The sequence below is a fragment of the Miniopterus natalensis genome, chromosome 2, assembly GCF_054644295.1.
Source record: "Miniopterus natalensis isolate mMinNat1 chromosome 2, mMinNat1.hap1, whole genome shotgun sequence".
Lineage (NCBI taxonomy): Eukaryota > Metazoa > Chordata > Mammalia > Chiroptera > Miniopteridae > Miniopterus > Miniopterus natalensis.
The window spans coordinates 141,291,389-141,435,567 of record NC_142082.1 but is presented as its reverse complement, the minus strand read 5'-3'; the positions used below and the strand labels follow the sequence as shown (position 1 = coordinate 141,435,567).

The window sequence follows — 144,179 nt, the reverse complement described above, 5'->3', positions numbered from 1 at the left end:
CAAGTTTTATCAGGGCCCACTGTAGAGAAAAGACAGTTTGGCTAACTTTGTGTCTGTATACTTTTGAGCTCTGGTCACTTGGCTTTTTGACCTGAAAATGTGATTTTATCAGCACACACAAGTGTTACTGGAAACTCAAGCTTCCTCAAATCAAGATAGACTTGTGACTAAATCAGAGCATAAGGATAGTCAACTACCAGGTGGCCGGTGGTAGTCACCTGGACCTTTAGCACACTAGTTTCCTAGGAGAGAAGTTGAGCAGAGGTCAGAGGCTCATGGATGAACCTAGAGTCAGAACCCTAGGAGTTATGGTGAATGAGCTAGTGACCCTTCTGTTTAAGGCCTCCCACCTGTGTCTTCTCTTTTTAGGTTTTAAATCAGGAGGTACATTGTTTATCTTAGTATAGCAGCAACAGAAATACATAATCATAGTAACAGCAGGTATTAAATATATGCTTAATATGTGCCAGGCACTGTGAGCGGTGACTTCACAAATGAGCTCATTTAATTATTAATTACCCTTCCACTGGCATGGGGATTTGTGTCGATTTCATGGAGAGGCAATCCTTTCTTCCTAACCTAATCCTGAGTTGCCTTATTCCTGGAACTCCTCAGAATTGTGGGGTCTACCAGAATTAGGGCACCATCTTCTCCTACAGTATGAAGAGATTTCTGAACATAGGGTAGAGAAACTCTAAAGAATACCAGGGCACCTGTCCTCTGACCTGGAAAGGGGAACCTGATATTTCTAGAAAAAAGATAGCAACTGCTTACTGACCTGTTCCAGGGTTCTTTACCATTAAGCCCTTGACTAGGGTCTAATCCTTTTCCACAGATACCACGAAAGATATCAGCAGTCCCCAGATGTCCAGTTCCTATTACCACTATTATCCCTTGTCTCTGAGGAGTTCTGCCCAGTAATTTGTTTCAAGTTGTCCAATCTGATTTCCAAAGTCCTACTGCCAGAGACAGGGAGGGGAGCAGAGGAAAAGCAGTCATGCCAGGAAACAGCCACCTTTTAAGTTCAGTTCCAGATGTGATATCTCTGCTGCCTAAGAGACAGGTTCTCAGGCTGTCCCCGGGATGTTGTGGTTCCCCCCTCAAAGCCCTCTTCACTCTCACCCGGAAGGACATTTCCACGTTCTCCCCTCCCCAGATCTCCATCTGATTATCATAGGTACCGATGTGCTCAAAGTAGGACTTGGAGATGGAGAAGAGGCCACCAGCAAACGTCGGGGATCTGGAGAGACAGAGGGAGAAGCATGTGCATCTTCTAGGGGAGGGGAGAGGAGTGGCAGCCTGGTGTGGAAAGCTGAGGACTCACTGTTAACACCTCCTACCCCATTCCCACCCCCTTTCCCGGGATTTGCTAACTTGTTCGGTTAGCAAATGTTTATTGAGCTTTTATTAAGTATTCTTTACCTTCTAGGAACCAGGTCAAGGAGATATGTAATTCTCATTACTCTCTTCTAGAAGGCACCCATTCATTCATTCAACGAAGGATGTATTAAATACTAGCCGCCAGGGCCTGTGCTACACGTTAGGCATATAGAGCTACGAAAGACATCACATTCTACGAGAGCTCAGTCTAGTAGCAAAGGGTAAAGCTACTATCATTTGTTTGCTTTTTGGCAGCAAAGATCCTGGAGCATAGTAGGTACTTGGTTATCAGAAGCTATGTGAAATTTGTTTTTTGGAAACAGGATTCAAACCATGAATGGATGAATATTATGAACTGAACTGACCCCATTCTCTTTGTCCCTGGCCCTTGAGGGACTAGAAAGCCAGTGTTAGTAGGAGCCCAGCCCTAGTGCTTAATACTGCATGGGCAACTAGCTTTGGGGAAAATCTGCCAGCTGCTTTGAACAGAGGAAACTCCTGGAAACAGAATAGGAAATGAGACAACATCAAGCTCAATTTACACAAAAGGGAGCATTTGGAGGTTACAAAAATATTCTGGCTTTCAGACAAAAGCAGGGAGGCACAGACTCATATGAAGATAAATTAACAAAAACATCTCATTCCTAGAATTTAGATACCAGGTTGCTCAGAAGGGGAGGTGCAATAAGGGTTGAAGGAGGGGGTAGGGGCTAAGGGAGACTGGGGTCAACTACAGATATTTAATTGGTAGGTGTTGGCAGCTGTCTGGCCAGGCTATCTTGGACAGCGCTTTGCTGCCCCCTTCTGTTACTTCTTGTAGCCCAGAACCGATCAAGGTGCTTTATACACAGCAGGGGCTCAATCTGTGTTCATTGGACTGACTACACAGGACCCTGACCTTGGAGTTAATCTTGTGGCTGCTCTTGTTGCCCTGAAGTTGACTCCTGCAGCTGCTTTCTGGAAGAAATTTTAATTGGGAAATCCTCATGCGCACGCAGGCTTTCTGTTACCAGTTCTGACCCCGGAGTTCTAAGCCAGCCCAAGTAAGGCCCACAGAGTCCTGAAACTCCAGATTAGCCCTTTGGACCTCACCTACTTCTTCCTCTTCTTCTTTTTAATTTTTTATTTATTGATTTGAGACAGAGAGAGGGAGAGACAGACATACATCAATTTGTTGTTCCACTTATTTATGCGTTCATTGGTTGCTTCTTGTATGTGCCCTGACCCGGGATCAAACCCAAAACCTTGGTATACTGGGACAGTGCTCTAACCAACTGAGCTACCCAGCCAGGTCCTAACCTATTTCTTCTTGAGGGTCTCCCTGACTTGGGCCTGTCACTTGGCTTTGAGAGGTCTCTCTGATCCAGAAGCCACTAACAAATTACCTCTGAGGATAAACCCTATTCTGGGAAACTCACAGCAGACTCACAACCAACAGGCAACATCTTGTATTTCCTGGCCTACTTCTTAGGATCCTCTGGGTCTTTTACCTCTCCTCTCAGCCTCCTCCTGTTAGCTTTCAGAGTAGAGGACAAAAGGGTATGGCCTGCAGGCCTCCTGGTGGGGTACTATGCATAGTTCTGAGGGCAATCCATGCATGCCACCAGGGAGCAATTTCATTCCTCAAACACTGGAGCTTTATCTTCCAGCTGGACATTGGAGCCAGAGATGTCAGTGATGGGCGGTGGCTAGGTGCCCTGTCCCTGACTGTGCCACTGTGTGCACTGCCCCCAGCTTCGGGGAGGGGGGCTTTATTGCTGTCTACACCAAACAAAAGAAAGCTATGAAACAGGCAGCCGGTCAATAGGGAGTTTTAATTTCTTTTCTCTCTCCTGCCTTCTCTTTTACCTCTTCCCTTTCTGTTGCTGTTCCTCTTCCTTCTAATGGAGACAGAGTGGCTGGCTGTTCAGCATCCATGGGATTACTTCCTGTGGCACCCACCTGAGCCCTCTCCACTGAGGCAGCATTTCTTAGGATTTGGGCATGTAGAGGGGGAAGAACTCCAGCACTCTCTTCCTTTCAAGCTTTCCCTCTTATCTCTGCTCACTGTATCCTGTACCTCTGCTTCCCTCCATCCCAGGTATATATTCAGTTGACCCTGGAGTTTCCTGGCCAGTATGGGAAAACAATGGCAGATAATCACAGTATACTCTAAAAGTCACTCCCCAACTCAGTTTGGCTGAGACATCTGTTAAAATAAACTTGTGGTTGTCCTGGCTAGGTAGGCTCAGATGGTTGGAGTATCTTCCCCTACACCAAAAGCTTGTGGGTTCGATTCCCAATCAGGGCATATAACTAGGTTTCGGGTTTCATCCCTGGTCAGGTGTGTACAGGAGGCAACCAATCGATGTTTCTCTCTCTCCCTTCCTCTCTCTCTAAAAATCAATAAAAACATATCCTCGGGTGAGGATTAAAATAAACTTGTGGTCTCTAACAACACCACAGACAATCAGAGGGGAAGGACAGGGTAGGTATATGAGGAGAAGATTAGCTCAGGTGGGCATTAAACAATGGGTAAACTTTGAGGCATTCACAGGGTTGGCAAATCATGGCCCAGGGGCCAAATGTGGCCTGGCTTTATATAAGGCTCTGGGGCAAAGAATGGTTTTTACATTTTTAAAGGATTGCTTAAAAGAAACACAAACAAGGAGTATTATGCAACAGACTGTATGTAGCTGGCAAACCTGAAATATTTACTATTTGGCCCTTTACCGAAAAAGTTCAGGACAACTGCAACAAACTGCAAACTGCAGAACACTTGTCTATATTCTTTTAATATGTTTTCAGTCTTTTCAAAGAGAATGACCTGGGAGCACATGCCACCCCCTCTTGTTACAACGGCTATTCAATGATGGCCACTACCCACTATCTCTCAGCACCTCTGCAAGCACCAGTCATGGCCTTCTACAAGCAGGGAGGAATAGATGACACAAAGTGTGTAAAGCCCTTAGTCCAGTGCCTGGCACACAGTAAGTGGCAGATAAGAGCAGTCTAGTACCATGGTTGGCAACATAGGTGTTGGGTCAGCCAGGCCAGGATGGGTATCCCTGTTCCACCTTTGTTAGCTGCATAATCTGAGGCTAATTGTTTATAACTAGGAACCTCAGTGTTCTCACCTATAAAACAGGCTAATCATAGGGTATGAGAATTAAATAAAATATGTCAGGTGCTTGTGTTGACCTGAGATGGCATAGGTCCCTAGGACTGGGTGAGTCTGGGACCATATAGGCCAGGTTGGGGGCTCACCAGGCTATGGTCCTTACTTGATTGGGTAGGTCTCATCCTTGCGCCTCTGCCTTTCATGTGGAGGTAGAGTCTCCCAGCCGAAGGTCAAGCTCCAGTCAAAGTTGCCACGGCTGTGGACTCTGCCCTTCTGGACGGGCTTGGAGAACTCAAAAGTGTTAAGGTCAATGGTGACGATGTCTGGGCTCACCACTGCTGTCTCATCCTCAGTGATGCGTGCTAGGAGGGGCTCCAGCCAGCCATGGAAGCACTCACCTGCAGGCCCAGACCAGGAGACAGCTGTCAGGGTCCTGACCACAGCTGAGCCCATGCCCCAGGCCAGTGGGGAGATGCAGGAGGACAAGAGAACTCTCCGCCTACTTCCTAGCTATAGGCTGAGAAACAAAGGTAGGCTCCACAGCTGTACAGAGCACAGAGAGATCTCCTGAGAACCTCCTCCCCACCCCTCCCCCACCCAAAGATGCAGGTAGCTCTGGAGGGGAGAATGGAGGTCTCAGGGGAGTAACATGGTCAATTCAAATGATCCAAAAGCACAGGGAAGGCCCTGGAAGGGTGTCTTTGGATTCCAAGCCTATCCACTGAATCAGCCCTCCCTGCCCAAGGGTCCTCTCTCCCAGGAATATCTGCATCTCAAGCTTCAGCTCCAGTTGTAGAATAATCCCTTTCATTTGTCTAGCCCTTTGAGGTTTTCAATGAACCATATATATTACTTTATTTGGCCCTCAGAGTAATAATTCTGTGGGTGAGTAAGGTTGGTATCCTCTTCCCATCTTACAAATGAGGAAACTGAGGCTTTGCTAGTGGCAGAGTCAGAATATAAACCCAGGTCTTCTGACTTCCAGGTCTAGGCTTTCCCCAGTATATATCACTGCTTTTAGGGAAGTTATTTTTTTCCTGACAATGGTGGGAGGTGTTTTGGTTTGGAGCAAGGGGAAGGCTTTCCTGGCTCAGGTGACCCTACAGGAAAGCTCCACAGAGATCATTTCCCAGTGGTAATGGGAGGCCTCTCTGAGGGGCTGAGTTCAGAACAAGGTACAGATCAGGGGAGAGAGAAATGTCTGGGGCCCCAGAGCACACTCCCAGCAATTGTGGGGTGACCAACTGTTTTAGGGTTGTGTGTGCCTCTTGATAAAACATCCTTGGGATTGGGGTAAGAGAGGGCTAGAAGAAGCTGGAGAAGCTAGAAGAAGCCTCCTTCACTCCTGAAACAGAGCAGGAAGGGGCCTGTTGATGCTGTGGTCACAGCTCTTCATCCTGCCAGGAACGGGGGTGGGCCAGACTACACCCAAGCCTCCTGGGTGCCAGGCCAGCACTCTTACTCACAGTGGGCATCCAGGAAGGTAAGCACCTCTGCCTGTGCCACGCTGGCTCCCAGCAGCCGGGCAGTGATCAACCCCTTCCGCTTCTCCTGCCGCACCACCCTCACGATCTGCAGTTGCTTCACGTACTGTTCCAGTTGTTCCTTTAGATACTCTGGAAGGGACAGTGTCATTGTAGTCAGCTCACCACTTTGTTGCAAGCCAAATCCCCTATGGGCACCAAGCCCTGGCGCTCTCAGGCTTCCAGCAGGCCTGAATTTTTAACCCTCCCACACCAACCACACTAAGCAATTCCATGGAAGCAGATGGTGAGGAAGAAGATAGGAGGAAGTCCTGCAAGTGGCCAAGCACACCCTGCCACCCCACGCCCACTTTGCCAGGACACTGGCTCTGCAGGGTGAATCCTGTGCCTGTTTACCTAGGCACCTTCTCTAATGTCTGAGACAGGACCTCAGGGCTGTGTTTCTTTGGCCTAAATCAAGTAAAACTTCCAACAAAGGCTCTCAGTCGTCCCTCTGGGTCTCTGCACCCTTTCAGCCACCATCTTTCAGAGCCGTGATTCCAGCCTCCTCTCCTTTCCACACCTAGTAGTTGTGACAGTCATTTCTCGGTGTCTGATGCCCTGTCTCCCAGGCTCCTCAGAATAAGTTTGCCAGGTAGAACACACAAATGTTGATTGCTTACTTGCTGGACCAGCAGCGAGAAGTCTTACTCTAATCTCCTTTATTATGTCTTCTGCATGTGGAATTTTTAAGAAATGAAAAGATGCTGAGCTGCTTTTTAATTAAATTAAAGACATGTACCGAGTGCCTACCATTGGCCAAGCATAGTGGTAACCCCAGCCACCTAGGATGATCAGTGACCTGCCAGAGGAAGTGAAGGGCTGAGAGCCTGCAGGGGTGGGGGTTGGGCAACCATCCTGAATTTGGGGATGGAGAAAGCTTTCTGAAGCCAGGGATATCTCTGCTGAGATTTTTCATTCCTTCTGAGTTGAGGCTTACTTCATAATCTTGTTATTCAGTCTGAAATCCTCAGAGCATTAAAGGTAGCTCTATTCTGAGGCAATCCATCTGGAAACATATTCCAAATTTTGCTTATGTTTTATTAGCTGTGGTGCTGGTTTACCCATGCCCCTGTTCTGTTCCTGACTGTGCAGGATGGAGTTGCCTGTAGTTTTAGAAGTGGAAGTGGAGGGCAGGTATGACAGATGATTGTGTCCTTTCTCTTTTGAGCTGTGGGATCAGCCCAGTGCTCAGACCTTGCTTCGAGCACAGTGCTATACAGACTGTGGGGCCTGAAATCAATTTGGGGTGGGGATGTTCTCTCTCTCTATCCCCCCCGCCCCTCACTCACACACACACACACTATGCCCAAATACTTGAGTACCTACTATGTGCTAGTCATTGAACTACGTGCTTTCATGTTGACTTTCTTATTTAACATTCTCTATGAGATTAAAACGCTATGAAATAGGGAGTATTGTCCCTAATGTTTATCAGTCAAAATTGGCCTCATTTGGCAGCTTAGGCACAGTACTCACTTAGCAAACACCTGCTAACTCACTGCCCAGGTGCTAGACACTACCCTGGGCAGGGAGGGACCAGATCTGGGTCCTGCCTTCAAGGAGCTTCCAGACTCATAATCCAACTATAGCCCTAAGTGCTGGGTCTAACAGGAAGGAGGGAGGAACTCCAACTGAGAGCCTCACCTTCTCAGTGTGACTGATGTCTGCGGGGGGGGGGGGGGCGAGAACTCACTTAACTGTGCTCACAGGAAGTTCATGGTGATGGAGATAAACTCAGGGACAAAACATCACAGGAAGTGGGTTTTGTGGTAAGAGACAGAAGCACTGAGCTGTGAACCTCAGGAGGGTCTGAGCTCTATAAGGCCCTACTCCCATACCTTCCTTCTAGGCTCAGGTGGCTGGGCTGGACCTGGGGATTCTAAGTATGAGTGCAGGTCCTTCTGAGGGAGTGAGACAACTCCTGATAGTCTTCCTGTAACACCTCTGGACCCACTGGACATATGCTCCAGAGCTATGCATAGCAGAGCTGAGCATGGAGAAACAGACAAGCCCATCCATACTATCTATGTCCCCCAGACAACAGCTTCCTAATTTAAGTTTAATGCTCCACTATCCGAACCCAGCTTCATTCCTCATGACAGAGTTTGTAGAACTCCCATGACCTCCAACACACATTCCTTACTCAGTCTCATCAATATGCAGATGCTCCTAGGTCTTCTTTCCTGGCCTTGCCATCTTCACTTAAATGTCTAACAGAACCACAAACCAAACATTCCCTAAAGAGAACTCCAGATTTCCTCCCAAGCTGTACCCCACCCCCATGATCCCCATGTCAGTATGCGGTACTTGCATCCCTCCAGCTGCTCTAACCTAGGAATCATGCTGGCTTCTCCCCTTTCCTCATCCTTTACAGATAGTCCATCAGCAAGTACTACCAGTTCTCTCTCTTGGTCCCCACTGTCACCCCAGCAGTCATGTATTAACTGGTCTCCTGGCCTCTACTCGACATCATTCTTCCCAATCTACTCTTTTTTTTTCTTTTTCTTTTCTTTTTTTAAAATATATCTTTATTGATTTCAGAGAGAGGAAAGGAGAGGGAGAGAGAGATAGAAACATCAATGATGAGAGAGTCATTGATCGAGCCCGCAACCCAGGCATGTGCCCTGACCAGGAATTAAACCCCGATCGCCTGGATCCCAGGTCGATGCTCAACCGCTGAGCCACACCTGGCCGGGCCCAATCTACTCTTGAAATAGCGGCCACAGTGGGCAGCTGAGTTATTGTATAAAACTAAATCAGACCATGTGAGTATAGTGGTTTAAAATTGCACTTAAAAACAAATCCAGCCCTGGCTGGGTGAATCAGTTGGTTGGAGTGTTGTCCATACACCAAAAGGTTGCCGGTTCCATTCCCAGTTGGGGTATGTACAGGAGGCAATGGGTTGATGTTTCTCTTTCACATTGATGTTCCTCTCTCTCTCTCCTTTCCTCTCTCTATAAAAATCAATAAAAACATATCCTCAGGTGAGGATTCAAAATAAAACAAAACAACAACAACAAAACAAATCCAAACAGTATGGTGGTTCCTCAAAAAATTAAACATAGAATTACCACATGGTCCAGCAATTCCACTTTTGGGTATATACCCAAAAGAAGTGAAAGCAGAGACTCAGATATTTGTGTGCTGATGTTGATGGCATCATTATTCACAGTAGCCAAAATGTGGAAACAACCCAATGTCCATGGACGGATGACTGGATAAACAAATCTAAACTAACCCAAAGCACTCCCCAAAAGTCTCTCCCCTGGGTTGCATACAGTGCATTTCCTGACTTCAGGGTAGCCCCTTCTCCTACAGATCCCTCTACCTTCCCTTCCACAGCGCCACTTCCTGGCCAACCCCACCTCCTTCCTCTTCTCTCCATAAGGAACTTACTCACTGAGGATCCCGTTCACTTCTCAGCAATACCAGGTCCTGGGAATGTGTCTGATGTCCTCCCATCCACCTAGCAAAGTCCCACAGGAGGGAGGACTAGGCTGTCTCTCCCCCCCCCCCCCCCCCGGCAGGGCAGGGCTTTTGACATGGAGCCGACCTGTGTGGGGCACAACAGACCGATGGGCCTGGGGGCCAGTTTTCATAAGCTTGTGGAGTGTGCCAGACCAGGAGTATACCTGGCATCTGACCTGGCCACACAGGAATAAAATCTGTGCCCAGGGTTTAGACTCTGAGGTAGGTAAGAAAAAGTTCCCCAGCCTGCCACTGGGCATCCTTCCCCCAACCCAAGCACCCAAAGTCTGTTGTGTACTTGCAGTCACAGAGGACTGCCAAGTACCTGGATAGGATGACAGAGAGCATGGACATTGTATTTCAGCAGAGACACAGCTCTGCTCTGTGTGTGTGCAATGAGAGCCAGCTAATCTGATAAGACTGTCAAATGTGTGGAAAATTTTATATGGCTGTGGACTGCAGAGACGTCTGACCATGGCTATGAGTTCTGTTCTTTTCCCCGCTGAACTGAACACTGCTGAGAGAATCTCCCAAGTCTGAAAGCCTGCATAGTGCGGTTGTCTGTCCTAGGGTCCACAAACTCCCTGGCATTAGATGCAGAAATGTGGGTGTGTGCACAGTGTTGCAGCAATTCTGCTCTATTTTAGGGAGTGGAGTAAAGCTTTGAACAGATTCTCAAAGGAGGCCAGGACCCAGAAAACTAAGAAGGATGGATTTAGGGTTTTCAGGCAGGTGATTCCGAGATGCTGGAATTGGCCCTAAGAGAGAGTCTAGGAGACAACCAGAGAGAAAGCCTGCTAGGGCCAGGCACTTTGGAGGGGCTGTTGTGGCCACTGCAAATTCCACCCTACTAGGCAAAGGCTGCTGTGCCCTTTAGATGCTGCCCGTGCCAGCCTGGCATTATGTCACTTTTCTAGCCTGGTCAGAGGAGTTGCCCAACTGGGCACTTGTACCTTATGGACTCAAAAACTTCCGGGTGAGGAGTAGAAATAGTTTAGAACTCCCACCCTATGTGATTCCAGGGAAGAAACATCTGAAGAATGGGTAGCATAGGTTTGGGGGAGAAGGGTTACCAGAGAGCCCAGTTTGAGAGGAAGGGCAACTGATACACCTGCTCCCCATTGCATACAACCATTCTATTGCTACTAAGGGGCACTCCCAAGCCCCTCCCATCTTTGCCAAACTTTGCCTCTCCCTTTCCAGAAGCCTAATATTATGCTTCTTGCCCACCACACTCTCTCACTACATCCTTGATACCTGTTTACCTTTGCTTTCTAAGTGCTGCTAGGTGTCTGTCCTATGTGGGGAAATGTGAACTCCCCAAAGAAAGAGACCCACCAGTACTCACACTCAGCTCCTCTTTCCACTGTCTTCCCCAGCCTTATTCCTCCTTTTAGCATCAACTCTAATCTACAAGGCAGGAGGAAGGCTGGGGGAAGGTCAGGAGAAGCAGCAGCTCTATTGGAGTGGCCCCAAGGAATACTCTGGGAAGTGTGGTGTCAGTTTGTGTGCTGGATATAGGAACATGGGCACAGGAAGCCAACCTGGGAGAGTCCTAGATACCATGTGCCACCTAGGAGGAGGGTTCAGCTTCTGGAAACTCCCAGCCTAATGATGATGCATCAGTCTCTCAGCTTCCTTCCTAGTTCTGGCCCTGTCATCAACTCTCAGGTGGTCTTAAGAACTTCCTTTCCGGACTCCGGATCCTCTGCCTCTCTTCCTGACAATTACCCTCCTACCACTTGCCATCCTTCTGAGACAAGGTCACTTTCCACCTTAAACATCTTCAATGACTCCTAATTTCCCCCCCAAATACTCTTTAGCATGGCATGAATTTCAATTCAACATCTTTTTAGTGTCATTTCCTAAAACAAACCTAAGCTTCAGCCATATGAAACCTCTCAATTTTTCACAAATATACCTATGCCTCTAGGACTATGTCTATGCCATTTTCTCTTCTGGGAATGCCCTTCAAGGCCTATTCTTTCCCTAGACACTCATGCTTTAAGGCCCAGCTCCAATCTGGCCTCCACTGTGGACTGCCCCAGCCACGCTACACAGAAATAACATCTCCTGGCTACGTGCTCCCAGAGTGCATTGTGCCCATACAAAGACTAAACTGGAGCCAATGCTTATAGTGCTCTTACTCCATCTAAGTACTATGTCACATGAATTATCTCATTTATCATCTGTCTCTGATCCCTCCTTGTGAGGGAGTCAACTGTCTTCATTTTTAAAAGGAAATTGAGGTTCAGGGATGCTAAGTATCTTGCCCAAGGTCCAACAGGAAGAGGCAGATTGGGATTTGAATTCCTGGGTGTTGGCCTCTCAAGTCCATGCCCTTTCACATCTATTAGGGGTGTATTATGGGCCACACTGCTGTGATTGGTGTTGTAAGGGGCCATCTGACCCATGAGGGTCGTTAGCTTTTTTAGGGCAAGATCCATCTCATTTGTTATTTGTCATGGTATCCCCTATGCCTAAGTCAGTGTCAGGCACAGAATACTCTGTAGATGTTTGTGGAATTACTTTAAAAGGTGTGGGTGGAAGTTTGATGAGCAACTCACTTGCCTATTATGAACTACAGCAAAGAGGGCTTTTGAGGTGGAAACTTTCAGGAGCAAAAGAGTGGTCTAGCAGGTAGAAAACAGAGGGAAGGCCCATCCCCACCCTCTGCCTTGATCTCTCCCAGCATTTCTGATTTGGGGTTGGGCTTCAGAGCTCTAAGGGAGTCTTAAAAGCAACAACTCCTAAGCTTTTGGAGCCCTTTGGGTGAAGTGGGGATGAAGTCCATGCTCTAGGAATGTGGTCTTCTTGCCTGCTCTCCCCTACCTTCCTGTTCCTCACCTGCCTTCTCCCTGCTCCTGGCCTTTATGATGAGCTGTGATGCTAGGGAGCAGGCAGTGAGGGTGCCTGCTCCCTCAAGAGAACCTGCCCTCCTTCCCAGAATACCCTCTCCTCAGGGCCATCTCTAACCTTACCCTCAGTGCTGGCATCATCCACCAGTATGATCTCCTTCAGCAGGATGGCAGGGGTGGTGTGTAGGACACTGTACACTGTTCTCAGCAGCGTGGACCAGGCCTCATTGTGAAATACAATGATGATGCTGGTGGTGGGCAGTGGCGGGCAGCGCCGAAACTTCTGGTCAACACATCTGGAAGAATGAAAGTGTAGATTCAGCTCTCCAGGTCCCTCAGAGTTCCAGGGGTAAGGAGGGCTCTGTGCACAGATTACCATAACCACCTACTGCTCCTGGGAACCACTAGCCTACATTCCCTGTTGCAGTTGGGAATAGCTGCTCCCTGTTCCCAGCTTACGCTGTATTTTCCACCTACTCTGAACCTCTGCACAGGTCCTAACCAACCTACTCCAAAATCCGTTTGCCCCAGAGCTGGCTCAGTGTCCCTGCTGTGATGCTGAGGGCTCCTCCCTGCTCCCCTTCTCACTTCTTTCATATGCTCTAGGAGTTCCCAGGGCTGACTCTCTTCCTCAGTAATATGTGTGCTGCATAAAAGTGTAATCCAATCCAGAGGTCCCAGAGGGGAAGTAATAAAGGGCAAATCTGACATCTGAGAAAAGTGACTACAATTTTCATACTCTTCGTGTTATACTTTACAGTTCTTCTCTAATCCATTTCCTCATTAATTCCTTGTAATTGGACACTACTATCACAATCAATTTCCTGTGACCTTTTCTCTACCCTCATCTACTCCAACCACTCTGTGGCATTGATCATGCTGCTACCCTCTTGACACTCCATCTTGGGTGGCGGTGGGAATGTGTGAATCCTGGATCTCAAGGAATCATGTGGCCTAACACCCTTTCTTATCCCCTCTGCTGGCCACGAAGATTTCTCATGGAGCCTCCAGGAGAGACACCCAAACTTCCTTCTCTGGCTGCCCTTATGGCCCAATACCCTTCCCTGCAGAGAAGTTCATGACAATTCCGAGTAGCTCCAACTTCTAGGACTATAATACTTGGTCAATTTTGAGGAACTTAGGTTCACAACCCTAAAGAATCATGAATTTGGGGACAGGGGCTGCCACGTGACAAAAGGCCAGAAAGGGTATAACTTTGATTTGGGAAAGACAAGTCTAAATGAGAAAGACACAAAATCTTTGACTTGAGGACAGTGTGAACACAGCCATGACCACATTAGGGTGAGGTGGCTTACGGCTCAAAGATCTAAGTGCTGGTTCACTGCCCAGGATTGAAAGTATAAACAGCTTCAAATAAAGGGTGGAATGAATTCATGGGCCTATGCATCTTCATTGGAGGAAGGAAATCAGAAGGTGTGGGGATAGTCCTGATCACCAGGGCCGCTGTCAGGAAACGTCCCTTTCCCAGCAGCTCAGCAGCAGCGTTCCATAGTCTCTGGGGCAAGCTTCAGCACAGGGCAAGGCCACTGAATCAGTGGCCTGGCATCAGTCCCTCTCAGTCACTCCTATGCCAGGCCCTGGTCCCAGGCCCTGAGTTCTTTTTTCTGTATCCTGTCACCTTCATAATTGTGTTTTTACTCTCACAGGCCTCCCTAGGCCTCTGGCCTGACCAGAATTCTCTTGAATCCCCACTCCTGGGATAAGGGCAGTTGGTCAAGAAAAGGAGTGAGGGTATAGAGGAAATCCTTGTCCATATGCTAAAATCCCCATCAGCTCTTTACCTGGCACTTGGCCCAAGGCCATGGCCATACCAACCATACCTTTGGCAGAGCCCAGGCCTCACCCCATGACTCTGGGTGCTACTTACTCAGGGGGTCGAGTGTCTGGCCCCAGGGCCCTCTGTAGGGAGATCCGGTCACTGGCAAAGGCATTGAAGCAGTGCTTCTTATAGCCCTCTTCCTTTTCCTGGGTCTCCAGGGGAGTCCAATTATTCTTCTGAAATGCTTTCCCATCTGCCCCAGGGCTGCTGGGATCCTGTGGTGGCCGTTCCCAGAAGGGCTTCAGCTCAGCTGGGGTATAGAACCCAGGGAGGCAGGACTTGTTTGTGGAGACCAGTGTCTCCTGGGGCTCTGGAGCCCTGATCTGGAGCTTGGGCATCGAATCCTTAAGGTTGTTCATGGCCCCCATCATGAGGTCCAGGACGTGATCCTTCTGGCTCACCAAGGATTTCAGCCACGGTTTCTCTGTGGCCTGTTCTCTGCTGCTTACATCCCTCTGCAGGATGAAGAGAAAGAGTACAAAAGCACTGCCCACCATGGCCAGGCGCAGGGGCATGTGGCGTCTGCGGAGAAGTCTCATCCTCTGGAACTAATGGGGACCCTGGCTGAGTTACTCGAGTTCTGGGCCTGAGCCTGGAAATAGCTTGATATGTCGTGGTGGCCACACCTCGGGGCCTCAGCCTGAGAAGGGAGGGAATGAGGGAGAGAAATAAGCCAAGGCAGGGATGGAGAGGGAGTCAGGGGTTTGGGGTTCAAGACTAGGCTCTGTTGCTGAATAGTGACGTCACCTTATCCAATCACTTAGCTTTCCTCCTAAATTTCCACCATCCATAAAATGAGGAGACTGGAATCAAGTGTTTCTTTCCTGCCCTAAGATTCTGACATTGGTGGATCTAGAATAAATAGAACACTAAAACTCTAAATGCAGAGATTTAACAGAAATAACCACTTTGGGAGACACTTTGGCATTATCAAGTAAAATCTAAAACGTATACATCCTATGATGCCGCAATTCCACTCCTAGTTTTATATTCCAGACAAACTCCAGTGCACATGAGCCAGGAGGCATGTATCAGAATGTTTCTAGTAGCACTAACTAAAATGGCAAAAATAGGAACCATTCAAATGCCCATTAGCAGTAGAATGAATAGAGTGTGAAATATATCCTTATTATGAAGTACTCTACGGCAGTGACCAAGAATGAACCATGTCTACATGCAACAGCGGGAATGTGATGCTGAGTGAGAACAAGTTGCAGAAGGATACATACAGTGTGATTCCATTTACAGAAAATTGTAAAGCATGTAAAACTAAACAATGCATTGTTTATGAAAACAAAAGTGAATACAAAATATTGTTTGTGAATACAAAAATGAATATGTGGTAAAGCTATAAAGAAAACTAAAGGTATAATGAAACCAAAATTTCTGAAGAAGGAGGAAAGATATAGGAATAGCCCTGGCCAGTGTGGCTCTGGTCAGAGCATCAGCGTCCACACCACAGGGCTGCAGGTTCGATTTCCTGTCAAGAGCACATACTTGGGTTGCAGGTTCGATCCCCAACCCTGGTTGAGCCGCATGTGGGAGGCAACCAATCCATGTGTCTCTCTCACATTGCTGTTCCTCTCTTTCTCTCTCTGTCTCTCCCTCTTCCTCCTTCCCTTCCATTATCTCTGAAAAGCAATGGGAAAAATATCCTCAGGTGAGGATTAACAACAACAACAAAAAGATATGGGGATAGAGGCACACGGGGATTCAAAGTAAAGTGGGTTTTCTTGAAGTGGATGGTGGCTGCTACTAGTACTATTATTCCTTATACCCTAGACATATTTTATAAATATTCTTCTGTATCTACACATGTTTAATAAAAAATACTAAGATTCTATGACAACACCTTCCAGGCAGGGCTGAGCTTTGGTGTTCCTCAGCTTACACCCCTGGGCACATACATGGTCCTACAGCTCAGAGGATGAATGTCTGCAAAACTTTCTGTGGAGAGCTCTGGAAACACAAGGCTCCCTTGTTAAGTACCAGATGTTCACAGCAACAGGCCTGGGCACAAATCCTAGTTCAGCCTCTTCTAGTAAGAATGGCACCTACCTCCTAGGGTTGTTAGAAGGATTAATAGGTCAATAAATAATCATGGAAAAAGCTTAGCAGTCTCTGCACACAGTAATTTCTGGAAAAGTAATAGTTTTTATCAATAGTGGCTGTGTGACCCTTGGACAAATTACTTAATCTCTCTAAGCCTCAATTTCCTCATCTATAAAGTGGGGGTAAACTAATACCTAACTCACAGGGTTGTGGTAAGGATTAAGTCAGAGATAATGTATGTAAACTCAGGAGAGTGCCTGGCAAATACTAAGCCCTCAATAAATGGTATCAATTATTTCTACTATTATAATTAATAAATCCCTGCTCAGCTTTCCAGCAATTTTCCTCAAGCACCTGGTCCTTGGCCAAAGCCACACTCATTACCCTGTGGCGTGCCTTTCTATTTAGTGCTGTTACTTAAACTAGCCAAGTTCCTGCCTGTGGAGAAGCCTGGTATCTGGAGTCACTTGGATCTGGGGATATGATCTCAAGGGGGAACATGGGTCACTCTGGGCTGGGGAGACAGGTGGTTTTCTTTTAAATATCAGGCTCAGCAGCAGCATCAAAAATAAAATAAAATGAAGTCTATTTGAGTGTCTACTTTGTGTTAGATGTTGTCTAGGAGATGGGAGAGGAGATATGTTAATTCTTCCAGTATTGATGGAGTATCTGCTGTATGCCAGGTACTCTGCCAGATGGGGGAGATACAGAGATGAGCAAGCACAACCTTCAAGGAGTGTACAGCCAACTGGGGGAGTCAGATTTTAAACAGAGATCATCCAGTGAGAAGATGGCATAAGAGAGGCACCCATGTGTGCTGAGGGGGAGAGTATACAGGAAACTCAGCAAGTGGGGCAGGGTGACATTTGTGAAGAGGTCCCAAGGGGGAGGAGCTGGGGCTGAGCACTAACCCACAAGTAGGAGCTGGCCACGTGAGGTGAGCACACACAGAGGCCCAGAGGCAGGAGACAGCATAGCCAATCAAACAACAGCAAGTAGATGGGGATAGTGGGAGTATTAAGTCCGATGATAGTAGAGGATGAGCCTGGAGAGGCAGATGCCACCAAGTCATCATGCCAAGAAGTCTGCTGTTGACCTGAGCAATACAGGATTAGTGTGGAGCCCAGCATTACAGGAAGAATGATATGATAGCTGGCTGAGGGCACCTAGGAGGTGGACCTGATCGGCAGCTTGGTGGCCAGTTAAGAGGGAGTTGGGAGTCTGACCCAAGATGGCAGTGGTGCTGATGGAGGAGGGAGAATGTGGTGCTAGAAAACCTCCCTTGGGTGCCAGAGGGGCCAGCTCACTGCAGCTGGGGCACAGAGGTATGAGACAACTGCTTTCCCCATGAGATTTTAGAATCTAGCTGGAGAATAAGAACTGGTACCACTGGGTTCAGGCAGCGCCTGTCTGGGGAGGGGACAGGAGCAGAAAAAAAATCTTTCACTGAATACCCTTTTGTACTTTGAACCTGACTATATTACCTATTCAAAAATTAATAAAATTAAAACAATAGCACAGACAGTAAGTGCCAAGTTGAAGAGCTGGAGTTCCCTGTGGGCTCGAAGAAGGCTTCTAGGAGGGAATGGGGATTCAGTATAGAGGCAGTTTCCTGTGCCGGAGGTTGAGCAATGTACTCTCGGCCAGCAGAAGAGTTCTACTTGAGCTAGACACCTCATAAATCCTGGAACTGCCCCAGTTAAGCACAAACAGCCCCACAGAATGGGGAAGTGTTTGCAATGACAGTGTCGAACTGTCCTGCAGGCTGCACTTCCCTGGTATTTTCTGTCTACCTTCCCATTCCAGCAAGAAAAGAGGGAGCACAGCTAGAAACAAAAGCATGGGAATAGGTTAGTTACCAGCTGCTGCCAAGTGCTCAAGACTTACCTCCTCCAGGAAGGCCTCCCTGACCGACTCACTCAGAATCACCCAGGTCACTTCAACTCCCTTTCCCTAGCACTGCGTTGTGGTCCCTCGAAGTGGGGTTGGCCTTTATTCCTTTTATTTCCCCTGGAGAAAGAGACCTAGGGTTAAACTGAGCCCTGCCCAGGCATCTGTTCTTTCAATCCAACCTGGCAGTCGAAGGTTTTCTCTCTGGAGCCTGTAATTCCTCAAGGTACTAACCACATCCTGAAGTGAAAGGAGACACCTGTGATTAGCCTTGGCAGTAAAGGACTCGGTCTCTAGTCTGTTTGCTCAGCATGCGGGCAATAGGAAAAGAGTCACTAGGAAGAGACACATAATCCAATGGAAGGCAGAAGACTAGGATTAAGGATTCCGACTCTCTGCACAGATGATGCCTAGAAGTGTGGTTAGCAAGGTCGCGGAGGTCACCGCTCCATCAGCCTTGGTGAAGGAACAGCCCCTCTTGTATGCAGTGCTGTACTTTGTCAAGTACAGGGCTTCATAGGACCCTCCCCCCAGTGTCTTGTGTAGCTCCCTCACCTTTGGGTTCCCACAGTATGGCCACCAGACCAGGTGCACCGGCAAGTGTGCCCACAGCCCTCATCCACTCATTCCCCTCCTGTGGCTGCGGAGCGTTCATTCTCAGCCCTTTTTCCTCCAGCTACTCTTGGGGTTTCAACACATCAGACCATCTTGGCTTCAGTACTGAGGTGATGCCAGAACACAAATTCGCCTTCACTCACTAGCCTAAGGGAACTGGGCCTTCACCCAGCTCAGTGTCTATCACACCACTGACTGCAACCCACTATAGGACTGTGAAATAAATTTAAACTGTTGCAAGTTAGCATGTAAAAATTCTTTAGAAAAGATCAGGATGGAACAGAACAAAAAAGAAAATATCAAAGTATGTCATATGTAATACAGGCATTGTTTTGTTAAAATTTCACTTCAGTTATTATACATACATAGTGTTTCAAAAGTCTTAGTGCAGTTTTAAGCTTTAATAACTTCAGAAGCAGAAATGCTACAGACTTTCAAAGAACATCATTTGAAAATTTTATTTAAATTTCATTTACCTTTTTGAGTTTTATGAATTTTGAATAAAATTTTATTTTAATGTTTGTTTCAATCCATTGATGATAAACACTTCCTGATACAAACTTAAACTGAAAAGTTGTTATTCAAAATTCATAAAGGTAAAAAATTGAAATTATTACATTTTCAAATTGTGGGTTTTTTTGTTAGTTTGTAGAATTCATACCTCTGACGTGATTTAAGTGTAAAACAGCCTGAAGACTTTTAAGATACCCCGTCACACATTAAGTGGGTATGAAGTTTTGTTGTAAAACGTCTTTCTTACTGTGGTCCAGTCATAGACATCTGAAAGCCAATGACACTGTTCGATCCCTCCATTTTACATTCTAGCCTCTCCCAAGAAGCCTTCTTTGATCTCTCCCATCTTGCCGCTTAGCAGAGTGTTTATACTTCTACCCTGGCCCCATCACAGCCTTTCCTGTGTGGGAGGAGTCTGTTCTCTTACACCTCTGTGAACTCCTGGACCAGGGATGCCAGGTTGTTTTCACCTCTTTATCACTTGCAAAGTCTAGCACAAGTTTACTATGTCGGAAGTACTCCATAAATTCTTGTTAAATGAGCATAGGACAGAGGAGTTAAAGTCACAAGGGTAGGTACTGGCTTCACCAAGTGTTTTGAATGTACTCATTCCAACGAGCATTGAGTTACATGATATTCTGCTGTTAAGCATCAGCGTGCCACTTTGACTAGGTCTGTCTGTGAGTCCAGCACCCTCATTTTACACGTGAGGCCAGAGTGGTTAGGTGACTTCTCTATAGTCACACAGCTTGCAGCTCCCAGGAGCAGATGGTAGTCTCCTAACTCCCAAGCCACTACTCTGTTCCCACATCTTACCTACCCCTTGGAGGACCCTTGGGGAGTTTGGGGACTGGGTTTGGCTCTCCTGAGCCTGGGGTGGGGCTACAAATGCTTTAAAGATGCCACAACTGTAAGTCCTAAGCAAACTTTCAGCTTTTATGAAAGCCAGAGTAAACCATGCAGAACACACCCTTGCTGGCTGGTAGCCTCTTTGTAACAAAGTTTCTTTCTGTTTATCAGCTGAGCTCCTCACCTCCGGGAGACGTGGCAGCCAGGAAGTAAGACAGCACCACAGGGATGTTTGTTCAAGTTAGTCAGACTAAGGCTCAATTACAGGTTTCTTCGGAAAAGAGATGGCTGTGGCCACTCTCACCCAGGGCCCAGGTGTGTGGAGCTGGACATCATGTTGGGGCGGGGGACAGGTCAATTTCAGGCTGCTGGTGGGGGGAGGGGGCCAAGAGGCTGCTTTGGCCAAATGATCATCCCTTTGTTCCTTGCCATCAAACACAGCAGCACTCATTTCACTTCCTCTGTTCTCGTGCTGTGAACGAAGTAGCAAATGATTCCCCCCCCAACCCCTCCTCCCAACTCTGACTCTTCTGATTACAGAATGCTGGGAGGTTTTCACTTTTTCTCCATAATTACACTTTCAAGACACTTGAGCTACTGTGGCTTATTTTCCCAGAAAGATACACTGAAAGCTATTTCTGTAGCTAGTCTATCAAATTCTTCCCCTAGCATATCTAGGTTCACTTTATGTTAGTATAACATTTTATGCTTAAATTACCCAAACACAGATTTTCAATTGAAATAACCTACCCAACTCTGCTCAGATTATATACCTAGAATAGTGCTTGGCATATATATAGTAGGCACTCAGTAAATATTTGTTGATTTTATTACAAATTTGTAAAAGTCCCTAAAAATAAAAAGAATATGTAACCAAAAAGGAAGTTCAACAGTTAGCTCACAGGTTTTACTTCCAGGCCCTGAAAGGTGGGACAGGGATGTCCAACTCTCAAATTGGGCATTGAGACTGCTGGCTCCTAGGAATCCAGGGATGAAAGAGGAACCTTCAGGTGGGCATGAGGTGGGATTTCCTAAACCCTGGTGACAGTCAGGCTGGGTTTGAGAGAAGGCAGAAAAAAGGAACTTGAATTGAGTCTTCTCTGTCATTTGGGGATTGGGGTGGAGAGGGTGGGGGGCCGGGGTTAAGAGGAGAGGTATTCCTGAAGGCTTCGACTGGTCTCCAGATTGGGGTGGGGGTGATAGGATAGAACTGAAGGTTTTCCTTCTCTCCTCGCCCCACAGTGTGCTCCTGGCTGTAGGCCTTCTACTCACTCAGGGTGCCCAGATACTCAACATGTCACACCCTGAACTCAGGGTCTGTGCCCTACCCCCTCACCTGTGAGCTAACTGTTGAACTTCATTTTTGTTTATTCTTTTTATTTTCAGGGACTTTTACAAATTTGTAATAAAATCAACAAATATTTACTGAGTGCCTACTATATATATGCCAATCTCCCCACAGCAGCCAGTAGCATCGAAATCCTAGAAACAAACTCTGCCACTGCCCCACTTCCAGGTGTGTAGTTTTGAATCCCTTCTCAATTTCAGTTCACCCCACACCCACTGCCAAATTCTGCTGATTCATTCCCTGCCTCCTGGATCCTCCTCTTCCTTCCTACTCAAAACCCTCATCTGAGAATGTGCCCTTATCACCCAACATCTGGAAGATAAGCAGAAGCTGCCTGCCCACCTCCTCCGCCTCAGGCCTCCCTCTCCCTTTCACAATCAGAACAGCCATGTTCATATTTCTTTAGCGCCATTTGACTGCACGTTTCTACATGGCCTGGACAATCTGGTTCCTGTTTGCTGCTCACCCTCACTGGCTATCTTTTCCTCCTCAAAGACTTTTCCTTACATTCTTGCTGAGCAAGCCATGTTTCTTTTCTCTTTCAAATTCTTACTTGAAACTCCCCTCCTCCGAGAAGCCTTCTTAAGACTAAGGTGCATCTTACTGCCCTCAGCATGAAGGTGTATTTGTTTCCAAGTTTCACCACCCATGTTTCCCCATGTGGGACTTCCCCACTAGATTTTATGGGGAGAACCAACAGGCCTAGACGCTAGGCCACTTAGATCCTGTTTTTTTTTCTCCTTCCCAATCCTTAAATCCTGGTCCCAATCTTCTGCTTCTGGAATGCAATCCACCTAGCCTTCCAAACCTGTAGTATCCCTCTGCCCCGTCTGCTGTCATCTGTCTGTCCTTTGTTCTCTGTTATATGTCAGATGTAGAGCTGAGAGTGAGGATTGGGTTTCTTCCATTCTTCAGATCTCTATGTAGGGCTTAGGACCAGGTTGCACAGGGTACAGGAGAATAACCTGACCCCACAGGGCTCTTGGGTGCCACAAAAGAGTCTTCTAACAGTCCTTTTTCTCCCCAGACTGAACCCATCCTTGTTCACTGTGCAAGCCTTTTACATAGCACAATTACCGCATTGAGCTCGACCAGAGACAGTCACTGCCCTGCACTTGACCTCTCCTTTATTCAAACCCTCACTCTCATTCCCATCAAATGAGAACGGACATTTTGGGCTTTCCAAGAGAAGAGCAGAGGGCTGTATGAAGAGCTGAGTTTACCCAAGTCTTCGGCACAGCCATTCACTGGGTCCCTCCAGTGCGCAGATACCTGCTCTGGTCCTCAGCTTCACTTCCAGGGCTGGAGATGTCAGAATGTGCCTGTGAGAGCCAGAGGAGGGTTAGGACAATACCAACACTTTTTAAATTACTACTTACTATCAAGTCAAGTAACAGTTATCTTCTCCATTTTACACAGAAGGAAACAAGCACAGGGAGGTGAAGTAACTTGACCAACGTCACATAACTAGGAAGTAGCGGAGGCAAGATTTGCACTCAGGCCCACATCTCTCCAAAGCCCACTCACTGCCTTAACCATGACATCACACTGCCTTGCATTTGGCTGGTGCTTGGAGCCTTGCCAAAGCACTTCTATATACACCTTCTCATTTGCTCCCCACCCAGGGAGTGTTTATGTGATTTGGCCAAGGTTAGACAACTAAATTATCGAAAGGGCTGAGTCAGATGCCTGCCTCCACTATACCCACTGCCTTCCCTAACTGAGAGGCCCTCGGTGCCAGGGTTAGCTGCCCCTCCTATTCCTAACTTCTATTCTAGGCAGTGGCTACATGGACTAAGCCCATGGTCATACTTCCTGTCCAGGTTTCTCCCACTTGAACTTGGAATAAGATGTTTTTTATCTCAGAGGGCATCTGACATGAGTCAGGGCCTCCCCTTTCATGCTGAGTTCTTCTATGCTGCTGTGGGTGGGAGTCAGCTGTCCTACCAATTGTGGGCAGTGATTACCAAGGATGAGGACACCTTGGGCAGTCCAGTATCCTTCGTGGTCCCACCAGCTCCAGACTACCTCTTCCATTTCACAGTCCTGCCCTGTTTTCTGCCACGGTGCCCCTGAAAGTGTTACCTCTTGGAACCTAAAGTGAACAGCATTCTTGAGTAACAGGAGCTAGGGAAGTACCTGCAGTGATACTGACTTCTGCTGGATAATGTGAAGCAAAGTATATTTCAAACCTCGCACCTTAGAGTGTACTATTCATCACATAAATTTGCCCATCTCATTCTTTTTTTTACCCTTCCTGTGATGGGCAGGGAGGGACACAGCTGACCTGTCCACAAGGGGAATAGGGCCTGGGCAGTGTACACATATCTCTGGTAAAAAGAACACAAGCCCCAGGTTCTTTGGTGTATCCAGGGTTTTAACCAACCTCAGTGGGTCTGGGGATGTGCTGAGAGCACAGCATCAAAACCCTCCCTGGGACTGTTGCAGTGGGTTGTTGGCCCATAGAGGGGGTCTGTTCTATGCTTTGGTGGCAAACTGACCACCCTCTCCCCCCCAACACACACATACACAGGAGGGCTCTGTCCTACCCTCTGCCAAGGTCAGGGTCTGGGACGACTGGCTCTGGGGCAAGTAACAAACTGTTTCTCCTTTTGGTTAGCCTGGGGCTCGGAACAAATGACGGGGAAATCAGGAAGTTGGTGACAGTCACTGTCATGAATGAGCATCAGACTCCCTCCCTGCAATACCACACAGCTCCCGTCTGCAGAAGGCCCAGGCCTCCAGAGGGAGGGCCTCCCAGACGGACCCCCACCAGGAGGCTTCTCTTGCCTCCCCCCTCAGCTCGGCAGCAACATGGCACTGGCGGAAGGGAACCTCTCTGAAAGATTTTCTGTAGCCGGGCACAGAGGGTGGCCCAACCTGAGACTAGGCCCACAGGGAATTGGGTGGCAGCATGGGTGGGTGAAGGGAAGAGGGGCAGAGCCCTGGAGGGAGTGCTATGGCTTGTCCCTCCCCCATCCCACCCCAACAAGCCACAGAGGTCTGAGCTTTTCTTTCCTCCATCCTTTAAGGAAGGCGCGAAGGTGGAGGGGATCCTACCGAGGGAGGAGCTAAAGGCCACCACGACCCGTCAGTGCCAGTCTGGCCCACCCTCTTCATTTTATTGTGGGGGATGGTGGCGAGGAAGAGGGCGCCGAGAAGGCTGCAGAAAGCAAGGACTTGGCAGAAGCGTGAGGCCAGAGGGCAGTCCCGGGAAGGCGGAGAGCTCTGGGCTCCAAGTCAGGGGGAGGGTCGCAGAGGCCAGTGAGGGTCGCGGGCTGCTTCTGCCGCTTACCTGCCGCGCGAAGGCAGAGCTGCAGCCGCGCCGCCGAGCAGTTCACGGGTTTTCCGACGGGACGTCCTGGAGGGCGGGGCCGGGGCCGGGCCCGCGAGGCCGCTGGGGCGCGTTCTGCAAGCCCCTCCCAGGCCAGGTGGCGGGTGCCGGGTGGCGGGTGCCGGAGCCGCCCGCGTGCCCCGCAGCGCCGCCGCTGGCCGCGCCCCTGGGGCTGCTCCGGCCCGCCCGAGGCTGGGGCCCGGGCCCCACGCGTTCTGCACTCCTCTTGCTGGCCGCTGCTAGGAGCCCAGCTTCTCCAGATACCAGCCCACCCCCGGGTGCAGTCTCCAGACTACCTCTTGCGTTTGACAGCCCTGGCTCAGCGCCGAAAAAGGTTGGAGGGTCTTAGCCACCCTAAGGACGACGGGCGTTAGCGGTGCCGCGGGTGGCGCGGACCAGCGTGTGCAGGGACCGCACGCTTGCGGGCGCGCGGCTGGAGCGGTCAGAGCCCGAGGCAGCGGCGCCGCAGAGTTAAAACGCCGCCAGGCAGTGAGGAGCCCGGGGCTCCGTCCCAGGTTTGCTTCTCCTTGTCGGGGTGGTCTTGGGCAAATGACCTCTCCCTCCAGTTAACAGCAAGAGCTGCTTTTACCCGCGTGCCAAGAACAATGCTAAGGGCTCCATAGGCCAGATCTGAGGCAAACCCCAGCCCTGACAAATACCTACAATTACTGTCCAGAATATTCTCCGGAGGCGGCTGATCACACAGCTACAGTGATGCTCAAAGTGTGGTTTCCGGACCACCAGCAGCAGTAGCACCTGATAATTTGTTAGAAATGTAGATTCTTGGGTCCCACCCTAGACCTAAATAATCCGACTCTAGAGATGGGGCCCAGAGATTTGTGTTTTTAAAAGCCCTCCAGGTGATTCTGGTGCACACTCAACACTCAGTTTTGAGAACCATTGAACGTGTACTGGCAGGGCTGGTTTTAGAATCCAGGTCAGTTCAATTCCTAAACTCATGCTCTGAATCATCCATCCCTCCAGGGCTGCTCACTGGTCCAGTCCAGCTCTAAGGTTCTGTGATGTCATCTTTGGGTCCTTATCTCAGTAACACAGAAGCAGCATGGTCGACTCCAAACAGCTGATAATTTGGATATTTTCTGTGGTAGAATTTTGGGCTACTAATTTTGTTTTTCTTTCGTTTTGATATTTAAATGGTTTGTATGTCTAAGTCTATAAGACCTGGGAGCAGGGATGTGGGTTAGTAGATCTGAGCAAGAAGACAGTTCTGACACGAACTGGGACAGGCAGGGGAAGCCACTTGGCGATTAACAGTTGGATGAAGAAGTTATCTTGTTTTCTAATCTAAGACCCCATGGTAGGATTGAGCGATTCAGCAGGGGACCAGAGGTTTCCAGTGATGGAGTCTGGAGAGACAAGGCCAGTGGAGCATGGAAAAGATCTTGCCCAGCTACACTAGATCAGGGGAATGGTGAAAGATGGACACATTCCCAAAGGAGTAGAAAAGGTGTCCCCCCTCTCTTGGCATGGTCACCTATCTCCCCTTACTCCAAGTAGCTCAGTAATCCCCCACCCCCCAATTCCCTTTCTTTCACACTAGAGATTTTCTGGAGTTTAAATTTCTAAAGAAGGACTTTATGGTGTCCTTGATCATCCATTTTAGCCCTTTTAGAAACACTAAGAGCTCATTTTAATTCCCATTGCTCCAGTTGCTACCACTCTTGTCACTTGTCTTATTTGACAGCTATCTTTCTCAGAATAAGGGCACTCTCTGATGAAGATTGTGGGATGCTACCCCCTCATTTCTCTCTTTTTGGGGGCTGGACACTTCTGTATGGGTCTGGCTCTATGATCTTCACTCTACCTGACCCTCACGGATCATGTGGTTCTGACCTGGCCCTGGATCCTTAGTCAGGACCCAACCTGACTGAGGGTGATCGGCTAGGCTGGATTCACAGCATCTGTTCTCCCCAGGACAGAGTCATGACCACTAACCTCATCTTGGAGTTCCTGAGAGGCAGTGCCCAGACTCCCAAAGAAGCAGCATCAGTCTGTGTTGTGTGCTCCACTTTCCAGAAGCAAATTACTCATCTAATTTTACTTCAGCTGACTCTGATTTTAAACGTGATTTTGAGTCCTCAGAATCATTAGCTGCCTAATTTGGAGGCACATGTAGTTTACAGGATGGGGGACCCACCCCTAATGTGTCATGCACTGAGCTGTTCTCTCCTAACAGGAAAGACTGTTTGGGCTTCCTGCCCTCTGCTCCAGGAAGGTCTGGAGATGAGCCACGTCAGAAAAGTGACATGATCTCAGCCTGCCACTGGTGGCAGGCCACTTTTTAAAAGTTTTTTTTTTAATTGAAAAAGTTATATAGGCACATGGTTTAAAAAATCAAGCACTATAAAACGGTATACGATGAAAGATACATTTCTTTCCTCCCTAGATCTTCGATTCTTCTCTCCAGAAATCATCTATGCATGTTTATAACCTTAACTCTTCCCATCATTAAGCATTTCTGCAGGAAATGCCTGAATTCCCTGCTTTTCAGGAGATTCTGTGAATTTCATTTTTTTCTCACAGTCTGACTTTTATTTCTGGCCATTTTAGATTTTGGTTTTGGGTGTTCCGAGTTGCACTTTTCACATCACTGTGCTTCAGGGAGTTCCCCCCACCAAAGAGCAGGAAATGCAGTAGGGAGCAGATCAGTGGAAACAAGTGAGACAAGAGCAGCTGTATGCGGCTACTGACATCAGCTTTGGCCCTTATCAAGTCCCTTCCTTCCATATGCAGACCCTGGTAAGGGAACAGCCACCTCTGGGTGGGGCAGAATGAGGGAGCTTTGCCCATCAGGCTTCACTTAGCAGGGAAAGTTTGCAGAGGAAGCCGCCCTAAGCTTGCCTGGGAGGTTAGGAGGAAGGGCAGCTGGCCTGCTGACAACCTGCCTACCCTGCTCATGACTTTACTCCCCCACTTTGGAGGATGGCTAACCACAGAAAGAACCAAACAAGTCCCTTTAACTTTCTTACATCTCAGTTTGTTATTTGTAAAGTGGGGTTAATGATGCCCAGGGTTGTTGTGAAGCTCAAGCAGGTAACTGAGGGGAAAGTGTGACAGTTTAGTTCATCTATTACACCTGTTTCTTCATTTCTTTTCTCCCTGCGTTCCCCCTTCCTTCTCTTCTCTTCTCATTTCTATACCCAGAAGAGAAATAGACAAAGCAAGAAACCTAAGCAGAACCATTCCAAGTACTGCCATAATCACTTCTGCATTACAATTCACTCACCTCTGTGTGCCTCTATTTCCTCATCTGTAAAATGGGTATAATATTATTTTTATTATTGATGTTAGATTAAAATAAGTTAAATGTTTAACCCACTGCCTGGTACATAATAAGCTCTTAGTAGACATTAGAATGTTAGTCATTATCTTAATTAGCTGTTTTCCTTCTTCTTTTCCTACCTTCAGCAAAACGATGTTGAAGCCCAAAGCCCATGGTGGGTAGCTTCTGTGCTAGGTGTTGGATAGGACTCAGAGATATAAAGGTAAATAAACCACATCCTTCTCCTCAGGCCACCTATAGTCTAGGAAAGGAAGTTAGTAATGTACAAAGGAGTATGACTGGGACAGAGCCAGGACTAGGCTAAGGTGAGTGAGGCACTTGCTTTGGATGCAAGATTGAAGGGGGCACCAAAAACTCCATAGTCAAGTAATATTTAATGTCATATTTAAAAAAATAAAAATTAATGCAAAAAAATCTGTGACAAAGAAAATACCAACAATTTAAAATAAAGACTAGTGCTCTGCTGGGCCATATTGGAGTCTGAGGCAAAAGAGAAAACGTGTACCCCATATTCATGTTTTTCTGTATTTTTTAGATGGTTATTTTTCTAGCACATCAAAGTAGTTGAAGAAATATTGAAAAATTTAAAAGTAGGTGTATTAAAACTCACAACATTAATCTAAGTTTAAATATTTTATTTGTACCCAAACAGAATTTACTATGATTTTACTTCAGCTTAAGTTAATTAAAATTTATTTAAGATCATCTCTTGGTCAAGAGAAAATTGCAAACATGGCAGTTTCTTAACTGAAAATGAAATAAGCAAAGAATTAGATTTTGAAAGTATCGTGGGTGAGTTTGCTTGCATTAAAGCCAATTTTCTTTTTCCTCAGGCTCCAATATAGCTCAGCATGGCACTGGATGGGGGTCTGGACAAAGAACCTGAAGAAAATAGAGGGGGAAATAAGAGAAAGGAAGAAGGGTTAGAAGAATTGGAGGGGTGGGTAATGTAGTATTTATTGTTTTTATTAATTACCCAAATATCATGTTTAGGAAGCACACAAAAAATCACAAAGAAGAAAATAAACTACCCGTAATTATGGTACCTAGAAATAATTGCTGTTACTATTATGGTATAGTATGTTCTATTTTTCTAATCATATATAATTCATATACACATGTATTTCATCGATTCTAAGACGCATATTTTTTCTACTTTTTAACATTGCTGAAATTGGGATATATCTTAAATTGTTGGTATCATAATTTAATTAGCAGTGTTTTTCCTTTACTGGTATATAAAATAATGATTTGTTTTATAATCTATGTTAGGTGACTATATATATAGTCATGAAATTATATGTGTACATATATATGAAATTACATAGGTATGTAGTTACTGTGTATATTATAAAACTGGAATCATATTGAATATACTGTTTTATGACCTGATTTCTTACTTACTATATTATATATTTTTCAAGGTGATGAAATAATCTCACATAAGATTATGAATCACTTTTTATAGATGAATCTTTTTAAATTTCCACCAGCCATTCATTATAGGACATTTAGATTGTTTGCCTTTTTGTGTTTCTATTAAATGTAGCTGGCTGTCCCATTAGAGGTTAAGTCCATGTACATGCTTTTCTTTCCCTCTCTGTCCCACCTCAAATGAGAGAGGAGTCAGAAAGTCACTTACATTGGCATTTATAAGATAAAGTCACCTTGAGTCCTTGAAGTAGCTCCCTCCTCCCCGCAAGAAGTAGGGGATTGTGTGTGTGTGTGTGTGTGTGTGTTTGTGTGTGTGTGTGTGTGTGTGTGTGAGAGAGAGAGAGAGAGAGAGAGAGAGAGAGAGAGAGAGAGAGAGAGAGAGAGAACTACCCTGGGAAGCACTGAGGGGACCATGAAAGGTAGTCACATAGCCTGCAGGAAAGAGATTTTTATCAGACTCTCTGGGTTAGGAGGACCTAAAGGGAGAAATGCTAGCTAACCCCTTGCAGGGGAAGAAGGAAGGGAAATACAGTTTGAGTGAGTGGTGGATCAAGGAGACCCCTTATAGCTGGGAGGTGGCTGCGTTGGTTAATTTTATGTGTCAATTTAACTAGGGCTATGGTGCCCAGTTGTTTGGTCAAACACTAGTCTAGAAGTTGCTGCAAAGGTATTTGTGAATGTCATTAACATATACGGTCAGTTGACTTAATAAAGCTGACTTCATCCAATCAGTTGCAGGCCTTCAGGGCAAAGACAGGTTTGGGGGGCAGGATGAGGGGAGGGAGAGAATCAAGACTGCAACATAGAGACCCTGCCTGAGTTCTCAGCCTGTTGGCCTGCCATACAAATTTAAGAGTTTCCGTGCCCATGGCCATGTGAGTCAATTCTTTAAAATAAATCTATCTACATGTATTGTGTTCTGTTTCTTTAGAGAACCATGACTAATACAGTGACCATGCATGAGATAAGACTGTGGACACTGAACAGAAACTCAAAGCAGAGATTCCACTTGAAAATACAGCTTTTCACAAGTTTAGGCCCAGCTTGCCTTGGCCTCTACCCCTTTTATTGCAGAAAATGCTGCATCTTTATCCTTTATGAAACCTGGTATAATATAGACAGCATTACAGGAAATAACACCCTTTCTCTGAAAGGACTAGAAAATGGGTACTATGAGTATCCCTATTTTTTTTTTTTACACGCGAGCAGCATATAAGCACAGCAGGTCCCTGTGACTCCAGGGTCTGAACTCTTTGCCACTACTTTCTACAAGACCCTTTATTTACTCAAATCCTTATTTTATGATCTTCAGAAAAGTTTTCTGGTGCGCTCCCTCCCCAATCTGCACAGTTCTTATTGAAGTTACTCCTCAGCATTTTATATTTTATATTTTGATTGCTATTGTAAACATTATCTTTTCCAGGAGACTCTTGGCCCATTTTTTTAAAATATAACTGAAGTCTCCTTATATCATACAATGAATTATTTTTCCTCTCTTGGGAAAAACGTGGGATTGGCAAATTGTGACTATGGACTCTTCTACTTAAATAACACAAGATTTTCTCCTTAAAAGCACTCACGATGTCCAGGATCTGTGTGTACCTTTTGCAAAGAGACATTTAATAATTATGAAGAATAAAACACATAAATGTTGCAAGGTTTTGTTACAAGAACTCCTTCTGCTCAAAATTATTATGTGTTATTGCTTAATAGCTCTCTTAAAAAAAAAGAGGTATGCACATTGAACCTTCTGAAACAGAGGTAATTGGATCTCAACCTAACAATTATTTTGCTCAAAGGGAAGTAATAAAAGGAGTAATAAACTATCCCCCAGAACAAACCACTACCCAGCTAACAGCAAAACCTCTCTTATCTATTCCTAAAAAATGAAATTCCTATCTTCTTAGACTTTTGAAAAAACAATGAATTTAATTAGAAACGGTTGAAATCTATTTGATAGTATCTGAGTGTTGTTTAATATTGTTTGGATTAAAAGTAAAGGAGAGGCCTGAACCTATATAGTCAATATTTGACAAAGGAGGCAAGAACATACAATGTGGTAAACACAGTCTATTCAATAAATGGTGTTGGGAAAATCAGACAGATACATGCAAAAAAATGAAACAAGACTACCTTCTTACACCATATACAAGGATAAACTCAAAATGGATTAAAGACTTAAAATGTAAGACTCAAAACAATAAAACTCCTAGCAGAAAACATAGGCAGTAAAATCTCAGACATTTCTCTTAGCAACATTTTTTTCTCCTTGGGCAAGGGAAACAAAAGAAAAAAATAAACAACTAGGACTACATCAAACTAAGAAGTTTTTGCACAACAAAGGAAACCATCAACAAAATGAAAAGACAACCTACTGAATAGAAGAATATATCGCCAATGATACATCCCATAAGGGATTAATATCCAAAATTTATAAGGAACTCATACAACTCAACGCCAAAAAAACAATCAACCAGTTAAAAAATGGGCAAAGGACTCAAATACATGCTTCTCCAAAGAGGTCATACAGAAGGCCCACAGACAGATGAAAAGAAGCTCAAAGTCACTGATCAGAAAGATGCAAAGGCTGGGTAGCTCAGTTGGTTAGAGTGTCATCCCGATATGCCAAGGTTGTGGGTTTGATCTCCAGTGAGGACACATACAAGAAGCAACCAATGAATGCATAAATAAGTGGAACAGCAAATCAATGTTTCTCTCTCTAATCAAGAAACATATCCTCAGGCGAGGATAAAATAAATAAATAAATAAATAAAATAAAAGTGATAATATGTGTGTGTGTGTGTGTGTGTATGTTCAAAGGAATATTAATTGGCCATAAAAGAATGAAATCTTAACATTTGCAATTGCATGGATGAACCTAGAGGGTGCTATGCTAAGTGAAATAAGTCAGTCAGAGAAAGACAGATATCATCGATTTCACTTATATGTGGAATTTAACAAACAATATAAACAAACAAACAAAACAGAAACAGACTCATAGATACAGAGAACAAACTGATGGTTGCCAGAGGGGAGGGGGTTTGGGGACTGGGTGAAAAATGTGAAGGGATTGAGAAGTACAGATTGGTAGTTACAAAATAGTCATGGGGAAGTAAAGGACAGCATAGGATATATAGTCAATAATATTATAATAACTATGCATGGTGCCAGGTGGGTACTGGAAATATCAGGGAAACACTTTGTAAAGTATATAAGTGTCTAACCACTATGCTGTACACCTGAAACTAATGCAAAATAATAGTGAATGTAAACTGTAATTGAAAAAAATAAAAAAATAAAATAAAGGAGAGGTAATAGAACTCAACAGCTGTTCTAATGTCCTGGTGTCCTCTTTTTTTTTTTTTTTAATGTTTTTATTGATTTCAGAGAGAGAAAGGGAGAGGGAGAGAGAGACAGAAACATCGATGAGAGAGAATCATCCATCGGCTGCCTCCTGCAAGCTGATCCCCTGCTGGGGTTCGAGCCCGCAACCCGGGCATGTGCTCTGACTGGGAATCAGACGGTGACCTCCTGGTGCATGGGGCGATGCTGAACCAACTGAGCCACACCAGCCGGGCTCTAATGCCCTCTAATGCCCTGAAATTTTTGCCTTACTACTTATTCATTCCCATGGAATCTTACTTATTTTCAATAGATAATGTGCATATGGAACAAGAATTAAAAGTTCAAAAGTCCAGTGAAGTGTAAGTCTCCTCTCTACTCCTATCCCTGGTGATCTAGTTTTTCTCCCCAGAGGCAGCCATTGTTACTGCCCAGAGAATGAGCCATGCTGATTTTAGTAAGTGCCTTAAATAGTAACTTTTTTCATCAGATTGTCTGAAACTGTTAAAGTTATTTAAAAAGCAGTCAACTTACTGAGCTCTCTCTGTGGCTCTGATAGATTTCCAGTTGATTCTCTTGGGTTGTCTAGGTAGAAACATAGACCAACAGCACATGGTTTTGGCAAAGTGAAAACAGTTTTGGAGTGAGAGCTGAATCAAATCCTGGCTCTTCCAGTTCCCTGCTGTTTAATTTTAAATCCGACCTTTATAAAATGTTGGCACTCTCCAAAGGCAGCATGTAGGTATAAAGTGGTCCTTCCCCCAAGTGTGGTGGGTGGAGTGGGCAGTGGCTACGCAGAGCCAAGTGCTGTCCCTCTGTACTCCTGGATTTATTCCACCTGCATCTGTGGGTAAATCCAGAGGGCTTTGATCTCAGGGATTTCTAAGCACCCAGAGATCAGTAGGAGAGACTAAAAAGGAAGCCCTAAACTAAAATAATTATTTCTTTCTTAATGAATGGAATGTGGGTTATGTTTGCCGAGAGCAGATTAAAATAGATTTTATTGTTTGAAATCAAGAATTTACAGAAACTTTGAAGAGCTACTGATTATCAGTGAGGTCCTGTAACCCCCAGCCCCACAACTATGGTAGTGGCTAAATAGCCAGACACAATGGAGATGTATGTAGGTTTTCTCAGAGTTGGGACCCACTGCCAGAGAGCGAGTTGGTGGTATTTGGTGAGGAGAGGCACTAGGAAAAACCTTTGGTTAGTGAGGGGGAAAAATCAAATTCTTAATTGTCTGTGGAGTTTTATCAATTTGAAGGGATGGCCCAGAACATTTGATCCCATGAAAAATGTGATTGAGGATGTGGATTATCTAGTTTGTTTACATGACATAATTTTTTTCAGCAGGATGTTTAAGGAGCCTGAATGTACTCTTCATATCTCATTCTACCAGGAGAAGACAGACCAAGTGGTACTTTAATATATGCCCATTCTGCCAGACCACAGTAAGACGCGACAGGCATATGTTGTCACAACAAGGGGTGAGCTCAAGCTTTAAAAAAACATTGGCTGTGCTTATTAATTATCAAGACAAAATATTGAGGGTTCAATGGGCAAAGCAGGGCATCTGTGGGGGCCGCTGGGAAAACTTTCATTCATGAAAAAACAAAAAACAGACAATAATAAGACAGTTCCTCGGAAGCCTACCTGAGAACAAAGCCCACACAGTGGCAGGGTGAAGCAGAGGGATAATAGAACTGGGACTCCTGTTGACACTATTGAGCTAGAGCCTAGACTGCTCTTGGGGCCCACCCCACCCTGATGTCTATTATGTGAAATAACTCAGTGGACTGTTTTTGAACCAAAAGGAGGGACCAAAGGGAAAATACGGGGTACTAGTCCAAAGGGACCCAGACTTCCTCCAAGGGCATTAAGATTTTGCTTTGAGTCAACCAAACCTAGAATCTTTTGCAGAATGTGACAGTGGAAACAATCCTACTTAGGGAGCCCGAGAACCTTACTGCCAATATGAATCTAATCTTTTAACTCAGAAAGCTGAGAAAGCCATGTCTGAATGGGAACCTAGTCTACTGCATATGTGAGCAGCTTCTCTGAGACCTCGTAGAGGAGTGAAGTCCTGGTGTTGGGACTCATGCACTTCTTGCCTTTGGAACCAGAGAGTTGGAGCCCAGGGAACGTTCTGGAGGTGCCAGGTCACTTCACCCATTCTTCACAGGGTTATCCCATGGCCAGATGCTATGGGGGAGGCACATCTCAGTGTATGGGGCTGGGAGGCTCTGATAGAACTCCTCCTAATCAAAGGAGAGACTCGAAGAGTGAAGGCATGAAGCCTCTTAGCTGGCAGTAATTGTTGGCAAGTTGTTTAACTTCAGTTTTCTCTTTTTAAAAAGAGGCTATTGAGCCCAGACTGTGTGGCTCAGTGGTTGAGCATCGATCCATGAACCAGGAGGTCATGGTTCTGTCCCTGCTTAGGGCACATGCCTGGGTTGTAGGCTTGATCCCCAGCAGGGGGCATGCAGGAGGCAGCTGACTGATGATTCTCATCATTGATGTTTCTATTTCTCTCTTCCCCTTCCTCTCTCTGAAATCAATAAAAACACATTTTTTTAAAAAGAGGATATTGATATGAGTCTATTAAGACATTTAGATGAGATAATGTATGTAAATCACTCAGAGCATAATGTTCTGAGTTCAGCAACAACAATAGCAACACAGGCACCCAGGGCCACTCCTCTCTACTGACAAGGAGAGCCATTGAACTCTACTAAATGTGCTGGGGACACTCAAACCTGAAGAACAAGGGTCAGTGGAGCCAACAAGTGGCTTTTTCTTAGTACGTGCCTGTAACTCCATCTGACAGCTTTACTTACTTGTTTTCAGAGCTGGGGCAGGAGCCTCACAGCTCATTGGTAAGCTTGGCTGATCCGTAAAGTTTGGTCTGGGTTTGAAGTTAGGCAAGAATGACCACTTGGATCCTGCTCAAAGTCCTTTCATTTTGGTTTACTCCCAAAGCAACTGAAAGCAGTGCAAAGAGTGGAAATGAGACAAGGGCATACCCAGTGGTGGCTGCTGCTCCCCATGGCTTCTTGTGTCAATTCACAGAGAGGGACATCCTCCAGAGTGTGGCGGTGTTGGCAGCCAGGGGGAGGAATGCAGGCCTGGTAGGAAGGAAGCAGAGAGAAACTCCAAGAAACACTTAGGAAATGATGCTTCTGACTCTCCAAAGAGAGCAGAGAAAGAAGAGTTGAGTGGTGACTCACAGTGAGGAAGTAGGGACATATCACAGCAGGGATTGGGAAGGACGGGCCTCCCATTCTTCTAGGCTTTATCCCATAAGATGCTCTTGAACCAGGGAATTTCCCAGGCAGGACTGGGAGATACATGAGAAACCAGGGGAACTGAGGACTTCCCCGTGGGAGAGGAAGTGACCCCAAGACCAGAGAGGCAAGAGGTTGGTCCAGTGTATGGTCTATCTCCAAGCCTCTCAGGGCATGCTGCACCTCAACCCCTGGTAGTGCTGGGTGAGCCTGGAAGATCACCATTTCTTCATTTCATTACAACCTTAGACTCAGGCCTGTTGATGTTCTGTGGCCGACAACGTCCCTTGTGTTTGCTTTGGAGAGATTGCACCAAATTCCCCAGTGAAGTCTCCTCTGTTACATATAAAGAGTGCTGCTGTAAAGCTCCATTTTCCTAGGGTAAACTACTAGAAGTGGAACGTGTTGGATCAAGGGGTACGAACATTATTAAGCTTTTCGATTCTTATTCCAGGAGGAAATATTATCCACTACTAGAAAAAGAGATGTAAAAAAAGTTCCTGCCCTTGTCAACTCGGAGAGGGCTTGTGGCCAAATAACTAATGTAAGAGGTGGCCTGTTTTTCTGAAAAATAGGCATGTCACAATGTCTATGACAAATGAAATTAAGACCATAAAATGTGGTCTGTGTGCAGCAGATCACATGGCATTAAACAAATTGAATTGCCTGGAGATTCATGGGACAGAAAGCACCAGGGAGACATAATGGGCTTATCAGATGCCTCCTTAAAAGTAGGAAGTGTGGCGGTGGCAGCAGCTGAAGTTGTATTTATTGAGGGCAACTTCTGTGAAAATAGGGTTAGGATCAAAGGAGTGCAAAGAACTAGCATTTCTCTCTCAGGGAACTCTGTATAATGAGGGAGATCACCAGCTATAAATAAAGTTATCCCAGGAGAGAGATTTTGTCCTGGTATAAGCAAGAACATTCTAACATCCTATCCTCAGTTGAAAGGTTACTGTATATGAACGCACTGTGAAAGCCATAAAGCATTATTAGCGTGGGCTACAGTGCCAGGTATTAGGTAGTCAGAGATGAAAGACTAGTCTTTATCTGTAAGGAGTTCCCAGTCTACTGAACCGTTCCTCTAGAATGTGATATGAGCTGTAACAGAGAAATATGTGTAGGAGGCCCAGAGATGACACAAAGGACGAAGTGATTAACTTACCTGCTGGAGGAAGAGGTGACATGACCTAGTTGTGAAGAATGAATAAAAGTTTGCCTGGTGGGTAAGTGGGAGAAACGCAGGTATAAACGAGGGGCACATGTGTGACCTGGGTGGCCCCTACAATTTGGACTACACAAGTAACATTCCTCAGCTGTCCCCAGAATTTAGTGTTCCAGGCCGTACATGCAGTGATATCAGATCCAGAAGTCCAGTCTGGGGCCCTCTGAGGCTCTACTCTCTCCCCAGGACCCCAAAGTTACTAGTGTTATGTAAAAACAGAGCCAGCTGGGTCCTGGCTAGGTGGGCTCGTTGCAGCAGGAGACCGCAGTTAATGATCCAACCCAAGCCAGTAAGTTCTCAGGGTGGGCAAGGTTATGAGGCATGTGAAAGTGATGTCTTGCCTCCAAGGTGTGTCTCTCACACATGGGATCCTTGCACTCCTAGCTGGACTGGTCAGGGTTTCCTGTTTAAAACTCTTGGCAGCTTCCATCAAGTGTGCTCAGCTGCCGGCCCTAATGCTGTGGAATGCACAGATTCTGACTGTAGACATCTGTATTCGTTTCCTAGGGCTGCTGTGACCAAGTACCACTAATTGGATGGTTTAAAAAGGAACTTTATTGTCTCATGGTTCTGGTGAAATTTACAGGGCCATGCTCCATCTAAAACCTATAGAGGAGCTCTTCCTTGCCTCTTCATGGCAATCTTTGTCATTCTTTGAACTGTAGATCATCACTCCAACCCTCCATCTTTACATGGCTATCTCTTTATAAGGACACCAGTCATATTGGATTGAAGGCCTACTCTACTTCAGTATGGCCTCATTTTAATTAATTACACCCGCAATGACCATATTTCCAAATAAAGTCACATGGCAGAGCTTTCAGATGGCAAGGACTAGAGATCCCGGTGTTCTAAGTGATGCTCAGGGGTGACAGCTTAGGAGCATAGTGTTTTGTGTTTTTTAAAAAATTTTAATTATACTTTATTTTGTAGAGCAGTTTTAGTTTTACAGCAAAATTGACTGGAATGTACAGAGATTTCCCATATGCTCCCTACCCCCCACATATGTATAGCTTCCCTGTTATCAACAACCCCCATCAAAGTGATATATTGTTAAAACTGATTATCCTAAACTGACACATCATTATCACCCAAAGTCCATAGCTTATATTAGTTCAATATTTTTAATTTTATTTATTTATTTATTTATTTATTTATTTATTTATTTATTTATCTTTTAATTTTTAAAATTTTATTTTTATTTAAAATATTACAGATGTCCCTTTTTCTCCCCAATGACCCGTTCCACCCCATCCCATCCCCCTCCCCAGTCCCTCTCCCCACCATTGTCCATGTCCTTGGGTTGTGCATATATGCATATAAATTCTTTGGTTAATCTCTCCCCTTCCACCCACCTGCCCTCCTCCATCCCTCTGACATTCGTCAGTCTCATCTACCCTTCCATGTCATTGAATCTATTCTGTTCATCAGTTTATTAAGTTCTTTAGAGTCCACATACAAGCAAGATCATGTGATCTTTCGATGCCTGGATTATTTCACTTACCATAATTTTTTCCAGGTCCATCCATACTGTCCCAAAGGGTAAGAGATTCTTCTTCTTTACAGCTGCGTAGTATTCCATGGTGTAAATGTCCCACAGCTTTTTTTTTTAATATATCTTTATTGATTTCAGAGAGAGGAAAGGAGAGGGAGAGAGAGAGAGAGAAACATCAATGATGAGAGAGTCATTGATCGAGCCCGCAACCCGGGCATGTGCCCTGACCGGGAATCGAACCCTGATCGCCTGGATCCTAGGTCGACGCTCAACCGCTGAGCCATGCCCGGCCGGGCGCCCCACAGCTTTTTTATCCTCTCATCTACTGATGGGCACTTGGGCTGTTTCCAGATCTTAGCTATTGTAAACTGTGCTGCTATGAACATCAGGGTACATATGTTCTTTCTGATTAATGTTTCAGGAGTCTTAGGATACATTCCTAGGAGTGGGATCACTGGGTCAAAAGGCAGCTCCATTTTTAATTTTTTGAGGAACCTCCATACTGTTTTCCATAGTAGGAGCATAGTGTTTTTAGTTTTCTGCCTGAGCACCCATGGCTGCCCAGGATTGAGGCTGCAGGAAGGCTGGGCTACAGGGACCTGGCACTCTGCCATATGGTATGTTGGGTGGGGAGGAGGGGGGTGGGGTTGAGTTCCTGTCAGGGGAGCCATTTGGGGGGCCCTTTTACAGTCATTCTTCAAGGAAAGAGGCTCTCAGTGTAATGTTCACTCAGGGTATTTTTTTTCCAGAGCAGGTGAGAAGTGAGGAAGGGGTCTAACTACCCAGGTTTTTACCCCCCCGAGTTTTCCTGGATAGTTTTGCTTGTCCATGATAAAAATAAACCCTCTTGGTGATTTTATTGTGATGTCCTGAAATTTATGGAAGAGTAAAAGGAGAATGAACAGCTTTAATAAAATTAAGTTTTTGCTACCAGACACAGGGTGTGCCATTCAATTTGCTCAAGATTTCTTTTGTGCCACTGAGCAGAAGTTGATTTTTTCTCTCCCTCTCTCCCTCTCTTTCTCTCTCTTCTTTCTCTTCTTCTGTTAATCATTGATTTTTAGAGAGAATGGAAAGGAGAGAGAGAGAGAGACACTGATATGAAAGAGACACATCGATTGGTTGCCTCCCATATGTGCCCTGACTGGGGCCGGGGATCAAACCTGCAACCCAGGTATATGCCCTTGGCCGGGAATCAAACCCATGACCCTTCAGTAAATGGGCTGACGCTCTAACCACTGAGCACAGCGGGCAAGGCTGATCTTTCATTTCTTTGCTTATTACTGTAGCAGGAATATTTTCTCTCATTCTATTATCTAATCAGTCGTGCTTTGTGTTTTAGGAAAGCTGTTAAATTTGCATAATAATCTGTGTCCAGCCACTTTTCTGAATTGTCTTATTGTGTACAATAGTTTTCAGTTGATTCTTTGAGGTTTCCCAGGTTTGCAGTGTTATAATTTAGTCTTTTCTTTTCCGATTTTTCATATATTTTATTTTTTTATGTTGTCATGTTCCACTGGCTAATCCCCTCCCTACACATTAAGTAACAGTGGTGATTGTGATAATTCCTTGTTTAAAAATGTTTATTTTTTTATTATATGCTTTACATTGAGTGCTTCAGAAAAGAAAATAATTACAATGATTTCAAAATGCAATCCCTGGATTAAATAAATATCCTTTATAACTACACTCAATCAATATCTAGAAATGTATGTAGACACTAAGTCAGCTAACACATAATAAAATAACTATATAAACTAGAAATCTCAGGAATGAGGAACATGCATGATCAATAGTCACTTCGCCACCATGTTTTTTAAAAAACATGATTCACATTTGTTTCAATCACCTATACATCCACTCCAAGAGTTAAATTAGACTCCTGATGCTAACAACTTAACACTATGATCTTTGTTACCTTAAAAGATAATTTAGTTTAATATGGAGAGAATCGGGAAGAAAATTTCAGGACCCTTGATCAGAAGCTTTTGATACTTGTGGTACTACTGTGGTGTACATGAAGGCTCAAATACGGCTAAGAACAGTGTTTCCCACTGAGAACATGATCAAAGAAATAGATGTACTAAGCATTCTAAAAGCTACCTAGTCATCAAGAAGTTACTATAAAGGACTCATGTTAGTAACTAACCATGCTTAAAAAGTCTTAGTCAACGTTACAAAACCAAAACTTTTAGAGTAATATTTACAAATGCAAGTGTAACTGTTTTTTTGCTTTCTATAATAATCCTCTTTGAAATGTTAAAACTGAGGGCCCACTGTGGTTCTTTTGAAAAGCTGTTGGTGTACATGGGATGATCTACTGATTTACCTTCTCAAAGTATTCTTTGGAAGCAGTCAGATATGGCTTGATCGTAGGGGAATCTGGTGTCCAGTTTGCTGAGCAGACTTCTCCGTGGATTTCCACAACTGGAATGTCTTCGCCAGCCAGAGGGACTCTTCCACATTTCGGCCCCCAGGTAGATCATTGACACTCAAATGCTTCATGACTGCATTAGGGTGAATTATGAAGAGACCTCTTAGTGTGAGACCAGAACCTTCTAACAGCACACGGTAGTCTCAAAAAATGTTTAGTGAAAACTGACAAGAGTGTGATGTTCATGGGGCCCAAACCATCAGTTTTCCTCCATGTGTTTATCCAAGCAAGATGGCCCACATCACGACATTCATTGGCTTTGTCACTAAAAGTAATTTCTGCAGGACACACAAAGGTGAAATTCAAAAGATAGGCGAAAAGCATCAAATATTTCCTCTTAAAATCATTAAAGCTTAGTTCTTTGAAATCGCTATTGACAATGGCTTTACTCTTAAAATAGGGCTCATGCTGGGTGGTGGCAGGAGCATGGTTATGAGGAATTTTGCTAAGGGCAAATTTTTTGCTTAGCTGGAAGCAAACCACAATACATTTGTCAAGTGTGGTCTTGGAGAAGCAGCAGGCCTTAGGGCTGCAGAGGCAGAGGTGCCTCAAGGAGTGTCGCTCACATGTTGAGCAACCTCTGTGGTTGCGATCTTCAGGGCCTATGCTTTTACCCTGAAATCAGTTTCACCAGAAGGACAGATCATGACTCACTTTAGGTCATGACTTCCCTTCGCCCTCCTTCCCTTTCCCCCTCTCCCTGTCTCTCTCTCTCTCTGTCTCTCTGTCTATCTTTCAAACTGTCTGAGTCATCTTGCTTTAGGCCTCACTCTTATAGTTTGGGGACAATCTGTACTTTTGGCATTTGGCCAGCTTATTTGGGCAGGAGATGTTCTGAAGTAGTGCTCACTGGCCTGAGAATTTGTCTGTTTGATGGAGGTCTTTTTTTGTTCAATGATTTGTGTTTTTGAAAATGTCTTTATTTCACTTTAATCCCCCACTCCATTTCTAAACTCTTAATTATGAAAAGTTTCAAACATAGATGTATAACAAGCACAACAAACATCTGTAAAGCCTCCATTAGATTCCACAATTGTTAACATCTTTCCAAATTTGCTTTCTTTTTCTCTGTGTCTATCTAGGCATATATCTATGTCTATATCTATATTGTTATATTATTTGAAACGAATTGTAGACATCATGATACTCTACTCCTAAATACTGCAGCATACATCTCCTTGGACTAACCTCAAACCATGATCACATATGAAAATAACCATGGTGGAGTCCTTTTAAATTCTGTATTTCATTGCTGGAAGTTCTCATGGTAGTTTAGAGTCATAGGGATGCAGGGGGCTTGCTGAAGACAGTAATCCCATCCTGATCATGCCCTGTCAGGAAGACAAGAACAAGAGAGGATATCATAACTGGCTATAGTATTTGAAGGGCAGTCATGTGGAAAAGAGAGCAGATCTTCCCTTAGGATCTATAGAGGGGAGCATTTGGGATATAAAGAGTGGAAGTTTCAAGGAGACAAAGTGAACCAGGGATGGGACTAGTGGCCTATACTCAACAGGGAGTTCCCAATGACTGGAAATATCCAGGGAAATTTGGATGGCCCCTTCTTGGGGATGCTGTGGAGGGGAATTGTGTTGAATAGAAAACTGGTCTATAGGACTTTTAAGTCCTTTCTAATAATTTTTAGGGGACAGGGATAAGAAATTCTGGAGAGATCCAAACTGATCTGTAATTATAATCAAATTGTAATGGCACTTTAATGACAAACTGATAGTGTCTGTTTCTGTCTTAAGGCTGGATTTTTTTCCCTCTGGTGTTTACTGGCTGACTGCCTCATGCTCCTGGCTATTCTTGGTAAATCTAGCAGATATGCTTTTTTTTATTTTATAAGAAAGGACCAGAGAAATGTTGTCTTCTTTAAAGAGGAGGCTGGCCTTTTCAATTTGACAGTAGAGGTAAAAAAAGATAAATCAGTGAAATACCTTCAAATTCTATGTCTATTCTTTTTTGCCCCAGCTTGAATGTCTGAATTGATTCTTCTTAACTGCAAAATGAAAGACCTCAAGGGATGTTTCATGGGGAATAAGAGTAGGTTGGGCTGAATTTATGTCTGTGTCAGATAATGTGCTTACAGAGACAAAGAGCAGTAATAATTATTTTCAGAACTTCATGAGAGTTTGTTAAGTTAACTAATGACTGGGTATTACTGACAAGCTTTCCAAAGTGGGAATTATATGAAACTGTCATCTGATAGGAAAGGGTAACAGAGGAGAAGCCCTAGGTTTTTGCTATGAGGAGTTCATGTGAATTGTAAAAGAAATTCATATCTTCACTGTCCCATTGAAACCAATTCAATTTTATGCAAGAAGTGGCTGAATGGAATATATTTCTAGGAAGCTACTCAATGAAATGGAAATCATCCGTAGTTCTTGACCCAGCTCTGCTATTACTTGGCCTGGGCAAGTCCCTATTCTAGCCACAGTTCAGCTTCCTAGTCCATGAAATGTTCTGTGTATATTTACAGACGCTTTGAAGGGAAATGAGATAAGGTGATAAAGTAGTTATAAGTATATAGTATTATATAAATATGAGTACTGAATTTGCTGCTGCCTTAAGGATATCCCAGGCCTATTGGCTAAAAGTAGGAACTTGCCTACTGAGTATAACAAGCTCAAGAGGTCTTATCTGCAAGGAGATAAAATGTAGAGTGAAACTACTGTACACAGACCTGATTTCTAAGCAGGGCTAGGTTGGGTTAGAAACGGATAAGATAAGTGTATTTAATTAATAGAAATGTGTTCAGATCTGACATCAAGGACTTGGCAAGCCATTCCTGGTTAACACCTATTTCTCCCAAGTTCCAGAACGGCTTCCCACCTGGATCAGGAAGTCCCATGGCATCTTACATCCAAGGCCTACTTTTCTGATTTGTTCTATTCCTTCTATGGGTCCTTCCCACCACCTCTGCCTCTGTCCAAAGATCTCAATCTTGACTCCAGAGAAGACAGAAAGTAGGTTTTTGCTATTTTACTTGTGTTCAGCCTTACTTAGTTTGGAACAAGATGTGAGTGAGTCCAGCATAAGGAATTTCTATGGATAATGTTGATGATGACAAGTGGAGGGGGACTGGTTTTCCCAGTCAAGAGTCAGCTTTTGTGGTGCTTCATTGTTCTTCCCTGTGATGTGCAGTGTTCCAGGCTGGCGGCATGCTGCGCACAAAGAAAATTGTATTCTGTAGCCTCTTTAGATGTGCTGTGACTTGGCAAGGGCTGAAGGCAAATCATGCACCTGCGTCACATTTTTAGCTTGATGAAGAATGGTGTCTCCTTCCCACTGCCCTCCCTTCGCAGGAAATTCTCCCAGACGACTGCACAAACAAGCCCTAATTAAGTCTTTCCTTGAATCTCGACATTTTTTTCTACCAACCTTTTCTTGGGTTTAGAGGTGTAATTAAGAGGAAGTGGGAGAAAGTAAATCAGGTATGAGATGCAGCTGGGAATTGGCAAGAACCTTTGCCCTGGTGGCCCTTTGGACAGTTTAAACAGGGGAAGGGACATGGTAAATTGATGGAGGAATTAAGACGCTTTTGAAGGAAAAGTTGGTTGCTACTATATGAGAACATTTTTCTCAGACGTTTTGAGTTTCTTGTGTTTTTGCCTTTTTGTCTCTTACTAAGAGAATTTCAATGTTTCTCAGCCAACATTTAAAGATAATGCATGTAGGGTGCCTGATGCCTCCCTGGGAAGGCTATGAACACAGCCTTATAACTATATGCAAAATTTGGGGCTTTTGTGTACTTATCTGAAAGGAGAGTCCATATATTTTACAGGGGATTCAAGGCCTGCTTCTCCCCCCCTCCCCACTGGTATTAGAGAAGAGAAGGATCTAGAGACAGAAGTCTGGAAGGACAGCCACATTGGGAAGCCCTGAAGTGAGGGTGGAGCCTGTAAAAGTTAGAGAAGGGTGGAGGCCCCAGGCAGCCCCGTGAGAGACAGCAGGTGGTGAACTGCGTGCGCCCTGGAGTCAGATAGGTTTGGTCTCAGAGCCCAGTGCCTCCACTTATTAACTGTGCTGGCTGTGTGATCTGGGCAATTTATATCTCTAAGCCTCAGTCTTCAATTTTCTCATCTATAACATGGGATGACAGAACATACATACCTCATAGAATTGTTGCAAGGATTAATTAAAGTTATCCATGTAGCATGCCTCATTCCTCCCTGTTGATGTGGTGTGTGTGTGTGTGTGTGTGTGTGTGTAGTTTCTGGCTCTATGTGTATTTTTAATTTTATGCCTCATTCTAGGCCAAGCATCCTGTGCAGGCCTCAGAAGGCCCAGAGTTCTGTTCTGCTATTTGTTTTTTTCTGCTTTCTTTAGAAAATTAAGAGTGTGAGGTGGTGTCCTTGACTGAATATCTGACTTCCAGCTCCCCCAACACCAGCTTGCTGGGCAGGCTGAGAGCAGCATATTCACACTTTTCCAAGCAGTGTCGGGAGCAATAGAAGCTATGAACCTGGAGCCTGGAGCCAAGGGAGCCCGGCGACTTTGGGAAGGAGAGACCAAATCAGCCCTGGGAGGGGAGAGCCTATAAGCTGCAGCGCCCCAGATGGCAGCCTCCTCAGGCCACCTCAGAAGCCGCCTCTGTGGCCTAGCTCCTCTTGTAATTTGCACAATAGACCAGAAGATGGGGATCTTGACTCTGGAGTCAAGGGCCAGAGGCTCTGACTTGTTTCTTATTTGAACTGGAGGGAAATCAGACGCATCACAGCTTCCAGGAATCCTCTACCTCCTCAATCCTCTCCCTACGCTGCCCACTCAAGCCCACTCCCATGGCTGAGAGGTGTCTTTCTGGGGAGAGGGGAATGTAGGCCCACTCCCATGGCTGAGAGGTGTCTTTCTGGAGAGAGGGAATGTATCTTGTTCCTTTGGTCACCATCCTTGGCCCCTCCTGAATTACATTGCCAGAGCTAGTCTAACTGACCCCTTGCCTCAGGTTTCTTCCTCTAAACGGCTTGCCCCTAATGGCAGATTTGGGCAATGGTACCACTTACATGGGACATGTTGCGTAAAGACAAACAGCTAGTAGAATCAGACAGACCTGTCCTTGGCTCATCTCATCAGGTGAAGCTCTCCTCACCTCCTCAGAGAAGTCCTCCCTGATCACCCCATTTAAAGTAGCTCTCCCCAACCCCCATGTCAATTACTCTCTATCATATAACCCTGTTATTTACTTCATAGAAGTGATCATGACCTGTAATTATCTTGTTTACTTGTTTACTCTCCCCCCACTAGATCGTAAGGCTCAAGAGGGCAAGACCCTGTTTATCTTATTGCTGTTTCCCCAACACCCAACACAGGGCTGAATACATAGATTCTTAGTAAATATGTTTGGAATTAATAAATGACTGAATCCCAGCTTAATGACTGCTTAACCTTGAGAAAGCTGCTAAACTTCTCTGAGTCTCAGTTTTCTTACCAGTGAAATGGAGAGATAATGGCTATGTAATGAATATTAAATGACATAATGTATTTACAACATTAAACCTGGGTCCTGATGCATGGAAGTGTTCTCTAAAACTGCAGTGTTCTACTTTCTATCATGTGAGAAAAATAAAGTCTGAACTAATTAACCAGCTCTCAATAATTTGGCCATAGCTTTTCTTTAGCATAGTTTTTACTCCCTACAGCTCTTCTCTGTAACTTTCCACTTTGGCCCAAATCATTGTTACCCTGAATGGGCCATATGCATTCTTCCATGAATGCCCATGTCTTTGCCCAAGAGTTAAGATGCTATGCTCACTCCCCTTACTTGGCTCAACTATTTTCAGATTTAGCTCAAATCCATGTCCTCTGTGTTATGTTTCTAAAGTGCTCCAAGTCATAAAGATCATTTTCTCTTTTGAATTTTTACAATCTTCGTTGTTTATATTACTCATAGGGTTCTTATTCTATGTTCTATTATCTTGTCATTATATAAACATACAGTATATCCTGTTTCTGATTAAATTGTTACCCCCTTGGAGATATGTATTATATTTTAGATTTCTCCGCATCTTCTGTGCCATTTGGGCCTGTCAATAGTAGGTGTTCAAACATATATTTGCTAACTACTTTCTATGTGCCCAGCATTCTTTGAAGCTCTGTGGAGTATATAGAAGGGCGTAAGAAAAAGCCATTGCCTTCAAACATTTACAATATTAGAGCAAGTTAAAATCAACATATAATTAAAGTAATTAAATAACCACAGCATGGTAACTGCTATGAGAAAGGCTTCTTGGAAGTGGTGGCCTTTGGGGTTGACTTTGAGACATATAGATTGATGGAAGAGAACAGAGAGCCTAGAAATAAGCCCACACCTTTATGGTCAATTAATCTTTGACAAAGGAGGCAAGAACATTAATGGGGTGAAGACAGTCTATTCAAAAATGGTGATGGGAAAATTGGACAGATACATGCAAAAAAATGAAACTAGGCCACCTTCTTACACCATACACAAGAATAAACTCAAAATGGATTAAAGGCTTAAATGTTAGACTTGAAACCATAAAAATCCTAGAAGAAAACATAGGCAGTAAAATCTTGGACATTTCTTATAGCAATAATTTTTCAGATATATTGCCTTGGGCAAGGGAAACAAAAAAACCCAAAAAATCCAAATGGGACTACATCAAACCAAAAAGTTTTTGCACGGCAAAGGAAACCATCAATAAAATGAAAAGACAACCCAATGAATGGGAGAACATATTTGCCAATGATATATCTGATAAGGGATTTCCAAAATTTATAAAGAACTTATAAAACTCAATACCAAAGCAACAAACAATCCAATTAAAAGATGGGCAAAGGACCTGAATAAACACTTTTCCAAAGAGGACATACAGATGGCCAATAGAAAGATGAAAAGATGCTTATCATCAGAGAAATGGAAATTAAAACCACAGTGAGTTATCACCTCACACCTGTCAGAACTGCTATCATCAATAAATCAACAAACAAGTGTTGTCGAGGATGTGGAGAAAGGGGAACCGTTGTGCACTGTTGGTGCAGCCACTGTGGAAAACAGTGTGGAGATTCCTCAAAAAAATTAAGAATGGAACTACCTTATGATCCAGCAATTCCACTTCTGGGAATATATCCAAAGAAACCTAAAACACTAATTCAAAAGAGTGTACGCACCCCTATGCTCATTGCAGCATTATTTACAATAGCTGAGATTTGGAAGTAGCCCAAGTGTCCATCAGTAGATGAGTGGATAAAAAAGCTGGTACATTACACAATGGAATACTGCTCTGTTATAAAAAGGAATGATATCTTACTCTTTGTAACAGCATAAATGGAGAGCATTATGCTATGTGAAATAAGCCAGTCAGAGGAAGACAAGTACCATGTTATTTCACTCATATGTGGAATCTAATGAACAAAATAAACTAACAAACAAAATAGAAACAGACTCATAGATAGAGGATAGACTCTCAGCAGTCAGAGGAGAGGGGTTTGTGGGGCTGGGTAAAAAAGGTGAAGGGATTAAGCAAAAAACAAACATGGACGTAGACAACAACTTGGTGATTGCCAGATGGAAGCAGGGAGAAGTAAAGAAGGGTATTGGGGGGGGAGTAAATGGTGATGAAGAAATGGTAATATACACACAATATAATATACAGATGATGTGTTATAGAATTGTGCACCTGACATCTATATAATTTTATAATTTTATTAAGCAATGTTGCCCCAATAAATTCAATTAAAAAAAAGAGACTGACTTTGAGGAAAGGTTAAGATTTTGATGGGAAAAGATGGGGTGAATGTCAGAGTCAAAGGACAGGGTTAGTGAAGAAAATGAAAGAGACTGTGGCAATGAATGGTAAGACTCAGAAACAGGACCAATACGGTTCTGCCTCAGTTACACTGAAGCACAACCTCGTTTCACATTTCAGGGACAATGCAAGGGGTGGTACGCAGGGGTTGAAACTTTAACATGTTCCTGACTATGGTCCTCAAGTGTAGCTTCTTTGGAGAATGAGAATGATTTGCAACAGGTCTTTTTGTTCTAATGTGACTTATCTACAGTCTGATGTGATAGTACATACAAAGAAAAAGGCTCATTCCCTCTTCTTGGGAACAGAGGATTGGTCGGATTATGGCCAGCTTCCCTTTCCTTTAAAACCCAAATCAAATTGAATGTATTACTCATGATTTTCTAAACGTGTCTTAGATCAGTAGCTCTTGTTATTAAGAAATAATTTGCCTTAGATTATTTCTCGGAAAAGTTGGAAGCATTTTTGTGGAATTACTTCAACAATCATCTTCAGCTCAACTCTGTGTTTTTTGCTACCACCCTGAGACCCAGGGAGGAGACCTAAATCATAGTGAGTCTGTGGAGGGGATAGGATCACTGCCAGTCTGCTTATCTTTAATGCTCTTTAATGTGGCCACTAGCTCAGAGATTGACAAGTAATTTTAGAAGGTCCTCATCCTCAATTACTTCCTTCTGCAATCCCCAAGTGACGTTTCCCCAGAACTTAAAAAGCATGCAAGGAATAAAATCAGAAGAGACAAAACCTACACTTTCCCACTTCCCAAGGGTCAGGGGCAGCTGCAAATAGAAGCACGAGATTTTCATTTTCTAACAAGCAGTGGGAAGGACCTTCAAGCTCAGGGGCCTCTGAAGGGAGGGAGGCGGTTTCCACGGCAACCTGGGCTCCGCGGGCTGCTCCCCCCCCCCTCCCGGTAGCCCAGGGTACCGCCGGACGGCGTCCTCCCGTGCTCCGCGCCCTGATTGGCTGCACAGGCCGCTTGCTGATTGGCGGCGGCGATGCCTCGCGGGCCGGTGGCGGTGGAGGCGGCGGAGGTAGATGGTTGACCGTTGGCTGTAGGGTAGGGGTCGCCGTTGGGGCGAGCGGCTCAGATCCGACCCGAGGGCACGGGCTGCCGGCGCTCGGCCTGGAACCCGCGGGCGAGACCTTGCTCGGCGCCGCCATGCCCGTCGGGAGTAGCGAGCCGGACGGCGTCCTCCGCTATCAGGTAGGGCCCGCCTCCCGCCCCTCCCCGGGCTCAGCCTCCTCATCCTCTGCCCACCTTCCTGCCCCTGCCCCCAAGCTGGGCTCCTCTGGCCACTCCCTGAGGGCGAGGGCCGGCCATCCCGGGACACCAGGGGGCGCTCCCGGAGGCTGGGCGTCGGGCCGGGGCTGCGGGAGGGTGACCTTGGGCCGACCCCGAGCGGGCGGAGGGTGGCCGCGTCCCGCGCGCGGCGGCGACCGCGGTTCTCCCGGGTCCGCCCTGTGGGGGGAGAGGCCGGCTTCGGGCCTCGCCGCGTGGAGCTGGAACGTGGGAGAAAGGGTAGCGAGGGGCCGTCCTGTGGTGGAGCAGGTCTCCTCTTTGTGTTGTTTCTGGGGGTTTCAGGAAAAGCTGGAAAGACTGGAGGTTGCGACCAGACCCTTGTAGTGCGTCCAGCTTTCTGACTCCAACCACCCCGCTGCGCAGACACCCGACTAGCTGTGGGTGGGGAAGCAGGAGTGGGCTGGGGAAGTGCTGAGGAGTCAGGAGCAGTGTTTATTTAAGGGAGTGAGGAAACCGGGTTGAAGTGACTGGTAACCCAAATGCTGGGGTGGCGAGTGCAAGGAAAAGCATTGGACTCGGTGTCAGAGTCCGTAGGTTCACGTCTACATCTACCTCACACAGACTTGGCGACCTTGAGTAAGTCACTTGCCTCTTTTAACCTCAGTTCCCCCCATCTAGGAAAACGGGGATGGTAACAGCTGCTCCCCTTACCTGGTAGGGTTGGTTTGAGGACAAAACAAGGTGCTATTTGGGGAAGGGCTTTGTGAAATGATGTTTACTGTGTAACAACCAGTATGTGAGTGGCACCTCGCTGAATTCTCTAAGCCCCCCTCCCCCCTCCTGTGCAATCAGGTGGTATAGTTACTGCTCTTGGAAAAGGGACTGATTGAAGGAGGGTCAAGTCTGAAGTGGGCTGCAGTGAAGAAAATGATGGACCTTCTTGGGAAGGATGATGGGTCTTGGAAACAAGTGCCACATTGACACCAGGGATGGTTGCTGTAAGGAGGCAGGGAAATTACTCCAAGTTTGTGGAAAAAAAATTTCTTATCTAATCCTGTTAAGGCCTACTAAGTGAATATTCACTCTATATTTGGAATACAGTGATGAACAGAAATAGGCAATGTCCTTGCCCTCTGGTGCTTCCTATCGTGTGTGTGTGTGTGTGTGTGTGTGTGTGTGTTGGGGAGGGGGGATTACCACACAAGTAAACGTATTATAAACTGTGATAAGTACTTTGAAAGACAGACAAAATATGGACAAAAATCTAAAGAATGTGTCACTTGAGGGAAGAGGGAGCTCAAAGGGCCTTGGAGACAAAGAGAACACCATATGCAAAGGTTCTGTGGCAGAAGGAGGCACATCTGGCTACAAGACCCGAAAGAGGGCCAGTGTGGCTAGAGCCACAGAGAGCAAATGAGGGGAATGGTGTGACCCATGCTGAGGAAGTTGGTATTTCTCTGAGGAACAAGGGGAAGCCACTAAAAGGATTTAAGTGGGAAGCAAAAGGAGAGAGAGAGAGAGAGAGAGAGAGAATGAGCTAGAGAAAGAAAGGGAGCCAATGAGATCATGACCAGATTTTCCTATTAAAAAGATTTCTCTGGCTGCAGTGGGGAGAACAGGCTGGAACGAATGTGAGGAGACAGTGTCCTTAATTGCAGAATGTGTACAGGTTATATTGTCAAGGTCATAATAACCCTTAGGCTTCTATTAGTATTCTGTGAAATTGATAATTCCAGAGTGCTTCTGGGATAGGATAGAAAATAATTGTCTCCTTTACATCTAGTTCATGAAACTTCCATGGGTGGTGGGATGAGAAGAAAAGGAATGGAGTGGGAACAGTAGGATCTTGTGAAGGCTGAGTCAGGTATTGGACATAAGGGAACGTGTATATAGGCAGGAGAAGAAATGAGGGTGGAAGGAGGAAAGTAAATGGGGCTGATTTGTGGGAGACGCAGTCAGCCAACTGAAAATTACCAGTTAAGCCTCCTATGTGCCAAGTAGGCTGTGTGGAAGGGAGACAGACCTTACAAAATGAGATTGTATAACTTATGTAAACAGAGAGATTCCAGACCTCACATCTAAATATCATAAGTCTGTGTTGTTTTCTCTGCTTTGGACTATTGCACTAGCCTTCTAATGATTCCCTCTGCCTTTTCTCTTGCCATTCTACTTTAAACATGGCAGCCAGAGGGAGCTTTTAAAAACACAAATCAGATTATGTCATATCCTATCTTGAAACCTTTTAATGGCTTCCCAGTGCATTTTAGAATAAAATCCAAACTCCTTATCGTGGCCTACCAAGCTTTAAAGTGATCAAGGCCTTGACCACCCTCCCTGACTGCCTCTCTTCCACCTTCTCACCATGCACCCCTAACACTGGCTTTCTGTTTCTTCAGTATGGCAAGCACCTTTATGCTTCAGGACCTTTGTTCGTGTTGTTACCTCTGCCTAGGACATTTTTCTACCTAGTCTTCTTATTACTCAAGTGTCATCTCCTAAGAGTGCCTTTCCTTGACCTTTAACTGAAGTCACCCCCTTCATATGATCCTGTTTTGTTTTCTTAATAGCACATATAATTTATCTGAAGTGTTCTTGTTTTGCCTTTATGTTTATTTTCAAATAGAAGCCTCATGAGGGCAGGGACCAGGCACAAAGTATTTTCATCTACCACAGTGCTAGGTATAATATAGGTGCTTAGTTACATGAGTAAATGAATGATTCTTCCATAGCCAACGCCAGTGTGCCTCTCCTTAAGGAGCTCACGGCCTTGTCAGAATCAGCACAGGGCAACAGATGCCATTGCTCAATTACACAAAAGCACTCCCTTCTGTGCTGTCCTGTCTTTGCCCAGGTGTTCCCAGCTGGAAAATCTTTCCTCCCCTCTCCAAAATATCCCATTTTAACCTTCAAGCTTCATATCACCATCAGAATTCATCACTCGTCTTCTCTGCTCATGACACCCACCAAGTTCTGTTAGTTCTCCCACCCCTTACTTATGGAATATACCTGTTCATCTCTATTGCTAATCTGACATCTCCCTTTGATATTGTTGTTTATGTATGCTTTTATTGGTGCTTGCCGTGTGCCGGACACTGTAAGTGCTTTCCATGCATTATTTCATTTAAGTCTCTCAATAGCCCTGAGAGTTACATGCTTTTATTTATTATTCCCATTTTTCAAACGAGGAAACCAAGATGCAGAAAGGTTAAGTAACTTTTTCTAGTAAGTGGCTGCCCCTCTTCAAAGGATGTGCCCTTAACTAACACTATTAATGTAGCGTTTGGTTTTTGACCGGTGCCTCGCTCAGAGTTAGCATTTAATAAGTGTTTAGGAAGATATGTGTGGCAAGGTGTGCAAAGGAAATTATTAGAGTAGGAAGAGACTAGAATGAGGGGGCCAGCTAGGAGGGTGTAATTTAGAATGAGTCAACAAAAGTCTGCATTATTGAATTTTGATGAGATCTCCAGAGGTGATTATTGAAATTTTAGGAGTCTGGGAGCTCTTAAAGGGAGTAGTAATGAAAGAAGATAAGAAAGCTTTAGGGAAAGCCCCTAGTTTGTACTGGAACTGGGGACATCTTCAAAATTCTTCAAAGTTCTCCTAATCAGCACTTTAAGAACTGAGCAGAAAGAAGTGCTGGGGGAGGAGGAGGCTGGAGTGGTCAGAACCATTAGCACTTGAGTCAAGTGATGCTGGGACTTGCAGGGAGGTTCAGAGAGGGTGGAAGTGGGGAGCAAGTGAATTTGGGAAATTACTAAGGCTTTTCTGTGAATCAGGCCTGCTCAGAATGGAAAATTTTGCAGAAATCTTTAGAATAACAAACCCTGGTAAGTGGGTGATAATTGAGAAGCATGGCCACATGGGAAGAGAGTCACACTATATGTTTTATGATAGTCCTGAGAAAGCTCTAAGACAAGAGTTCCTGAAGGGGCCTGACTGCCCGTGCCCAGTGACTCTGGCACATGTCGAAGCTCAGTAAATATTTCCTGAGTGAATGAATGGCTCTGTAGAGAGCAGGTCAACTTTTCTGAGTTCAGTTTATGATAAGCAGTCAGTAAATATTTGCTGAATGTTATTGAACAAAAGTATCAACCATAGCAGTTCTCCTCTCACTGCATTGCAGTGTATAGTCCGTACTCCTCCACCCTCTCCCAACACACGCTGGGTGTTCTTTCCCTAAGTGGGAATTGGCGAAGCTGTGAGCATTCTCTTTACCTGGCTTTACCAGGGAAACTTCAGTAGAAGTGTGGGCTATCATGCTAAGCAGAGAATTGAGGTCGTCTGGGGGACAATTCAGGCTGCAAATTTACTTCCTGAAATATTTGTAGATAATTGTCTTAGCTCATGGTTTGCCTTGGCAGAGTAGACAGAGCTCTCAGTCAAGCCGGCACGGTAGTAACCAGGACACAGCAAAGCAACTGTGTTTATTCTAAATCTGCTGCTAGGAAACAGCAAATCTTAGATAATGGAGAGGTTTGTTTCTTATAAGGTAGTAACACATTTACTCTCGTCTTGGTAGTTAGAAAGCCATAATGTATGTATTAGTTTCTATTGCTTCCATAACAAATTACCACAAATTTAGTGGCTTAAACAACTCTAACTGGTACTCTTACCATCCTGTAGTTCAGAAGTTCAACAAGATCACAATGGGCTAAAATCAAAGTGTTGGTGGGGCAGTGTTTCTTTCTGGAGGCTCTAGGAGAGAATCTCTTTGCTTGACTTTTTCAGCTTCTAGAGGCTACCTGCCTTCCTTGGTTTATATAGCTCCTTACTCCATCTTCAAGGCCAGCAACACAGTGTCTCAGATCCTGCCTTTGGCATCATATCTCTTTCTCTGACTCGATTCTTCTGCATCCCTCTTGCACTTTTAAGGGACCCTTGTGATTATGTGGAGCCCATCAGAGAATCCAGGATAATCTCTTTATTTTAAATTCAGCTGTTTAACAATCTTACTTCCATCTGCAACCTTAATTCGGGGGTCATTATTCTGCCTACCATAGTGTATTAACCAGTAATCTGTACTGAACAGGAGTGACTCCAAGTGGGGTTCAATAAAAGCATCACTGAGAAACCAGAACCACTTTGAAATTTTAGTCCTCTAGAAGGCTGCTGAAGAGTCAGAACAGGGAGTTCGTGGGTATTCAGGAGCTCATGGCCACGGAGAAGAGGTCTGGAATCCTTGTCTCTTGTTAGGGTGACTGCATTCGGTGAGGAAGTGAAATTGAGGTCATTAAAGAGTTGAGGATCTATGGGTCAGATTCAGTGACAGAGTCTTTAAGGGACCAGAATTCATGCTGGGTGAAGAGGAAGATGGAAGTGAATAAAGAGACAGAGAGAACTGTTGCAAGTCTGGGGCAGTGTGAGGGACAGGCTTCTGGAGCAGTAAGAACTTAGGAAGGTAATAATGTGGAACTCGAGCTGTTCTCACTGTGGACATGAGCTCTCAAAACAACCGGGTTCTTTGCTTTTAGCAATATTAGAGTATAATGTTAATATAAGGAACACAGGAACCTGAGTGCTTCCTATCCCACTTAGCTCTTGCGAGATCTTATTTAGCCTTGACTTAGGTCTGTAGAGAGGATTGAGTGAGGTAATATATGTATAAAGCACAATGCTAGGCATATAGTAAGTGATCATAAATATTTGTTTCTAATACTAATTGCATTAACTCAGTTTGCTATTAGAAACCCTTGAAGCCACTTATATATTTATTGATTTTTAAAACTTGGTTCAATATATTAGAACTTAATAAATGCCTGAATCTTTTTATTGTCCTGGGTGGGGGAGGGGGAGGGGTAGAAGAGTGTTACTTACAATCCCTGAAAACATTGGATCCTTAGGAAAAAAAGATGAAAGAGGTCTTTAGAGGTAAAAAATCTGAGACTGACTGCTGAAAAGGAGGTGGGGTTGAATTTGGCAGGTCTACAACTTCACAGGTGGAGTGGAACAGCAGGGGAGGGGTGTCAGGGAGAGGGCTTAAGGTAGGCTCCACTGCCTGCCTCTTCTCCCTCCCCTGCAGCCTCTGTGGCTGATTCTAGGAGCAGGAGCCATTATGTAAGACTCATCCCTGCCCCTGCCTTTTAATTTGTTCATTAACTGTAAGTGAGAATCTGGTTTGCTACTCAGCTATAATTCATTCATTTTTCAAAGCTCATAATAATGCTTTCTCACTATGTGCCTTGCAATTTCAGTGTTTTAATGTTTATTTAACTCCCTTAGTTCTTTTTATTTTTTCGTGTCCATGTGATAGGCACCCAAATCAATTCACAGTTACATAGTGGATCCTTATCAGTGAGTTAGGAGGAAGTACAGAAAAGAGACTTAGAAACAGGGCCTTTTTTCTAGTTCATTCCTCTTTCCCTCCTTCCTTTTTTCTCCTAAACTTATATAATGTGGCTAACATGATTCTAATTTTTTTCTGAGTCATAAGCTCCCCTGAGAATCCGATGAAAGTTATGAACCTTTACCAAGAAAAATGTACACTCACACAATCCTCTGAAGCCGATTCCGAGGAGCCCTAGAAATCCATGGTTAAGAAACCTCTGCCATAAATAATGATGGTGTCAGAGGAAATAATAGTCAACTGGTGGGGAATCTGCAACATGAACAGACCAGTGAGACTAAATGTACTTTTCATTTTTATGATTTTAAACAAACTTTATATATACTTGAAATCTATGGAACATTTCAAGCATGTACCAAAGTAAGAAAGACATAAAAATGAATTGGTTAGACATAGAAATGAATTGGTTCAGTGGTTAGAGCGTCAGTCCATGGCCTGAAGGGTCCTGGGTTCAGTTCTGGCCAAGCCGTACCTTGGTTGCAGGCTTGATCCCGGCCCTATTCACGTACGTGCTGGAGGCAATCAATTGATGTGCCTCTCTCACATCGATGTTTCTCTCTCTCTCTCTCTCTCACCCCCTCTCCCTCTCCCCCCCCCCCCCGCTCTCTCCCTCCCACTCTCTGAAAAGCAATGGAAAAAATATCTTCTGGTGAGGATTAAAAAATAATAATAATAAAAAAATAAAAATGGATCGTCATGTACCCAATGACTTGGGTTTGACAGTGAACACACCTGTATTGATTCATCTATGTCTCCACTCATTCTCCAAATTCCAGACATCATATTATTTTATCAGCAAAAACTTCAGTATGTATCACTATTAAGGACCATTTTTAAAAATGACAAAACCACCATATTATAATATTATTGTTACACTTAAAAATTAACATATTCTTTCTATAATCAAATATCCTTTCAGTTGTTTAAAATTCTGTGAGTGCCTTATAAGTTTTTAAGTAGTTGACTTATTTGAATCAGGATCCAAACAAGGTCCACACATTCACATTCAAGCCTGACCTTTCAAATGCTCTGGCTAATGGTGTTTGACAGTGGCTCTGTTTTCTTTGGGAAGACAAAGAAAGTAGATGAACATTTTATTCAGTGAATTTAGGCTGTGGGTAACCAATCTAAATTAAGGAAACAAACAACAAGTTGACTTTCAACCTGAATTTTTCAGACAGTTGACCTTGCTCTTTATATTTTGCTTTCATAGTCTTTGAGTCAAAAATCAATCATCCCTCCCTTCTCCTCTTCATCCAGATTCCTGCTGTGTTCTATGCTGTGTGAGGTGTCTGTAGACAGTTTAAGCATCCAAATTAACTGGTCCTTGCCCTCTGGATATTACAAACCTGTGGGGAAGCCAATGTGAAAAATTATTATGAGAAAATATGTTATATGACTTAAAGAGTTCAGAAAACTAATAAATATTTATTCATCAAAATTTACTGGATACTTACTACATAATGTGACATTTTACTGGGTGCTAGGTACATAGTGGTGAATATAAGTACCTACCCTCCTGGGACTTAGAGAGAGCAAGCTGCTTAAAATGGTAAGCTACTGTATTAGACTCTGGGAGGACATAAAGGTGAAAGAATGTGGCGCCTGCTGTCAGGAAACTCATGATCTTAATCATAAGCTAGGTGAACAAATAAGTCTAAAACAAAGGCAAGTTTTTTCTACCTAGAAGTTATTCCTCAGGCAGGACTTTATACAAGAGTCTTTACAACCTGGATGGAAGTGAAACTGACATGCTTGGAAAATTGACTCAAAGCACCTATGGTGATGAGGACATTGATGTTAAAGGTGTATTTGAAGATTTTGAGGAACATTTATAAAATGTGACAATAAGTAATATTTCTAAGTTAATTTATTATTTTACATATCAGTAATCTTTCAGCTTTATCCATAAATATTTCAGTATGTATCACTAAAAGATAAGCATTCTTTAAAAAATAAACACAGTACCACCTAGAGAAACACTAAGAGTTTCTTTTTTTATTTTTATTTTTATTTAGCTTTTATTGCTGCTGGGCAGTTCTTTTTTTTTTAAAACATATCTTTATTGATTTCAGAGATAGGAAAGGAGAGGGAGAGAGAGAGATAGAAACATCAATGATGAGAGAGTCGTTGATCAAGCCCGCAACTGGGCATGTGCCCTGACTGGGAATCTAACCCCGATTGCCTGGATCCTAGGTCAACACTCAACTGCTAAGCCACGCCCGGCCGGGCCTAACAATTTCTTTAATATCATAAAAGGTCTAGTCAATATTCAAATTTCCAATCGTCTCAAGTGTCATAACTTTAAAAAGGTATTTAAAAAATAACTAAAAAATGTATTTCAGTTAGTTTGTTTGAATCAAGATTCAAGTAACATCCACATTTTGGTTGGCTCGTTGTCTCTTAACCTGTTGGTTTCACCTTCCTCTTCCTCTGTCTGTCTGTCTGTCTCTCTTTCTTCTTTCAGTTATTTATTTTTAAAAAGGGGGTCGGGGGGGATTTGTTCTATATAGTTTCCCACAGTCTGGATTTTGCTGATCGTATTCCCGTGGTGATGTTTTTCCGTGGAGCTCTGATTCATTGTATTTTCAGTAAATTGGTATTTGGATTTAGAGGTTTGATCAGATTCAGAGACAATTTATTTGGTAAGATTGCCTTATGGGTGGTGATAAGGTCTCCCTTTAGGAGGCATGTAATGTCTGGTTGTCTCCCTCTGTGTGATGTTGGTGGCTGTTGAAGATCAGTGCAGTCCATTTGGACTGCAAAATGGCAGTGTTCTAATTCTAACACTCCTTTCCATTTATTCTTTTTTGTAATGAGAAACTTGTCTCATCTACTCTGTGGTACATTTTATATAGGTAAACTGGGATTAATTTTTAACAGTTTTCAAAGCAATCAGTTTATTAGCATGAACTTTATGTTGACCAACTAGTTCATTTTCAACGTGGCATTTTGAACTCGTGGATTTTAATGTATGTATTTGATATATCCAGTCTGGTGCAGTTATTACCCTTACTGGTGCTTACATTGTCCTGTTTTTGGCAAGGGACCTTATCTTTAAGTTGGCTGTCGAGTCCTTTGGACAGGACCCTAGCTGTCTTTGAGTGCCTTTTAGTGGAAAATAGCACTTTAAGAGACCATAGTCTAGGTGCTAATGATACTCATTGCTATTGGTTGGCCATTTTTTCTAGGGCTTTTGAATGGACAGAGCTAGAAAATATAAATTTATAGATTTAAAAATACTTACAGATAAAAATATGTCATATATTCTTATTGATACTTCAATTCACATTCAGAACTGCACTGCTCTTTACTTACCTTCTATCTTACAACTGTTTCTCCTTTTACCCCTGCTGAGAATCCCAGTTCACAGTCACATTGAGAGTAACAGAAAAAGTTCACATAATTATTTGATTCATCCCACAATACGCAACAGTCTCAGAACAATAACATCACTACAACCAACAATATAGTAACCAAAAAGCAATTTAGGATCTTTTTCAGTTCTTTTTGTCCTTAGGATATATCCCAGGAAGGATACTCAATTTATTATGTTTTAAAGTTACTTGGAATAATTTCTCTTGGAATAGTTATGCCATCAATTTGGCATTTGTTTTTATTTTGTTTTTGATTTCTGGGAATTGCTTTTTAAATTTTTAATTTTGTTTTGAAGTTGTGTAAAATATATATAAAATAAAAGTATGTTCACAGAATTTTAGTTTCTATCCTTGTCTCCTTTCCTAGATGCCCTCCCTCCCTCAGTAGGTAACTATATAATGGGTTGGTTTTTCTCTCTGAACCAATAGACAACTCCAGATGAACTAAGAAAATTAAAAAATAAAAACATGTTTTATTGCTTATTCTTCCTTTATGTATTTTTAATTATAAGCAGATGCTTATAGTCCAAAACCCTTTCTTAGACAAAAATTATACAGTTTTTTCCACCTTACTTTTTAAACTTAATATTATATCTTGTAGCTTATTACCTAGTGGTAGTAATATATACTTTTAAACATGTGTATAAAACTAAGTAAATAAAGTACTATAAGTAGACATTTGAGTGTTTCATCTACTTCCCTAAAAGTTTATTCAAGTTGACTACAAAACCTTTTTTTTTTTTAATCTTCTTTTTAGAAAAATGAATTGTCTTATAGTCAGGGTTGCCTTATTGGAGGATATAGATGATAACTACAAAATAGTAAAGTTAGAACAGTAAAATGGAAATTTGTGCAGGATCGGGAAGGATGGTTAGGATTTGCTGTGCTGGAGAGTTGGGGAAAAGGAATGTTAAGTGAAGGGATAGTGAGAGCAAAGGCATGAAGGTGGGAATGTGCACAGTGCCTGTGGGATCAGTAAGCCTGACTGGAGCTGCAGGCTTGGTAAAGGAAATAGACTAGCAGGGAGATCAGTTAAGATATTTTTTGAAGTAATTCAGGGTATGGTGATGGTCTTGATAAAGTAGGTGCCATTATATTCATTCTTTTTTTTTTTAATCCTCACCCAAGGGTATTTTTTCCACTGCTTTTCAAAGAGAGTGGAAGGGGGCGGGGGAGAGAGAGAGAGAGAGAGATATGGATGTGGGAGAGACACATCGATTGGTTGCCTCCCGCACATGCCCCAACAGGGGTCAGGGATGGAATCTGCAACCAAGGTACATGCCCTTGACGGGAATCAAACCTGGGACCCTTCAGTCCGTGGGTCAACACTTTCACCACTGAGCCAGACCAGCTAGGGCTATATTCATTCTTTTAACAAAGATTTATTGATCACCCACTATGTGAAGTCTGTGCAGAGTGCTGGGGAAACAGCGGTGAGGAAGACAGATGTGGTCCCTTCCTTCAGAAGCAGAGACATTTCTTTACTAAGAAGAAGTACAGTGTGATATGAAGGCATAAAAATGGGGGGGCCTAGCTTAGTTTAGAAGAGTGGTAGTCAGGGAAGTCTTCCAAGGAAGTGCATTTAGACTGAGATATATGGGATGATGAATAAGTATTAGTTGCTGGTGGCGGGGTGAGAGTAGTAGGCCGTAGTAGGGAAGAAAGTGAGTATGGTTCTAGAACAGAAAAAAAAATGTCCAGTGTGACTAAAAGTATTGGAGAATATGGGATAGAGTGGATGTGAGATGAGAGTAAATTCGAGGGAAATTGCAAAAGAGATCTTGATAAGAAAAGAGAACTGTTTTCCTGAAGGCATATAATTGGCATTCAATATATATGGAACGGATGACTAAATACATTTGAAATTTCAAATGTGGACTAAGAAATGATGGTGCCATAGGAAGGAGTAAGGAAATGAGCACAGGCTGCTAGTTTTGGAAGGAAGATTAATTCGGTTTTAGACACATGAGTCTTGAGGTGTGGCCTTCCAGGGGTTTGTCAAATACTGAGCCACACACTGTTTATGGTGCTGTTGAAATTGTAATACTCAAGTGAGGGAAACAAAAGGTAGACAGCTCTTTCTTGGGAGTTATATTCAGAGGAAGAAGATGAGCCTTAGGATGAGGCAAAGAAGATTTGGTCAGGGAGCAGGATGGAGAATTTCAAGGATATAGTGTTAAACAGGTTTAAATGCTGCAGAGGTCAAGGAGACCAATTTACACCAAATGAGACAATGTGGTTGACACCACTTACAAAATGCCAACCTGGCCCTGGCCGGTGTTGCCCAGTGGTTAGAGTGTCAGCCAGGCAACCAATTGATGTGTCTCTCTCTCATCGATGTTTCTCTCTCTCTCTCCTCTCTCCTCCCTCCCTCCTACCCTCTCTAAAAAATCAATGGAAAAAATATCCTCCACTGAAGATTAACAACAGCAACAAAAATGCCAACCTGTTATACGGTTGTATAGATGGAGTGCAGAGGTGAAAAGGCATGGGATTCGGCTGTCATAAGACTTGGATTCAGTCCTAGCTCTGCTTTTACCCCATTTGTGACCTTGGGCAATAATTATTTAATGTTCTCTGAGTCCCAGGCTGCTCATTTATAAAATAAGAAAGAGAATGGCTGCCATATTTGCATCTCAAAGTTATTGTGAGGTTCAAATTTTAAAAATATATAAACCATTGTGTTTTTCTTCCAAGTGTTGCATAGAGAGTCTGACACAGGGTACTGTGCTGAATGTTTGGATGAATGAATGAATGAATGAATGAGTATTACTATGACTACTTATTTATGTTTTAACAGAGACCAGATGAAGAAGCTGTGGTGGATCAGGGTGGGACCAGCACAATTCTCAATATTCACTATGAGAAAGAAGAGTTGGAAGGTAAGAACTGCTCTTCTGTGTAATGGGAGAAATTAGTGTGAGGCAACCTGGTGTGGGAGGAACAGCTTTGTCATCAGGAGACCTGGGTTTGAGTCCTAATGCTCACTAGCTGTAAGACCCTGGGGGAAAAATCACTTAATAGCTCAATTTCCTTGTTTGTTAAATAAAAGTAGGGATAATAATACCTGTCTTACTATTAGGATCTAATAGACATCATCTGAGACAGTGCTTTGAGCACTGTAAAGTCCAATATAAACATTAATAAATGATCTATTCCATGAGAATGCGAAGCACTCAGATCAGTTTATTGATTCTTGACAACAGCTTAGAAATATAAGCATGTGCAAAAATTTAAAAGAAAAAAATACAAATAAAATTTAAAACTCAGTTTGGCTATATAACCCTGTTTTTACCCCATTTACAATGTTTACTCTTTCCTTCTAACTAAACACATTTCTGCCTGGTGTTTTCATCTAAACAAGAAAAGGGAAAACACGTACATACCTGTAACATATTCTTTAAGGTTCACAGCACAGTGTTATATAAAAAGCCAACGGAAGTGGACAGGAAGGAACATTTTTATCGATCTGCTGTTTCTGGTTTACCTTATTAAGGCTATTCTTCCTCACCTGCCCCACCCCTAGCTCCCCACAGGACCATGTGTGAGGTCCTTCTGCTTTCCTTTTTCCCATGGGGCATAGTTTCCTGATAATTGGTGATGCTCCGTTTTATTAGAGAAAGGCTCCTGTCTAGTATAGCTTTAGTGAGAACCCACATTTGGCTCAAAAGCCTTTGTGAACTCTCTGCAACATCCCCTGCAATGTTGAAGTCTATGATGCAGCAACTTTCTAATGAGGGGCAGCATGTGAAAAATTCTCTCTGTACTGCTTGTTCCCGTGACTTTTTTTCCATCAAAGTCTTACAGTCCCCCGAGAAAACTTGTCCTTTGGATGGGGAGAGTGAAAGCTCTAGAGGCTGACTCAGCCTTCGGATCTGTTACCATGAGAACTTATGTAGGTGGCTCTGTGTAGGTCAGTGGAGTTTGGATGTATCAAGGTCAAGTTTTCCAAGTTATTTTAACCAGATGGAAGAGCCACTGTGGGTTTCAGCAATTGGGAGAAAGTGGGAGAAGGAAAGGGGGTAGGGGATGGAAGGCTAACATATGTTGAATGACCCTGTGTGTTAGGCATTTGACTGGGGCCTTTGAACAAGTTGTCTTTTTTATCTTCTCAACAACAAAGGCAGGTAAGTTTTATCCTATTTTAAGGAAAACTGTTCACAGTCATCTAGCCCCATGATTTTCAACCTTTTTCATCCCATGGCACACATAAGCTAATTCTAAAATTCTGCTGCACACCAAAAAAATATTTTTTGTTGACCTGACAAAAAAAAGTGGTATCATTTTGATTCATTCACATCAGATGGCTGTTTTCGTGTTGGCTGTAGTCATTTTTTTATTTGACAATCTAAGGGAAAAGAGGTCAGTGCCCCTGACTAAATGGTCAGGTATTGCATGTTTTAAAAATTCTTGGTGTACACTGGTGTGACGCCGGTTGAAAATTGCTGGTCTAGCCTGATGGCAGGTGAGATGGGACGAAAGTCTGCTTTTTCTTCATTATATAAATATTTTTATGTATTATCCACTTCCTGCCCTGAATCCTGTTGCCTCTCTACCCTCTCATTGCTCTGTGGGGGCAGTGTTGCTCTCAGTTTAGTTGTTTGGGCCTACTAGACCTCCATCCTTAGCACAGAGGTAACCATTTATAAACACTTGCAAGTAGAATAATAAACTTGAGCAAACTCTCTTGAATCCTGAGGACTGTGTTCCATCCACAGAGGTCAGCTGAATAATAGGCAGTAGGAGCAACTTCTCATGGTGACATCTATTCTTTATGCATTCTCCATTTTGCCATAAAAGATAGTCATCTATGATGTCATTACTAGGGGGTAGTGTGTTGGGAAATGGTCCTTTATACATAGATCGTTTTGAAAACTAGAATCTTATTTATGTTAGCACTATTTTAAAAAAGCACTCCAGGCAAATGGAGGACAAATGTAGTTCTAGAGCAGCTCTGATGAGAAGAGGGATTTGCTGTGGATCTGGCCATGCTGTGAGCTCTACTTTGACTCACTCTGAGGGCAGCTCTGGGACTCAGTGAGGCTGTACTCAGGGTGTCATTGTCTCTTGATGGTGTGGGATAAAATCAGCCTCACTTTGATGGGAGACAAGTAAATTATATTCTGATTCAATATGTATGCCCTGATATAAGATTTTGTGGCTACAGATAAATTCCTGGTCTTTCTCCCCCTTTATTCCATACTGTCTACCCCACGTGACATAAACCATTTCCTCACTCATTTTCAGAACTAGTCTGAGATTTAGTCTCTGGACATTGTGAGAGACTTTTTAAAATATGGGTCTTTTGTGTAAGTTAATTCCATCAGTAGGAGATGCCGCATTAAACCATGACATTGCTTTTTAAAAACTATGTATGGGAGGAGTCAAAAGCAAACATTAAAGCAGATTTCCAAAGATAAACTCACAAAGAGCAATAGTCCATGGTGTGCTTCAGTGGACTCTCCCAGTCCTAGAGGAACACGGAGCAGTTGCTTTAGTTAGAAGAATGGATTTTTCCATTTTTTCTGACAGATCATTATTCCTGATTAACTACTAGATTTATGAATCCTAGAGTAAGTTTAGCGCCGTCTAGTAAGTTTTTAACAAATGTGTAAGAGCCATTTGCTCATATTTATAAGTTTAAAAGAAAAAAAGAAAAAGGCTTGCATCTGCTCCACATGTTAGATTCCTCCTCTGTGGTTATTGACTTTGTATCAAACTGTAGCCCAGGGGAGTGGAACACCTTTTGTATGTGCTAATGAGTTCTGTCTGCACTCTCGGTAAACAGCCTGTATGGAATGGTAAATCCAGCCTCCAGCTGCAGGATGGGTCTCACCTGTGATTTCTGTCCTGCTCTACAAGATTCAGTCCCAGTTCACTAATGATTGTTGTCTGCATTTGTATACATACTTATTTAAAAAATATATACACTGTTATATCTTTTCCATAATTTTTACTAAATGAATACTTGTATTTGCATACAGATAGCTTCCAAAGAGTAGATTTGGCAGTGACTGGAGAAAAGAATGGAGAATTAGATGGAGGTAGAATTTGAGTGAGTTTATAGGTAGATGGGGGGGGGGGATGAAGGTTGTGAGGGTAGGAGAGCAGTTGAATGGCCAGCAAAGTGACCACGGAATTAGTTTAGTGAAGTCACCACACTGCCAGAATCCAGTTAGGACTGAATTTTATTGGTGCTATATTAATTTCCTAGTGTCCATTTTTTTGTCATCTTTTCTGCTGATTTCACTCAGAAAATCCAAGTTTCTGCTTCAGAGTTCCCAGCCTAGAAACAGATGGGTAATTTTCTGATAGCTACTTGGTCTTGCTTAGCTCTGACCTCTGCTGGGGCTTGTTTTCATTAATGCTTGTCTCGCTGGTGTTTTCAAAAGGCAGGCACGTGGTTGGCTAAAGTTTGTGAGAACTGATTAGACTAAAAAAACTACTTAGAGAAGGAGGAGCCTTCTTTCTTTAAGATTTAAGCTTTACCTTACTTCCTACAGAGCCATCAAAGGCATCTGTAGGATTCTTCCCTGTTATGCTACAGACCTGCCTAATGGGAATTTAAATATCAAGCAAAACCGAACATTATTTACTCAACAAACTGAGTAAATACTGAGGCCCTTTTATAATTTCTTTTTGCAGCAGTAAATAAGGATAGTGAGAACAATTGAACCACTGTGACTTCTTCAAAGAAAGCCTTAGCCTGGGACTTTCCTAGGTCTTGAACATTACAACCTGGACTAACCATCATTTGGACAAGACCTGAGAAGTCATTTGGTCCAACCTCTTGTTTCAATTTGATAGTGTTAGTGAGTAAATTAACCAAAAAAATGAGGTCTGATAAGATGGGTCCTAATACCTAATCACAATCTCCTCAATTTCTCTTTAGAATGTAGTTAAAATTAAACAATACTAACAACATACAAGCACGAGCCCAGTGGAAGCATTTGGAGTGTGCGTAAGGAGAAGTGGAGGGCCTACCCTGACCAGTAACCTTTGGGGGATTTGCTAGGATGGTTAGATTGGCTCTATTGAAGGACTGAAAGTTACTCCTCAGACTGTTCTTCACCTAAGTCCAGCTCTACTAGGACACACCTGATTTTACACTTAGGTCACTATTTTAGGGGGTGGTTGAAGTGATTCTCTAGGATCTAATCATGCTTTTCGTGGCCTACAGGTTCTTCATGTCGGTCTTTCTAACCTTTCCTCCTCCTCTCCTTTCCTCTTTCACCTTGCTCTGGCCCTTCTGGCTGTCCTTTTCTTTTGGAACCAGCCCCACACGTTGCCATTGTAGGGCCTATGCACTTGATCTTCCCTCTTCTTGGAATGCTCTTCTCCCAGGTCTTCTCATGACCTTTCCTTCTCATCATTGGGATGTCTCTTCTAATCATCTTAGCTAAAGTCTCCCTTCTCCATCCTACCCCCACCACAGACACTCTAGTACTTTATTGTATTTTATTCATAATAATTATCAATATTTGAAATAATATGTTTTTGTTTTTATGATGTCTGTCCTCCCCAACTAGAATATGTGTCTTGAAGACAGGGATTTTGTGCTGTTCACTGCTGTATCCCCAGCCCTTGGAACAAGACCTGGCACAACCCAGCCTGGGTTGACCTCAGTGGTATACTGCAGAGACCTAATTAAATATTATAGTCGAACATTATTAGTTAACATCGTATTTTATTAAAATGGTACTTAATTTAGTAATTTTCACACTTTATAGTTTTCACTGATAATGACAGAGGTCTGAAATCCCTCATCTTAGCAAATGACCTCTTCTGGCTCTATATTTCTGTTTCAGTAAAGTTTCAAGATAACTACATTATGTGTAGAAATCTGTCTCTCCAATGTCTGAGGTGTGCCCAAGTCAACAGGACTGTCCTGAGACAGTAGGTGTGTAAGAGGTGCGATTCTACCAGATCCAAATATTTTATTATCCTGTCTGCCTCTCAACACTCTAACTAATCTCTGATTATCTTCCCATCCTCACTGTTTCTTTTTTATTTTGTTTTTTCACTTTGGAAATTGAGAGACAGGGGAGGACAGAGAAAAGGAGGGAGAAATAAAGAAACAAAGAAAAGGAGGGAGAAATAAAGAAACAAAGAAAAGGAAGGAGAAATAAAGGGGTGTTGGAGCAGCACCCCAAGGCACTTTAACCCCACTTGGAAGTAGAGAGCACTGTGAAGGAACCCCCAAAGAAGAAGATGAACACAATCTTAGGAAACTCCATTGCTGGGGAAGAAGTAACTCTTTCCATGAAGCCTACTTATCTAGGAGGTCTTCCTAAATTAAGCTTTCAGTTACCAGGTTGGCTAGGATTTTCTCATTCCTCACATGCCCTGGTAAGTATTTCATCCTAGGTTATCTTATGTTCTCCTGAGGAGGTTCTAAGGGTTTATGTTCCTAGTGGAGGCACTTAGGAAGTATTCCATTTTCTGGATCTGTGGAAGGATGAGCATGTATAAGACATTGGGCTTTGTTATGTGAGGGATTCCAAGAGGAAGAAGGTCTGACGTGGGACCTTGAGGAGCTTGCAAATAAATAGTGGGAGATGATATTGATAGAGGCTTAACTGTAATGCAAGGCATAAGATGAGTGCACAAGAGAATGCTAGGCAAGGATTCTGGGGATTTAGAGAAAGGAGGTGGCCCATCTGATCAGGGAGATCAGGAATAATACCAAGAAGGAAGGTGCATTGCATTGAATCTTGAAGGAGGGAGCCACATCAGTGTCCAAAAGGCATTGGCAGATTTGAAGAATAGTGGTTTGGTTTAGGTAGAAGAAAGAGTGTGAGATGATGATGGGTTCAGCAGCCAAGGCAATGAGGAGGAGGCAGTCAAAACCAAGCCATTCTGTTACTATCTCCTCACCCCAGAACATTTATTCAATGTGTAAGATTTTCACGTTTGTCACTCAGTTCTTTTAGGGGCCTTTCCCTTTATTTTCCTATTGAATGTATTATTTGTCCTAGAGGAAGAAAAAACTAGAAAGGAGGTTGGGACCCCGAGCATGCCGGAGAATAAAGGATGCTGTGACCATGTGGGAGTGAGCAGTGATCAGAGAAGTGCTGCAGGAGGATTGGTTGTAGGATTGAATTGGTGCTGGGGGAAAGGAGGGAGGCCCCTGCTGTTGTCCAAGTGGGAGGAGAGACAGACTTGACAGCCCTAACCTATAGGATGTAGCCCTGAGGGGGAAGGGGTAGTGGTGGAAATCTAAGGTAATTCTGAGGTTTCAAGCCTGGAAAATTGAGAGAATGGTGATGCCATGGACAGAAACATGAGGAAATGAATAGATGAGCCTAATTTGAGATGGAGGATGGTGCTTTGCTTTGGGACATAATTGAATCATTTAGATAAAGATTTGGGGGTCATTTGTAGAAGTGAACTTTGAAATCAGGGGAGTAAATATCACTGAAAGAAGAGAAGAAAGGGTCAAGGAGGGAAATCCAGGGAGCCTTCCTTTGGTGGATGGTGGGATTGTGGAAGGGATGAAGAAACAGTCAGGGACGTGCAGGCGAGCTGGGGAGGGCAGTGGGACACGCACTAAGGGAGCCCAGACCACCAAGGGGAGGCAGTGGTCAAGGGATTTGGATACTGCGTGGAACCTGGTGGGCTCTCAAGAAGTCTTCTTATTGAGAGACGTAAGATAGAGATTTGGTGTTAGAGATTAGGTGGTCTTTGGTGTCCCTAAGGAGGGCAGTTTCAGTGGAGAGTGGTTACAAGCATTGACTATCAAACAAGGAGATGGTGAGGAAAGGGAGCTAAGTTGATAGACTGTTCTTGAAAGTGTTTTGATGGAGAAGCAAAGAAGACAAGGCAGGAACTTGGGAGAGTTGCATTGCATTGGGAAAGTTTCTTTTAAGATAAGAATGTGTGTACTCAGGAGAAACTTGTGGAGGGGCTGGATGGAAAGGAGAGACAGAGGACAACTGATGGAGCAGAACTCCAGGGCTGAGAGGTAAAGCTCATTAGCCTGGCAAAGAGGAGAAACTGGAGGAGGAAAGTGAGCCAGGCTGAGGTGGAGGAGCTTACATGAGGGGGCCTGAGTCTTCCCATTAAAACATGAAGCAAGGTCACCTGCTCAGAGAGAGGCAATGTGGAGAGGCAATGTGGATTGAAGACAGTGACTAAAGACTGGAACAGCTTTTGTGATGGAAGATGTTGGGAGTCAGCCTGAGATCTAGAGTGATGATCAGCAGTAACAGCAGAAATGGGGAAGACCGAGGCTGTGTGTGTGGAGGGGTGGGAGCATCCTGGAAGCTTCTGATTCTGGGCTCCAGGCCAGACAGGAAGGCTAATGAAGCCAGGTAGAGGTGAGAGATGCCTGGAAGTCATGAAGAGAACAAAATAAGGTTTATAGAGGGAATGAGCGAGTAAGGAAAGGAGGAACTAGAGAGGAATGCTATTGGGTCATTTTTTCATGTTCCCCTCTTTTTGTACAATTATTTCATATCTCCCCCTATAAACCCAGCCTTATGCTCCCTGATTTGTAACTAGTCTCTCAAGCTATTCTACATTGTATATTCTACAGTGCAGGAGGAAGAAAAAAAAAAAAGAAACTGATCCTAGAATATATTGGCTGCTAAAATTTATTCCAGGCATTGTGTTAAGCATTTTACTTACATTATCTTATTTACTGCTCACAAAACCCTTCTGAGTTTAAATGATAAACTGTCAGTACTCCTTTTTAAAGACAGTCACAGAGAGATTAGATAACTTGTTCAAGGTCACAAGGCTAGTAAATGATGAGGTTGAGTTTTGGACCCAGACCAGTTGACCTGAGTACTTAACCACTTTTCTGAGCTGCCTCCCTGCCAAGACTTGTTGCAGTTGTCATAAAGTGACTATATTGCTGTTTTACAATTGATCAGATTGTTGTTGTAATAACAACTAGCATTTGTATTGGCCTTTAATGTTCATGTAATTGTTTCCTTTGATCTTAACAACATTCCTGTGAGGTTTGCAGCTGTATGCAAGCAAAGGAGAACTTCCAAGATCTCTATATTCTTAGTTCTGGAAGTCTTTGAAGTTTTATCATTACAGTGTTGTGACCAGGCCAAAGAACTGTAATCTCTGTGCATCCCTCCCTGCCCCCCCTTAAAGATGCTAGACTCCTTTTACTAAAGGGGTTTTCTCTACAGACCTTTCTGCTTCTTTTCAGGTCATAGAACTCTGTACGTGGGCGTTCGGATGCCACTGGGCCGGCAGAGCCATCGGCATCACCGAACCCATGGCCAGAAGCACCGGAGAAGAGGCCGGGGCAAAGGAGCCAGCCAAGGGGAGGAAGGCCAGGAGGCCCTGGCCCATGGTATCACCCTTGGGAGAGAGGGTGAGTGTCCATGGCTGGGAGGATTGGTAAGGCTGAAGGAAATGTGTGATGGACATTAAGCAGGTGGTCTTGATTCTCTAGCCCTTCTGTTGAGTTTTCAGAGCTTGCTTCCAAGAAATGCTTCTAAGAATCAAAATTGTCTTCATGAAAACTATACAGTTCAGGCCCCCAAATCAATACCATACTAGGTGAAATCATCTGCCAGAGAACGAGCCATTCCTTTTGATCAGGTTCATCAGATTTCCAATTTTTTGCAGGTTTTCTTCAAGTGGTCTTAGTTAATAATTTTTCCTCCCATGAAACTGCTTTCACAGAAGAGATTTTTAAAAATTTTCTGGGAATAAAGAAAAAATTTTCAGATCTGTGTTCAGAATTATCTAATATTACTGAAGTTTTAAGGCCCCCAGATGCGCTAAGTATGGCAGAATTCTATCTCTAAGTTGAGGCTGGGAGCAGACCTTTCTCTGTGGTTGATTTTCTAGACACACCATCTCAGCGTGTTCAGTTCATTCTTGGCACTGAGGAAGATGAAGAGCATGTTCCTCACGAGCTGTTCACAGAGCTGGATGAGATCTGTGTGAAAGAGGGAGAAGATGCTGAGTGGAAAGAGACAGCCAGGTAAGGCCCTAAAATAAACTGGGTCAGGATTTGCTTGGGTAGGCAGTGTTACCTTTCAGCAAGTGACAGGCCTGCCTTGTCTTTTATTTCTTCATGGGAGAAGTGATGACTGACTTAGGGACTGATGTTCGAGAGTATTCTGTGGAGAGTCTTGATATTGGCCTCTTCGTGGTGTCTCTGGTCACACCTATACCAGTTCACCTTGAGCCTAGGATTGAAGTCCTCTCTCATTTATTTGGGGCTCAGAGTACTTCATGGGCTATCTTGATATTATAGGTCTGGTTTAGAAGACGCCTGACAGGGCCACCTTGGTTTGGACTAGCCCAGAAGACAGAGCACAGGTCCAGACTTTTCCTGCAGGTGAACCATAGAGTCATTTGGGTTTGAATTCACTGGAATTCCCAGAATTTTTGAGACTTTAACTTCCTATGGGACAATCCAACCTCATGGAGACCCTTGAGATTATAGCCTGTCTGATAGTAAGCTTCCTGGGGTAGTTGTAGAGTGGCTGTGCTTGTCTGAGGATCAGACCCAAAAAGAGCACCTAGATTAACCAGGGCCATGTCTAGGCTCCTCTAGTAACTGACCAGTGAGCCTTATGTATCACACAAAGCTAGCATGCCTGAGCGTTGGGGTAAGAGGCAATGTGGGTAACCAGCAAAGCATGGCTCCAGCTCCTATTGGAACAGCTATTCCTGGATGCCTGCTGATGTGGATGTTTTCTACAGGTAGAGAGGATTAAACAAGCCAAGCGACCTGATACTAAGTGAAAAAACAATTAGTCTTGTCATTCTGTCTTTGCAAACTGCTAAAGGTCACATGGATAGGCTCTTTAAGAAAGAAAATATTTTATTAATGTGATTTGTCAATGTATCCAAATGATAGAGATTAGATCTATTTTTAATTGCATAAGTAATACATGCTCATCATAAAAAATTAGAAAATAAAGATAAGCAATTAGAAAATGAAAATTATGTGCAGAATCCCAGGGAGAATGAGGAATATAATATTTGGTGTCATATATATGTATGCATTTTTGTTTTTTTAAATTTCTTTAAATGAAAATGGAATTAAACTATACTCAATCTTGCACTGGTTTTTGTTATTTTCATCCTCATCCGAGGATATTTTTTCATTGCTTTTCAGAGAGAGTGGAAGGGAGAGAGAAACATTGATGTGAGAGAGACACATTGATTGGTTGCCTCCTGCACGCACGCTGACCAGGCCCGGCAGGCTGACGCTCTAACCACTGAGCCAAACCGGCTAGGGCTTGCACTGTTTTATAGCCTGCTGTTTTCACTTTGCAGTGTACCCTGAACATAGAGATTAGGTTACAGTGTTCAGTGTGATTATTCACATATCTTTCTTTGTGACTTACATTAAAGATTCTCTCTTGAAAAGTCCTCACTTTCTGTCTTTGGCATTTAGTTCTTTGTAATGCTTTCAGGTGGTTGAAGTTTGAAGAAGATGTTGAGGATGGGGGAGAACGCTGGAGCAAGCCCTATGTGGCAACCCTTTCATTGCACAGTCTCTTTGAGCTAAGGAGCTGCCTTATTAATGGAACGGTCCTTCTGGATATGCGTGCAAATAGCATAGAAGAAATTGCAGGTAAGGTTAGGTGAAGGAAAACAGAGGAATGTTTGTGCAAATTAAGAAGTGTGGTATAGAGGAAAGAATCAAGTGGCTGTGTGTCCGTAGGCGAGTCACTTAACGTTCCTGACCTCAACATTCTCAGCAGTGGGATGGGTTTCAAACTAAGAAATCAGCTATTTCACAGACTTATGGGATTCAAATGACATGGTGTTTAGTCTTCCATTTGTTTGTTCATTCAGCAAAAATTTATTTTGTATTCATTTATGCCTGATTATATTGTAGGCACTGGGGAATAAAGATAAAATGCAGCTCCTACCTTCAAGAAGCTCATCTTTTAGTGGGAAAAATAGCTATGGAACAATATAAGTGCAACAGTGGGAGATATGTTTTGATAATTAGAGAAAGAGGCAACTAGGAGCTGTGCAGAGAAAAGGGAGTTAAAGATTTTAAAAATATGGCAGTTGGGGAAGACATGTAAGAAACTGAGCCAAAGTACCCCCACTTCTTCAGCAAGATACGAAGGGGATATGTCTAATGGAGTTTCATGGAGTGGTTGAGTGTTATGATACTATGTTTTGGTAATGGAGTTTGGGAAACATCTGGGTGCATGTGAGGATTTTTCCTTCAGCTTAGCTTGGTTTGGCTGGACAGGTTAAATAAGGATTTCTCCAAACTTTTCTCCATTTAAAGTATCCAAGTAATGCCTCTCTGGGATCACATGGGGACCCAAGGGAGGGGTCAGCATTGATGGGATCCTGTGTCCCCTCCCAAGACTCTAGGGGAAAGTTATTCCTTGATGCTTCTAGCTTTAGCTTCTAGTGTCTGTCTTACAAGGATCTGTGTCTCTCTCATAAGGATATTTGTCAATATCATCCAGGATGATCTCATCTGGAGATCCTTAAGTACATCTGCAAAGACCCCCCCCTTTTTTTTTTTTACAAATAAATCACATTCACAGGTCTGGGGGTTGTATATAGACATATATTTTAGGGGGCCACCATTCAACACACTACAAAAAGCAAAAGGGAAGAGAGTTTTAATTCATCAGTTTCAAATGCTGCAGAGATGTCAGGTTAGGGAAGGACTAGAAACATCTATCAGATTTAGCAAGTGGAAAGTTATTGATGATTTTATCAAAAGCAGTTTCTTTGAAGAAGCCAAATTGTAGTGCGCTGAAGAATTTTTGTTTTGAGAACTTTAAGTGATAGCAGAGAGGGAAGGAGGGAGGGAGGGAGAGAGGGGGAGAAATCGATGAAATAGATAAAGGAGGACTTGGGGAAGATATTCTTTTTTTTTTTTTTTCCCCCCAAGATGAAGGATCCTGAAGTATGTTTATAAAATGGGGGCAAAGAACCAATCAAACAAAGGTTAAAGATAGAGGAACATGGATCTTTGGATTGAATATTTGAAATAGATTTTCTTTATTTATTGCTACTAGCATTGGGATAGTTATGGGTGAAGTTGGAGTTGAGAACAGGTTGAAGTTTGGGGGAGGCTTGGGAGTAGGTAGGTAGGATTGAAATAAAACTGCTATTGTTTTCCACATTAGGTACCTGATGTATTCAGGCCAGTGATGAATCACAGCAATGGATTCTTGGAGGAAGGGAATATAGAGAACCTTTGTAGATGACAGAACAAAATGGGTAATACTGTGGCCTTTGAAGTCAGACAGTCTTGTGTTTGAATCCCAGCTCTGCAACTTACTAGATGTGAGACCTTGAGGAATTTCTGTAATGTTTGGACCTCAGTTTCCTAATCTGTAGACATCATTATACCAGCCAATTTTCAGAGTTTTTATAAGGATCAGATTAGAAAATCTAGCATAGTTCCTGGCACATACAAAGTGCTCAGTAGTTTCTATTTCTAATAATAATGATTTGCTATATGAATGAAGTATAACTTGCCACAGCTGCTGTCATCAGATAACTATTTCAGGCACTGAAGAGGAAATTGTATCTCACTGACAATGGTTGAACTGCCTCTCCCTACTCCTTGACCCTCACCTCTTACTCCACGTGACTTTGGTCTCTTTGGGTCCACTGGCCATCAGAGTGTTCATGTTAGCGTCTGTTTTCCAGACCTGGTCCTGGACCAGCAAGAACTGTTCAGTGACCTGAGTGACAGCATGAGGGTTAAAGTACGGGAAGCTCTTCTCAAAAAGCATCATCATCAGAATGAAAAGAAGAGAAATAACCTCATTCCCATTGTTCGCTCCTTTGCTGAGGTTGGCAAGAAGCAGTCTGATCCACATTCAATGGACAAAAATGGTAAGATTATTAGGAGTGACTGTTTTCTCTTTTTTTTAATCAGACACTTAGGAACTAGCTGGAGATACTAAGTTACTAGAGGGTAGGAGCTATATTTATCTAATATGCTTCCATGCTCACTTAGACACTACTTTTTGTGATTGGCTGGGACTGATGACTATCTATCGCTTGTGGCACTAGGGATGCCTGCCTCAGATAGAGCTCAGTGGACCCAGGGTGAGAGGTTTGTAGCCCAGAGTTGCCTCAGAACTGATGTGGTTTTTGGGAGATATCCACTTTGGGGATAATTTGGGGCCAGAAAAGGTCAACTGGAGATTTTTGTTGTTGTTGTTGTTAATCCTCACCCAAGGATATTTTTCCCATTGATTTAGAGAGAGTAGAAGGGAGGGATGGGGGGAGAGAGAGAAACATCAATTTGAGAGAGACACATCAATTGGTTGCCTCCCGCACTCACCCCGACTGGGGCTGGAGACTGAACCTGCAACCCAGGTACATGCCCTTGACTGGGAATCGAACTCACGACCCTTTGGTGTGTGGGCTGATGCTCTAACCACTGAGAAACACAAGCCAGGGCTCCGTTGGAGATTTTAAAAGAGTAAACAAATGTCTTAGTTTAGGGAGTCAAAATACAGTTGTGTAGACTCTTGATTTAGACTTCTAGGTTTGAGATTCCGGCTTCACCACTTGCAAAGTGTGTGACCTTGGGAAACCTCCTAAACCTCTTTAAGTCTCATGTTCTTCTCTGTAAAATGAGGATAATAATAGGTTCAACTCCATAAGTTTATTGTGAGGTTTCAATAACTTAATTCACGTAAGGCCCTTAGCCAGGTGCACTCAATGAATTTCAGCTGCTGATTGGGTTCATTTTCTGTGGCCAGGCAGGGCCTAACCTGGATTGGTGTCCTTGTCTCCACATGTACTGAATTACAGTGTACAGAGGATATGCTTGGGAATCTATATATTTGAAAAGTTCTCCATAGGAGTCTCTGATATGCATTCCTGGTGAAAGATTGCTACCTTAATAGAGGAAGAAAAGAGGATAACAAAGGTGTTCAAGAAGAGGGTGCAGGAATGGTAATACCTCTGTTCTCCTTAAAGCACTAATTAGTAGATAAGGAGATAGGTATGTGTGGTCCTAGCTTCTTAATCATCTTAACCTCTTTGTGTGGGCTTTGCGGGAGATAGTCATAGCCAAACGATAATGAATGAGGTGTGTCAGAGGTGGAAAGGGCAGGGACTCAGAGAATTCTCTTTGATTTTCTCCAAATAGGTCAAACTGTGTCTCCTCAGTCTGTTCCAACTACAAACCTTGAAGTAAAAAATGGAGTGAATTGTGAACACAGTCCTGTGGATTTAAGCAAGGTGAGCGGAGACATGGGAAGTTGGCTTATAGGCCTAAGAGTACCTCTAGAGAGCTTTGGTATTGCAACACCCTTTTTCCAAGACCAGAGCCCCTTCTGTAGAAAAAGAGGCCCGTCTGCTTGTGTCTTTTTCCTTCTACTCCAGCCTGGATGGGGCTGACTCATCAGTTTGTTTCACCAGGCTCGACATGCTGAAACTGGGACTTGCCACAGATAATCCTCCCTCACACAGACCTCCTGATTTTTCAGATATATTTTTTGGTACCTGCTCTCCAGCAGCTCCTCCTTACCTCCAGGGGTTTTGTCAAAACAATACATTTGCTACTGTCTCCTAAAACTGCTTTGTGGTTGGGACTGTGACTTTGGTATCCGAGGCCTCACTGCAGTTTCTGGTTTAAGCCATGATCTCCTGCCTCGAGCCTTTTCTTGATCTGGCCTGTCCTTGACACTATCTTTCTAAAACATGCATAGTGTCAGGTCACATCTCTGCTCATAAGGCAAGGAGCCTTATAAAAACCTGAAACCTCTGACAAAGCATTCAAGTATGTTAAAATGGAAAAAATTTGACCTAGAGCTTCAAAAACATTTTTCTTTGAGGAAGCATGGTGTGCTGGAATTCAAATCAGAACACCTGGATTTAAATTCTCTCTCTTAAAAGCTCTGTTGTCCTGAGCTAGTCAACCTCACCTCTCTGGGTCTCATTTCCTTCATTTTTTAAATTAAAAAATGCTGCTAATAAGACATGTCTTATCCACAGAGTTCTTGTAAGTATCAAATGAAATAGAATGAGAAAACATTTGTTAAATCATGAAATGACATATGAATGTAAGGCATGAGGATGGTGATTGACATTTGAGGTGATGGGTTGGCTCTCAGGTTCAGAGGCTCTTTTGAACTTTCAGGTAGACCTTCATTTCATGAAAAAAATTCCCACTGGGGCAGAGGCCTCAAACGTCCTGGTTGGCGAGGTAGATACTCTGGATCGCCCCATCGTTGCCTTTGTGAGGCTGTCTCCAGCTGTTCTTCTCTCAGGCTTGACAGAAGTGCCCATCCCAACAAGGTAGAGAGAAAGACTGTGTGACTCAGTGCATTCTATCCAAAGTACAGATTTGTGTGAGCGCTAGGGGAAGAAATCAGCTAATGGCAAAACTTAGGATAATTAATTATTTTGGGAATGCTGCTTAAAATTCAGCAGTGATTTCACTGGGGTATATTTGGTTAACCTCCATGCAGAATTTTAAGACTTTTAAGGCTATGACTGTACAATATCTGAGGCCTTGGAAATGGAAAACTGAAGAACATTCAAAGGACATAGCAGGGACTGTGTTACCCTCCTAGTTCTACAGAGCTGTATCCCAGGGAAATGTCTCTGAGCAAAGGCATTGATGTCTCTTTCCACTGTCTGGCAGGATTTGTTTGGCTTGCAGATATGTCCACATTTGTTCAAAAGGCTATTCATGCACTCTGAAGGTGGTGATTCAGGTGACTCAGCCCTATTAATTACACAGTATTCACATGTCCAGAATACAATTTAGACTCTTCTTCAGGGCTTGATAATTTCAACTTCCTTATTCCTATCCTCTCCCCATCATTTTCTTATTAGAGCAATCAGTAAGATTCAGATAACCTTGAATTTGCATTACAATGCCATGTTTTAAAAAAGTGTCTTTTCTATAGCAAGGAATAGTGTCTATGAAAATCCTAAGATTTATAACCACATTATTAATGGAGTCATACAAATAGCTTCCAGTGCCCATAGTGGAGCTTTTAGGTCAAAGCAGCTCATATTGCTCCATCATTAGTCTGCCTCTTTTTATTGAAGGTACCGTGATGATTTCTGTTTGATAGGAGAGATAAATGTTCTGCTGTTTAGAGAGGAGGAATATGCCACTTCTTTATGTTTTCTTACATACTTTTGTCCTTTGTATGTGTTGCCAGATTTTTGTTTATCCTATTGGGTCCAGTAGGGAAGGGTCAGCAGTACCATGAGATTGGCAGATCCATGGCCACCATCATGACAGATGAGGTATGTGCCACTTCATTCATCTCATAAATATGTATTGAGTATTTACTCTGTGCCAGGCACTGTGCCAGTTGTTGGGGATAAAATAATTACAATTGCAATCTCGATTGGGAAACAGTTCAGGTCACTTCTCTGAATTCTTATTGTGGGAGGACTGAGCCCTTTGGGGGGATATTTCTTCCTGTGTCATCTCTCCCTTTTTGAAGAATCAAGGGTGCAGAAGAAATCTTTTTCTTGGAAAATTATTATTGCCAAGTAGACTACTTAAGAGAGAAAGATATTAAGGTTGACTTAACTTTCTGAAGAGGATTGTTAATTAAATGCATCCAACCTATTTACATGAAGGAACCTCAGTCCCGTTCCACATAAATGAGACCATTTTGTATAAGTCAGGGGTTTATGCTTGGCATGGTAATGCAAATGTACCGAGGCAGCCAGACATTTTGACTGCCATGGGGCTGAACCCCCCCTGAATACCCCATAAGGACTTTGCTGCTCATGTAAGTTGCAAAGCAGGGATTTCAAGGCATATGTCTTAGCAGGCAGAGGAAATGGGGCTGTATTTAATCAGCTCTCTGATTGGGAGGCTTGTTTCACAGAGGACCTTAGTAATTCCATCCAGTTTTCCCAACCATTATGATCAGGAAAATTTTCCCATGCACTTTGCTTTTTATTCCATTCTTTGAGGAGATAACAGAATTATACAGCTGTAGAATTATAGAATGTCTTATACAAATGTAAGAATGATGCAGATGTCTTATCTCTTCTTATATAGATATATATTCAGTTCTTTTTGACTTATCTCATCTTTAGGTTCATTTTTAAAAATCCTTTTATATTTATACTTTTCTAAGTGCTAAAGTTTCTACATTTCAGATCCCTATGACAGAAGTAAAATCAAGAGAAGGTATTCATTCTTCACCATGTCCATTGGTGATTGCTTTAAGTAAAGTCATTTTCAACTTTCCTGAGGGTTTTTTCTTCTTTGTAGATTTTTCATGATGTGGCATATAAGGCAAAAGAGAGAGATGATCTCCTGGCGGGGATTGATGAGTTCCTAGACCAGGTGACGGTGCTCCCTCCAGGGGAGTGGGACCCCTCCATTAGAATTGAGCCACCCAAAAACGTCCCTTCCCAGGTAATGTATGCACATTAGCCAATGGTGGCTTAGTGTCACTGAGTGCCCAACCATGGACAAAAGCAAAGGCCATGTTGGGTATATGCTAAATAAGTTGACCCATGACCCTGTTTGGGGCACCTAGAATGTCAGTACAGTAATAAAGATGAATATGCAATAATACAGATTGGCTCAGGTGTGATAGGGTCTGTCAGGATTACACAGGATGAATTTTAGGCCAACTTTTGAAGAATTGATGTGGAATGGCAGAGAGGAGAGGGAAGGACATATTTTGTGAGTATATCATGAATGAAGCCATTTTAAATGCAAAGAGCAAGTTGTATATAGAGAGCAAATAGAGTTCCCCATACTTTTTTTTTTTTTTTTAAATATATCTTTATTGATTTCAGAGAGAGGAAAGGAGAGGGAGAGAGACAGAAACAACAATGATGAGAGTCATTGATTGGCTGCCTCCTGCACGCCCCCGACTAGGGATCGAGCCCGCAACCCGGGCATGTGCCCTGACTGGGAATTGAACCCCGATCGCCTGGATCCTAGGTCGACACTCAATTGCTGAGCCACACCCGGCTGGGCGCCCCATACTTTTTTGACAGGTTAAAAATGGGCATAGTACTCCTACCATGCAATGGACAGTAAGCCAGATGCCTTACATATGCTAATTCAATCTTCTCAGCAACATCCCCAAATAGGTATTGTTATCCTTAGTTTTACAAATAAGGAATAAAACCATCTTCAAGGTTTTAAGGTAAAGTAAGATTATACAGAGGCAGATTTGAAACTGGACCTTAGGTTATATCTGATGCCAAAGCCTCCATTTTCCTGTTTCTGGGCAAGGCAGAGTTAGAAGTCAGGTACTTGTGGAGAGGAGGAGAAATTATGTGTTTGTTTGTTTTTCAGAAAGTCAGTAAACTGCCCCAAATCAATGAATGCATTTGAAAGCTACAAACACTTGGGTATTTTTTAGCTGCTTTTGGATTATTTTACCACTCCCCGCTGTTAGTAGAAAGAACAGAATAGATGGCTGACTTAGCTAATTTTGTGGTCATCTGTTAAAAGGAGAAAAGGAAAATGCCTGGAGTTCCAAATGGAAACGTTTGCCACATAGAACCAGAACCACATGGGGGCCACAGCGGGCCAGAACTTCAGCGCACCGGGCGGTAAGTTCTGGGGTGTTTCACAGCTGATACTGCTTGCTGGGCAGCATTGTGTAAAGGAGTGAGTCATCCTCTGCTTTCAGCCTTCTTCTCTGTGGGATTTTAATTGTCTGGGAATGACTTTTCAAATGGCACCATTGACTGTAAGTATTATGAATATATCAATATTGTATTCATTCATTCAGGTTTCTCAGACTACCTACCATGTTCTGTCTTACCTCCAGTTCTTCCCACACACTGTTCCCTCTGATTTGAATACCGTCCTCTTCCTCATCTCCTGACTAACTGCTACCTATCCTTTGTCTCAGCTTAGGTGTCACTTCTTTTGGAAAACCTTCCAGGACTCTCTATAGATGAGTTTAGGTATTCCTGCTATGTGGTGTCACAGCTTTGAGCTCTGTCTCCTGCCTGCCTGCCACCCTACCTTCAACCCCGTGTCACAGCTCTTATTATACTTTATTATTATTGTTTGATTCATTGTCTTTCCTGCTAGAATGTTTGCTCCATAAGGGCAGGGACCCCATTATTTTGCTAGCACCCGGCACAATGCTCTGCACAGAGCAGGCACTCAACATCAAATGAATGAATGTATGAATGAATGAATACTTTTAGAATGATGCCTGTTTAGAAACATGAATGGACTAACTAGGTATAGATAAGTATTGAGTGATTATGTTAAGAAATTCCCTTGGAGTAGAAAAATAGGTACTCTTTTAGGTGTGTGTCTCAGAATAGGCAACATACTCTTCTAGGCCAAGATTATTTATTTATTTATTTATTTATTTATTTATTTATTTATTTATTTATTTACATTCTTACTCGAGGATATTTTTTTATTGCTTTTCAGAGAAAGTGGAAGGGAGGGAGGGAGGCAGAGAGAGAGAGAAAACATTGATGTGAGAGAAACATCGATTGGTTTTCTTCTGCACACACCCAACAGGGGCTGGGGATGGAGCCTGCAACTGAGGTACGTGCCCTTGGCCAGAATCAAACCCAGGACCCTTCAGTCCATGGGCTGACACTCAAACTACTGAGCAAAACTGGCTAGGGCTAGGCCAAGATTTTAAGGAGTGATGTCTAAGAAGGAGATTCTCTATGATAGGTGAGGGAAGCAGGTCCCCAGACCTAGGAGGTTTTGTTTGCCAGGTAGGAAGGTGGTAAAAGAGGATGATATTTTGGGTTGGAGTGATATCCGGTGGTGTCCCCTAGATTGTGGGAGAAGGTTGAGACTATGGTCCTGACTGTGTAAGTCATGCTTGTCTAAGAAATCACCTGCTGGGTGGAGATTCTCAGGACAAGACTCAGATCATAGAAAGCAGCTTTTAACATTTTGTACTCCCCTGCTTTCACTTTATTTTTTTTCCTCAAAATTGCTTTCCTTACTTTTCCATCTTCAGTACCCTACACAATGGCAACTCAAGGGTGCATTTTTTTTTTAATTGTGGAGAGTGATTTATTTTTCCATTCTTGGAAATTTAGGGAGAGGAAATGAAATGAGATTGAGGAGCAGGAGAGAGTGACACTTAACTGGTAACATCCTGTTAGGGGGAATATATTTCTTGGTTGGAGGAATGTATTGAGGGTGGGGAAAGACAAATAGGTCCTAGAGAGGGATCACTGGATGAAAGGAGGAGCCCTTTGTTGGAAGGAGTCACTGAAAAGAAGGAGCAACCTCTAAGAGTAAGTTTAACATTTTCTTTTAGGTGGGGAGCGTTCTGAATTGGGTGGAGAGGCCTGGTATTGAGAGGCAGTTCAAGGGTAGCATCTGTCCTTAGAGTAGGTTCCAGGATTGAGACTGTCTTAGAGAAGGTGCTGGTTTTTAAGGGGAAGGGTCTTGGGGTATGGATTTGATACTATTTCAGAGTTATGATTTATCTTTGAAATATAAAGGGTATCTACACCCCTAGGATTTAGAGTTTGAAAGCAGAAGAAATGAGGGCAGCAGGGTTTCCTCCAAACAGATAATTCATGTAGAGGTAAGACTTTAGGTTTCTTTTGGTGTCAGAGGAGAAGAAACTAGGGTCCCAGGCCTTTTGAGTGGGGTCATTTATAATCAATTTCATAGGGGGTTTAGGAGACCATTAGATTGGATTTCAATAGTTATAGAATCTCAGAAATGGTGCCTGACTTACTCCCCCAAAATTCCATATAGCTAGGACCATCACAGGCTTAATCATCAACCCCAAATGACTTTACTCACAAATTCAATTGGAGTTTGAGGACGTTCTCTCATAATGTCACATCAGGAACTTTGGGAATTGACAAAGCTGAAATTAGAAGGGTTGTCTGAGCTCAAAGCCTAGTTTTGTCCAGTGTCTGCCCTTATTTTACCTAGCCAGATGAGAGAGACCTTTTCAATGGAAGGAAGGGAGGGAGGACAGTGTCTTCCCTGTGTCCGTGCTTGGTGTGAGAGATGCTTTCTCTTCCTAAACTCTTCAGAGCCCTTCATAAAAGACCTCAAGACACTTTGCCTTGCTCCCGTTTGTAGCCTTTTAGGCCAGGGTGCCCTAATGCCTTTATCAGGGACCATACTTCCATGCCAACTCTGGCCCCTTTCCCAATCTCAATTTATATAGGGGGTGAACCTGAACCTGCCCCTGCAGATGGATATCATAGAACTTTCTGGATCTACCTGGACTGCACAGACTAAAAATATGAGCCTGGGATTTATAATTCTTCTCACCATTAGTTATATTTCTTTGTGCACAGCCTGGGGCAGAACTTGGAGACTTTGAGGATATTATCCTCGTTGGGTGGAGAGGTGTTTGAAGACTCTTTAAGTGTAGTGTAGACTCCTAAGACTAGAGAAAGGAGACAAAGTTGAAAACAGTACTCTGAGGTTTGTGTCGCCTGATCACCAAACCAGGGCTCAGGCAGTATCTTAGACCTCGCTGATGCTGGCGTAGGGACGAGGCCAGTGCATTCCTGTACATAACGAAAGGAGAGTCTGACTAGAGCATTCCTAGGCCAGACACTTCACAGCAGAGAAGATACTCTGGAATGGGGGTTTCCAAGGTAGATTTATGTACTTAATTGTGGATGCCACTTTTGGGAAGGGTTAATGAAAAAAAGAATCAGGAACTGCTATCTCCGTGATCCCCTACACACTTCAAACAGGTTTCTTCCAAAGCACACCAGACAAAAGAATGGCTGGCCTGTCCCTAAAGCCCTCCAGAGAAGGGCTCCCTAAGTCAGTTCTCCAGAGCCTAGTAACCCTCTACACAGGTAAGTCCTTCCTTGCATCAAACTTAAGTTCATATTCCTGTGTGGCTCCTGCCTCCCACCCCAAATTTGAACATTAAGGGGTAGTGTTGAAAGGGAAAGGAAGTCCAAAATGTGGAAAAAAGCACCCATATCTGATTAATATCTGTGGTAGATGTGCAGTTATGGTCTGATTTTATGCATGAGTGAGGTATGCAGCTGACTCCATAAACAGGGTTCAGAAATTATTTTATTAATTTATAGTATACCATCAATAAAAGCTTCAGCTCTTTCTCTCCCCTTTTAATTACTGCTAGGCAGACAGATGTCCTCCCTCTCTATGGCTTCTCATAAATCCATTTCACATAAATCTTTTGTCTGTAACTCACAGACACTCCTTTCTGAAGGTGCCTCCTGTGTCCAGGGGACTGACCAATCATGGCAGCATTTCTGGTTGCCTAAGTGGGGTGAGACTCATTATTGCAGAAGGAAATTCTTCCCTCAGAATAATACTCTTCAGAGGAAGGGCATTGGTGATTGAGAGGTGATATTCATGTTGTGCTAAGATGCTATGTTGGCCAAGAACCCAGAAACACTAGAATCTTGCCCCAGACTAATTGCAGCTGCCTATAAGTTCCTTAAAGGGCGAATTACCCAGAGAAGAAAGCAAGAAAAAACACTTTATTACAAACGGGAGCCTTGGTCTCAAACCCTGAGTCAGATCTCTTGTGCTCTAGGTTGGACCCTGTAGATAGTTCCTTCCTAAGTTAGGTTTGCCAGGCAGGCTAAAACCAAAGCAGGTCACAAGACTGGCTCTGCTTTTCTCCCTAAGCCCAGATCCACATTGGGATGTTACTGCTATAGATTGAGAAAGGGTGAATCCCAACTGTATCCACCCAAACCAGAGGAAAAGAGCAAGTGGGTATGATAGAACACCATCTTCCCTGTGTCTACCAGCACACACATTGTACCTAGCCAGACGAGACAGAGAGCTTTTGAATGGAGAAAGAGAGCTTGTTGTGCCTTCTCCCCTGGCATACAGGTCCCAGACCTTGTGGTACACCTCTGGGCCCCTAAAAAAAAGAGAGGGAAGGAGGGAGGGAGGGAGGGAGGGAAGGAAGGAAGGAAGGAAGGAAGGAAGGAAGGAAGGAAGGAAGGAAGGAAGGAAGGAAGGAAGGAAAGGAGAAGGAAGGAAAGGGAAGGACTGGCCAAACTTCCTTTTATGAGAGAGTAGATTGCTTTTTAAAGCTTTTTATTATAGAAAATTTCAAACATATAAAAAGGAAGAGAGGATAGTAGAATGAACCTCCCCATGTGCCCATCAACAGTTATCAACATTTTGCCAGTCTTCTTTCACCTATTTCTTCACAACTTGATTGTTTTATTTTTATATTTTCTAGATTATTTTAAACCAAATCACTGGTAGTGTGTCATTTTACTTGTAACTACTTCAGTATGTATCTTCGTTTGATAAGGACACTTTTTAAAAAAATTATTTTTATTGTTGATAGTATTACAGATGTCCCCCCTTTTTTTCCTTCTTCTTGTCCCCAACCATCCGGTTCCTACCCCCGCCCCAGGCCTTCACCACTCTATTGTCTGTGTTCATGGGCAGTGTATATATGCATGTAACTTCTTTGGTTAATCTTTTCCCGCTTTCCCTCCCCCTTTCCCTCTGAGATTAGTCATTCTGTTATGTGCTTCCATGCCACTGGTTCGATTTTATTCATCAGTTTATTGTGTTCATTAGATTACAAAGATAAGTGAGATGATGTGATACCTGTCTTTCTCTGACTGGCTTATTTCGCTTAGCATAATACTCTCCAGGTCCTTCCATGCTCAAAGGGCCTCAAAGGATAAGAGATCCTTCTTTTTTACAGCTGGGTAGTATTCCATGATATAAATGTCCCCAGCTTTTTTATCCACTCATCTACTGATGGGCACTTGGGCTGTTTCCTGATCTTAGCTATTGTGAATAATGCTGCTATGAACATAGAGGTGCATATATTCTTTCTGATTGGTGTTTTGGGATTCTTAGGATATATTCCTAGAAGTGGGATCGCTGGGTCAAATGACAGTTCCATTTCTAATTTTTTGAGGAAACTCCGTACTGTTTGCCACAGTGGCTGCACCAGTCTGCATTCCCACCAGCAGTAGTATACTAGGGTTCCCTTTTCTCCACATCCGCACCAGCACTTGTTGTTTGTTGATTTGTTGATAGCAGCCATTCTGGCAGGTGTGAGGTGTACCTCATTGTTGTTTTAATTTGCATCTCCCTGATGATTAGTGACTTTGAACATTTTTTCATATGTCTCTTGGCCATTTGTATGTCCTCTTTTGGAGAAGTGTCTATTCAGGTCCTCTGCCCATTTTAAAATTGGATTGTCTGTCTTCCTTTTGTTGAGTTGTATGAATACTTTGATAAGAACATTTTAAAAACAACTATCGTGCCATTATTAAATCTAACACAATTAACAATAATTCTTTAAATTTGCGTATTGCTCAGTCCATATGCAACTTTTTGTGATTGTCTTAGCAACATCTTTTTAGAGTTAATTTGTTTGACATAGGATCCAATCAAAGTTTGCATTTGGTTATTATGTTTCCATTCTATCACGGCCCGCCCTCCTTTTTTTCTATGCCACTGATTTGCAGAAGAAAACAGGCAAATTGCTCTGTTGAAAGCTCAGTGGCTCTTTCTGTTATTCACCGAACAACTTTCACCATGGTACAGTTACTGCACTCTTAGAAGTGACTCAGAGTGGGAATGCTACTCATCCTTGGTGTGGGCTATCTTGCACTTGATCTGTCTCATCCTTGGGAAGTGGGGAGGGGTTTTGAAGTCCTGCCACCAAGTCCTGTTGATTCTAACTCCTGATTAGCCTCTGAATCAATCCGCTTCTCTTCATCCCTATCCACTACCTCTAGTCTTTCCCCATGTTCCATTAGTTACACCTCTACCAGAGTGATCTTTCCAGAATACAGGTTTAATTATTTGCTCCCCTGTTTACAATCCTTTAGCTACTTGACATGCCATTAGGATAAAGTTTAAATTCCTTAAGACAGTTTCCAAGGCTTTTTGTGGTTCTACTTTTCTAGCTTCTCCAGCCTCAGCTATTGGTATTTGCCCCTCACACTGTCTTATCCTGCCATATCTCTTTCAGCACCTCGAACCTGCCATGTGCTCTCACTTCTAGGTTTCATCCATGCTGGCCCCTCTGCCTCATCAGGCTAACTCCTGGTCCATTCTCTGAGCCCTTGCTGAAATGCTGCTCCCTGTCACATGCTGCCATGACACCCTCACAGCACAGCCTGTCTCCTGAACTAGACCTTTGTCCTGGAGAGAAGGGCTGTGTTTGTCTTGCTCACTGCTGCATCTTCAATACCTGGCTCAGTGCCTGGCTTGGAAGTATCTGCTACTACTTGTCAACTGCATGAATGAATTATTATGCTAATTTCTCAAGCATAAGGTGGATAGTTTGTTTAGAATAGGAAAGTGCATGTGAAAGAGGCTTTATATCTAGGAAAGATGTAATAAAACTAATGATTTTAATTCCTTGATTTGGTTTTGCACATTTCCTCCTGACAACTCAGATTTGAAGTTTGAAGCTAATACTTCATGTTAATTTTTTGGCACTTTCTATTGAGTGGGTAATATGCACACCTAAATTAATTCTTTTTATGCTTGGAATCATCATTTAAATTCATGCCCTTGGTTGCAAATAGAATCTGTTCTGACCCAGACAGATCTCTTGTACTTGGGGTCAAATTAAAACCAAAGTATTACCTCAGTACAGAGGACATTTGAAGTGCCTTTAAATGATGGTTCTGTAGAAGAGGGACTGTGCTAGAGGCCTGTCTTCTGTGTTTCCACAGGCTCTTTGGGGGCTTGGTGCTGGACATTAAGCGGAAGACCCCCTGGTACTGGAGTGACTACCGGGATGCGCTCAGCTTACAGTGTTTGGCCTCCTTTCTGTTCCTGTACTGTGCCTGCATGTCACCTGTCATCACCTTTGGGGGTTTACTTGGAGAAGCCACTGAGGGACGCATAGTAAGAACTTTTAACCACTCTTAATGGTCCCAAAGAAAACTTAAAATATTGTGGTGGCTGCCAAGTCCACTGAGGGAGAAATTGCCTGGGCTAGGACTAAGGAGACTGGAGTCTTTCTATTGAATTACTATGTATTCTGACTTCATACTACACAGCAACACAGTTTTTCCTTTAGAACAGACTCACTTCTGCTTGAATATCAATTTCAGTAGCTGATTGCCCAGTTGAATTGCCTGTTGCTCCAGGGATAGAAAATGATATATTAATGTCATTTGAAAACAAGGTTTAGGTGACTTTGTATGACAGCTTGTAGTGTGAATGGTATCAATGTGCTTTCTATATCTATTAAATACTGAAGTGAGTCACTGCAGAACAGGACTTAGTTAAGGAATCATATGTGGATGGATTTGAGCTTCTGAATTATCAAAGTGATACCATTTACAGGAGTATTAGACAGTGTGTACATATCACTCTTGCTAAGATGAAATACAAGCAAATGATTCGTCAGGGCACACATGAGAGCTAAGTCAGAGACGTACATAAGCCCACATCACTCATTGCAGATGGGCTGTGGACTCAATAATGATCTTTTTTTTCCTCTCAGAGTGCAATTGAATCTTTGTTTGGAGCCTCCATGACTGGGATTGCCTATTCCTTATTTGCGGGACAGGCTCTCACCATCCTGGGAAGCACTGGGCCCGTGCTTGTGTTTGAAAAGATTTTGTTCAAATTCTGCAAGTAAGACACTTGGTTTTTGAAAACTCGAACTGGATGTGTTATTGTGCTGTTAGGGTTTAATGTCAGGGTCCCAGATGAGTATAAGTAGGTAAATATCATTCTGGATGGTAAAAACCTGAAGAAAGAACATCATTTGGTCTGTTGTCCTGCCTCCAGGTGGTACCATACCTGAAACAGCAGATCTAATTTTTTTTTTCCTTCAATCCTCATTGGAGGATATGTATTTACTGATTTTAGAGAGAGGGGAAGGGAAAGGGAGAAAGAAACATCGATTGGTGCTTCTCATACGCCCCTCCCACTGGCTACCTAGGTATGTGCCCTGACCAGGAATACATATGGCAACCTTTGGCGTATGGGACGATGCTCCAACCAACTGAGCCACACTGGCCAGGGCACAGATCTCCAAGTCTTAAAGAGCTTTATTACTGTCCCTCAGCCATTATTGAAATCTTTATCTTTAAAAAAACTTTCCCTCGCTAATTTAAACTCCCCTGTTTCCACTTCAAGTCTGTTTTAAACTTGTTTTCTGGTTGCCAGTGGTGGGTGCTCAGCAGTGCCCTCATTTCCCTACTTTTCCTAGAACTGATTTTTTAATAGACTATTTTTTAAAAAAATTTTGTAGTAGAAATAGGAGCACATGGAACAAGGGCTAGCCAGCTCTTTTTTTTCTTAACTGCAAGAATAAGATCTTATTACGTTGGACATTAACAGCAGAAATGGGGGGTGCAATTCTCCACTTTTCATGTCCTTGCTATAGCAGGTACCATCCATGAAGCAGATCTTTGTCACAACTGTTCCAGGGCAGCATTTAAAAATGCAGTGCAGTCAGAATAAGGGGAAATTGGGCTGCAATACTGGTATAGATAATATGAGATGAATTAACAATGTTTCTGACCCTTTGTCTTTTAATGCCATTCAGCCATGCTTTTTGATGAATGTTGGTCTTGTTTCAGAGACTACGCTCTTTCATACCTTTCCTTGCGTGCTTGTATTGGACTGTGGACCGCCTTCCTATGTATTGTCCTTGTGGCAACCGATGCCAGTTCCCTTGTCTGCTACATTACTCGCTTCACTGAAGAAGCATTTGCCTCCCTGATTTGCATTATTTTCATCTATGAAGCAATCGAAAAGCTGATTCACCTGGCAGAGACCTACCCCATCCACATGCATAGCCAACTGGACCATCTTAGCTTGTATTAGTAAGTATGCTTTCTGCTGGTCTTTTTTTAAAAAAATTGAGCAAAGGATCTGAGTTTAATGACTAATGTAATATGTCAGGCAGTGCTTACAGCTTCTGTTATGGAACTGTCTTGGCCCTTTGTGAAACAGAGCTCAGGTATGGATGTGGAGACTTTGGGGGCTGCCAGAGGAGAACAGTCAAAATTGATGATGGAGAGGACAGACTAAGAGTGAAACTCAGATGGGACTTGAGAAATGCTCCCAAGCATGTCTTTTGGTTCCAGGCATTGAGATAAAAATAGGCTGCAAATGTAGTGGGAGAATTCAGATTAGTTCTTGGGAAGAACTTTTGTAAGGACTGTGAGACCCTGGGACCGTGTTATCAAGATATCTAGAAATCTATTTACTTATCTAGATTTCAACTAAGGACACTATGTTGCTTCCAAGTTTGAAATTGATTTTTTTATACCTAAATGTAGGACTTTATAGCTTTCCCTATTACTTTTCATCTTGTTGATTTCCTCTTATTTTATAAACTGTTGAGATCTTTTTGAATTTTAATCTGTTCATGCTATTAGAAGGCATGCTCATTAAATTCTCAGGTGAAATTAAGTTGGTGGGAATGGCTATATCATTTGAATCTACATGGGGCCATTTCAGGCATGAAGCATGCTGGGACTGGGAGGCAGCATGGTAGCCAGTGGGACAAATCTGGTCTGGTCCGATTTAGATAGAAGCAGCCTGGGAAGCCAGGGAATGGCTAAGGTAGTGGCTTACCAGGGATGACTCAGTGTCAGGAAGAACTTACATCACAATTCCAGGAGACTCTGAATTTTAGAGCAAGAATGTGATAGGGGTATAGGGAGCAAGACATCCAGGTTTAGAGGAAGCTGTTGAGAGCTGAGTGGGTTATCATGTCCTCCTTGCTATGCAGACGGAATTCCACAGGAAGAGCCCAAGAGATAGAAACTAAGTAAGAAACCACCAGGGCTCATTTTGGGTGCATCAGATGCTAAACTTGGTTGTCAGTACAGTCGAATCCAAGACCCACACACTGATTTGAGTCCATCTTTATTAGTGATTGACTGAAAAATTGGGATGTGGTTGGGCCTACAGATGGGCCTCAACCAATAGGACCAACCTCAGGGATCTGAAGTGGGCAAAGAAGCAAGGAAGGCTCTGATGCTAGGGCCTTTAGCCCAGTCATGGCTAAAACTATTCATTGAATAGTTGACTGCTTTCCTCAGGAATCTTTTTTTCCCCTCTAGCTGCAGGTGTACTGTCCCAGAGAATCCAAACAATCACACACTACAGTATTGGAAAGACCATAACATCGTGACAACAGAAGTCCACTGGGCTAACCTGACTGTTACTGTAAGTCTGGGAGCTGCCATTTGGCCTAGCATTGTGACTACCAGGTACAAGGGGTCTTCTAGGTAGAAGTGGGAAGCCCTTTAGCAAGCTCTGGCATTTACAAAAATAAAGCATTTTTATTCTTTTAAACTATTCTTAAACTGACTTTCCCCCCCCTTCAAAATTCTCTTGTACATAAAGGGAAAATAATATTCTCTCTCTTTTCTCTCCCACATGCAATAGATCCCCCCTACCCAGTGACCCTGCACTAAGGATATGTGGGGATGAATCCAGGCAGGGTTGGGGAGCAGATTCAGGTTTTATCGAGCTTGAAGAACATTCAAATCCAGAAGTCCTCTGTAATAAAAATAATACAAATTGCTAGAGCCCTCTTAGAACCTCATGTTGGCTTGAGACAGTTCTGATTTCTGGTTTCATTTTCAAAAATGTCTTTGCTTAGACCATAAGTAGTCACTCTGCCTGGAAGGGGCCTGTGCAAGTGAGAGCCCCACAACTGCATGGAGGTTAGTGGTGCTGGCAGCTTGTGCTCCCCAGTAACCATGAGTAGTGGGCTCAGAAGGCAGCTGCGAGATATTCCGTCCTGCCTGCTTTTCATTACCCAGAATGTTTATTTCTCCAGGAATGCCAGGAGATGCATGGAGAGTTCACAGGATCTGCGTGTGGCCATCATGGACCCTATACTCCCGATGTGCTCTTTTGGTCCTGCATTCTCTTCTTCACCACCTTCATCCTCTCAAGCACTTTAAAGACATTTAAGACAAGCCGCTATTTCCCAACCAGAGTAGGTAGCATGTTCATACATTTCTTTTGTGTTAGAATTCTAATATAACAGAGCCTCTTCTCAGCCTCCAGGCTGCTCGCTAAGTTGGGTGGCAGTGGAGAGCTCTAAATGTCTGATGAGCCCCACTGTAGCATCTCTTCTTCTAGTGTCCAGCAGCCCCTTTCATAGATAGGGGCTGATGTGGAATGAGGAGTTAATACATAAAAGCTTTTTTATTTAAAAGTCCCAGGTAAGTTTAAGGTGGAGTAGTATTCTCTAAAAGCTATTAAGTCTCATATCTAGAATGCTATTAAGTTTTATTTCCAGAATGCAGCAGTTACAGCTGGCTCCTTAATATAGTTAATTGGGATGACTGCTTTGGATATGTAGGGGATCCCAAAGTCTCCTCCCAGGGATGGCTCTTGTGTTAGCTTATGAAATCACTGGTCACATTGACTGCAGCAGTGAGAACGCTCCTGACTTAGTTTGCATGACCGTTTGAAGCCTCAGCAATGTTTCTCTGATGCAGATGGCACTGTTTGTCGTGACCAGTTATGGTAGGACAGAATTATAGGCCAAATGTAGAGTAACTGAAGGGGCCATTGCTTTGAAAAGGTGCTTGAATCAGGCGGAATTGGTGGTTTTTCTGTAAGTGAGGTTTCAGTCAGGCACATTTGCAGAGCAGGATGTATGAATGGGGGATGGGCTCAGTTGATTGAATATTTACTGTACACACATACGTGACTAAAACACATACTTAGACTTCAGTGGCCTACACAATAGTTAAGGAGGCACATACTGGATGCGCTCTGGGTCGTTTCCAGTCTGGACAAATAGTGAGCAAGTGGCAGTTATGTACTACTTGCTCAGTTGTGTACTACTACTAAGTGCTATGGGGGATGCAAAAGAAGTTTAAAACCAGGTCTCTGTACCCTGGCCAGTTTGGCTCAGTGGTTAGAGTATTGGCCCATGGATTCGATTCTGGCCAAGGGCATGCACCGCTGTTGTAGGCTCAATCCCTGGCCCTGATTGGCATGCGAGCAGGAAGTGACCAATTAATGTGTCTCTCTCACATCAATGTTTTTCTCTCTCCCTCTCCCCCCCCCCCCACTCTCTCTGAAAAGCAATAGAAAAAATATCCTTGAGTGAGGATTAAAAAACAAAACAAAAAAACCTGGTCTCTGCCACTGGATAAGAAGTGGAAACATGCAACAACCAGGTCCTTATGAGACAGTAGTGAAGAGTTGGGTACCAGCCTGGGGTGTAAAGTGCCATAGGAGTTCAGAGGAGAGAAGAGCCACTGGGCCCCAGGAATGTCAAGACGGGCTTCATGGCAGGGACAGCTACATGTTCAGAGAATTTATGTAGCATTCAGAGGAGAACTAACAAAATCAGGGAGGGGGAGCTGGAAAGCTCAGATTTCAAAGGAAAGCAAAGTCAGGTTCAGGTATTAGTGATGTTAAACGTGTTTGAGATATATTTTGCTCTATCTCTGTTGCAAGTTCAGCTTAAGACAGGCACTGAGCATTTCAGAGGTATTGTATTTAGCTACACTAAATTATAAAGTGGGCTAGTCCTCTTAGAACAAAATGGTGATAAGTGCTATGGAGAAAAATAAAGCAGGAAAGGAGTATAGAAAGTGCTGGGGTAGCGGGTGGCAACCGATTTTAAGTAGGGTCTTCAGAGAAGATCTCATGGAGAAGGTGTTATTTGAGTGAACATAAAGAAGGTAAAGGAGTGACCCAAGAGATTACTGGAGAAAAAACATTTGAGGTAGAGGGATGAACAAGTTCAGCGACTCAGGTGGGAGTGAGTCTGGCATGTTTAAGAAAAAACAGTGAGGTCTGTGTGCTAGAGCAGAGTGAACAAGTGGGAGAGCATAGGAGCTAGGGTCAGAGACGTAATGATGTGTGTGTGGGCCTCATAGGCCAAGAAGGCCTTTTGGGTTTTTAACTCATTGAACTGAACAACCATTTCAGGGCTTTGGTGGAGGCATTAACTTGGGCATATTAACATACTCCTGTTGTTTAAATATGCTTGTATTAATTCAAGTATAAAATTAAAGCATTCTCGGAGGATTTTTAAACCTTTTACAATATTAAATTCTCTTCTACTGTATTCAACCTACTAAAACACTTTTCTAATTCCTTTGCATGCCAGGTACGCTCCATGGTGAGTGACTTTGCTGTTTTCCTCACAATCTTCACAATGGTGGTTATTGATTTTTTGATTGGAGTTCCATCACCAAAACTTCAAGTTCCCAGTGTGTTCAAGGTAAACAGATTTTTGGGTACTTGGTACCCTCATGTAGTTTCACAGATTCGGGTTCAGAGTTAAGTTCAAAGGCCTCTTTCCGACCCTGTGCCACGAGTTTTGCAGCCCTCTGCCTGTGAGCCTTGCCCTTTGTGCCTTACTATTCCCAAAAGTGGGCTTTCTAGGCTGGCTAAGTTTAGGTCAGAAAGGGACAAGCCCCAGTTCACTTAATGAACAAAAAGTATTGTTTACTATCATTAATGCCACTTAACTATTTTATTTTTAAAAATTACTTAATTTTTAAATTTATCTATATTATCTATATTGAAAGTATTACAGACATCCCCCTCATTGACCACCTTCCCCCCCCCCCCCCCCAGGCCTAGAGCACTATTGTCTATGTCCATAGGTTATCCATATGTGCATATAAGTTCTTTGGTTTAGCTCCTCCCCCCTCCCCCCCATCCCTCTGAGATTTGTCAGTCTGTTCCATGTCTCTGGATCTATTTTGTTCGTCAGTTTATTTTGTTCATTTTTTATTTTTCAATTACTGTTGACATACAATATTAGTTTCAGGTATATATCCCAGTAATTAGACATTATATAATTTACTAAGTGATCATCCTGATAAATCTCATACCCATCTGACACCATACATAATTATTAGAATATTATTAACTATATTCTCTATGCTGTACTTTACATCCCCATGACTATTCTGTAACAACCAATTTCTACTTCTTAATCCCTTCACCTTTTTCACCCATCCTCCCAACGCCTCCCCCATCTGGTAGCTGTCAAAATGTTCTCTGTATCTATGAGTGTGTTTCCTTTTTAAAAAAAAAAATTTTTTTTTAATTGGTTTCAGAAAGAGAAAGGGAGAGGGAGAGAGAGAAAAACATCAATGATGAGAGAAAATCATTGATCAGCTGCCTCCTGCACTCCCCCTGCTGGGGGTCGAGCCCGAAACCTGGGCATGTGCCCTTGACCGGGAATTGTACCGAGATCTCCTAGATCATAGGATGATGCTCAACCAACTGAGCCACGCCAGCTGGGTTGGATTATTCTTATCTTCTCTGCTACTTATGCTGGGCTTGGAGGTGCCCAGGAGAGACCAAGCTGTGAACCATGGCTGGCTGCTGCTAGTGCTGGGCCTGGGGCCACTTAGCAAGAAGTATGGGCATGCTGAGCCAGAGGCTGTTTGAGAGATTTTGGGAAAGCCTGAAGCATAAGCCAAGACAGACTGTTCATATAGAAAAGGCACCGGAAGCAGCTTGGGTCGGCCCATAAGTTTGGTGGGGTGGGGTCTCAGGGAATCACCAGGGTAGGGGCAAACAGTGATAGCCAGGTTTATGGAGTCTCAAATATGGTGCCCATTTGTTGTATGAGGACACTGGAAAGGGTGAGAAAGCTAAATGTAGGACTTGGCCCCTACCCTAAAGAATCTTGCCAGGTGAAGAGGTGAGCTGGCCACGGGTCCCCATCCAGAGTGTAGGGCTCCTGCCAGAGTAACCATGACATGTCTTTAACCTTATTTCATTGTTTATATAACTCTCTATAATCCATAATATTTTTCCAGAAACCTATATAAAAAGTAAAATAAATGATCAATATGTGGGACTTCAGTTCTGTTTGGGGACACTGAGTAAACAGAGAAGATGGAAAGGCTGAGCTCAGCTCCATAGATCCCTACACGGTGGAGAGGAGAGAAAAGCTGGCTATACTCAGTCACCGGAAAATAATCATTTAATGCGAGGATAAGAGAGGCTGGGAAGGAGAAGGAAGACAGGAATAAAGGCAGTCTTTGACTTATAAATGGCCTTTGTCTTCCCTTTCTCTCTTTTCCTAAAGTAGGCCTAACATTTTTGTATTATATTTTGGTAAATTTGCTGAAAATGCCACCAGTTAGAAATTCATGGATTAAAAACAACAACACTCTCTTTAAAAATGTAATACCTCCAAGAATATGTCATTCTTACCTTTGTGTGAATGAGTGCATTCAGCTCTCCCTCTAATACCTAGCTCAGGTCAACCCTGCAGGAGGAATGGATTTTGTGTAAAAATAAGTAATTTGGGAGCATTAACCTGTCCCTGATGGGTAGGCTTAAGATAGTCAGAAGGCACTGAATTCCTGGGACATCTGGGAAGAAGGTCTCTGGGAGATAGATGGGACGGATGAGAAAGGGAAATGGGAGAATGTCAAAGAAAATGTTCATTGGCAGGCCTTGCTTTCAGGAAGCAGAGAAGAAATTGTCTTACTTCTTTCCTTCCCTGTTACTCCACATGGACCCCAGTGACCAAGACCCAATCTGAAGGCTAGTATTATTACTAATGGCTTAATGTCAGTCAGGGTTTAATCAGTTTTTGTGTTGGCTTGACAATTTAATTGCCACTTAGAACATTGTTACTAAGGAGACAAAGATTCTGTAAACATTCAAAACCTAACCCATTCATTATTTGGGACTTGGTGACATTATTGAAGAGTCTTTGAATCCTAGAGTCATGACCAATATGGAAACAAATACTTTGGATATAACAGCCATGGCTTTGTTTGTTGAGTTTGAGTTCTGGGCCAGCTTGTATCCTGGGCCTTTATACTCATTCGCTGCTTGCCAAACAAGTGGAACTTTTCTTCCTCAGACTGCTTTGGACATGGGAGACAGAGGTTGAGGACCTAGGAGAATTTAGGTATATCATGAACACTCAAATAAGATTTATGAACAGTGTGGTCTTAGAGGGGCATTGGAAGGGTCCTGGATTAAACAAGTACCCGGGTTCAGCAGTCTTAGGTTCCTCTCCCAAGTCTTCAGTGCCTGGGCCCCTGTTTCAGTGCTGATGGGAGAAGGCCCCTAAACCAATCCAAGCTAAGCCCATAAGATTCCGTGCAGCTGGCTCTACTTTGCCTTTATTTGTCCTGTAGACATACACTATATGGCTTCAGGAGGAAGAGAGTCAAAATTATTTATATTTATCTTTAGAAGTTATTAAATTACATTGGACAACAAATTTTGTTAATTATATTTTGTTTGGGCTAATGTTGAGATAAAGTTGCTTTCTCTATACATAAGGGTTTGGAGAGCAGAAGAAGGAAATGAAGAACTAATGAATATTTCATAAGAAGTTGATAATTGAAGCTTGACTCTGAGCAAGGTGATAGATTTCCAAAGGAGTTGCTATACACTATAGTATTATAGAATAGAACACAATGATGGGATAGTGTCTGGAGTATGCATGAGGAGCAGATGGGAGTTTTCTTTAAATATGAGACATTATAAAATAATTATATTTGAGTGGAGTGCTTTGGTTAAAGGAAAAATTAAAGAACCAAGAGTGTAGCAAAATGAAAGAAGTTCTTAAGTAAGTATGAGGACAGGGAGTCAGGTGCAGAACTGGATAGGCTGGCTTTAAATAGAATCATGTAGCATGCCTTGAGTGTAACTGAAGATAAGGAAGCATATATGCATGCAGGTGAAGATAACTGGACAAGGGAAATGTGTAAAAATCTGTCTTTCAAATAGATAGAGCTTGCACTAAAAGAAAAAAAAAGTTGCTGTATTTCATGACTTTTTTTTTTTTAAAGCATTTTCACTCAGGAATAAACATAATTGTGGATATTATGATTCAGTTTAATCTGTTTTGCTTTAATAACTATAGTTAAAATACAAAAATAAGATCTTGTTTTTTCCTTTAGCCAACAAGGGATGATCGAGGGTGGATTATTAGTCCCATTGGCCCCAATCCCTGGTGGACTGTGATAGCTGCAATTATCCCAGCTCTACTCTGCACTATCTTAATATTCATGGACCAGCAGATCACAGCTGTTATCATTAACAGGAAGGAACACAAACTCAAGGTAACAAGATATTATGACCTAGAAGGATTAATGGCATCCTGTTACATTAAAAAAAAATTAGGGTAAACCCATTTAAATCAGGAACTGTAGAACCTGGATGAAAAAGTCATGGAAGGAGCTCATGAGAGGTTTCTAGGGGTTTCTAATCCCTAGAGTGGAGCATGATGGTATGATGCAAAAGAAGCTTGGGCTCCATTACTCTCCATTCAAACCTATGGGGAAAGCAGAGTACTAGTGATCCTTATGTAGCCACATGCTCTGGGTCAGGACTACCTTCCTGAGGTTCAGGTCAGGGCTTGGCCCACTGTTTCCTAGAGGCAGGTATTCTCCCACTGTTGTCCATTACTGGGGTTTCCAGACTGACCCTTAAGCCCAAGGATCCTACAGATGTAGGGTTGGTTCCAGTGCATGTATTAGTGAGAGGCTTCATGTGTTCATCTTTGTTCTTTCCTCACTTATAGTAGGCAACATGCAAATTTGACAAGGATCCAGGGGGTGTTTATAGGAACCCAATAAGAGTATTTATCTTCAACCTCTATAGTGTCTACCATCTAGAATAGTCAAAATGTGTCTTGATCTCTGGCTACTCTGCCAAGAAAGGATGAATCTTTGAATGTGTGAGAATCAAAGTGAAATCTGAGGGCACTTGCATAAAGAATGGATACTGGCATGTTTTAGACAGGCTAAAGTTTCCCTTTTTCTTCTCTGTTCCCTCCAAACCAGGAGGGGCTGGAATACTCTTAGCTCACTGATCTATGCCAGACTGATGGTGATGGAGACTCTGTTTCCCCACAGAAAGGCTGTGGTTACCACCTGGACCTGCTAATGGTAGCCATCATGCTGGGCGTCTGCTCCATCATGGGCCTGCCCTGGTTTGTGGCTGCAACTGTCCTGTCTATCACACATGTGAACAGCCTCAAACTGGAATCCGAGTGCTCTGCTCCTGGAGAACAGCCCAAGTTCTTGGGCATCCGAGAACAGAGAGTGACAGGCCTTATGATTTTTGTGCTGATGGGCTGCTCAGTCTTCATGACGACTATATTAAAGGTAATCATTCATTTACTCGTTAGGTAATATATTGAGTGCCTGATTTGAAAATAAGAAAGAGCTTATTCTAATGGGGTAAGATAAATAAGATGTAGTTAAGAAAGTTAATTAAGAAAACAAACAAACCCTGGCTGGTGTGGCTTACTTGGTTAGGTGTCGTCCTGTGCACCAGAAGGTTGCCAGTTCAATTCCTGGTCAGGGCACATGCCCAGGTTTCAGGCTTGATCCCCAATAGGGTGCAAAGTAGCCGACTGATGTTTTGCTCTCACATCAGTGTTTCTCTCTCTCCCTCTCCCTTCCTCTCTCTCTAAAAATCAATTTAAAAAATCTTTTAAAAAAAGAAAAGAAACATAATAATTAGAGAATATAAATGATAAAAGGGAGTATATAGTGGCCTATGGTGCCATAGAGAATTAAAGGGGTACTGTTTTAGTTAGTGTGGTTAGAAAAGGCCTGTCTAAGGAGATGGTATTTACAATAGCCAAGATACGGAAGCAGCCCAAGTACCCATCAATAGATGAGTGGATAAAAAAGCTTTCATATATATATACAATGGAATCTTACTTGGCCATAAAAAAGAATGAAGTTTTACCATTTGTGACAGCATGGATGAACCTAGAGGGTATTATGCTGAGCAAAATAAACCAGACAGAGAAAGACTAATATGATATGATTTCACTTATATATAGAATCTAAAGAACAAAATAAATGAGCAAACAAAACAGAAACACACATAGATACAGAGAACAAACTGAAGGTTGCCAGATGGGATAGAGGTTGGGGGGCAGGGAGAAAAAGGTGAAGGGATTAAGAAGTTCTAAATGGTAGTTACAAAATAGTCATGGGGATGTAAAGTATAGCGTAGGGAATATAGTCAATAATATTATAATAACTATATATGGTGCCAGGTGGGTACTAGAATTACCAGGAGGATCACTTCATAAATTATATAATTGTCTATCCACTATTCTGTACACCTGAAACTAATATAAAATAATATTGAATGTCAACTATTATTGAAAAATAATTTTTTTTAAAATATATATTGATTTCGGAGAGAGGAAAGGAGAGGGAGAGAGAGAGATAGAAACATCAATGATGAGAGAGTGATTGATTGGCCGCCTCCTGCACGCCCCCGACTGGGGACTGAGCCCGCAACCTGGGCATGTGCCCTGACCAGGAATCGAACCCCAATCGCCTGGATCCCAGGTCAACGCTCAACCACTGAGCCACGCCCAGCCGGGCAAAAAATAAAATTTAAAAAATGAAAAAAATACACCTTTCCTCTCTCACTAGTAAAAAAACAAAGAGGTGTTTGTGTGTGTGTGTGTGTGTGTGTGTGTGTGTGTGTGTGTGTAACCCCATCCCCACAGAGGAGGAAGAGCCAGATGTGGGTAAGACACGAGGCCTATGATTTAACCAGGACGAGATTACACTTACATGTAATCATTTCATTTCAGAACAAAGGGATTTTTATCGTAGTCAGCTTATTTTGCTTCTACTTCTACATCACGAAAAAGCAGCAGAAACTAATGCAATGTTTATGTTGTGATTTTGTGACTACTTCCTTCTTGGAGATGTAAAAGTTGTTATAGTCTTGAGTGTGCTGATACCAAGTGTAATCTCTGGTCTTTCTGCCCTTTGTCTTTAGTTCATCCCTATGCCAGTGCTCTACGGAGTCTTCCTCTACATGGGAGTCTCTTCTCTACAGGGAATTCAGGTATCATATGGCTCAGCCAGTGCAATGTCTTCTCACTGTGAGCTCACTTGTCCTGACCAGGGTGGGACAGCTCCAGCACAAACTAGTTCTTGAGAAACCTTTTCCTAGTCTTGCTGGTTAAGCTATTTTAGACATTTCTTTGGACACTGGGAAAAATAGAGCCATGTTGGCATGAGGGTATAGGGACTTACACAGTAGCCTGGCCTGACGTCATGATTCCAGTCATTTGTCATCTTTTTCAACAGACACTTATTAGCCACACATTAAATAATAGGTGCTTTGTCAGCTATTAAGGCTGGTGAACTTAGATATGAAAGGTTGGTCAAGAACCAAACTGGCTTCCAAACATGAACAGTGATAGTTTTAGTGCCAGGCTAAAGTGTGAGACAGGGGTTTAACTTGGGGTACTTTGGTGAAGAGACTGGGGAGCAGTGGGAGCTTCTCCAGGTAAGCAGATAGTACTTCCTGGCATACTCTGCCATTTCCCATCTATTCATTCCTCTGAGTCCTTTGAACAGAGAAACTCAGGAGCTTGTCCCTGATTACTTGGGTACCCCAGATGATATGACTTATCTGCTTCTACTCTTGGTGGCTGGTTCCTGTTTGTTTTTATGGAATGTCCAGTGGTCATTCTTATACACTGAATTGTAATGTGACTCTGGAGAGGTTATTTAATCTCTCTGGGCCTGTTTTTCATTTTATAATATAAGGATAGCCATATTTTCTATATCCAGAATGTTATGACGTTTCATTTTATGTCTTTACTATAAATAATAATGTTATCAGGTTTCATTTTATGTATTTACTATAAATAATGAGAATCTCCAAACTCCTCCAATAGCCAGAAGAGATTTGGTTTTGATAATAGAGAGAAAGATGCAATTGCCTTATTTTCAACACTCCCTGAGAAAGAGCTCTCTTAGGAGCCACAGTGTGGGATAGGAAAAAGAAATTTGAACCCAGAATTTAAGATGAATTTTAAATTTGACTCTGCCACTTACCAACCTTAGCCAAATAACCTGTTCTGAGACTGTTTCCATTCTGTCTAGTGGAAATAGTATTGTCTACCTTTCAAAGCAGGTGATGTAAGAGGTATGAATGGGCCTAACAAGTTTCTGACCCAGAGAAACTTCCTGGAAATAAATTCTAGTCCCTTTCTTTTAGTTCTTTGATCGGCTGAAGCTCTTCGGGATGCCTGCAAAGCACCAGCCAGATTTCATTTACCTCCGGCACGTGCCACTCCGCAAAGTGCACCTCTTTACCCTCATCCAGCTGACCTGCCTGGTCCTGCTCTGGGTCATCAAGGCATCTCCAGCTGCCATTGTCTTTCCAATGATGGTGAGTTCTAAAAAGTTATTACTTATTTAAAAAATTGTGATAAAATACACATGACATAAAATTTACCATCTTAACCATTTTTAAGTACATTCACATTGCCACCATACACCTCCAGAACTTTTTTAACCTTGCAAAACTGAAACTCCATACACATTAAACAATAATTCTCCACTCCCTCCACCCACCAGCCCTTGGTAACCACCACCCTACTTTCTGTCTCTGAATTTAACTACTCTAGCACCTCATGTGGGTGGAATCCTGTAGTATTTGTCCTTTTGTGATTTGCTTTTTTCACTTAACATGTCTTCAAGGTTCATCCACGTTGTAACATGTGTAGGAACTTCTTTCCTTTTTAAATGATGAATAATATCCCGTTATGTATATAGACCACATTTTGTTTATTCATTTGTCGATAGACACTTGGATTACTTCCACTTTTTGGCTCTTGTGGATAATGCTTTGACTATGTGAATAATGGTAACGGGAAACAGATACCTGTTTGTGTCTCTGCTTTTAGTTCTGTTGGGTAAATACCAAGAAGTGGGATTTCTGGGTCATATTGGTACTTCCATTTTTAATTTTCTGAGGGCCTGTCACACTGGTTTTCATAGCGATTGCACCATTTTACATTTCTACCAGCAGTGCACAGGATTTCAATTTCTCCACATCTTTGCCAACACTTAATTTCTGTTTTTTGGTCTGTTTTGTGTGTGTGCGTGCGTGTGTGTGTGTGTGTGTTTATAATGGCCATCCTAATGGGTATGAAGTGGTATCATTGTGGTTTTGATTTGCATTTCTCTAATGATTAATAATGTTGAGCATCTTTTCATGTGATTATTGGTTATTAGTATATCTTCTTTGGAGAAATGCCTATTCAAGTTCTTTGCCCATTTTTAAAATTGGGTTGTTTGTTTTTTTGTTAATCCTTACCCGAGGATATTTTTTCCATTGATTTTTAAAGGGAGTAGAGTAGAAGGGAGGGAGAGAGGAGGTAGAGAAAGAGAGAGGGAAAAAGAGAAACATTGATGTGAGAGAGACACATTGATTGGTTGCCCCCTGCATGCACCCCGACGAGGGCTAGGGGTTGAACCTGCAACCCAGATACGTGCCCTTGACTTGGAATCGAACCCATGACCATTTGATGTGCAGTTCAGTCCTCGAGCCACTGAACCACACTGACCAGGGCTGTTTGTTTTTTTTGTTGTTGAATTTTAGGAGTTCTTTATAAAATCTGGATATCAATCCCTTATTGGTGAGGTTTTGTTTTTTGGTTGGTCTTTGTAGGAGCAACATTATTTTGGGGACCTTGAGGTGTGGGTACAAGTGTGTAACAGTTTGCCATATTTACTTTCCAAGCCACCAGTCTGCCTGTTCTTTCTTCCTTCCTCCCTCCCCCCCTTACTTTCTTTTGTGAATCTGACATGGAAAGGATTCCTCATGTTTGCAATAATTTGCATGTTGCTTCAAAGTAGTAGAGTTCCAATTTAGAATTTATTGCAATCAGAAGTGCTTAAAGTGGAAGAAATGCACTCTTTTGAGCCTCTGGGAGAGAGGAAAAGGTTGCTCTAGCACTAAGTGACTGGGACAGTATTACCTCTTTTCTAACTGAAGCAAGGGCTTTGGAAAGAAGACTAGAGAAACTGAACTGTGTGTGGTGCAACAGGTAACAGGCTGTTTTCTAAATCCAGGGTGGTGATGAAATTCTTGCCACCTGACTGTTTCATCGCCTCCTCTTGATGCCTTCCTTTCTCTGGCTCTGTGTCATGAGGAAGCTGAGAATTCAGTGGGCTGTTTGAAAGTTACCCAAAAGGTGGGCCTCTAGAGGGAAAAGGCAATGAGGATAATGTTTGGTACCTGTTTAGGTACTTTTGAACTCTGTCTAAATGAGAGAATATTTACGGGTGAGGAAACTGGAGGGGTTTTTTTTTGTTTTTTTTTTTACTCTAGCCTCCTAGATATAGCCTCTCCTGAAGAGAAATGTGGTTGAATTTCATAAGCCCAATTTGCCTCGTTCTTTCTCTAGCCACCAGAGGTAGCTGGTGAACACCAATCAATCCAGGCAGGTCGTTCTGGGTTATTTGTTCTCCTTTGGCTAAAATGGCCCTTATGGGGCAAAATGAAGCAGCAAATGAGACACCCTGAGCTGTTTCTATTGAGGCAATTAGTTGTCAGATTTTAGGCAAGTTACTTTCTCTCTCTGGGCCTCAGTTTTCCACTTATAAAATGACTATCAGACCAGGCCAAAGTGCAAAGACAAAAACCACTACAGATCCATGATGCAGGGCATAAAACAAGGATTTTGTGGGAAAACGTAAAGGCAAAGGATTAGAGGGAATCCAGGCTGTCAAGGTCCCCTCACCCCTTGGTGAGGCATGCTTGGGCTGTTCGTAACTGGCCCACCATGGCCCTGTTCCTGCAGAGGCTCTCCACCCCCATGCTTCCCTGTAGCCCTTCCTGCTGGCCCCAAACCAGGGAAAGTCAACTCTTTGGGCCATCTGCAAATGGAGGCTTTTTTCTCTCTTTTTTTAAAAATTCATCTTTATTGTTGAAAGTATTACAGGTATCCCATTTTTTCCCCCATTGAACCCCTCCATCTCACTCCAACCCCCTCCCCTGGCCTTCACCCCATTATTGTCTATGTCCATGGGTTATGCATATTAACTTCCTTGGTTAATCTCTTCCCTCCCCTCACCCCTCTTCCCTCTTCCCTCTTCCCTCTTCCCTCTTCCCTCTTCCCTCTTCCCTCTTCCCTCTTCCCTCTTCCCTCTTCCCTCTTCCCTCTTCCCTCTTCCCTCTTCCCTCTTCCCTCTTCCCTCTTCCCTCTGAGGTATGACAGTCTGTTGCATGCTTCAATGTCTCTGGGTCTGTTTTGTTTGTCAGATTCTTTTGTTCATTAGCTTCTTCTTACAGGAGACCCTTCAACATTTCATGTAGTACTGGTATGGTGGCGATGAACTCCTTTAGCTTTTTCTTATCTGTGAAGCTCTGTATCTGACCTCAGTTCTAAATGACAGCTTTGCTGGGTAGAGCAATCTTGGTTGTAGGTTCTTGCTTTTCATCACTTTGAATATTTCTTGCCACTCCCTTCTGGCCTGCAAGGTTTCTGTTGAGAAATTAGCTGACAGTCCTATGGGTGCTCCCTTGTAGGTAACTAATTGCTTTTCTCTTGCTGCTTTTAAGATTCTCTCTTTGTCTTTAACCTTTGGCATTTTAATTATGATGTGTTTTGCTGTGGGCCTCTTTGAGTTCCTCTTGTTTGGGACTCTGTGTGCTTCTTGGACTTGTAAGTCTTTTTCTTTCCTCAGGTAGGGGAAGTTTTCTGTCACTATTTTTCAAATAGTTTTTCGATTTCTTGCTTGCTTTCTTCTCCTTTTGTATCCCCATATTGCGAATGTTGGGCCACTTGAAGTTGTCCCGGAGACTCCTATACTATCTTCATATTTCTGGATTCTTTTTTTCTTTTTGCTCTTCTGGTTGGGTGTTTTTTATTTCCTCATATTCCAAATTGCTGATATGACTCTCAGCATCCTCTACTCTACTGTTGATTCCCTGTAAATTATTCTTCCTTTCAGTTAGTGTAGCCTTCATTTCTGACTGGTTCTTTATTATGTCATTAATGATCTCACTAGTTTCTTTAATAGTCTTATTAAGATCTAAGATCCTTGAGGATCCTTATAACCATTATTCTGAACTCTGTATCTAGTAGCTTGCTTGGCTCTATTTCATTTAGTTCCTCTTCTAGAGATTTCTTCTGTTCTTTCCTTTGTGACATGTTTCTGTGCCTCTACATTTTGGCTGCTTCCTGGTGTTTGTTTCTTTGTATTAGGTAGAGCTGCTATATCTCCTGGAATTGGTAGAGTGGCTTTGTGTAGTAGGTGTCCTGTAGGGCCCAGTGGCTCAGCCTCCCCAGTCACCTGAGCTGGGCCTTCTAAATGCTCCCCTATGTGGACTGAACTGTGTGCACTGTCCTGTTGTAGTTGAGCCTTGGTGGTTGTTGGCGTCACTGGGAGGAATTGACCCCAGACTAGTCGGCTGTGAGGACAAAACTGCAACTACAGCTAAAGAGCTGCTGTGCTGGAGACTCCCCTGTGGAGCAGGATTTACGTCAGTGGAGCTTTGGTGTTCACCAAGTTCACCCCTTGAGTGTGTCATTCGTGGATGTGGTAGGGTTGTAATCCAGCATGGTCAAGTCTGACCACCAGGTGCACTGTCTCTGGAGCCTCCCTGGAGGTGCAAAGTCAGCCTCTGCCTGTGCCTTGCCCAGGGCCACCCAGCATGAGCTACACAGCAGTTTGTTGGCTGCTACTTGTGCTGGGCTTGGAGGTGTCCAGGAGAGGCCAAGCTGTGAACCAATGCAGGCTGCCACTAGTGCCAGGTCTGGGGCCACTTACCAAGACATATGGGGCATGCTGAGGCCAGCTGCTGCTTGTTTGGGAAAGTCCCAAGCATGAAACTAGATTTTAGGAAAGTCCCAAGTATGAAACTAGAGAGGCCACTTGCATAGAAAAGCCCCTGGAAATGGCTTGGATGAGCTTGCACGTAGGGAGGGGCGGGGTCTCTGGGAATCGCAAGGGCAAGGCCAAAGGTGTGAGTCAGGTGCTAGAGATTCATATATGGTGCCTGCCTGCCAGCTCTGTGTGGGGAGGGCTTGCCAAAGGAGCAATGACCTCTGCCAGCTCCTCTGTCTGTGAGAAAGCTGCCCCTCCAGCTCCCATCCTGATTCCAGGCAAGTTAATTCCTCCCCGAATATCCCAGGTTCCTTTCAAGCTGCTGCCCAGTGCTGGAGCTCAGAGGGAGCGCGTCTGAGTAAGTCGAGGTGCCGACCCTTTAAGAGGAGCTGCCTGGGACTCCCACAGCCTCCCACAGCCTCAGCCACAATCCCCGCTGGTTTTTACAGCCCAAAGTTGTGGGGACTTCTCTTCCCGGCACTGGAACCCTGGGCTGGGGGGCCTGATGTGAGGCTGGGACTCCTTGCTCCTCTGAGAAACCTCCACCGCTGAGATATCCCTCCCGGGCTTAAACCGCGGCACCTGGGTGTGGGACCATCGCTGTGTCTCTGCAGTTCTGCTCCATCTCTCTGCCCCTCCTACCCATCTCGATGCTTCTTTAGTTCCCTCATTGTAGGACTTCTGTTTAGGTAGATTTCAGGAGGTTCTGAATGATGGTGGTTCTGTATTTTAGTTGTAATTTTGATATGATTGTGGGAAGTGGCAGGTACTGTGGTTACCTACACCGCCATCTTGTTGTTTCTCTTACTTCAAGGCTTTTTTTTTAATGAGAGAATTAAATTAGTTGCTCTCTAAGTTGTTATGAAAATTAAGTAAAATACTGTATATAAAACACTTACCTTAGTATCTGGTACAAAGAGGGCAGTCAGTAGAAGGCAACTATCATGATTATTATGAGTTTGATTTAACAGGAAATGTCCTAGTCTGCTATGAAAATAAGATTTTGCTCTTAACTCCAGGAAGTAAATGAGTCCCTTTAATGTATTTTTTTTATTTTTCTTCAGGTTTTGGCCTTGGTCTTTGTCAGGAAAGTCATGGATCTCTGTTTCTCTAAGCGAGAGCTGAGCTGGTTAGATGATCTCATGCCTGAAAGCAAAAAGAAGAAGTTGGATGATGCCAAAAAGAAGGCCAAGGAGGAAGAGGTCATAGTTCTTGCACTAACTGTACATTTGGGGCAGCCTTAAATTACCAAACATAGGAAGGGCCACAGGAAAAGTCAGCATGTCTGGAATCCCAAGGGTTATATCTGGGAGCTGGGAAGATTTCTCCAGAGCTGTTCTCAGCTGAGAAAGGATTAAGAATTCTTGTCTCTGTTTGTCCTTCATTTTTGGATTTGATAACCAGTTGTTTTTTGGTTTGTCTACAGTCTACTCACCAGATTCACACTTAGAATATAAACATAAAATCTGCTTTTATCAGATCTAATGGGTCATGTTTTCCCAAAAGGTCTAATTTGATAAGTATACAAAACCTGTTATTTTCTGAGAGTATTTGTTATGTACCTAATTGCAGATGATGTTGTGGTTGGCACCATGCAAAGATAACTTGCATAGGACTTTCTGTCCTTCTGTATTTCCCTCAGCACTTGGCATCTGCCATCCATACAGTGGACCCTCAGTCAGTGGCCTCTATGTTCAAAGAATGGATGTGTAGCAAAATGAAAATACCAGACCAAGAACTGAGTTGGAAAGTGTTTCCAAGTACACTTAGTGCTTGAAATAGTGTCCTTTGCAATGCATTTTAAAGGACTTTTTAAAATATATCTTGAATTTCAAAAATCTTGTATTATTTTTTCTAGTTTTATTGAGATATAATTGACATATAACATTGTATAGGTTTAAGGTGTACTACATAATGATTTGATATATGTATACATTGCAAAATGATTGCCACAATAGCATTAGTTAACACATCCATCACCTCACATAGTCACAATTATTTCTTTGTGGTGAGAACTTTGAAATCTCTCTTAGCAATTTTCAAATATACAATACAGTATTGTCAAGTATAGTCACCATGCTGTACATTATATCCCCAGAAAAATTTATTCATCTTATAACTGAAGGTTTGTACCCTTTGACTACCTTCACCCATTTCCCCCACCTAACCTCCACCCTTGGTAACCACCAATGTGTTCTATTTCTATGACTTCAGTTTTTTTAGATTCCACGTGTGAGATCATAAAGTATTTGTCTTTCTCTGCCTGACTTAGTTCACTTAACATAATGTCCTCAAGATTCATTCATGTTGTTGCAAACAGCAGGATTTCCTTTTTATGGCTGAATAATATCCCTGTGTGTGTGTGTGTATGTGCGTGTAATAACCTTTCTTTATCCACTCATCTATTGATGGACACTTAAGTTGTTTCCATGTCTTGGCTATTGTAAATAATGCTGCAGTAAACATGGGGGTACAGATACCACTTTGAGATAGTGATTTCATTTCGTTTGGCTATATACCCAGAAGTGGAATTGCTGGGTCATGGTAGTTCTTTTTTAGTTTTTTTAAGAACCTCCATACTGTCTTCCACGGTGGCTGTACCAATTTATATTCCCACCAACAGTGTACAAGGGTCCCCTTTTTTCCACATCTTTGCCAGCATCTGTTATCTCTTGGCAATAGTTCAGGCAAGAGGTGATGGTGGCTTAGGCTAAGGGAGAGTTGATGAAAATGGCTGGTTTGGGGGGCTTATTTTGAAGATAGAGCTGATGGGTTTTGCTAACTATAGTGAGGATGGGTGAGAGACGAATGAAGGACACCACTTAGATTTTTGGAGAAACAATTAGATGAATGGTTGTGCTATTAATATGGGGAAGAGCAAGGAACGGCAGATTTGAGATGAAAATCAAGGGATGTCTTTTGGATGTTAAACATAAGGTGGCTAGTAAACATTATACTCCTTACTTCCCAAAAATTCTTTATAAAATTATTTTAAAACTAAATCAAATGAAAAAAATGAAGATTTTGCCTTAGCTGGTTTGGCTCCGTGGTTAGGGTGTTGGCCCACAAACCAAAGGGTCCCAGGTTTGATTCTGGCCAAGAGCACATACCTTGGTTGCAGGCTCCATCCCTGGCTGGGGCACATGTGGGAGGCAACCAACTGATGTGTCTTTCTCATACCAGTGTTTTTTTCCTCTCTCTCTTTCTCTGAAAAGCAATGGAAAAAATATCCTTGGGTGAAGATTAAAAAAAAAAAAAAAAATTGAAGATTTCACCACAAAATTTCATGTTAGCATTCAACATTTATGTTTATTTCTTTACGTTCTCTTTAAATCCTTAACATAGTTTTCACATAAGTGTAATAATTGTATATTTGTTTCTGGGGGGGTATATATATTCTTATTCCCCCCCCTTAACTTGATTTTATGACACTTGCATGTTTCTGTGTGTCCATACAATAAAGAATTATATTTGTTCTTTTTTGTTGTTGTTAATCCTCACCCAAGGATATTTTTTCCATTGATTTTTAGAGAAAGTGGAAGGGAGCAGGGGGAGAGAGAGAAAGAGAGAAACATCGATGTGAGAGAGACACATCAATTGGTTGCCTCCTGCGTGCACCTCGACCAGGACTGGGGATCGAACCTGTAACCCAGAGCCCTTGATGGGGAATGGAACCAGCAACCCTTTGGTTTTCAGGCTGATGTTCTAACCATTGAGCAACACAGGCCAGGGCTCATATTTATTATTTTAATGGCTGCATAATATTCTATAATATCTAATAATCTAAACATTCTTCCTTTGTTAAAGTTTATAGTTTTAGGTTTTATTATTAATTATACTAATTTAAACATCTCTGTACATATTTTTCTCTATAATTATTTCCTTTGTATTAATGGAATTATTTCTAAGAAAACATTTTATTTTGGAATATTTCAAGCATATACAAAAGTAGAAAGAATATTCAGTATTCATATTTCCTCCAATTGCCTTATGATTATTTTTAATAATATGTTTGAATCAGGATCCAAATATGATCCATATATTGTAGTTGGTTGATATGTTTCTTAAAACTCTTTAGGAGTTCCCCTTCTGTCCCTTTACTTTTTGCTGAAGAAACTGGGTCTTTGACCTATAGGGTTTCCCACCATTTAGATTTTACTAAATGTGTCCTTGTGTCATTTAACATTTTCATCTGTCCTCTGTGCTTCCAGTAAATTGGTATGGTAGTTGGATCTAGAGGCTTATTCAAATTCAGGATTTAAAAAAAATACTATTCCATGGGTACAGATATTTAGTAGTCTCTCTTTTTGTGATGAGCGAATTCTAGGAAAGAACATAATTATACTTTTTTATAATAAATGTGAGAAAAATTAGGTAGACATTGTGGTGATAGAAAAAAATGGACTGGTGTAGACTTACGGTTTTACCTGGTCCAAGATATAATAATGTCTCCTTTTCTTCCAGGAGGCTGAGAAAATGTTAGACATGGGGGGAGACAAGTTCCCCTTAGAGAGCAGGAAGTTACTAAGTAGTCCCGGAAAGAACAACAGTTTCAGGTAAAATCCCAAAACACCAAGGAGTTGACTGTTTTGGTTGTTCTGGCTGTGTGTGTGTGTGTTGTGGGGGAGGGGGTCACCATTGCAGCTGCTGGTATAAAAAGCTAATGCTCAGCCTTCCCGTTTGAAAATGTGGAAAACAACTTTTCCTTTCATGGTTCACTGAGGACCTGCCCTGTGTGAGGCACTAGACCAGTGCTGGGAATCACAAGGACAGAGCTAACGGAGCCCATGTACTGAGTGTCTTCTCTGTGCCAGGACTGTGCTAGAAGGTTTACTATGTTCTCTCATTTAATCTTTACAACAGCTTTCTGATATAAGTGTCACTATCCATATTTGTACAGTGAGGAAACCGAGGTTTGGAGGATTTTAGGCAATATGCCCAAGGTCACAATGCTGCTAAGTAGAAAGTTTAAGATTCAACTCCTCGTCTTTGTACTCCTCAGCCCAGTGTTTCCTCTGCCTTTCTCTGTTACCTTCCAAAGATGAGTAGGAAGTGGTCTTTGTTTTCAGTGAGTTCTCAACCTGGTGGGCATGAAATTCCCAAGCTTGGGCAAGCCTTTGGGGATGGGCAGAGATAGCCCATTCCAGCTTGGCTCATGGCATCTATAGTCCCATGAACTGAAATGGGTCACAGAAACTCCTTACTTCTGCCAGTGATTTCAGCCCCTTTCTCTGTTGAAGCTATTGCTCACCACAAGTCACAGGAAGCTAAATAGGTCCATTTGTGGTTTCATTCCTGGCATTTTGTTTCCACTATGGAAGAGATACATTCAAGCTGAAAGAAGCCCAGAGGTCACGAAGGGGCAGAAATGGAAGAAAGGATTTGGGTCATCTAGATCCTGGATATTTTATTGCTGAATCATTGAATTGATTGTGGTTTATACTGAGGGGGAAGTGAGGACAGACTTTTCTTTTAAAGTTTAAAAGCTTTAAAATATATTTATTTAAGAATATATTAGTTTATGGGCATGGCCCATGGACACGGACATTGGTGTGAGGAGGGCCTGGGGGTGGGATGGATGTGGGGTGGAGGGGATCAGTGGGGTTAAAAGGGGGACATCTGTATTGGTCTCAACAATAAAGATAATGAAACATTTTTAAAAATTAAAAATAAATATATATTAGTTTTAAATAAAACTAGTATATATTTAAGGTGTACAACATGATATTTTGATATATGTATATATTGTGAAATAATTACTACAATCAAACTAATAACATATGCATCACCTCCTATAGTTACCATTCCTTTTTTTTGTGGTGACAACACTTGAGATCCACTTTCTTAGCAAATTTCACATGTACGATATGTTATTATTAACTGTGTTCACCATGCTGTTCATAGGTGTTCAGAATTTATTCATCTTATAACCGAAAGTTTGTACCCTTTGATCAGCATCTTCCCTTTTCCCCCATCTCCCAGCCTCTGGTAGTCACCATTCTACTCCCTGTTACTATGTTACTATGAGGTTGACTTTTTAACTGACCCCAAAAGAAGTGGAATCTTTGGACTTTAATAAACTTTCTACAGGCTGTTCTAGAAGGAGCCATAGGCTTTGAATCTTTGGTGGCAAAGTAGGAGCAATGTTCCTCCTCTACTAGGATGCTGCCTCCTCTCTTGGCCTTTTGAAAGGATACAGCGTGGCTTGTAGAAAACTTCAGAGCACTCTGGGTTTCTAGGAAACCAAGGATTGGATTCAAGGTCTTGATTCCCCACTTACTGGCATTTGACCTTGGATGGTCAGTTAGCCCTGGGAGCTTTGGTTTCTGCATCTTCAAATGAGGATGTTAATAATCTCTGAATCTGTGATAGTTAAAATAATATATTATAAAAGTCCTTTGTTAACTACAAATGGAAAACATTTGACCAAGTAAGTGAGAAAATGAATGAAGAGTGCTTAGCCTTGTGGCTGGCACACAGCAAGTACTCAGTAAGTGGGAGCTCCTGATGCTACCGCCATTGGCATTACAGCACTGACATCAGCAACCCCAGAGGGGCCCCTCGAGGGAGTGCAGAATTGTGGGGGCAGGGCTGGCCACCACCTGGCACACCAGCCCAGCCCTCAGCAGCAAGCACCTCAAGGGTCACCTTGCCTCTCTACATTCCGACTGTCTGGTTCCCAGTCCTCCTAAGAGCTCTTAGTTGAGCTCCTTCAGACCTCATATTTTCCCTTCTGGTGGGTGGTGGTCAGTATAGTGTAAGATATGTATCTTATTTGTATGTCTGGAATTTACTGTTCTAAGTATTCATTTCAGATGTGACCCCTCTGAGATTAATATATCTGATGAAATGCCTAAAACCACGGTCTGGAAAGCTCTCAGTATGAATTCTGGAAATACCAAGGAAAAGAGGTAAAGAGAACTATAATTGCTGATTTTTATTTCTGGCTTTTAAAAATAGCAATCATGTTGAAAGTAAAAGATATTTTAGTTATAAAATTGAATTTGTCTAACAAATATCCCTTCCAGGACTGCTACTAACCCCACAAGAATGACTGCAAGCCTAAGTAAAATAAAAATGTTTTCTAACTATTTGAACAGATATGCCATTTTGAGCTGCCCATTTATACAGGTCCAAAGTCAGGATGGAATTATTTGGGGATATAAATTTGCTTTACCTATTTAGTTCCCTTAATCTTTCCAGTCCTCATTTCAAAATCTATAGAGCATTTCTCTGGTTACTGAAACCACACAAACTGGGAAATTGCTAAAATATTCATATAGTGTTGATAGTATTGATACAATTCCATAATGAGAATTATTGCCAAGAAAAGATTTTGAAGTATTAAATTGCAGCTGGAATTATTTTGGAAACTAAATTCTGTATATCATTTGCCAATAGCATAGATCAAATTTAATCAGGTTAATGGAGAAAATGGAAGGACTTGAGGCATCTTTGCCTGCAGTGAGGTAGGCCATGCACCCAAATTGAATAATTTAGTCCAAACACCACTTAACTTTAAGTAGGCAGATAACTGAAGGGAAGCTCTTAGGTTTTATTAAAGGCAACTTTCCTAGTTAAAAAAAAAAAAAAAAAAAAGGAGACTAGCAATGAAGAGACCTAGCTCAGTTATTAATTCCTGCAATTTGGCAGGCCACTGTTTCTGGCTCTCAGTTTACTAGGCAGGAAAATGGGAATGGTCATAACCGTTGTACTCATAAGGCTGCTCTGAGGAGAAACTGGTTATTTCTTTATTGAATGGGTTAAAATAAATCTGTGCTTGAATGTGAGTGAAATATAGAGTCTTCTTTCCTTCAGAGGAAAATCCAGGCAGCTGTTGAAATGTATAACTCACATGATTATTTTTAGTTGAGAGCTAGTCTACTTGTCAATGAACTGAAAATATAGCCAGATCCAAATTATGGTGACATCTTCAAAGTATTGTCTTAAAAGCTGGAATGAATCATGTGTTCCCTTTTTGTCTAATTGTAACACTTTTATTTAGTCTCTTCAACTAAAATCTTTGCCGAGATGGAAGATTTGGGCCATGAGGTGCCTCAGGAAAGTCTGGTTACAGAGAAGATGGTGAATCTGTCAGACAAGCAGCAAGACCAAGTCTGGCCCTGTCCTTGGTCATGTCAAAGCCATGCTGAAGCATTCAGTTATTCATGGTGTGTGTTGGAGGGCACCCAGCTGTCCCCATACCAGCAGCCAGATGGGACCGTGGAAGCAGAAGACCACCTGCTGGTACTTCTCCTCTCGCTTCTCTTCTCTTCGAAACTGCCACCACTGAAGACCCAGCTTCCCAGCTTCCAGACATTTTCTCTGAAACTCTGCTGGCCTGCCAAACCATAGGACCCATTCTGTCACTGCAGATCCCTTCAGTGAGGTTCCTCTTCCTAAAGGAGGGGTAAGGAGTGGGAGCAGAGCAGAGAGGAAAGGGAAGGCTCCCCAGTCCCAGAGTGTCTGTAGGCTGTTAGGACCCTGGACCTTGGTTGGATTGCCTGCCAAGAGGATGCTGGTCAGAGTCAGAGGCTGTCAGGAGGATTGGCTACTAGGAGAGTCAGCAGCCAGGGCATTGGTAGTGCTCACCATAGCCAGAAGACACCTCTGACCCGGGTGCACCTTCATGGTTCCCTAGCAGCAGCTTGCATAACTAAGCAAGGACCTCAGACGATAAAAGAGCCAAGTGGGACATTGGAGTTGTTTAGCTTAGGTAGGGAAGGCTCCGGGGGGAAATCAATAATGATAAGTGAGAATGAGTAGCTTCTCTTGGTTTCCTTCAGGATAGAGTAAGAGACTGAACTTAAATTGCTGCAGACGGAATTAGACACTAGGAGGACTTCCTGGGTGGAAAATTTGTCATAGTGTTTGCTTTCTTGGTGCCTGGGAAAGGTTTGATAGTAGTTGTTGGTGACTGGGAGGGAAGATAAGGTGTTTTTATTGGCCATGTTGTGGAAACACCTGTGTCTTGCTGCTGTCTCTTGAGAGCACATCTGATTCCATTCCTGGAGATATCTAAGTGCTTACTTAATGTCTCCTTAGCTGCCTTAGTAGCAAACCATCAATGGACCAAAGCCGCCTTCAGCCATGTTGTTTCTTCATCATCATGGATTTTTTTTGGTTGAGAAATGTTCTGGCTGTCAGATGTGAAAAGCCACATTGGGGAATGACTGTATATGTAAAATTAATTTTGGTGTTTAGTGTACAGCTACACTTATAGTTTTATTCTCTTCTCTGTTGCAGTGAATATCAATGATTTGGGCTCCAATGTGTATAGACCTTCCCTTCCTCTGTGCACAGAACATTACTGGCAAGCATATCAACACCAAGGAATCTGATCATACTAGTTTCCCGTCCTGGAAAATCTTTGTGTAGTGGGATGTCCCCTCAGTGTACTCTCATTTCATAGATGAAGAGTTGGCTAGATAACTTTATGGAATCTTGCATTCCTTAGACTTTTAAAATGTATTAGTGTATTCTAGGCTTACTCTAGGGACCTTTGATATTGAAGGAGTCCTGCTTTTCTTTCATATTTCCCTGTCTCTTAGAGCCACAGTTATTTTAATACACAGATGATTTTCAAAATATTTAACAACTGGTATAGGAAGGACACCATCCACTCAGAACGGATGCCTGCTGTAAACAAGCAATATGCGTGATCTATTGGCTGAACAGCACACTGCTTTCAAATGTTAAAATGATATCCCTTTGAGTTGTGGATACTTTTCCTGATTCTTCTGATTTTTCTACTTACAAGGCTGTTTTAGGGACAGCCTCGACTTCCTTTCATGTAGTGCAGACAGGAATCGGAATTTTTTGAACTATATGGGCATTAAAATCTTTGTGAGCCAAAGTTTCATATTTTATCATTTTAGGATAAATGTAATAATTATGCCCATTTACCTACCTAATCTAGAAAATCAAAAGGCAGCCTGTCTACAGGAAAAGCTTTTCTGCTAGCTTTCCCTGTCCCTCTCTGGATGCATCCTTGAGCTTGCCTTCTTTCTCACCTTTGTTTCCAGAGAACACCCCTGCGCACTCCCTCCATCTTGCCCCTCCCATCTTCACCTGCCACCTCTGTGTAGGGAGGTTGGTGACTGCTTCACCTGTTCCCTAGCCTCAGCGTGGCTGTAAGGAATGTAACAGGGAAAAGCCCTTCATGCATCAAAACTGGGTGACTATCACTCAGAAAAATCTCTCTCCTAATATGCTGATGTCTTGTGATGCCTTGTGTCTGCTAGGCTTCCTCAGAGTAGGGAATCTGTCTTCGTTAACCGTGCAGAGCAGTTACAGGGCCACATGTGCATTTTTGAGTCCTTGCCAAGCCAGACCCTCCCAAGTTACTGTGCCCTAGGAACACTAGCTGCTTTTGAAGGCTGTTCCAATATTTTTAGGCCATTAGATTTTTCTCAGACAATAGCCAGACTCATATGTGCTACAGCTTAGTGATAGGCATCATTCCCTACTCTTATTCTTTCCTGTCTCCCAGCTCCCACCAAACACTCCATCTCAGTCCTGGTTGCTTCCTTGCTCAGGTCTGTAGCCGGTGACTCTGGTGGCAGGGTCAAGGTGCACTGTGTGTGGGGTAGCAAACTGTGAGTGGAGGTGAAACAGCAGCAGTAGATTGTGTGTGTGCGTGCGCATATGCATGTGTGCTTATCAACAAATGAAAGTTGATCCGTAAGCTTTCATTGCTGCTATTAAACATTGCCGGAGCACCTAAGCTGTAGGGACATCAAAATAATATGATCATTCCCCCATCTAGGGGTTCCCCTCTCAGACTTCTCCAGTAGAATAGCTTGAGGATAAATATAGACTGATTAGTCTATAGAAAAGGGTGAGAAACTGACTTAGGGGTAGAAAAGCAAGGCAGGTAGTTACGTGATTTCTGTGCCCCAGTTTGCTTGGGCCAGAGAAGCAGTCCACCTGTTACGACAAGGGCAGATTTCAGTTGAGTGTTGGCAGGCTGGTAGTACAGAGGTCAGGAATTTCAGAAAGTGATGATGAGTGGAATCTTGGTTGTAAGGGGGAGGAAGAACTGGCATTGCTAAGAGAGTGGGTTACTTCCTAGCCCATGACTTTTTTGTTGTTGCTGTTAATCCTCACCTGAGGATATTTTTTCCTTTTTTTTTTTTTTTTTTTTTAGAGAGAGAGGGAGTGAGAGGGAGACAGAGAGAGAGGTTGAGAGAGAGAAACATCAGTGTGAGAAAGGAACATCAATTGGTTGCCTCCTGTATGAGCCCCAGCCAGGGCTGGGGATCAAACCTGCAACCCAGCTATCTGCCTTTGAATGGGAATCGAACCTGCGACCCTTTGGTTTGTGGGTTGATGCTCTAACCCCTGGGACACACCAGCTGGAGTTTAGCCCAGGACTTTTAGGGAAGGAATGGAGAGAAGGTGAAAACCAGCAGAAATATGCTGGAAGTTGCCAGATATGTTTGGTTGCATAAAATGCAGGCTAGCTCTTTGTGGCTAATATGATTTCAGACTTCAGATGATGGAATAATCAGGAGATCTGGTCTTTACCACGTGCAGCTCCTATCCCTGTCTCCTTAGTCATATAAATTTGCCTTTAGGATAGGGGGGTAGTGAATCACATATTTCCAAAAGACAGTGTGAACATTTGCTGTTTCTCTTTGGGATATGACTTGCTTTTAAATTAGTCATAAATGTTTTTTTTTTAAATATGTTTTTATTGACTTTAGAGAGGAAGAGAGAGGGAGGGAGAGGGGGAGAGGGGAAAAAACATCAGTGCGAGAAAGAAACATTGAATGGTTGCCCCCTGCACACACCTGGACTGGGGACTGGACCAGTGACCTTTCAGTGCACAGGACAGTGCTCAACCAACTGAGTCACACCAGCCAGGGCAATTTAGTCATAAATGTTTGGTAAAAATATGGTATATGCTAAGTCTCAGGCTGGGTTGACATCTCAGGCTATGACCACTGTGACCTTCAAGAGGTCTCTGATGCTAGGAATCTGGTTTCTGGTCATCTAAAACAGATGATTCCCAGTTCTACTGTATTTTCTATCCACTCAACTCTCCAGACTTTCCTCTTAGAATAGTCAGCAGTTCTCCCTGCATCTTCTCCATTGATTTCAGCGTCCATGTTCTGAGTCTCCACGTTTTCCTGAAGCACAGGAGAAGGCTTGACCCCAGGTCCCTGGCTTTCCTTTTAACTCACATCAGAAATACAATCCAGTATGTCCTCTCTGCTTTACCGGCTTCTCTGAGTCTCTTTTGCGAGAGTGAGCACCTTCTCCTAGGACTTCAGACACTGTCTGCCAGTTTGATGCTGCGTCTTCCTTGGATTCTCATCCTGGCAGGGCATTCAGGACCCCTGCACTGAGTGTTCTCAGCCTTCCTGACTTTCGGTTGTAGCTGTCAGGCCTCCCATAAAGTGGAAGTCCTTCCTGTGGTCCCTGGCTGGCCAAAGGAGACATCATCCACGTCCTATCCCGTTTACTAACTCAGCTTTCCAAGCACCCTTTCCTCTCTCTTCTGCCTTTTCCTCAGTCTTTCAAGTTCTCCTTGGAGAAAAGTTCTTGGTCAGAGATTCTAAAGCTCACCACCAGCTTTGGGGGTGTTGAGAGAGGTGAGGAGGTTGAACGGTTCTGGGGTTTTTTGCAAAGGGGACATTGTGGTTATTTTTTCTTATTTAGGATGAGGGACTATGGATTCTCAAGCCCTTGGGCTCATCCATATTTCAGTATAAATAGAAAAAGACACTGTAAAACCAAATAGAAGTAATTTTTCTACCAAATCTATTCTTTGAGTCTAAAAAAAATTTTATTGATTTTAGAGAGAAGAAGGGGGAGAAAGAGAGAGAAACATTGATTTGTTGTTTCACTTATTTATACATTCATTGGTTGCTTCTTGCATGTGCCCTGACTGGGGATGGAACCCACAACCTTGGTGTATCCAGACTACGTTCAAATCAACTGAGTTACCCAGCCAGGGATTTTTCTTTATGATTCTTGGTACCCTTGGTCTCTTACATTAATTATAGAGAATGGGCAGTTGACTCTGAAATGCAGTTAACATTTCTTTACCAGAAAGGAGGCTAATTTTCATAACCAAAAGAGGTGTGAAGTCATGGTATCCATCGCCGCTTGAAACATGAAAAGAGTTCTGTGAATCTTTTCAGTAGGAAAATTCAGAAACTGGAATGATTCACCCATAGGCAAAATTCTTTTAGGAGATTCTGTGCTCAAAGGGAACGGAATGGTTTCTAATCCTCTGAAAATAAAGTAAATGACATTCTTTTTTAATTTATTGATTTTAGAGAGAGGGAGAGAGAGAAACATCGATTTGTTGTTCCACTTATTTATGCATTCATTGGTTGCTGCTTTTATGTGCCCTGAGGATGGAGCCTGCAACCTTGGTGTAGAGGGATGACGCTCTAACCAACTGAGCTACTGGCCAGGGCAGGAGTGACATTTTTAAAACTAACCCACTTTCGGCACCAGGGAATACAGAGCTTTTTCTTCCAGCTGATGGCATTAATATTTCCTGAGAGAGAAACCACCCACGGCACTTTTCTGAGCCCAGCTGAAATCAGAGCTGGGGCTTCTCTTCACAGGTTTGCAATTGGCGCCAACACACAGGTTTTCCCCATGTGCAATAATGTTGGAAACAAGTACCAAACTGAATGTGCAATTACTCCTTTTGCAAAAGAGGCCAAAATCCTCCTCCCTGCTCCTTTCTTCCATATTCACTCCTCCAAGATGATGGGCCTCCCTCTTATTTACCTGTATTTGTCTGATTGGTTAGATATGGCTGCCCTCCCAAACTAAGGGTGTCAAGTGGAAAGCAGAGCAGCCTTCCCTTGGGAGGGGACAACTTGAGGTGCTGGTACATTTCCCTGTTTTCTATGTTCTTTTTAGTAGGGTTCATGTAGAGATAGAGATATTTTTGTTTTAGAGATTCCAAAGTATATATTTTTAGTGTAAGAAATGTACCCTCTCCACACTCCATGGTGTAAATAGAACCAAGAATCATGTGTTGTGATAACCCCATAGCAATCTGTGGTAGGACTAGGACCCCTCTCCCTCACCACCAAGTCTCATGGTCTGTCTGGGAACCAGGGGAGGCGGTGTGGCACCTCTGCCTGCCCAGACTTCCCTGTGCCCAGTGGGTGAAAAATAAAGTCTGTGTAAACTGCTGACACCTGTGGTGTTCTTTGAGCCCGATGCTGAGCAAGTTCAGAACTTGTGAAGAAAGTTATGAATGGTGAGGGAAAGATGTGGTGGTGTCTGCAGAGGGTGTCTTGGGAGGGGTGTGGACACCTCCTTGAGGCAGAGCCATGGAAGGAGTAACGCTTAGACTTATGTTTGGGTGGGGGGGACAGGACAGCATGAAAAGAAAGCCCATTTTGGAGATGCAACCAGGCTGATGAGAGGAATTGCTAATATTTAAGAACTTTCCACTGCTTAGAAATTCAGATTTTAAAAATTTGCTGTCACTCTGTAGGGTTTTTGGGGGGTGGGAGGTGCTGTGTTTCTCTTCTTCTCAAATTCAGTTGGTGGGTTGGAGAAAAGGGGAAAAGGGAAACAATGGAGTAAGAGTAGAGAGACCAGTGATGGAGTAAAAGCAAGGGTGGGGGCGAGGTGTCGGCAGGCTTTGTGGAATGACTAGAAAGGCCTCACGTGAGAGCATCCTGGACACGCAGCCCACTGTGAGTACACACAACTCACGGGCTCTGAGGCCTTTTTCTAGCTTTTGGCTACTTTTTAAGTATCCCGACAGTATCCACATTATGTCAGTTTGTCTCAGACATGCTTCAGTTGTACTAAGTAGTGGGAAAACTACTCATGCAAGGAATGGAGCCAGTTCTGGGGTGGGGGGTGGGGGAGCACTGATCATTCTCACATCCAGAGGGCTAGCCTCAGGGTTGTTAAGGCTTTCATTAAGTAATACGCAAAAAGTGCTTAAAACAGCACCTGGCTCGTAATAAGCATATACTCTGGAGGCAGGTGGTTCCTGGGTAGGTTCTATCAGTAGCAGTTGCATGAGGGCCCAATTCTCTGCGGTTCCCTTGGTTTTCCTCTCATACAAGATGGCTCCAGGAGCTCCAGGAATCACATCAGCCAGTATAACTTATGAATGCAGCTAGCATGACTTCCTCCAGCCTCTCTCTCTTTAAAGAGGAAACTCTGAGAGAGTCGCCCTCTCCCGTGTCATTGGTCAGAACTGGATCACATACTCCCCTCTAAGGTGGGGAGGGGCAGGCGGAATTTCTTTGTTTGGCTTGGACCGATTAGGCTTCATCCTCCGGAGTTGGGCCCATCTTCCTGGACCATATTGCTACTCCACTACTTGTACAAAACTAGGATTCTGTTAGCAAGGAATGAGGCAGGAGCTGTAAGTAATTAAATATCCAGATGTGTCTGCCAAAGAACCCAGGAGCAACTGAACCCTGGGGCTCCCGCAGAGTGGAACCTCAGGGCGCCAGGGCACCTCACTGAGCAGTGCTTCTCCACCTGCCTTTACAGGAAATTTCACTTGAGAGTTTTAACCTACTAATGCCAGGCCTCTACTCCACACCAATTAAATGGAATCGGGGGGGGAAAGCGCAGGCACTAGTGTTTGTTGAATCCTCTCCAGGTGATTCTTAGCTTATGTGCAGGGCTGCGCGTCATCTGCTCTAAGGCTTCACCTTTGCCTGACGGCTCTTCTGTGCCTGCTTCACTTCAGTTAGCGCCTCCTCACCCTCGCCGCATACATGGTCTTCCCCTTCGTAGCCCTTCTGCAGTGCCGGTGTCTCTCTGCCTGGCCTGTCACAGCCTTAACCACCTCCAGATTCTTTGGCTTTCAGTCCCCTTGCTCACAGCTTCATTGTCTCTGCATTTCCAAACCACATTCCCAGAACTGAGGATGTGATGGTCCCTGCTCATCGTTGCTCAGCAGGCCGCACTGTAGGTCTCTGGCCAGCCTGGGGATCAGGGGCCTTTGGGTCTGGTGCCACCACTGGGCCAACTGGGGAGAGGTGATCAAGTGGTAAAAAATATGGCGATTGAGGGATGCTCCTCTGACGGGCTGTGACCTGTCAGTTTCCTTTGGAAGGAGACAAGAGCCAGGAAGACACAGTAATTGACTTGTTTATTATCTTAGTGATGTCTAAAGGCGGATCCCCAGGTTACACACCTGCCCATACATTTCACCTCTTTTACCTCCTGGTTGTGTTTAATTACAGGTGCACACAGGCATAATTACCCCAAAGGCCCCCAGCCAGGGCGCACTCCCCACAGTCGCACCTGTCTAGTGGATGACAGTACTGAGGAGTAGAGGGAAGCACAGGGCTGCCCTGTCCGGAGGCTGTGCAGTGGGATTGAGGCTCTCAGCAAGCGGCAGGGTATAGAACAGGTAAGCAAAGAGCAAGCCTGCCTGAGTTCAAGTCCCAGCTCTGCCTTTACACTGTGTGACCCTGGGGAACTTGCTTCCTCTGTGCCTCAGTTTCTTTACTCCACCTGGCACATAGTAAGCATATAGTTAAGTAAACATAGTTACTACCACCGACTTTCTAGTTCCATGGAGAGACAATGGATTAAGCATGGTAAGGCAGCTCCTCCCTCTGTGCCCTCTAGGCCTCCTCTAGTAGCAGGTCCCCCTTCCCTCACCTTTCCAGTCCTTGGATTTTTGGCTGTGCTGGAATCAAGGGGAAAGAAGTCACTGTCAAAGTAACCTTTGTCTGTGTGGTTTACAGGTATTAGGAAGAAAGAGGCCTCACTTGGGCTTCCTGGCCTCAGCCATGTTTTCCAGTCCAGCATCCACCTGAGCCTTTCATTTGGGGTTGTGGGTTATGGGGTGTTTTCCCAGTGCAAGATCACCAGTCCTTTTGAGCCACTGATCTTTCAGTGTGTTCTCCCCAGGTCCAGAGGGGAGAGGTGGCTGACTAGGGGGTCCCAACCCTATAGGGTACTGGTATTTCCCTATTATTACCATAGTCCCCAAAGACCCTCCCTTTCTCATAAATTACAAATGGATTAGCACCTGCTTTCCCCATAGACATACTGGATAGAGAGAAAATGCCTTGACTAACTAGGCAAAATAGCATTAAAGGTTCCTAGTAGCTTTGAGCTGTGTGATTCTAGCACTGAGTATGAGTCCTAAGGGCCTTCATGTTCTTTTAACAATTGTGTCATCACTAGCACTATCATCAAAGGCCTTTCTGGGCATTTCAGAGCCTACCATGCAGGGCTGAGGCACTTCATCAGGGAATCACTGACAGTAGTGGACAGCATCTGCCGTGTCTGTGTGAGGTGCCTGGCTAAGCACTACATGTGTATATTATCTAATCCTCACAACACATGGAATGAGCACGATTCCTTCTAGAGATGAAGAAAACTGAAGCAGGATTAAATGAAGTATTTAAGTTCGCACAGCTGGTGGTAGCAGAGCCCAGAGGGAGCCTGTGTTTGTGTTTGAATCTGTGCCCTCAGCTTCCAAATTATACTGGCTTCCTAAGTCCCTGACTATAAAGTCTGGGTCTAAAACATCCTGATGTATACAGAAAAGTAAAAGGACATACTGAAAAATAAAAGCCTTAGAGAAATAGGAACTTAGAGAACATACCAGTCATATCACTCATAAACAGCAGGAGAAGTTGAGGAAATGAACAAGAATTCAATGTTCAGAAAAAACTCATAGGAGCCCTGGCTGGCATGGATCGTTGGTTAGAGCTTCGGCCCGCCCACCAAAGGGTCATCGGTTCAATTCCTGGTCAAAGGCACATACCTGGGTTCCAGGTTCAATCTCGGGCCCGAGTCGGGTCCTGTGTGGAAGGCAACCAAAGGGTGTGTGTCTCTTACATCGATGTTCCCTCCCTCCCTCCCTCCCTCTAAAAATCAATGGAAAAAATATCCTCAGGTGAGGATTAACCAAAAAAAACCACAAGAATGCCTAGGAAATAGCAGGTATGCAACCACTTTTTAAAAAACTCTCACCCAAGGATATGTTTTTCATTGATTTCAGAGAGGAAGAGAGAAAAACATCAATTGCCTCTTGCACATGCCTTGACCCAGGATCGAACCTGCAACCTAAGTTTGTGCCCTGACTGGGGATCGAACCTGCCACCTTTTGGTGTACAGGATAGGATGACACTCCAACCAACTGAGCCACACTGGCCAAGGCACAACCATTTTTTAAAAAAACTGAATGGCCAAGGGAGGTAGTGACCACTCCTGAGAAATCCTGGAAAAGTTTTCTCAGGAAGAACTTTAGAACTTATTGCTAAGATGTGAAACTCAAGCACTGATCAAACACTTGGGAACGTGAGTAAGTAATGCCCAATGGCCAAACTGTTTCATCACAATCCACTGTATCCCTCTCCACACCTTTGGCTCAGGGGAACCGTGCTTTCCCTGTACCTGGCAGCGGTCAGATCCCACAGAGAGCACTCTCTGAGTGATCTTCAGAGGCTGCTGGAGAAACAAGCCCACAGCATGCCCTTAGGAGGGACATTTGAAGAAAATGTGGGAGAGACTCCCTGAGTCCTGGCAGCTGGGTTTATCACATCATTGTCCTCAAAACTCGTGGTTTGAGTGCTCACCTACAAAGGGTGTGGGGGAATAAAACAGCTCTCTGAGGACCTACAATTGGACTCATCAAAAATAGACAGGATTTGCAAAGCACAGAGGTGAGTACTGGGTCCTGCAGGATGTGGGAGGAGAGCCGTTCAGAGCCTCTGGTAGTCAGACCTCTGAAGACAACACAGGACTGGAGGAGGGAGAGCAGAGGGTGTAGACTGGATCCCAGAGTTAGGAGCACTGATGGGAAGTGCTGATCCAGTGGATTTCACTGGTTTGCTTGCAGCTAGGGGTCTTGTGTAAGGAAGCAACTGTACATAAAAGTGGAAGGAGAAGAAAGACCTTAAATGCCAGGTTAGTGAGGACTCTCCAAGCCACTATCTATAGGGAGACGTATACTTGTTGCTATTTTGGAAAAAATCATCTTGTGGCAGTGAGGAAGGAGAACTGGAAGAGGGGGAAACTGTAGCAGGTGGACAGGCCAGTGGTGATGGAGAGGAGGGGCAGAGGAGGGAGACAGAAGGAACGTGGGCCTGGGTGAGGGAGAAACGCAGGTGGAGTGAGCATCACACTAACGGCACGCGTCTGAGAGAAGCTGCGCGTGGATGAGGAGTGGACTTGCTCACAGTGCTCCTGAGGGCATGACCAGGCCCAGCTTACCTCTTGGGAGGCAGGTTGGGCTGGTGTTAGGAGCTTAGAGCCAATGCTGTCCGAGAATGGAATTGGCTGCCTCAGAGGCCAGTGAGCTCCTAGCGCTGGAGGTGCTTCACTGGGGCGCAGGGTGGCGTCGGCCGGGAGAGCCGCAGGTGTGGGAGCATGGACTCAAGGGCCCACTCGGTGACAGGGACCGGGAGGGCCTGCAGACGGCACCGCCTGGGAGGAGGAGAGCTGGGAGAGCGGTGGTGAAGGAGTGGGCGGGGAACAGATGTCTGAGTTGAGTGGAGGGAGCAACCGGTGCGGGGAAGAAAGAGCGAGTGGAGTGAGGTGGTCTGCTCCCAAGGCCGAGGGGGGGACGAAGCCCCAGGGCTTCAAGTCCCCACTGCTCTGGGGCTTGGTCTTTGGGTTAGCCGGGTTACAAGGATCTAGGTTAAAAAATAGGGTTCTATAAAAGACACAAGAGGGTAGTTTTCCCAACTGTCCCCTGCCCACCACCTGCTATTGTAGGATGTCCAGGCCCTCCTGAAAGGTCCCAGAGCCCACTCCTGTCTGCTTATGAACATGGTGACTTCAATGACCACCTCTCCATCCCAGGCCCGGTTCCACCTCTTCTTGCCTTGCCCATTGCTGATCAAGGACCTTCTGCTGCCGCTGCTGTCGCCTCTGTCACTCACTACACATGCCCTGTGCCAATTACCCTGTCCTGGGCCACTGCCCCTGTGCACGGCTTGCATTGGCTCACGGGGCCTCCAGGTAGCACTGCCAGGTGGCTCACTCTGATTAGGAGGCATGGCACCTTTTCTTCCGTCAGTGGGGCACCCTCTGCCAGTGGGTTCCCGAGGCTAAATTACCTTGTTTCCTCCTGTGGGGCCAAACGAGTTCATTACAAGCCGGCAGTTGCCTGGAAGGCCCAGGTCTCACAAAGCGGGGGACTGAACAGATTGACCCCTACTACTCGTTCCCCACCCAGTCCAATCAGCTGTGTCCAGTGTCAGGGTCATGGGGGAAGCAGAGGCCTGAGTGGGGGTTGCTCCTAGGAGGAGGGATGGGCAGGGCTGGCAGTGAGCAGCATCTCTAATAGAGAAAGCTGCCATACTTTGAGTGCTCAGTATGGGTCGAACACTGGGCTAAGTACTTTAAATGCGTAATTTAATTTTCACAACTCTTTGAGGTGAGTTTTTTTTAATGGACGTAGAAAGAGATTAAGAAAGTTAAATGATTTGCTGGATGAAGTACAGCTAGCAGATAGCAGAGCTAGGATTCAAACCTAGGTCTTTCTGAGTCCAAAGCACATGCATGCTCCAAAACACACCACTATGCATTATTCTGACCACAGCGACTCAGCTTTCCAGTGTGCTGGGTCCACATGACCACTTAGGGCTGCTTAATTTGCTTTGGCCATATCTACACTGACTTGCTTAGTGAGTCAACAAATAATGATGGTGCACCTTCTCTGTGCCAGGCACTGTCCCCAGTAATTTGGACACAATGGTGAACAAACTCATGGGGCTTCCAGTCCAGAAGGGGGTGACATCAACAAGCACGTTATATTAAGGAGGAGGTTGATCTCACCCACAGGATGGAAGACCTTTATAAGGGACCCCAGCCTCCTGGCTGTCACACAGCCCTGGGCACGGGGAAGTCAGGAGGTGTGCTTCTGGTCCTGATTGCTCCTTACTAGCTTCAGCTTGCTTCTCTGGGCTCCAGTTTCTTCATCAGTATAAACAAGGTGTCATGCTTAGTTTCTTAGCTCACTTTCAAGTGCAATGTCCACTAATGAGGGCAGGGCCCACCCCGGGCTTTAGGTGTGGTGAGCCAGGAGTCACAGAGCTGGGACAGGCCTGACTGGACATGTAGGAGTCCAGGTCTCATGTTCAGAGGACCAGAGACTGCTGGGAGGGTCCAAGCACGTCAGAGTCTGGAATCCAGTGGCTGAAAGCTTAAGGCAGTGGCAGCAGGAGATAGAAGTCCCTCACGGGACCTAGACCCTGAGGGACTCTATTAGGACAGCCTGGTGCTCATGTCCATGTGTGGTCTCCAGACCCAGCATATCAACATTGATGAAAGTCCAAAGTAAGGGGTTTGTAGCCTTCGACCTCCTGCCTGGAAAAGGGATCACAGATCCATTCACATCATCGCTAGGTCACAGACTCCACTTTGTATGGCCTTTAATGAGTTATTGGAAAAATCCAACCAGAGGGAACCTGCATTATGTTACTGTAGAGAATGCCACACCCCCAGACAACACTGACCTTGCGGATCAAATCCCTGGAACTGGAGTCTGTCCCACTGGCAACGTCCCAACCAGGAAGGGTGGAAATGAACACCTACAGAAGAAGGAGAGATCGGTCTACCCTCCAGATCAGACTTCCATTGACAGATGGCTCGCTACTGGTTATCTCTCCAGCATTTAAGGGGAGATGGTGAAAGCTAATCATCTACCTGCATCCGGGGCTCATCCTTCCCACTTACTATCCCTGTAACATGGCCCGTCCCCACATCTTCAACCCTCATTCTGCCCACTGGTTCCTTCTCGTCCATCTCCCACCTTGCACAGGACAAACATGCCGAGAAGTGTCATATCTCAGAGAACACTATGGAACCTTTCTCCTCTTCAACTCCAGCTCCAGGGCTCCCCTGGTTTCTTCTCACATTAACCCCCCCACAGTGTATGCCCAACAAGGCTTCTCCTGCTTCCAGCTCCTCTCCTATCTACCAGCTGCATTTCGAGTGCTCCGTAGCCACATGTGGCCAGTGGCCAGTGCACTGGACAGCAGAGTAGAACATTTCCAGCACTGCAGAATGTTCTATTTTATAGCTCTATTACCAGATATCTAGAAGGTACAGAAAATTATGAATTTACATAAAAGTATAAATATTTGTTTTCCATTGCTGTGTAACAAATGACTACAACCTTAGTGACTTAAACAACACATTTATTAACTCACAGTCTCCAGGGTCCAAGTATGGCTTGGCTGGGTCCTCTGCTCAGGGTGTCACAGGGCTGTAATCAAGGCATCAGCATCTCATCTGGGGCTAGGGTCCTCTTCCCAGATCATTCAAGTTGTTGGGAGAATTCAGCTCTTTGCAGCTGTAGATTGTGGCCCTCGGCTCCTAAAGGCTACCCGTCTCCAGAGGCACTTCAAACATGACTGCTTCTTCAAGGCCAGCAGGAGAGGGACTGACCTCTCTCTGACCCTCTCTTAACCGGCTTCCTAATTACGCCAGGCCCACCAGGGTGAACCTCCGTTCTGATTAACTTAGAGCCAACTGATTGGCCTACTCTACACCTGAAGAATTCCTTCATCTTTGCACATAATGTAACACATGGAGTGACATCCCGTCACCTTTGCTGTTGTGTATGGGTGAGAAGCACTTGCTGTCTCACAGGTTCCACTCATCCAAAGGTGTGACTACAAGGGGAGGAGTCACAGGCCATCTGAGAATTCTGCTTGCCATAGTAAAATATGACAGGATAAACAGAGGGCAAATAATCCAAATCTGTAATTCCGCCAGTGAAGGGAAGCATTGCTAACATTTTGGGATATCCTTCCAGTCTTTTTCTGAGCATATATATTTTTCACATTACTAAAATCACATTACTACAGTTTGAATCTGGATTATTTTTTACCACCATCATGTCATGAAAAAGTCATTACAAACATCATTATTAATGATGGGATAGCATCCTACCGAGGGATATATTATGACTTATTTAACTAGTCCCTTATTGTTGAACATATGTGTTGTGTCTAATTTTTTTGCCAGTTATTATCAGCACTGTGACAAATATCTTTGTGCATAAGTGTTTCCTATATGTCACATTATTTCTTTAGACTAGATTGCCTAATGGAGATTATTGACATAAAGAGTATGGCAATTCTTAAGGCTCTTGATACAACTGACTGCTTTCCCCAGTGGACCAGCTGACACTCCCCCACAGGGGATGAGCATGCCCAATTTGCTGCAGTGGGTCACAGTTTGAGACCTCCTGGTTTTGGTTGAGTTGAGACGGTTGTGCCTCCCTGAGCAGGATCACAGGCTCTCCAGCTTGGTCTTGCCCCTAGACTGAACACCTCCCCCAAGGCAGGCAGGGCTAGCCCAGATTCTTCATCAGTCCCCAGGACTCAAACAGAACCCTTACAGGAAGCATAGCTTTTCCCCAGTCTGGAGAGAGTGACAGAGGCCACACTGGGCTAGGGCCTCCTCCAGACACCCGACCATTGAGAAGAGAAAGAGGGGGTTCCCTACTGTCAGGGTTTGACCTGCTGTTTGAGTGCAGTACAGGTGCACTTCAAGAGAAATAGGAACTTTGATAAATAGTTTGAAATTTAGAAAATCTGTGCCCAGATTCTGGGGGATTTTTTTATTTTTGGGGAAAATCATTCCATATACACTACCAGTTTATTAGAGAGTGACTCTCCACTTCCCTGTTGTGACTCACACCATGGATAGGAGAGGATATTTTCTGTTTCATGCTCAGGGAATATGGGAAAACTCTGTTATTTCTCAAACTCTGACACCATACGTGTGGGTTTTCCACACCAAGCAATTCTGACACTAGCTGCCTGGAGATAGCACCGACCCCACATGTTGAGGGCTCAGTCCCACAAGACTGCCCCCCTCCCTGCCTTCAGATGCCAATTGCAAGTAGTGGGTTCCCAGGTTACCCACAACTTCTGTCCAACTTGGCTACAAACTGGAGGTTCTCACAACCCCCTCCTCAGGTTTAATAACTTGCTAGAGTGGTTCATAGAACCCAGGAAAACAGTTCACTTACTATTGCCCATTTATTTCAAAGGATATTTTAAAGGATACAAATGAACAGCCATATGAAGAGATACACAGAGCAAGGTCTGGAAAGGTCTCAAGTACAGGAGCTCTGTCCCCATGGAGATGAGGTGTGCCACCCTCCCAGCATGCAAGTGGGTTCACACAGAAGCTCTATGAGGACCGTATTTCTGGGATTTTTATGGAGGCTTCATTACATTGGCATGATCATTTATTAACTCAATTTCCAGCCCCTCTCCCCTTTCCAGAGAATGGGGGGGGGGGGCTGAAAATTCCAACTTTCTATTCATGGCTCGGTCTTTCTGGTGACCAGTCCCACCCGGGAGCCCACCAAGAGTTGCCTCATTAGAATAAAAGACACCTATCACCCAGGAAATCCCAAGGGATTTGAGAGCCCTGAGTCCGATGTTCCTATCACTCCAGAAATTATGAGTTTTAAGAGCTCTGTGCCAGGAACCAGGGTCAGAAACCAATACATATTTTTTTCTGTTATCTCACATTCCCTTTCTGCATTAGCCACATGGGAGAGGAGCGAAGGCCAAGCCTGATCCCTCGGCCATTAGGGAGCCTTCTCCCCACCCGCCAGGCCCAAGCTCCACTCCCCCTCGGTCTGTTATTTCAGCTCCTCATCCCATCTCTGCCACTCACTAGCTGTGTGACCCTATATAAGACACATCTTACTTTAGGTACCAGTTTCCTTCTCTGTAGAGAAGATGTTGAATTTCAATGAGCTTAAGATCCCCTCCATCGCTATCAAGTTATGATACATTTGAAATTACTCTGCCACAATGCAATGCACATATTGTGCAATTAATATTTATTTTATGGAGCATAAATATCACAAAGATGGCATTCAGAGACAGAATGGGTTTCTGTGTTTAATCCACAAGCATTGGCTGGGTGTGAGTGGAGCCGATGCTGAGCTGAGAGACACAGAAATGATGTAGAGTAATAGAATCTGAGGTGCTGGCGTTGACGTGGGACTCTGGGTCACACGGAGGGGAGGGTTGACGGTGGGGATACCCTAGTAAGAACACGAGGATCTGCTTGCCTGGTTGCTTGTTCTTGGGTCCCAGCAGGAACCGGATCTCAGCATTAGATCTAGAGGCCTGCCCCCGCCTCACTCCTGCTAGTCCCAGGATGAGTTTCCAAGGCCTTTCCTTCCTGGTAGAGCCCTGCGAGGGTGACACTGAGATTGCCACCAGACTCTGGAAACACTGCAGCCCCCACCCCACAGCTGGTCGGCCCTGCCCCTGCGGGGATGCTTGAGTGGGTAAGTTTGCCAGCCTCCCTTTGGATTTGGTAGCTGGTCTCACCAGGAGGAGGACAGACGGACAGGGCTGCCTCTCCCCCCGGGGCTTTCCCAGGGCCACTCCGTGTATTCCTGTGCAGGCCGCCTGGGGGGTGCCCAGTGGGGCCCAGCTCACACTCCACTCCCTGAGCCATGTGCCCTAACACGGCTGCGTTTGGCCAGAGGAAGGAGCATCTTCTGCAAATATGCACAACGGCGCCATGAGGACTAACAGTGACTGACTCTGGGTTAACCAAGCTCCTGCAGTCCCATCTGTCACTCCCTGGTCCATCTTCCCTGGTCACCTGTCTGAAAGTTCGTCACCTCTCTTACCTACTGACGTGTCACCCTGGGACTTCATGATCTGCCCTTGGGTGTTTCCTCTCGAACTCCGTTTCCACGCTCATTACTGTCCTAGCTCACTTTTCGGACTCCCGACTGATCTGTCACCAGCTCACTGATTACCTGGGCTGGGAATCAGTGTATCCTGGGAAAGCCTGGCATCAGGGAAAACAAAGTGCCAAAGTGTTAGCAGGAAAGTTCAAGAACGTAGGGAGATATGTCCCCAAAAGAAAGGGGGTTCCTAAGGACATAAGAAAAGGAACTGGTTAGGGAGAGGTCAAGGAGGACATGAGCCTGGGAGGGACAGCGAAGCTGATGGGCAGATGACAGAGAGAAAGCCGTGGACCTGGATGGGGCTCGGGGACAGAGTGAGTGCTGCCGCTCTCCCCAGGACACAGCCTGCAGAGCACCAGGGCTGCCAGGGCTGCCGGCAGGGGGTGGGGTGGCAGTGCGTTAACATCTATAAAGTGCTGGGAACAGTGTCTGGCACACTGTAGGTGCCATATAAGTGTTGATAAATAATTGTGGACACATCGTGGACTTTCCCTGGCCCCCCCTCTATCGCAGTAGGTAGCTTTGCTCCCAGCGGATCTCTGGGGCCTCAGATGAGCCACAGGAGGCCCCTTAGATCGGCAGCAGGTTCAAAGGGCAGCACTGACTGTAGAGAAGGCGCTTTCTCACCCACACCGTCACTCCCTTCACTCCATGGTCCTCTCTTTCCCCTGTACACCTTTGGAATAGGTAATCTCGGAAGAACTGGCTACATGCCAAAGTCCAAAAACCAGCCTGTAACTAGACTAGACTGTAAACTCCTCGAAGACAAGGACCAGGTCTATTGTGTTCATCTCTGCATCCCCAGGAACACGCCACATCTAGCACATAGTAAACGCTGATTGACTCTCTGTTAAATTAACACATGGCCCAACTCTGAGGCAGAATTAGTATATATGTACATATATGTATACAACTACATGTATATGTATATATCTGCAAGTATATGCTAATTAGGTACAATGATATTTAAGGAGAAGTCAGATTAATGCCAAATACATTAATTGCAGAAGAGGCTCAATTGGGTCCATGTTGAGGGTCTGTTTGTGTCTGTGCAGAACAGTGTTAACTCATCAGGCCTGAGTTGCTCCAACACTGAACATGACACAGAAAGGCTGCTCTTCAGGACTAGCCCTTCACCCAGCTCCTAGGAGGTAACCTCTGAGCCCATGGAATATCCTGCTTGGTGTTTCTTTCTATGCCTAAGGCCTTAGGTCACATTGTATCAGTTTGACTGGGTAGTTTATACCAATGTGACTCATGACAAATGCGTGTTTTGTATGCCCGAGGCCCTAGATCATGCTGTATCCGTGTGACCTCTAGTGGGGCAGAATGCAGAAGCTGCATAGATCAGTCACATGGGCACTGCGTGCCTGCGTGGCTGGGCCCCAGTGAAAACCTTAGACAACAAGGCTTAGATGGGCTTCTCTGGTTGGCAGTACTTGGCATGTGTTGTCACACAGTTTCTGGGGGAATTAAACACATCCTCGGGCAACTCCACTGGGAGGAGACACCTGGAAGGTTGAGCCTGGTTTCTCCTGGACTTTGCCTCTTGTGCTTTTTCCCTTTGCTCACTTCAGTTCTGTATCCTTTTGCGGTAATAAACTATAACTGTGAGTATAAGAGCTTTTCTGAGTCCTGTGAGTCCTTCCAGTGAATCACTGCACTTGAGGGTGGCCTTGGGGACTCCCAGCACACTGTGCTGAAAGGAGCTCAGAAGTACAATAATGTTTGTCTTTAGCTGCATCGATGCCTTCCCAAAGAAATACTTCATTCATTTATGCAACAAGTATTTCCTGAACACCCACAATGCGCAGACGTTGCATTCCGGGCACTGGAGTACACCGGTCAGTGACACAAAGACCTCTGCCCTCATGGAGCTTGGGTTCTGGTGGGGACAGAGGGCAGGCTATAAGCAAACAGGGTAATAAGATGATAAATCCTATGGAAAAAAGAAAAGTGGAGCAGGTATGGGAATCCAGGGTGCTAGGGTAGGGGTGGGGCTCATTGAGATGAGGGAGTCAACCTGTGGGTGACTGCTTCAAAAGTTCTCTGGACGACGTGCTTTGTCGCTTGAGTGTTGGGCATTGGTTCTTCTTCTTTTTTTAAATCGTCACCTGAGGATATGTTTATTATTTTTAGAGGGGGGGCAGAGAGAGAAGCATTGATGTGAGAGGGAAACATTGATCGGTTGCCTCCCGTATACGCCCCGACCGGGATCAAACTTGCAACCTGGATATGTGCCCTGACTGGGAATCGAACGCACAACCTTTTGGTACACAGAACGATGCTCCAACCAACTGAGTCACCCGGCCAGGGCTAGGCAGTGGTTCTTATTTTTGAATGAGCACCATAATCACTTAGGGAGCTTGTGGAAAAAACAGATGTCTAGACCCCTTTTGTGTGTGTGCAGGGAGGATTATTAATATTTTTAACATGCATTTCCAGTTAGCTTGACATTGGTAGTCTGTGAGCTACACGTAGAGACAGACCACACTAGGCAGCCTGGAAGGTGGATAAGACACAGCCCTTGCCCTCAAAGAATTTACTCTTCAGTGAAATAGAGGGGTACCTGGATAAAATGTCACGCCTTTTGGAGCATTTCTCTGCCATTAATATATCCACGGGGCTTTCTGAATTGACAATTGCTGAGAGAAGAGAACTCTGAAGGGATGAATTCTGAGGCACTCAGGTGGCAGGAGTTAGGGGACAGAGATGAGAATTCTTGTAATGAATATCTGGGTTCCCAAGAGCAGCAGGGGGGTGCCGAGATGCTGGGAAACATCGCTATGGGAAGGCGAGAGCGCTCTGAATCTTCATAGGTCTTCCCAGGCCTCCTCTCTCACCTCCGTGATGCTGGTCATCAACCCTCCTGGCTGCTTACTGTCTGTACTCTGCTGATACTGGGATCCCAGTTCTTCCATTTCAGAAGTGAGATGTTGATCTGTGACCTATAACAAGAACTTTTGTTTTCTTGTTATAGACGTTTTCTAAGTCTGCTGCATCCCAATGGCTAGATCCAAGATTGTCATCTGGGGAGGCTGAACGCTTTGCCCCTTGAGGATGGGACTCCCTGGCAGCACTCATAGTTGTGGGGACCCCGAGGGCAAATCTGGGACTGGCTTTTCTCCTCAGCCATGGAGCCAGCAGCCTACAGTCTGCCACCTGACCAAGCAGTGACACTGCCTGGAGGAACAAAGTCTTTGGTCATGGGGAGACTGGGGAGACAGAAGGACCCTTGGAGAGAGGGAAATACTGTTAGTGCTGCTCCCTGATCCCCTTAGATCCCGGTCACCAGCTCTGTGTCCATCCTCAAGCTTCTGTGTGTTTACTCCTAAGGGCTCCAGTCAGCAACTCTTCAGAAGATAAAACATGGGCTACCAGGCCCTGGAGAGGTAGCTCAGTTGGTTAGAGCATCATCCTGATATGCTAAGGTTGCAGGTTCAGTCCCCAGTCAGGGCACATACAAGAATCAACCAATGACTGCATAAATAAGTGGAACAGCAAATCGATGTTTCTCTCTCTCCCCTTCCTCTCTCTCTAAATTCAATACAAAACACACACACACACACACAACCAAACAAAAACCATGGACGACCTGAGTCACTCGCCCAAATGCACCAAGAACTGGCAGTGCCTGTGAGTTTATGTCCCTCCGGGGCAGTCGGAGCGATGACTGATGGGTGCAGGAGCCTGAAAGAACAGTCAGTCCCCATTGCCCCAGGTGGGACATTCTCTGTGCTACCAATTGTACTGCAGAGCTCCCTGCAGGATCAGCCTGAGGCTGGGACTTTACCTGAAAGCAAGGGCTGACTTCTCCTTCCCTACTGTGCTTTCCCCACCCCCTTAGGAATGGGAATACTTGCTTAGTAAACCACTTGCAGCTGAATCTTTGTGTCATCTGACTTGAGACAGAGAGACAGGTGTAGCACTAAAGCAACGGGCTCAAAGTTCTTTAGAGAGAAGGGACAAAATGAGGGGTGGCAAGAAAAGCTGAATCTCTCCCCTTCCCCATCCTGGGCCACCCAAACCTGCCTGGCCTACCTTCTCTAGACAGGGCATTGTCAGTGCCCTAGGAGAGGTGGCACCAGGCTGCGGACTGCCCTGAACCATGGGAAACTGTTGGAAAATGCAAACTCTATCAGTTCCAGGCAAAGCCAAAGGAGTAAATCTGGAGCCCAAACTTGGAGCAAATAACTTCAAAATTCACACAGAGAGGACCCACCCTTCTTAGTAAGACTAGAAAGCTGTCCAGACAGTTCAGGGTATGTTGAGATCAACATGAAACTTGGCTGAAGAACGGACTTTCCATCCCATCTTTGCTCAGCCTGCCCTCTGCTGGCGTGATTCACAAACAGTGTCTAGTCAGGAGGAACGAAGCCCAAAGCAGGAGACTTCCAAAATCCCACTCAAATCCTATTCTTCCTTCAGGCTCCAATTTAAATGTCACCTCCTCCAGGAAGCCTCCCTCTATGATTCTTGCAGCTAGAAGCAAGTTCTTTAATGTGAGCTCTTACAAAGCCCTTCGTTTACACTTCCCTAATGGTGCTGTCTTATGCCACGGTTATGTAGTACACATGTTATCTCCCCAGCTAATTTGTGAGCTCCCAGAGAAAAGCATTTTTTTTTCTTGAACTTTACTCCCAAAGGATTTTGCATCTGCCCAGAAATGTCTCCTACAACTGAGCCCTAAATTTACATCATTAAAGAGAGTCCTTTCAAGTCAAATGCATCTCTGGAAAGACCCAATTAAAATGTAATGGGAAAAGGTGTAAACATGTTGCCAGGACTGTGAGTCACTGAGCACCTGGGCGTTAGCAGATCAGCGGAGCTCAGAGCTCAGAGGTCCTGGTGTTATGGGAAATTTTTTTAGTTGGCAAAAAAAGATGAGAAATGGGACAATGGTGAAAGATAAAGGAGGAGAGAGTTGAGCATGAGGCACTTTTGAAGACAGTTGACTGGATAAGGTCGGGGAGAGGTTGGGCATTGGGGGCAGGTAGGAGGGAAATAAGCACCCACTTACCCTGAGGTAGAGGTCCCAAAAGGAAAGGCGGGGGCGGAGGACATTTATCAAAGGGGCTATTTTATATTGTATAGAACTGAAAGAAATTGTTGGCTCCAATTACAAAAAGAACAATAAAACAAAAGTAATAATTAAATGTCAGCAAAACATAACATGTCAGCTTCATTAATCAGAGTTTAGCCTTGATAGTCATTCTGAAACCGTTGTAATTTAACCTAGTTATTAATAACTGGAAAGGAGCAAAGGGAAGGCCAAATAGTAAAGGCATGTCATTCGTGCAGCTTTGCCAGGAAGCTGCAGTTTAACACTCCCCAGGAAGCCACTGGGGGAAGGGACTGGACGGGGGGAGAACAGGCACACGCCCAGTAAAGTCTGGGTGGAGCAGGGAAGGTCCTGGCCTGTCAGTCACACCTGGGAACAGGTCATTGGCAAGAGCAGGCGTGGCCACTGCAAGAAGGGGAAGATTTGAGATACTTAATCCCCTAAACAAAGGAGTTCCTGCTCGGTGCTCTTGCTCTCCTGGCTCCCGGCTTGTGGGGCTCTCACACTCCTGCACTCGCCCACGTGGGTCATGGCCGTGTGGACCCCACACAGTGGACTGATGGACTGCAAGCAGCCTGATGCTGTACCGGACCCAATTCCAGTGTGGAACGGAAGCTCTGGATGCTGGCTCTGCTTCAGCTCTACTGACTCCCCTGAATCCCCAGCTGCATGTCCTCCAGGACCCGATTAAGGGAAATGGGACTTCGGAAACCCAAGGATGTAATTCCACCACGCAAATAAAAATCACTCATCCTCTCATGCAAGTCTCGGGAAATTCTTTTTCTCAAGATATTGTAGGGACCCGGCCCCAGTACCCAGTGGGAAGAGGGGTACCTCACCTCCACTGATAACAATTCCATTTGAAAATAATTTGTGGGTTAGATTTTCCCAGTTCTTAAGGATTCCTGAGTAGAGACAGTGACTTCTGAGATATTGTAGCCTATTAAATATTAAAAGTAGCCAAATAATTTCCAAAGCAAAATTATAAAAATCCTTTCAAATTTTCAGGACAAAATTATATTTAATGTGGGATGTGAGTGCATTTTAACATATTTGATATAATAAAAGTAGGAGTCTCTGGGGGCTTACAAAGGTTTTTAAATGGCCTTGAGTTTCAAAACCAGTTTCATCCATCCCCTTCAGTTACACTTTTGGTGACATCACAGTCTTCACCTTCCATAGACCCATACATGAGCCGCTTCCTTCTCGGAAACACAACTTAAATTACCTTCCTATTTACCTGCCTGGGCCAATATCTTACAATTAATTGATTAAATGCTTGGACTAGATTACTGAAAAGTTTTCCTATTCCCTAGGGACCTTCCAGAGGGACTCACTGTTATTCATTTCTTATGTATATTTTCTGAGTACCTTATGCATTTACAAGCAAAAATTGAATACATATTCCCCACCTCCCCCTTTTACATAGCCATTAATACACTGTGCACCTTGTCTTTTCTATTTAACAATCAAATTCCCCTTTTAAAAACCCTTAATTATGAGGAAACTATTAGGACCCCCCCTCCCAAAAAAATGGTCAGAAGAGGGGGAAGCATACAGCGCTTTAGGAGGTGGAAGCAGTTTGTATCTAGTAAGAAAACATTGAGCTACAGAAGGCAGTTAAAGAGAACTCTTAAGTTATTTAAAGCAGAAACAATTTAGACATCAGTAGAGAATGCCAAAGCCAGGGGCTATGAAGTGGGTGAGCCCTGCAGAAGCCTGCGGGTCACGAGTTCAGTGCTTTATGGCAAGAGAAGCGGTGCCAGAGAAAGCCAAAGCATCGTCTTCCTTCTCCCCTTCCTCTTTCTCCTCTTCCTCTTGATGGAAATAACAAAGATTGCTGAGAAGTCTGGAGGAACAGCCAGAAGGAAGCAAAGAGAAACCGGTCATTCCATAGAAGCTGAGCGCACACGGACGGGGCGGGGGCTGCAGGGCCTGGGCGCGCAGGGCTGCAGAGGACTCGCGGGACCGCAAGAGACCACAGGAGCTGCACTTGAGCCCATAGTAAAGGGAGGAGAGGGAAAAAATCCAAAGTTTATTTAAGCCACATGCTCTCTTCCTGCATCTGAGAGACACAGAGAACTAAAAAGCCTGATATTTACTCAGTGGCTGCTGTGGTCCAGGCAGGAGGACACGGCGGTGAACAGAACAGATCAAGTCCGCGTTTCCTGAGGCCGACTTTCTGGCCAGGAAGAGACCGCACGCAAGTACCTGTGACATCAGGTTGTGATGAGTGCTGCAAAGATATGGAAAGCAGGGAAAGGGGCAGAGAATGACAGGCTTGGGGGGGTGGGGGGGGTGCGGCTTTACACAGGGTGGTCAGGGAAGCCTTTCTGGGTGGGTGGTGTTTGGGCAGAGACCTGAACGAGTCGAGGGCATTCCTACCGGCCCCAGCAGCTGCATACTGGGTGTTGGGGGGGGGAGCACAGCACTTGGCAATGGGCTGGGCTTCATGGGAGAGGAGGTTGGGGAGCTGGTCACCACAAGCAGAGTCCCCGGGAGAGGCTCATTCGGGGGGATGAGAGCAGCATGTGAAAAATGAAATGGATTAGAAATGAAAACATCAGAATGCACTGTGTGGGGTTCAGTATGCTGTTTCAGGAAATTTTTGTTTCAAATATGTATGTGTGCACAACATAAACAGTATTTCTTACAGTAGGAGTCCCAGTCCGAAATGTTTGAAAGACAGTGATGTGAAGATACTTAATCTGGACCTGATCACCTTTACACACAAACACACACTCACACTCACACTCACATATACCTAGTAATATCTGCAGTATACCTATATACACTCCCAAGCTCTGGTCCTTGAAAAGACTGAGCGTGAGTGAGCTCCCCGGGCCCCTCTCCCCCCCTCCTGGCCGACAGATGGCCAGACCCACAGCCACATTTCCTAATTAGCTGCAGCAGCGAGAGCCCAGATCTCATCTGCAGGGAAAGGTTTTATGGAAGCTGAACTGAGGGAGTCCCCCAACCTGTTCTTTACCCCTGGAAACCTTCATAACACCACACCGGCAGGACAGACAGACAACCAAGACCACTGGACAGTGGACCTCAACAAGGAAACAGTGCACAGTTGAGTGGCCTTCTAAAAGCAAGTCTAGGGCAAATGTGCTTAGGGAGAGGAGATGCCCTTGAGCCCCCTCGCCACAGCCCATCCCCCCTCTCAAACAGTGGCTGGCGGAGGTGGAAGATTCGGAGGCTTGGCTTGCCAGCCAGGTGAAGGTCTGGGGCCCTCACCGTTAGTGGACAGTAAGTTGCCTTGGTCAGTTCCAAAAAACGGGATATGGTTCTGACCTCACTTTTTCCCCTTCCCCTCACCTCCTTCCATCCACTCCTCTAAAAATCAGTGGAAAAAAATATCCTTGGGTGAAGATTAACAAAAAAAAGTTGTGGCATTTCAGCTGAGCTTGAAGGATGGGGTGGCAGGGAATGCCAGCTATTCCCCAATGTCATTTCTGTTTCTTCTATGCCAGGACTCACGGTACTCTAGAAATAAGGTAACTTTTTCATTCTCCCTTGCAGTTTGGTGTGGCCATATGATGAGGTTCTCGCCTATGGGCTGTTATGCGAAGCAGTGATCTGTGCAATCCCCAAGCTGTATCCTTAAGGAGGGGAGTGAGCCCTTTTCTCCCCCTCCCTCCATCCTACTGCTCACATCTTGGACCATGAAGACCAGGCAGCACCCTAAAGATGGCAGAGCAACAAGACAGAAGGAAACTGCTCAGTTCCTGGGTGTCCTCCTATGGCCCTGGATGCTATCCGACTGAAGGGGATGCTGCCGGGGTCCCCTTGAAACATCTAGTATCTGAGGGGGCTGGGAAATGGTGGGACAGGGAATCTTATTCAAAGAGCGCAGGAAAGTTTTAGATGGAAATGGTGTAAGGCAAGTTAAATGCTTTCACTACTTTTACACCTTGAGGAAGAAGAGGAGAGAGCAATTAAAATAATCCCAAGTCTCTAAGGGTGGTGACATGGTATTTTTGAAAAGCATTGACACTTCTTTCACTCCTGTAGTTTGCTCAAGCTGCGTGTTTGTCACATTAATGGCCAGAAGGCCTGAGGCAGCATTCTTGTACTATTAAATAGTGAAGTGTTTTGCCCATTGAGCACTGACCTGTGATCCAGGAGGTCACGGTTCAATTCCGGTCAGGGGACATGCCCAGGTTGTGGGCTCAATCCCCAGGAGAGGGCGTGCAAGAGGCAACCAATCAATGACTCTCTCTCATCATTGACGTTTCTCTCTCTCCCTCTCTCTGAAATCAATAAAAACGTATTTTTAAAAAGTGAAGTGTTTTCTCAAATATGTTCTGTATATTCTCCTAAATTTTCTCAAAGAAACTTGAGCATTCGTTGACTCACATTTAGATTTGAAATTCACCTGGAATTGGGTTTTATGCATTGTATGAGGTAAAGACAGTTTCAACTGTTTTAGAAACCATTCTTTTTCTGTAGCTCTACAGCAATAACTTTGTCACAGATCAAAGGCATTTGGCAGTATCTACTAAAATTGAACATAGGAATACCCTCTGACTGACTAAGCTCGCGCCTAGATATATACCTAACAGAAATGCATTTGTGTGCATGAAAAGATAGGTTCAAGAATGTTTATAGCAGCAGTATTCAAAATAGCCCTAAAATAAAAATAACCCAAATGCCGATCAGCAGTTGAATAGGTAAAAGAATCATGGTATATTCGTGCAAAAAACCCCCCAAACACAGCCATGAAAACCAGTGAGCTAAACTACACAGAATAACTGATAAATCTCACTGCCATATTATTAAGTAAAAAACAAAAGTAAAATAATAATAAACCACAGTATATCATTCTACTTACATAAAGTTTTAAAATGGGTGGAACTAATCTATGGTGTTAGAAGGTTATCTTTGGGGAGGAGAGTGGAGTTAGTAACTGAGGACCATGGAGGGTTTCTAAGGTACTATTTATGGTCTATTATTTCTTTATATGGTGGTGGTCACTCTGCAACAGTCCTTTTAAATGTACATTTATAATGTTTGCACGTTTGTATGTGTATCATACAGCTATCTGAAAGCTATCTTAAAGAAGTTGGATCCCATGTTATATTCCAAGGATCTAAGACTGAAGAGAGGCGTGATGGAATCAGGACAGATCACATGAGGAGGTGGCCTTCTTTTGGTTTCAAAGAAGCTGTTGTGTTTCTCTAGAGAAGCATGAAAACATACAAGATATTTAAGACACATGCAAAGCAATGTATGGTATCTGATATGTAATGGTGGATAGAAGAGGAAAATAAAACTAGTAGTCAGATCTCAGTAAATCTCAAATATCACTGACTATGAAATGTACTGTTATTTTAACAAACCATTTATAGAGAAAACATGTTGCTAATTAAATACAAAACCGTGCCTTAACCATGGTCCCAGGTGACACATGAATTGGTTATATCGGCTTCTCACTGCTTTTAGATTTCATTGATTTATTCCGAGGGATTTGGCAGCTCTTCCTATCTTCAGTTGTCTTATTTGCTTGGCTTGTGATGTTATGATAGACATGTTTTTGCATATTCGGGAACAAAATGAAGTATGATTTCACCTAATTGTGGGTCTCTTCCTTTCTCAGGTCCTGTAAAGCTCTTGGTTGGTTTTTACAAGAGAGCTGGGCAGTCTGGCCATTCTTCCAAGTGAAATGTTTGCTTTATTACTACCAATTTGCCCGGCTGCTCTGTTTCCTTGCCTTCTTGTGACTACAATAACCTTTTGTTTCAATGAGAAATCTTTTAAAAGACATTTTAAACATCAAATAAACTCATCTGTAGTGATGCCAGTGGAAGAGCCAAGTTCACACATGTGAAGGCAGTGACAGCTGCTGCCTGGCCAACAGCGGCCATGAGAGGCTTTCGATTTCCAGAGATGATAAAATGTGAGAAGATGTGCATCTTAGAACTGATGAGTCAGTGTGTTGAAGGGAAAGGCAAAGTCAGAAATTACTATT

General features: G+C 43.8%; 2 protein-coding genes and 1 pseudogene across 3 annotated transcripts in view; 1 reads left to right on the top strand and 2 right to left on the bottom strand.

Annotated features, from left to right (window-relative positions):
- GALNT6 (polypeptide N-acetylgalactosaminyltransferase 6) overlaps positions 1 to 14,711 on the bottom strand; it is an 18,753-nt gene extending 4,042 nt beyond the window's left edge. Inside the window, exons 1-5 of one of the 2 annotated variants that reach the window (XM_087813919.1) lie at positions 14,221 to 14,711; positions 12,456 to 12,628; positions 5,947 to 6,096; positions 4,644 to 4,878; positions 1,123 to 1,273 (exon numbers count right to left, since the gene is read on the bottom strand). In XM_087813919.1, the coding sequence (XP_087670045.1) occupies positions 1,123 to 1,273; positions 4,644 to 4,878; positions 5,947 to 6,096; positions 12,456 to 12,628; positions 14,221 to 14,711 (1,200 nt within the window). The remainder of the gene's footprint in view (positions 1 to 1,122; positions 1,274 to 4,643; positions 4,879 to 5,946; positions 6,097 to 12,455; positions 12,629 to 14,220) is intronic. The other variant, XM_016201086.2, reaches the window with a different exon arrangement.
- A 26,463-nt stretch (positions 14,712 to 41,174) lies between these two features.
- Positions 41,175 to 50,224, bottom strand: LOC107528089 (thioredoxin-dependent peroxide reductase, mitochondrial pseudogene; annotated as a pseudogene).
- On the top strand, positions 50,169 to 121,645 carry SLC4A8 (solute carrier family 4 member 8). The gene is made up of 25 exons (XM_016201303.2): positions 50,169 to 50,267; positions 62,824 to 62,905; positions 71,191 to 71,358; positions 71,841 to 71,976; positions 73,424 to 73,584; positions 75,648 to 75,836; positions 77,107 to 77,198; positions 78,100 to 78,257; positions 79,136 to 79,223; positions 80,212 to 80,358; positions 81,415 to 81,515; positions 88,590 to 88,764; positions 89,369 to 89,502; positions 90,456 to 90,701; positions 91,950 to 92,055; positions 92,675 to 92,836; positions 94,976 to 95,089; positions 98,760 to 98,921; positions 99,717 to 99,968; positions 101,620 to 101,688; positions 102,853 to 103,026; positions 108,539 to 108,676; positions 111,939 to 112,030; positions 114,290 to 114,385; positions 115,480 to 121,645. Exons 1-25 carry the CDS (start codon positions 50,223 to 50,225, stop codon positions 115,490 to 115,492), a joined length of 3,300 nt encoding a protein of 1,099 aa, XP_016056789.2. The 5' UTR covers positions 50,169 to 50,222; the 3' UTR covers positions 115,493 to 121,645.
- Positions 121,646 to 144,179: the final 22,534 nt, after the last annotated feature.

Excerpts from the sequence above, each read along its gene's own strand:
- SLC4A8 (XM_016201303.2), top strand. The coding sequence starts at position 50,223 with ATGCCCGTCGGGAGTAGCGAGCCGGACGGCGTCCTCCGCTATCAG. Across the intron at positions 88,765-89,368 it reads AAGCCACTGAGGGACGCATA|AGTGCAATTGAATCTTTGTT; the intron begins GTAAGAACTTTT and ends TTTTCCTCTCAG. Across the intron at positions 90,702-91,949 it reads GACCATCTTAGCTTGTATTA|CTGCAGGTGTACTGTCCCAG; the intron begins GTAAGTATGCTT and ends TTTCCCCTCTAG.